The sequence below is a fragment of the Sphaerodactylus townsendi genome, linkage group LG12 (assembly GCF_021028975.2).
Source record: "Sphaerodactylus townsendi isolate TG3544 linkage group LG12, MPM_Stown_v2.3, whole genome shotgun sequence".
NCBI lineage: Eukaryota > Metazoa > Chordata > Lepidosauria > Squamata > Sphaerodactylidae > Sphaerodactylus > Sphaerodactylus townsendi.
In genome coordinates this window covers 21,455,645-21,573,396 of record NC_059436.1, presented here as the reverse complement: position 1 = coordinate 21,573,396, position 117,752 = coordinate 21,455,645, and the positions used below count along the sequence as shown (strand labels likewise).

At 49.8% G+C, this 117,752-nt stretch overlaps 2 protein-coding genes across 3 annotated transcripts; both read right to left on the bottom strand.

The window, feature by feature from the left end:
- Positions 1-7,156: 7,156 nt before the first annotated feature.
- On the bottom strand, positions 7,157-87,920 carry USP2 (ubiquitin specific peptidase 2). 2 transcript variants are annotated; one of them, XM_048513263.1, is made up of 14 exons: positions 87,834-87,920; positions 73,526-73,609; positions 51,219-52,003; positions 21,980-22,030; positions 18,242-18,365; positions 16,818-16,929; positions 14,299-14,409; positions 12,512-12,576; positions 11,456-11,559; positions 10,507-10,587; positions 10,233-10,311; positions 8,237-8,344; positions 7,702-7,822; positions 7,157-7,388 (listed from the first exon to the last, which is right to left on the bottom strand). In XM_048513263.1, exons 3-14 carry the CDS (start codon positions 51,960-51,962, stop codon positions 7,301-7,303), a joined length of 1,788 nt encoding a protein of 595 aa, XP_048369220.1. In that variant the 5' UTR covers positions 51,963-52,003; positions 73,526-73,609; positions 87,834-87,920; the 3' UTR covers positions 7,157-7,300. The 2 variants fall into 2 exon arrangements, with proteins under 2 accessions (XP_048369220.1, XP_048369221.1); XM_048513264.1 differs by lacking the exons at positions 51,219-52,003; positions 73,526-73,609; positions 87,834-87,920 and adding an exon at positions 30,830-31,466.
- A 6,504-nt stretch (positions 87,921-94,424) lies between these two features.
- Positions 94,425-108,257, bottom strand: THY1 (Thy-1 cell surface antigen). Its single transcript, XM_048512437.1, has 4 exons — positions 108,062-108,257; positions 103,122-103,193; positions 100,501-100,839; positions 94,425-98,348 (listed from the first exon to the last, which is right to left on the bottom strand). Exons 2-4 carry the CDS (start codon positions 103,156-103,158, stop codon positions 98,236-98,238), a joined length of 489 nt encoding a protein of 162 aa, XP_048368394.1. The 5' UTR covers positions 103,159-103,193; positions 108,062-108,257; the 3' UTR covers positions 94,425-98,235.
- Between the last annotated feature and the right edge of the window lie 9,495 nt (positions 108,258-117,752).

Here is a 117,752-nt window from a genome sequence, read left to right as displayed (position 1 = left end):
TTTGCAAGGCCCCTTGGCGATCCTGACCCAACGGATAGCTTTGCTACATTCCAGAAGAAACTACATTTCCTGACTGTGTGTTTTTCAGGGCCCAGAAAAGGACAGTCACAGAAACAGGCATTGACCCATATGAAGTTCCTGAGAATGACTGAACCTCAAGGTTGGCAACCTCTAGAATTCCACCTGATCTCCAGAGCAGAGATCAGATCCCCTGGAGAAAATAGCTGCTTCGGAGGGCTTCACATCCCAGCTGAACTTCCTCCCTTCCCTTCAGGTTTCACCCCAAAGTTCCCAGGAATTGTTCAGCCTGAAGATGGCAACAGTATAGACTCTTTCTTTTCCCTCCTCTCCAGTCCGCATCTTCATATCCCTGCCTCTTTTTGAGAGAAGGGGTTGGAGCATAGGTGTCAAACTCATGGCCCTCCAGATGTTATGGACTACAGTTCCCATCATCCCCTGCCAGCACCATGCTGGCAGGGGATGATGGGAACTGTAGTCCATAACATCTGGAGGGCCGTGAGTTTGACACCTGTGGGTTGGAGCATCTTTTCCAAAATGGCGTCTACTGACAGCTGCAAACTGTATGCCTGTTTCACTCAGGGCTGGCACAAAGTGTATTTGGTGCCCCAGGTGAACTATGGTGCCTTCCCCATTTAATAGAAAGAAAACTGAGTAGTCCAGAATTACCTTGGGACAGTCACATACTCTCAGCCCTGACCCTGGCAAGTATTTGGAAGGGAGGCCTCCAAGAAATACCAGGGTGGCAAACCACCTCTGAGCATCCCTTGCCTTGAAAGTCCCAAAGAGTTCTCATGGCTGGCCCTGACATGAAGCCAAGCAGGTTTGGCCCTGGTTAGTACTCAGATGGGAGATCACCAATGAAGACCAGAGTTACTATTCAGAGTCAGGCAATGGCAATTTACCTCTACTCATCTTTTGCCTTGAAAACCTTATGGGGTTGCTGTATGTCAGCGGTGACTTCGCAGCTTCCTTGTTTTCTTTGAGGAGCACTAAGAACACCTCGGGGGAACTGACCGATCAGGGAAAAAAATTGGGGTAAGGAAATTACTTGGTCCCTGTGCTGCAACTTGAATCCAATTTTTGGACTCTCTAGGGCCCCTTCCGCGCATGCAGAATAATGCACTTTCAATGCACTTTGCAGCTGTGCAGAATAGCAAAATCCACTTGCGAACAATTGTGAAAGTGGATTGAAAGCGCATTATTCTGCATGCGTGGAAGGGGTCTAGCTGGAGTCATGAACCTGCATTTCACCGAATCGTAACATGGGCCCATCAAAGTAAGTATTGCCTACTCAGACTGGCAGTTGCTCTCTACCAGTCTTACAGGTCTCCTTGAGTTAGAAACCTAAAATTGGATAAATCAGCCACGAAAACATAGTGCCCAAGAATGTAGACATCACTGGCAGATCCCGTCACCCCAGCATTGAATTTCTGCTGTTGGAAGAGGTATATGGAGGGGTTTCCTGGTCTTCTCTCCTTCCTAGTTGGCTTTTGGAGGAGTCACTGTATTTTCAAGGTGCTTTAATAGAATCCCTCTTCTGGTTCTCCCCTTGAAGAGTCCCTTGCTTTAAAAATGCTGCAGCTCCTGTTGGAATGGCGTTATAACATGCAAGCATCTGGACTAGCATTTTTCAAGCACTGTTGCTAAGCTAGGTACATTCCTGAAGACTCTTAATGCAAAATCTCTTTTCTGTGTTTCTAAAGGAGAGAAAGAGGCCATTGTTTGAATACCAGCCCTCTAGGGCAAGAGGGAAGGGCCTTGGTTGTAGAATTCTCTTGCAGGCATTGGCGGGTTGGGGAAGCAGGTGGACTACAAGCCATTGGGACTGTCATCCCTTATAATGCACCAGCAAGCCTGGCTACTGAACTTTATCGATTAGTCATTACCCGAGATTCCTTTTCTAGTCCTTGGCCCCAATTCCTTGAGAGCCAGCGTGATGTAGTGGTTAAGAGCAGGTGGATTCTAATCTGGAGAACAGGGTTTGATTCCCCACTCCTCCACTTGAGTGGCAGAGGTGTATCTGGTGAACCAGATGTGTTTCCATACTCCTACATTCCTGCTGGGTGACCTTGGGCTAGTCACAGTTCTCTCAGAACTCTCTCAGCCCTCTCTGGGAAAAAGTGGCACTGGATATTTTCGATATACTAAACAAAAATAAGATGTGGCAAGACAAACAGAATGAAAATTTGAAAATATGGATAATATACGTGGACTGGATGAAAGAACTGGACTGGAGTCATCGAAGAAAAATGGGAGAAGAGGCTACAAAGAATGAACTCACTGCTGTTTGTGTGAAAAAATAAGAAGAAGCATGGGGGGTGGGAGAAAAGGGGAAAATGTATTGTTTGAAAATGTATGAAGAAAGAAATTATTATAAACTGTAAAATTCAAATGATACAATAAATTTTTTTCAAAAAAAAGGACTCTCTCAGCCCCACCTGCCTTACAAGGTGTCTGTTGTGGGAAGAGGAAGGGAAAGGAGTTTGTAAGCCACCTTAAGTCTCCTTACAGGAGAGAAAGGGGAGGGGGGATATAAATCCAAACTCCTCCTCCTCCTCCTCCTTATACCATAGTATTCCCCATTACTATGTATGGGTGTGAAAGTTGGATAGAGAAGGAGGAGAAAGTGGATTCACCAGAAACATAGTACTGGAAGATAGTGTTATGGATATGGGTACTATGGACTGCCCAAAAATCACATAAGTGGGTTCTAGTTCAAATCAAGCTTGAACTGTCCCTATTAGATAAAATGACTAAACTGAGGCTGCCATATTTTGGTCACATGATGGGGAAAAAAGTCACTGGAAAAGACACTCATGCCAGGCAAAGCTGAAGGCAGCAAGAAAAGAGGAAGACCCAACAGGAGATGGGTTGACTCAACCAAGGAAGCCACGGCCTTCAATTTGCAAGACTTCAGCAAGGCTGTTAACGTATTGTCGAAGGCTTTCACGGCCGGAATCACTGGGGTGCTGTGTGGTTTCCGGGCTGCATGGCCGTGTTCTAGCAGCATTCTCTCCTGATGCAGGCGAAACATCAGGAGAGAATGCTGCTAGAACACGGCCATACAGCCCGGAAACCACACAGCACCCCAAGGCTGTTAACGATAATAAGTTTTGGAGGACATTAATCCATAGGGTTGTTGTAAGCTAGAAGCACCTTGATGGTGCTTAACAAACAACTGCATCAAACCTGACAACAGTTTATGCCTTCAGATGAGTGGCGTAGCCAGAGGCATCCATATGGTCATATGCAAACCTTTTCATGGCTGATTTATAGCAACACTTCTTCTGATCCCGCCCATCAATACCTTTTCAGTACTTAAGATTTACTGATGACATTTTCATTATTTGGATGCCTGGGAAGGAAGCTGTCAAGAGATTCCACCAAGAATTCAACAGATGCAATCCCAGTAACAACCTCAGCATGGACTAGTCCATGTACATTTTTTTATGCCGCTGTGAAACATATGTTAAAAAACCCCACCAATCACCAACCAGAGGTGTGTGCTTCCACCTACTGGCCAAAACAAATAAAACAAAACAAAGTCTAGAGCAGTGGTGGCGAACCTATGGCACGGGTGCCAGAGGTGGCACTCATAGCCCTCTCTGTGGGCACGCGCGCACAGAGTTAGTCACGTGGGGGGGAAACCGCCGCTGCACTGGATATGTGTGCACCTCGGCGAGCAGGGAGGACTCGGCTGGCGGGCCTGGTGCCTGTGCTCCAGGTGGCTGCTGCCCGGGGGAGAGGGGCAGAGGCAGCAGAGATGCTAGAGAGGCGCAGAGTGGCGCATGTGGGACTTACTGGAGGCTACGGCAGGCTGGCCCCTGCTTGAGGGGGGTTATTCAGGTTAAATTGCGGCGTTGGCACTTTGCGATAAATAAGTGGGTTTTGGGTTGCAGTTTGGGCACTCGGTCTCGAAAAGGTTCGCCATCACTGGTCTAGAGTCACACACATTTGCCCTGATCTCTCTGATAGGGACTCTCACCTTAAGCGACTGTGTTTCCTTCTAGTAAAGGAACAGATTGACAAAGCCAGACTGGTACCCAGGATTCACCATCTGACCCCGCTCTGCTCCAGCTATGCCTCTCCCATTTTGGAATTTTGTTCTAAAATCCCCCTTTACTCCTTATTAAGATATGAGGAGAATTCGGATTTACACCCCACCTTTCTCTCCTGTAAGGAGACTCAAGGTGGCTTACAAGCTCCTTTCCCTTCCTCTCCCCACAACAGACACCTTGTGAGGCAGGTGGGGCTGAGGGAGTTCTCAGTGAACTATGACTGGCCTAGAAGGACTGTGACTGGACAACAAGGATGCATCGTTTTCTGAGATAGACTATTTTAGACTAATATTTATGTTCGTAATCCTGTCATTTTATTGTGGTTTTCTTAATTTATTCTGATTCCTCTGATATTCAAAGCTATGTCTTTGGCTCAGATGCTTTTTTATTTTGTTTTGATGCTTTTTAAATGTTTTGGCATTATCTTTCCAGTATTATTCTATTGATTCTGGTCATGGCCCCTATAAATAAATCTTACACAAATCCTCCCAAAGATTTCTTCTTCATGAACATCGGAAGAAGCAAGCACTGCCTCATGAAAGTTTGTGCTAGAATAGATTTGGCTGGCCTTTAAGCTGTGACTGGACTTCGATTATTATTGCTGTCCATTTTAATGGCCCATTTTGCCTGCCTCCCCAACCTGTTTATTCTTCTGTGTGTGTGTGTGTGTGTGTGTGTGTGTGTGTGTGTGTGTGTGTGTGAGCATCTATACCTGCCCAGTGAGGATAACACTTCATGCATCTGACAAAATGGGTTTGAACTCACAAACGTTTAATACCACAAAAAATATTCTGCATTCTTAAGGTGTCAGATTTGTTAATTCACAGATCTCGCGAGTGTGTGTGGCCTTCCTGTCACTCAGCGGGCCACAACGGAGACATCATAAAATTCCAGAAAAACAAATGAGCAGCACTTCCAAAGGACAAGCACTTAGACAAGAACACACGTGGAGTCCAAGGAAGAGTTTCTCGAGCTATTTTATTTCTGTACAAGTCTCCCTTATCAATGACCGGAGTCTCTCCCCTATCCTTGCTTACACAGTAAACAAGCCGTTCGATTAAACCGAAAAAACACTGAGATGGGCCTCCCCTCCTCACACAAACCCTGGACATCTTGCACAACCTTCTTGGGGGGTCCTTCCTAGGCCCCCAGCTGTGCAGAAAATGGAGTGGAAATGGTAAATTGTGGAGCCACTTTCTCTCTTGAAGCCACTGAAGTGACTCTGAGAGGGGGTTTGGAAGGGGAAGGGAGAAAGGACCAAGCTTTTAATTTATAGGAATAAATACCTAAGGGGCTGGAACCCTAGAAGAAGGCCAGGAACGAGCTGAGCCAAAGTGGCCCCCTTGGAGCAACTGGGGAGGGGGGGGGGATCAAGCATTGGCTCAGCTGCTCCAGGGATGTCTCCTTGCCCACTCTGGAAAAGATGGAGGGATTTTTGCAGTCAACTCAGAAAGCGTCCAACAGTCTGCTCACTGAGGATTTGCCTTTCTTGAGGCTGAGGGGGTCAGTTCGCCTCCATGGTTGTATAAGTGGAACTCTGGGCTGTCATAATGGGGGAAGGGGTTATTCACCATTGTGGATTATCCCCCCCACCCCCTTCAACCCCCTTCATTTAGTGAAATGCAGCAATGGGAAAAAAATGGCCCACATCTGTTGAACCGCTGCCTGTCACGGAAGGGTTCAAGGACCCACGCAGGCTTTCAACCTGTCAAGGACGAAGGCTGGGCGCTTGTGCGTGAAGAGAATCGCTGAGACGGAAGGTGAAATAAGGCGACTGACATTCGTCAGCTGACGGGAAGCTGGCTCAGTTCCTTCACCTCTGTTGGGGACATGGAGTCGGAGGAAGAAGCTGTTTCCCCCCAACCCCCACCCCGCTAGCATGGAGTGAGGTCTCGTTCGCTCAGAAAGCTGAACACAAAACCAATCCTAGGTAACACGGTGCAGGGAACACGGAGATCCTCGGTGCCTGGCCCAGCGCCAACTGCCAGATCCATTTCTGCACGGCTCTGATGCTGTCCCACAACGGCAACAAAGGGCACCTGAAGGTTGGTGCGTGTCTGTCATTGAGGGGAGCAGGAAGGCACCTGCCGTAAGGCGCACCTGCCCTCCTTCAAAGAGCACATTTGCCCCAAATGCGCACATCTTCCTCAAAGGATTTAAGGCACTGTTGTGACGGGAAACGGTTAAAAAGTTCATCCACCCTAGCCCCCCTTTGTCCGAGTCCCTAAATTCCAGTCAGACGCTGTCCCTTTTAGGACAAAGTTTGTCAAAAAACGAACAAAACCAGGCAGCATCCCTTAGAACGTAACAAGGGTACGGGAACAGTCATTCCAAATCCTCGGCTCCAGTGAGAAATTGAGCTGGCGTGCCCGGGACGGGTTCATAACGGAGCTACAAAGCTGCTCGCGAAGCTGCCCTTTGTGAAATGCAGGGGGAGACACCCAAAGGTGCCCACGAGCCCTCCGGTCCGCCAGGTTGGAAGCGTGAGCTCTTTCACACACTGCGGTTTGTGCAGAAATGATGACCCAGAATGGTAGTGCAATTATTTTATCAGTTTCTAAGCTGCGGCGCTCAGCGGTCCTCTCCAAGCGGCATCGCTGGACGCCAAGAAGACAAGATGGTCATCCAAAGTCGGGAAGATGGGGGCTCCCGTTTCCCAAAAGTGCCGCTCAAACACCTTTTCGAGAGGCCAGCGAGGAGCAGCATTTGGAAGAGGAAAGGTTGTGCAGGTTAACCGGGACAGACAGGTAACTGCCCCAGAAGAGCGGCTGTTCATGGTTTATTACACACCAAAAGAGAGGAGAGTTTAAGAGAGAGAGAGAACGCAAAAGAGAATAAAAGAGAGAGAAGTAAAGAAATAAAAATGCAAAGCCACCCCTAAAAGCAGCAGGGAATTTTGGGAGCCGTGAGCAGCCCCATTGGTGGTTCAGTCCCTGGAGTCTGCGAGGCCCACGGCTGGATTGAGCCACTCTTCGGCCTAAGCCCCCTACTCAGGAGTAAGGCCTTCCTGTAAAAGTCGGCATCATAAGACAATGCTTTATTAGGACTCTCTTTCTCCCCCTTTTTTTCGGATTTTGGTTTTGCTTTTTTTAAGAAAAAAAAAAGACGAAAAAAAATCCAGCTTAGAAAAATCCGTCCGGGATCTCCTGTGGTGCTGGTGTCTCCTTCCATGCGCTCGGGCCGGTCTCCCTCTCCTTCTGCCAAAACAAGGTGTGCAGCAGCTACATGCGTGAAGATGGGCTGGCCAGCTCGTAGAAAAGCAGGTAGGCATCACTGCTTCGGACGTGGCTGGAAGAGAGCGGCGTGACGCTGCCGGAGGAAATAGAAGAAGAAGAAGAAAGGCTGTTAGGGTCCTGTTCTGGCAAGCATGAGTAGGGTTGCCATTTCCAGGTTGGAGAATCTTGGAGATTTGGGGATGAAGTTGGGGGAGGAGAAGGGTATAATGCCATGGGTATAATGCCCCCACCGATACACACACACAGCTCCTTTTTTTCTCCAATTGGCCATGCCAGCAGGGGCTGATGGGAATTGTAGCCCATGAACATCTGAAGAACCAGAGTTGGAAACCCTTGAGTTAATCGCTCTAGCAGTGAGGAATCCCTTCTCAAAACGGCGGCCTTACCGGGAGTCATTGAAAGCATGCCACTCTCCAGACACAGGGCTCTTGCAGTAGGCTGTGTAGTGGCCCCCCATGGTGGTCCCGCTGTGGTTGGAGACAGCGTACAAGTTGTAGATCGCATGATCTGCAAAGGGGGGGAGGAGAAAAAATCAGACCCTCGCTGTCCCATTCTGCTGGGAGAAGGTCACTTGGGTTTTTTGTGCCTCAAAAGAAACAGGTACAGATTCTCTCTCTCCTGCCCACCCCCCAGGGCAGACGAGCCTTGTTGGGTTGACCAAAGGCCAACCTGGCCAGCAGCCTGACTCTCCCAATGGCCAACCAGATCTTCCTAGAAGGCCTACAAGCAAACCCCACCCCGAAACTCTCTTGAAACTGCCTTCAAGGAAGTGATGTGTTAGCCATGCTGTGCCGCATCAGAGCCACTGGGAGACAAGAATTAGTTTATCTCCACTGAGTCCTTCATCTACACACACACACACCCCGGCAATTCACCCTGCCTGCCTACTTCTACCCTCGACCTCCCAGAGGCAATACTCACTGCAGCTTTGAGTAGCAAACTCCCTCAGGTCTAGATCCTTGAGTGGGAAGTTTACGAAGGTGGTGAGCTTGCTGGATCGCATCCTGGCTTCAGAGAAACGCTTCAGGTCTGAGATAGAAAGTTAAGGAAGAAGAGAACCTACAAGGGCCAGCTTGCCAGGTGGGTAGGAGGTATCTGGGGGTCCACCTGACTCCTTTCTTTCTGGGGCAGCAGAGATCAGTTCTTGTTTGGTGCTTTCCGCTCTGGCAAAACTGTTCTCGTTGCTTTATGGAAACGGGTCGGTCTACCACAGGGGGTCCCAGCATTTTTGAGCCTGTGGGCAACTTCTGGGTTCTAGCACAGGGTGAGCACAACCACAAAATGGCCACTTGGGAGGAAGAAGAAGAAGAAGAAGAGGAGTTTGGATTTATATCCCCCCTTTCTCTCCTGTAGGAGACTCAAAGGGGCTGACAATCTCCTTGCCCTTCCTCCCCTCACAACAAACACCCTTTGAGATGGGTGGGGCTGAGAGAGCTCTGAGAAGCTGTGACTAGCCCAAGGTTACCCAGCTGGCGTGTGTGGGAGTGCCCAGGCTAATCTGAATTCCCCAGATAAGCCTCCACAGCTCAGGCGGCAGAGCGGGGAATCAAACCCGGTTCCTCCAGATTAGATACACGAGCTCTAGTGGAGGAACTAGCCACCACTAGACCAGTGAAATCTACATGAAATTTACATGGTCCAGCAAAATAATGCTAGGCCCAAGAAAGCACACCAGAAAGGCAGCAGAGAAACCCCCCTAGCTAGAGGCTGCAATGAGAAAACGGGCTGGTAAAATGGTGGCTCGGCTTGGCTGGGTTCAATTTGCAGCACTGTGAAGGTGACCCCTGTGGAGCAAGCACTGCATGATCAAAGGGCCAGAGGGAAAATGCAACCAACAACCAGCGGAAGATTTGCTGAAATGTTATTTTGCCTTGCATTGCCCATCAGATCTCAAAGGGCCGATTAGACGCAGGGCCCTACCTGGCCCCAACCACCTTCTCAAAATACTCAAAAGAAACCTACCACGTTGGGGACCCAGCTCTAGACTTGATGTCGAATCAAAATTCTAAGACACTCTGGCTTCTGTGCTTCTGTGGTTACGAGTGGCAGACCCCAATCTGGAAAACCGGGTTTGATTCCTCACTCCTCCACATGAAGCCTGCTGGCAGACCTTGGGCCAGTCACAGTTCTCTCAGAACTCTTTCAGCCCCACTCACCTCACAAGGTGCCTGTTGGAGCGGGTGAAGGCAACTGGGAGTCGCTTTGAGACCTCTTAAGGTTGGGAAAAGCAGGGTGTAAAAACCAACTCATCGCCTTCTTGTAAACTCAGACAAGGGCTCTCTGCCTTCGTGAAGTTTCACTAGGAGCTGCTCACATACTTTGAAGCCTCTGACTTAGTGTGGACTAGAAGCTTGCTTCTGAACATTCAATACATGCAAAACGAAAGCCCACTTTGCAGTGGTGGGATCCAAAAATTTTAGTAACAGGTTCCCATGGTGGTGGGATTCAAACTGTGGCGTAGCGCCAATGGGGCTGGGCGGGGCACGATGGGGGTATGGCCGGGCATTCTGGGGGCGGGCATTCCTGGGATGGGCTGTGGCAAGGATGCAGCCGCTGCGCCGGTCCTTGGGCAGGAAACAAATGCACGCAGGCGCAGGCTGCCACGCACGCCGGTGCACCTCCTGCTAGACTGCTTCCAGTTCTGAGCGCTACTGCTGAGAGGAGGGGCGTAACTAAGGCAAAAATCACGTGGCAAAATCACCAATTAGTAACCCCCTCTCGGCACACACAAATAATTAGTAACCTACTCTTGGGAACCTGTGAGAACCTGCTGGATCCCACCTCTGCCACTTTGCAATATCCGTTTGGTGCTTTAGCGGTGCTGCTGGGGAACACCAGACCACAGGCTGCCCTGCCCAGTAATTCTCTCAAGGTTTTGAGAACAGGAACCGAGCCACAGAGTAGGAAAAAAGGATACGTAGTACGAGGATCTTGGGGAACCTCTGGATGCTGAACTTCTTTGTGCACTTCGTCCTTGCTTTGCAGCGGCAGCAAGTCTGGAAAGAGGAACGGGATTACGATAAGGGGGAAGCCCAATAAAATAAGAAATAAAAATAAATATAATCCACCCTCCAAAGGTAGTCATTTTCTCCCGGGGAGCTGATTTCCGTAGGCTGGAGATCAGTTTTAATTCTGAGACACCTCCAGGTCCCACCTGGAGGTTGGCAACCCTATCTTGGATGGTTCCTTACGGGCTTCTCGTCTCCATCCAGCACGTCTTCCTTGGTGAAGAGCCGCATGCAGTCAATCAAGTTCACTTCCCCGTAGCTCTTCTGTGAAGCAAGAACAACGGGGTCAGAGCATTGTTGCGTGGGGGAGCTCAGGGTGGGAAACGCAGTGGGTCGGAAGTCGCACAGGCTAGTGTCAGAGAGGGCTTTCGAGTTCATTTAGTTCAGCCTCCTGTACAAAGTGGGAAATTCAAAGCTAAAATGTTTCCAAACCATGGCCGTGAAGCTGCAGCAGAAATGTCTGCAGAGTTGAAGGAGTTGAAGAACATGACCACGAGGCTCCCCTCCAGTTCTCCAGGCTAAACACAACTATCCGGTGTAGCCGGTGTCTGGTCGTTTTTGCTCCTAACATTTCGCCTGTAGGTAGGAGCAAAAGCAACCAGACCATGGCCACACAGCCTGGAAAAACCACAACAGCCAGTGAACACAGCCAGTTCCTTCAGCTTTTCTTATAGGACTTATTTTTCACACACACACCCCCAAACTACACCTTAAATTGCTCTTTAAAAAAAATAAACATTCCAGTCTGTCTACCTCTCTCTACAAAGGTGGGCAATTGGTCACAGGAATCCACCTGAAGTCTAATGACCACGTTTTCCCAAAAATAAGACAGAGTCTTATATTAATTTTTTCTCCAAAAGATGCGTTAGGGCTTATTTTCAGGGGATGTCTTTTTTCCCCATGATTTTGTGCCCCCTGCATGACCAGATCAGCTGCGCCGTGGAATCTGTAACTAGGGTTTATATTTCAAGCATCCTCCAAAAATCGCAAAAAATTTGGGCTTATTTTCGGGGCAGGTCTTATTTTTGGGGAAACAGGGTAGCACAGAGTAAGAAGGAACCATTTTGTCTCATCACCTGGATATGACAATTCTATTAGCAGTGGAACTTAAAACTGCCCAGGGGGTGTTTACCTTGGCGATGGGCAGCGATAAGTCCCAGAAGGGATCGAAGGCCGTAGAACAATATCCGCAGGCACCACACGTCAAAGAGCTCTTCAGCTGCCCAACAAAGAGATCTGCGGAGGAAAGGATAACATGAGGAAGATGAAGAAGAGTTGGGTTACATATCCTGTCTTTCTCTCCTACAAGGAGTCTCAGAGTGAATTACAAACTCCTTTCCCTTCCTTTCCCCTCAACAGACACCTTGCGAAGTAGGTGGGGCTGGGAGAGTTTTGAAGAACTATGACTGGCTCGAGGTCATGACTATGTAACCACTATGACAGTGATGGCGAATCTTTTTGAGACCGAGTGCCCAAACTGCAACTCAAAACCCACTTATTTATCGCAAAGTGCCAACACAACAATTTAACCTAAATACTGAGGTTTTAGTTTAGAAAAAAACGGCTAGCTCTGGAGCAAGCAGGTAGCATTGGGAGTAAGCTTGCGGTAGCCAGTACTTTGCTTTGAAGCAACTGTGCAACTCTTCCAACGGGTGAATCACGACCCTAGGAGGGTTTACTCAGAAGCAAGCCACATTGCCAGCGACCGAGCTTACTCCCAGGTAAAGGATCACGCTTTAGTTCTTTGCATGAAAATCAGTGGGGTTTAACAGCGCTTAACAGCGCTACCTACACTGCTTCCCCAAAACTAGGTCTTAGGTTTAATGCTAATAATCAAGCCCAGCAGCCCAGGCCAGCCTAGATGTGTGTGTGTGTGTGTGTGTGTGTGTGTGTGTGTGTGTGTGGGTGTGTGGGTGTGTGGGTGGGTGTGGGTGTGGGTGTGGGTGTGTGTGGGTGTGTGTGGGTGATTTCCCCCCCACATGATGAACTCTGCTTGTGCGTGCCCACAGAGAGGGCTCTGAGTGCCACCTCTGGCACCCGTGCCATAGGTTCGCCATCACTGCACTATGATTAGGACTAGCGTACTAGATAGCAAACTATAAATATGTGAACACCGCCAGTCCTACTGCCCACCCACCAACCAAAACTTCCTTTGAATTGCTGCGGTGCTTTCCCGGTGGGCACTCACCCCCAATCCGGCTGTCTTCTCTGTCCAGGTATTTCATCCACATCTGCCTCCCCTTTTCATCATCGCTGTGAGAAAGAGAGAAGTTGGAAGAAGATCAGCAGCTGACACCTGGGCCCACTCCTGGGCTACAGGACTGACCCGCTGCTTATTTCTCAGCCTGGCAGATTTCTGCTGCACCTCCCTGAAGAAGCTGACAAATTAATGTGTCCTTCTACAATAAAACTGAGCAGCAGAGAAAGACACCATGGGGCTTTCCCCACTCACCTTCTGCTGCGTGCCACTCTCGTGCCCCCTCAGCGCGCGTCATTCCTGGCGCGCTCTCGGGGTTCCCCACGACCCCGTGCTCTGCGCGGGGTCATCAAAAGGTGCCGTTTCTTCAGCGCCAGGAATGACGCGCGCTGAGGTGGTGCAAGAGCGGCAGCGTCGGGGCGGCTGCGTGGTTGCTGCCCTTGCAAGTGGGGAGCGCCGCTGGACCCCGCGCTACTTTCCCGGAGTAGCGCGCAGCAGAAGGTAAGTGGGGAAAGACCCCGTAAGTTCTAATATGCACTGTTTACCCGAAAGGAAGGCTAAGTTTCCCCCCAGAAGTGCTGTCCAGGAAAAAAGAGTGTGTCTTAAATTCATGTACGAGTTACAGATGTACATGGCAATAAAAAACTTTTTGTCTATAACTTTTTAATGTGGGGGACTCTCTTCTCTTTTGTTCTTTTGACTTGCGCTAAGGAACAGAGGTAGATAGTCTTGTAGGATGTCATACTGGCAATTTTTATTGGTTTTTAAGACTTTAACTGTGACAGATCCCCACTTCTTTCCAGAATCCCAGGAACTGGAATTGAGTTAAGTCCTAAGAATTTTTGGTTAATCTGCCTGGCCTCTGTGTAGTTCCACAACAAACAACCTAAAGCTCTAAATTGCTACCAAAAAAGCTCCGTGGCTGGCCGGCTTGAGCGCAGTCCCATGCGTGCTTGCACAGAGGACCACTAGAGGAGCAACAGTCACGGTAAGCGACACTGTTTTTAGAGAGCCTTCGGTTCTCCTCTCCCGAACTACAATTCCCAACATTCCCTGGGAAGAGGAAATGAATGTCAAACCAATTTAAATATGTGGTGCGGATCTCCTTGAACCTGTCCCCTTGCAAGAAAGACGAGCATCTGGTCAGACGTGAGAGCTGCTCTCTCAGATGTGACACGGGAATTACAAATATATCAGCCTCAGAAAAAGAGTACAATGGAACAGAGTCACATAATTCCAAACTGTGCTATGGAGTGTGGATCAGTACATCCATAAATAGGGACGGACAGGGGCAATTTCTCTGAAGGAAGCCCCAGGTTTGCAGAAAAATCTGAAATCTTCCAAAAAACCCGCACAACTGGGAGATGGTGCAACTGCGTCTGGTAAGGCAGATGGCAACTGCCACAGATGCAGGCGAAACGTCAGGAACAAGATCCACCAGACCACGGCCACGCGGCCTGGAAAGCCCACCAGAACCAGTTGAATCCAGCCGTGAAAGCCTTCGAAAATCCGGTCAAGAGTTTTCCTGGGAAGAGGCTGCCAGGGGGAAGAGAAGCTAAGATGGGGAGAGGAGAAGGTAGGTTGGCTGGTGGGCAGGAAGGAAAGAAGGAAAAAGGGGGCAGGCGATGGGGACTGCCAGGGAAGGGAAAGAGGGGGTGCAGGGGGGAATGAGATGCCCTCCTCCAGTCTGTGGGGGTGCCCTGAATGTCTGTTTCCAATTTGAACCCTTTCTTCTTTGCCAGTTCTTCCCTAGTTTGCAACATTCCACCCCAACTCACGGGAGATGGTCCAGGTTGTCGCTGCCGGCCTTGGGGCGCACCAACACCCGGTTCACTTCGCTGTGAAGTCCGTCAAGAAGGAACCGTAGGAACTCCTGGGCATCTTGCTGACTGCAAAGAGCAGGAAGGCAGGTGTTATCATCCAGGTGTCAATCAGCTTCCGCCAATGGGATTTCAGGAATCTAATCAACTCTATGATTCTAGAATCGAAGCACAGGGCAGTCTCCAGTTGCACAGGAGAGGAAGAACTAACCTCCCTCCACAATACCAGTCAGGGATGCTTGCAGCTGTAATTTAGCTTGGGAAGATCCAGATATGGATCAACAAGTGTCTGGTCTACCTTAACCCTTAAACCTTTTATACACACATAAAGTTTCTCTCTCTGTGTGTGTCACATTGCTTTAATGTTTTGCACGGAGCACTCTGCCCTGCACTGACCCCTTTCCTCCACAGGTCCTTGGGAACATCCAGATATGGATCACCAAGGGTCTGGTCTACCTTAACCCTTAAACCCTTTGTACACACACACCTGTACATACACATTTGGCATGGATCACTCTGTCCCACATGCACGAACATGTCTAACAGCACGTGGCAGTAGTGTGGGTTTTATGGTTAGCCTCAGGTTCATGTGGTAAACAATGCCATAAAATGCAAATTGAGTCAGAACACCACATGGGGGAGAAGGGGATTCCCAGCCTGTTTCACTCTACATCTTGTTACAGTGAGAGATCAGATTGCTCTAGTGAGCAAAAAGAATCTTGCAGCGAGAGAGCTGGCATGATGACCTCCAAACATCTCCTGGCAAGGCAGGGTCCTTTCATTCTGTCTGTTTTGTTCACACTTTTACATTACAGCTGGGATGTGTTGGAGTACACAACCTAATCTAGTTCACCAGATAAGCCTCTGTCACTCAGGTGGAGGAGTGGGGAATCAAACGCGGTTCTCCAGATTAGAGTGCACCTGCTCTTAACTACTACACCATGCTGGCTCTCAACAGAAAGATTGCTATTGGGCACTTAGAAGGAACCACAGAGAGGAGAAGAACATATTGGTCCAGAACACGAATGGGAGACTTTGGAATGGATCTTTAGGAGACTGAGTACTGATCAGGATGTAACGCCACGAGATCAGGAAGTGGCGTTTCCTGACATTTCTTAAAGGGAGATAGCAGGCAAGCCCCTCCCCCCGAAATCTCATCACAGACAAGGACGATTCAGCCCCATCAAGGCATTTCTCACTTTTTAAACTGTTTTTCTACCATCCAAGCCCAAAGACAGAAAAAAATGAGTATGCAGCCACTGATGACTCGTTTGGACATGGACTGGGAGAAAAATGTGAGAACTGGAAAGGAAAGGATAGGCACCCCCAGATTTGTAATTTGCCCCACCGGAAGGAAAAACCACTCCAATCTACAGGATGTTTGTACATTCTCCCTGACGGGGGAAATATGGAACTCCCCTCTAACCATTCCCCAGGGCTGCACGGAAGTTCCCCACCTCTGAGGGGAACTGAGCGGCATGAGAGAGCTCCCCCTGCTGGACAGTCACCTGATTTGCACAGCACCAATACGGTGACTGCATGGCCACGCAGCCAACAGGGAACGTGGTCCACAAAACCACATTTTAAATAGGTGGGGCATTTGAGACTGGGGAAACGAGCTGGTGGGGAAACTTAATCTCTCCCCCACCCCACAAGTGGTTCCGATCTAAATCAGGGTCTCCCCTAAGTAGAAGAAGAAGAGTTTGGATTTATACTCTGCCTTTCTCTCTTGCAGGGAGTCTCAAAGTGGTTTACAAACTCCTTTCCCTTCGGTGCTGTGTGGTTTCCGGGCTGTATGGCCGTGTTCTAGCAGCATTCTCGCCTGACGTTTCAGATCCTCTGAAGATGCCAGCCACAGATGCAGGCAAAACGTCAGGAGAGAATGCTGCTAGAACACGGCCATACAGCCCGGAAACCACACAGCACCCAAGTGATTCTGGCCGTGAAAGCCTTCGACAATCCTTTCCCTTCCTCTCCCCAAAACAGACACCTTGTGAGGCAGGTGGGGCTGAGAGAGTTCTGAGAGAACTGGGACTAGCCCAAGGTCACCCAGCAGGCTTCATGCGGAGGAGAGGGGGAACAAATCCAGTTCACCAGATAAGAGTTCACCACTCATGTGGAGGAGTGGGGAATCAAATCCAGTTCTCCAGATGAGAGTCCACAGCTCTTAACCACTAAACCACGCTGGCTGGTAATACGTATGAAGGGAAAATATGCTGGATATCTGATTGGGTTTGTTCCAAGCACATGATCTTGTTTGAGAATGTACAGTGCAATCCTGAAAAGATTTTCCTGGCAGCGAGCCCCTCTGAACAGACCTGGTTTGGACCGCTCTCTTAATCACTGTGGAGGACGGAGCCAAAGGAATCCAAAGCGCGGTAAAGATTCCGGAATGACAAATGACCCAACCACTGGCCCCTCCTCCTTGGAATGGATTATAGCCACAGGGGGGAGGGACAGAGGAGAGGAACTCTTACTTGTAGCCAACAAAGCGAGGAGCGTATCTCTGGATCTGGGTCTTGAATTCGGAAGGGCTCACAGTCTCATTGGGAGAGGACGTCCACAGCATTTGGACCAGCTTGGCAAACTCTGCAGCACAACAAATAAAGAAAAACTGAATTCCAGCAGGGTCGCTTTGTTAGGAGTGGTCAACTACATTTCCTTGGAATATCTATTTCTTTGCTGATTGATGTTTTTAGCCCACCTTTCTCACTTGGACAGAGTGGATTGAGTCAATATAATTGACAGATGGGACGTTCAATAAACAATGCAATAGGAAGGAATATGCTGCCACAGGAGGTGGTGATGGCCACTAACCTGGATAGCTTTAAAAAGGGCTTGGACAGATTTATGGAGAAGAAGTTGATCTATGGCTACCAATCATGATCCTCCTTGATCTCAGATTGCAAATGCCTTAGCAGACCAGTTGCTCAGGAGCAGCAGCAGCAGAAGGCCCTTGCTTTCACATCCTGCACGTGAGCTCCAAAGCCACCTGGTGGGCCACTGCGAGTAGCAGAATGCTGGACTAGATGGACTCTGGTCTGATCCAGCAGGCTAGTTCTTATGTTCTTATGAAGGAGGGCACAGCAGAGTAGAGCAATCAACCTTGGCTTGGGGAATTCCTGGAGGTTTGGGGACTAGAGCCCGAGGAAGGTATATCAATATCAAAAAGGATATTGAAGAGATAGAAAAAGTGCAGAGAAGGGCAACGAGGATGATTGAGGGACTGGAGCACCTTCCCTATGAGGAGAGGCTGCAGCGTTTGGGACTCTTTAGTTTGGAGAGGAGACGGCTGAGGGGGGATAGGATCGAAGTCTATAAAATTATGCATGGGGTAGAAAATGTTGACAGAGAGAAATTTTTCTCTCTTTCTCACAATACTAGAACCAGGGGGCATCCATTGAAACTGCTGGGGGGAAGAATTAGGATTAATAAAAGGAAACACTTCTTCACGCAACGTGTGATTGGTGTTTGGAATATGCTGCCACAGGAGGTGGTGATGGCCACCAACCTGGACAGCTTTAAAAGGGGCTTGGACAGGTTTATGGAGGAGAAGTCGATTTATGGCTACCAATCTTGATCCTCCTTGATCTGAGATTGCAAATGCCTTAACAGACCAGGTGATCGGGAGCAACAGCCGCAGAAGGCCATTGCTTTCACACCCTGCACGTGAGCTCCCAAAGGCACCTGGTGGGCCACTGCGAGTAGCAGAGAGCTGGACTAGATGGACTCTGGTCTGATCCAGCTGGCTTGTTCTTATGTTCTTATGTTCTTAAGGTGGGGTTTGGGAGGGGAGAGAGCTCAGCAGGAGCAGATGTCTGTCGTCTGGAGATTTGCTGTAATTTTGGGAGATCTCCGGGGTTCACCTGGAGGTTGGCAACGCTACTGAGCAGACCCTTACCTGCCATGAGAGCCATCTGCATGCGACTGTTGTTGTTGAGGTCTCGGAGGTACTGGTTTTGCAGGCAATACTCCCGAAGCTCTTTGGTGTTGCTCAGACATTGAAGGATGGAGTTCATAAAACACTGCGGGAGGCAAAGAATGCGAGTCAAGCTGAGGCCAGGGAATACTCAGAGCAAGTAATAACACTCTGCACATGGGTCAGAGCAGACCCCCAAAGAGATGCAGCCTGTCCCTCCCCTTTCAAGATGCTGCCCAAACTGCCAGTTTTTGGTCAGCTGGGCAAATATTAGAGAGAGTGAGCGGAGGTGCAGAGAACGTTCCCTTCAGCGCAAATTATATTTTGAGAGCTCCTATGACATACTTGTCAATGGCTCTGCAGGGGCAGAAGAAGAGGAGGAGTTTGGATTTATATCCCACCTTTCTCTCCTGTAGGGAGACTCAAGGTGGCTTACAAGCTCCTTTCCCCTTCCCACAGACACCTTGTGAGGTAGAGGGAGCTGAGAGAGTTCCGAAGAACTATAACTAGCCCAAGGTCACCCAGCAAGAATGTAGGAGTGCGGAAACACATCTGGTTCACCAGATAAGCCTTTGCCACTCAGGTGGAGGAGTGGGGAATCCAATCCGGTTCTCCAGATTAGAATGCACCTGCTCTTAACCACTACACCACTACTGTGTTCCCTAACTGTGCCACCACAAGCAGCAACTTGGATGATTTGGCTGGAGAACGGGCCTGATGTCCCGGATGTCTGTAGGCGTTTAACATACAGAATCTCCATTTCCTTCCCCATTTCCAAGAGGTGGTGGGTGGGATGAGTGGGTGGGGTGAGACTACCAGCCATGCTGGGGGGAGAAAACAGCTCGAGCCGCCCCACGCTTCCCTCACCCCTCCCGCTGCTCGAGTGTGTGCCTGCGTGCACATCTTCCCAAACGCCTTCCTGCCTGAGCATCTGCTGCAGAGGAAGCTCTGATGGATGGGCTATTTTTAAAAATTTACACACGGTTCGTTTTTATTTGCCCTCCTCTGCACCCAAGGGATGGTTCCTCCTGCTAGAAGCAGGGGAGGCTGGCTGGCCCTTGGGGGGCATTGCTGTGAATGGGTTGACCTGTCACCCTAGCCAGGTATGTTCAAAGCGTTTTGAAAGCACAGGAGTGGACCGCAGTTGCTGTAGCTGCCTTTTAAGGGGAAAGGACCTCATGTGTGGACTTTTAAGAGGCATGCAGTGAAGATCAGGAAAGCCAAGTAGTGGGGGCATGGCATCTGGGTGGTGGGTAACCAACAGAGTGAATCAAACACTGCTAATGTGGCCAAAAAACCCACCCTCCTACAGATTGGTTTGATCGTTTCAGCCAGTGGAGCAGACCTGGGCATTATACGGCCCGCGGGCCACATCCGGCCCGCCAGATGACCCTGACTGGCCCCCCCTGCCGTGCTGGGGAGCGAGGCGTCTTTGAAAGCCCCGCAGAAGCCGGTTGCCTTGGCTGCCGGCTTCTGCAGGGCTTTCAAAAGCCCCTCGCCCCCCTGCCTTTTGGCTCGGCCCTCCACAATATTTTCTGTTTCTCATGCGGCCCCATGGAAAAAATAATTGCCCACCCCTGCAGTGGTGCCTAGTGGTTAGAGAGCTGGAGTAGGATCTGGGAGCTCCAGGTTCAAATTCCGTTCTGCCATGGAAGCTTGCTGGGTGACCTTGGGCCAGTCACCCTGGCCGGCCTCACAGGGTTGTTGTGAGGATAAAATGGAGCAGAGGAGAATTGTTGAAAATCGGGGTGGTCAACCTATGATGCTCCAGATGTTTATGGACTACAATTCCCATCAGCCCCTGCCAGCATGGTGGCCGCCCCTGTTGTAAAAGGTCTGGAACACCTATGTTTGAATTTCCCACTCTGATATGGCAGCTTGCTGGGTGACTTTGGGCCTGTCACAGTCTCACCCTGGCCTGCCTCAAAAGGTTGTTGTGGAGATGAAATGGAAGAGCAGAGAATGATGTAAAAGAATGATCTGGAACATCTAGGTTGGAATTCCCTCTCTGCAGTGGAAGCTTTCTGGGTGGTCTTGGATCTTTGACACACTCTTGGCCTAAACTACCTCGCAGGGAGGTTGTGAGGATTAAAAAAGAGAGTCACTTTGGGTTTGCATTGAGAAGGAAGGCAGGGTATAAATGAAATCAATCCATCAATAATTTCCTCTCTTCTGGGAACTGCTCTGCTCTGAGTGGACTTTGGGGTCTCTAATGTAGAATTCTCCTTTACTTCAGAAAATGACAATTCCACGGTAAATGTATCCACTTCTGATGTGAAAATACTGAACAAAAAGCGTGGGGGGGGGGAGGGGGAGGATAAACCCAGACCACCATGTGGGGTTTCCATTTTTTTAAAAAAATCCTCCCTCCCTGCTTCCTCACCTGGCTCGTTTGACAAAAGGTACAACAGCCTGGTATCATATCCGACAGGTAGGCATCTCCATGGCACAATGATAAACTGGTATAAAACGAAAGCACGTTTGTATGCCCACAGAGCCGAGAAAAGGTCCAGGTTTCACTGCGGATGTGGGATGCCAGATAACGACCCACACCTCAAGCGCATGGCGCACGGCTGCTTTTATATTTCATGTGCCATGTTCTAGCACTCCCCCCCTGCTTCGCAAGAGCGATGAGCAGTCCTTGAGAAAACCACCGCAGTGCAGCATGAGGTTTTTGCTCATACCCCCCACCCCTGTACTCTACCACCTCTGTGGAGTATGTCACTCATAGGCTGCCCTTGATTCCCCACAGTTGTCACACAGCTGTGGGTTAGAGAACACCTCCGGAAGCCTCGCCTGCCTTCTCGCAGCTGAGAGATGTGTAAACAACCCGCAGACGGGGATAGAGTTTGACCTCTGTGGATCCAGATTTCCCTTCTTGCAGGGCTCAAACGGAACTGGGCGGTGGTGGGCAAGAAGGGAGGCGCCCGCGTGAGTTTCCTCAGACAGTTTCACAACCGTCACGTCACGTACTAAAGGTTGGGGATTCCCAGAACTGCTGTCACAAAGAGGAACCCAGAGGGTGAGGAAAGACCTCTCAAAGTTTCCTCAGCCTGTACCACAAACCTACCCGACGGGCTGGCACGCATGAAGGCGAAGTCAGCTTGCCACCACACTGATCGGGCCATGATCTTCAAGGTGGCATTGGCCGGAACTGGCGTATGAGAAAGTGGTGTGCCAGTCCCAGAGGAAATCCATCCATAATATTCCCCTCCCCCCATCACACTGGACCTCTAGAAACCCGACCACTGAGCACCGGAGGTGTTTTAGTTATGTCAACCATTTCTTCAAAGACGGTGTCAGTCTCGCCCGAGGGTCCGAAGCAAGAAGTTTGGAACCCGGCCTGAGTGCCCGTGGTGACAGAAGGCTTGATTGGCCATGGCATGAACACTAGAAACGCATCTTAGGTCCCTTTCACACATGCAGAATAATGCACATTCAATCCATTTTCAATGCACTTTGCTGCTGGATTTTACTGTGCGGAATAGCAAAATCTACTTGCAAACACTTGTGAAAGTGGATTGAAAGGGGCCATCGTTTTGTACCACATTAATTGCTACATGGGCCGGCGAACAATCCTGGGAGCCGTAATCCCGGGAGCATAGAGGAGAGCTGCAGAAATACAGTTCCCAGAGTTCTCTGTATGATTGTTAAGCCAGTTTCAAGACCATCTGATGCTCAAGTAATGTGAAGGGGGAGAAAAGAGTAGAAGGGACTCACCGTGTTGCCGAGGTTACGGAGGCCGGTCAGACCTTGCGCTGCCTTGGAACTCTGCAGGGAAAGAAGAACCGGGGTGAGAACTGCAGCACTTCGCTCTGAGGGGCAAAAAGGGGTCACATTCAAAGCAGGGGGGCAACTTTCCACTTCTCTCTCCATGCAGCACGAGAGTCAATTTAGCTGGGCTCAGACCACTTTCCCAAAGCACTGTTTGGGGGACTGGAAATGGGTGAGGGGTTTTGCACAACCCGCAGTTTCCCGTTCAATATCCTGTTCAGTCCTAACCCAAGTTTGCAGTAATGATTTAAAGTCTGGTATTAGAAGAAGAGTTTGGATTTATATCCGCCCTTTCTCTCGTGTAAGGAGACTCAAAGGGGCTTACAATCTCCTTTTCCTCCCCCCCCCCCAACAAATATCCTGTGAGATGGGTGGGGCTGAGGGAACTATGACTAGCTCAAGGTCACCCAGCTGGCTTGTGTTGGAGTGCACAAGCTAATCTGGTTCACTAGATAAGCCTGCACAACTCAAGTGGCAGAGTGGGGAATCAAGCCCAGTTCTCCAGATTAGAGTGCACCTGCTCTTAACCACTATACTACACTGGCTCTCTCAGGAGATTTGAGAGTGAAGCTTGGGAGAGTGGAATTGAGGGATGAATTGAGGACGGGGAAAGACCTTGGCAGGGTATAATACCATACATCCCACCTTCCAAAGCAGTCATTTTTTTCCAAGAGAATGTTTTTAATTGATTGATTAATTGATTGATTGATTGATTGATTGAGCAGTTTATGTAGATGGGAGATCAGCTGTCATCCCACAAGTTCTCCAGCCCCAAACTGGAGGTTGGCAACCCCAAGTCACATCTGAACCAACGAACTTGGGACTGGCACCAAACAGGAAATGAAAGGGATGTTGGATTGATGTAAGTTTCACACAGGGAAGAGGTGGGGACTTGACAGCTGATTAATTGGTTTCTGGACCACTGCAGGGTAATTAATGCTATTGCAGAACTGGGAAAACTGTGGCAGCTTCAGAGTTTCACACCCTGGATGTTGTTTGCAGTGCTAGGACTCAAAGGAGGAAGAGGGAAGCAAGAACACCTATTCTTGGAGAAATCCAGTACTCTGCAAGGGAAAAGACGCTGCAATACTGGGAGGCCTCTTGAAAGAATGCTAAATGCCTGTCTGGATTGCTCAGTAGCTAGAAGAGCACAGTTGCCACACAATTATGCTGTGAAAGAGCGAGTCCCGGGTTCAGATCTCTGCTTCAAATTCACCTCACGGCCTTAGCAAGCCTCTCTATCTCAGCCAACCCCTGCCCCTTGCAACGTGGGGAAAATTATACGGGCCCGACCTTGCCGAGTTGTAAGAATTACTGTGTTTGTGCACAAGGAGCCCTCTGCTTATCTGAAAGCAATAAATGCTAAGTACAATTGATGCAATTGTTCTATCAGTTTCGCAACCGATTCCATTTTTCCACCTTCGGCAAAGCGGCTTTCCCAGTAATATCTTCATCTGTCACTTTCCCTCCGTGGGGCAGGTAATAAAAAACAAACAAACTCACAATCATTTGAAGCAGTGGAAGAGAGAAAGAGATCAAAAGCAAGGCAGGAACAAAATATCCTCCTGAAGGCCAGAGCGGGGCTAAACAAATTCCTCAAAAGCCAAGGTCAGAAGGGCACTTTAGCCTCTCAGATAATACTTCTAGGGAAGGCAGTTCTGCACGAATTCTACAAGAATCCCCAGCCCCAGGTCTTAGCGGGGTGGAATGCAGAGGGCAAAATGTTCCAAAGGCTTTTATTAACTCTTTGGCCTCCCGCAGGGCTGTTTGCAATGGACTCTCTTGACCTCCCCACCTAAAGAGCTGGAAGGCAAAGTCCCTTTTCCAATGCACGTACTAGCCCAAAGCTATCCAGATGGGAACTGAACTCAGCAGCCCTGCTGCTGCAAGAAGCAACACAGTCTGGCTGCCAGTTCTAGGAATCAGCCCGGTCTAGCTTTGCCCAGTCTGCTGGGTAGAGAGTGAGAGGGGAGTGAAGGCAGACCCACAGAGAAGAAGGCGACCCTGGTTTTGGCCTCTCTGGCACAGCAGCGCACCCGGGGGTTCAGCCAGAAGGCATTTGGGACTCTGAACCTTCGGCACTCTGGCTAACCTCCACCCGCCAAGCTTCAAAGCGTACCAGTAGTACAGCCCGGAGTCACCCTTGGCCCGCAGCTCTGAAGACTCCAACACAGGAAGACCAAACAAAAAGCTCAAACTGTTAGCCAGCCAACTTGTTTCAAAAGCAGACTGTCCCTCAAAGGTGATCGTAGGAAATATTGCATTTTTGATTGCAATTTTATTGTGCTAAGATGCCTTGAGCTCGTCGTGGGAAAGGGCGGTCTATAAATTGAATTATGAATAAATAACTATAAATAAATAAAGCGCAAGCTTTGCACGCAGAAGGCGCAATGCCCAGCAACTACAGTTAAAAGGGAACAGGACTGGGTTAGGCTTTTGCCCGAGCCCTTAGAGAGGAACTGTGGGTAAGTGGGAAAGCCCCTGCTTCACATGCAGCAGGTCCTAGGTTCGATTTCCGGAAGATCCAGTTAAAAGGACCCAGTAGCAAGTGATGTGAAAGACCTTTGCCTGAGACCTGGACAACGGCTACCAGTCTGAGCAGACAACACTGATTCCGATGGCCGGATGGTCTGATTCAAAATAAGGCACTTTCATGGGTTCATGTGAGCTACAGAATAGACAACCAGCTAGCTCTCTGTGGATGGCCTGTAGCAAAGCCCTTTGCAGGAGGAACGGTCCAGAGTTACTCCTGGAATCTGGTTTAAAGGATTCTTAAAGAGCCAGCGTGGTGTGGTGGTTAAGAGCTGGTGCACTCTAATCTGGAGAACTGGGTTTGATTCCCTGCTCTGCCACTTGAGCTGTGGAACCAGATTAGATTGTGCACTCCAACACATGCCAGTTGAGTGATCTTGGGCTAGTCACAATTCTTTGGAGCTCTCTCAGCCCCACCCACCTCACAGGGTGTTTGTTGTGAGGGGGGAGAAGGGGAAGAGATTGTAAGCCCCTTTGAGTCCTCTAACAGGAGAGTAAGGGGGGGATATAAATCTTCTTCATGGAAGATTATTTAGCTGTGGGAAAAGTCTGCAGCAAGATTGCTGATGGTGGTCTATTCTCGGGATCAAGAAAAAAGGTGGAACAAACTTAACCCTGCAAACCTAGGATTAAGTGCCTAAAAAGGTCATGAAATTGTTTAAGGGGCCACTAAATATAAAACTGCAAAATGTCAAAAGCACACACATAAAATAATCCAAGCTTGTAAAAGGCCCGTAATAGCCTACCTTATGCACACAATATCGCAATTACAATACACAGAAAGGTTCTATGGGACACTTTTTTGACCCTTTAAAACAGGCATGTTTCAGCCAACTAGCCTTCCTCGGTGCTCAAAAGTAATCCAATAATACAGGGTTTAACTACCAGACAACAAATTGCAATTATAACACTTTTAATGACGGAGATTAATTGTTGGAAAGTTGTTTAAATTGGCACCCAGGTCTTCCACACAAAGTCATGTCCTCTTAAAAAAGAATAATACAATGTGCCAATCATCCTCAATCCTGCTGAGGCAAAATCTTACAATACCTCAGTCATAGGACATTCGAAAAGACTATAACTGGGGCATTGTAAGATTTTCCAATAGCAGAACTGACCTTTTAGTTACTTAATTCTGTTACTGGGACCATACTGAAAGAGCAGCCCTGTGTACTGATTTGCTTCTGAATGGGATTCGAAGCACCAGCCATTACCTTTAAAGTCCTCAGTGGACTGGGATATTTAATGGACCCCTTGCTCCCATACTAACTATCCCTCAAAGTCTTCCACAGTCTCCCTGCCCTGTATCATTTCACCTTTAAAGGTGCGATGATCAAAACAGGGCCTTCTCTGCAGCGGCCCCTCAAACAATTGATGTCTCTCATCATTACCTTTCATAAGTTAGGGCACAGGTGTCAAACTTGCGACCCTCCAGATGTACATGACCTACAATTCCCCTCAGGCCTTGCCAGTATAGCCAATGCTCCTGTTGGGAGGGACTGATGGGAATTGTAGTTCATGAACATCTGGAGGGCCGTGAGTTTGACACCCCTGAGTTAGGGCATTTGATTCTTCTTTGCCCAGGCTTTGGGTTGAGTTATTTTTCATGCATTTATATCTGGTTCATTAGATTCCTCTCCTACCACATAGTCTATTGTTGAGTCTATTGTTACCTGCTGGGTTTTATGAGTGGTTGCTGTTGGTTGTTTTATTAATTTTCATTGTTTTTATTTTTCCTAATGTTTCCTGGAACTTTAACATTAAGCTGTCTGGAAGCTTTTGGCAGAGAGGTAGCCTACAAATCTGCTATGTAAGTTAAATTGTACATACCTGGGCTGGGGGAAAAATGATTTCTGAGCCTCTGAAAAGATGCTGCCAGTGAGTAGAGGCAGCAATACTGGGCTTAATGGACCAATAATCTGAGTCAATGTGGGCCCCTGTGGTGCAAAAGTGGTAAGCTGCATTATTGCAGTCCACGCTTTGCTCACAACTTGAGTTTGATTCCGACAGAAGTCATTTTTAGGCAGCCAGCTAAAGGCTAAATCGACCCTCCATCCTTCCAAGGTTGGTAAAAGGAGTGCTCTGTTGCTGACAGTAAAGTGTGGGTGACTGGGGAAGACAATGGCAAAACACTCCATAAACAGAGTCTGCCTGGGAAACATCAAGATGTGACGTCACCCCACAAGTCAGTAATGGCCTGGTGCTTGCACTTGGGGACTACCTTCACCCGTGTTCGCTGTAGCACAAATGAAAGTCCAGGACACGGCTACCTGGGAGCACCGCAGGACATGCCAAAATTAGAAGCGAGATAGATTTCACCGCAGGGATCCCTTAATGCAAGGAGCGTGTTACCAAAATAGCTTCTATGCTGTTCCTTAGCTGAGGCGGCTTCTTAAGTGGGGATTAGACAAATTCTCAGAGGATGTGTCTATCAATGGCCATTAGTCATGACTGCTAAATTGAGCCTCCACAGTCAGCAGCAGTATGCCTCCAATGCTCAGGTGTTGGGGTCACTTCACTCTGAGCATTAGCTTCCCAGCTTGGCCAGTAGGAAAGCTGGAATCATGACTTGCACGATCTAATCCAACACAGGTTGGATTTCCCTTTCCTGGGAGAGGCAGCGTTCTGGATCGGGAGATCTGGTCAGGCTGTGCAAATCAGGAGAGAAAGAGAGAGAGAGAGAGAGAGAGAGAGAGAGAGAGAGAGAGCAAGAGAGCAGAAAAGGATGAGTCCACGCTCAGCTCTAGTAGCCCTTTCTTGCGTGCCCAGGGCAATGCTGATTGCCACTCTGAGTTCAGGAAAAATTTTTCCTGCAGGTCACTTGCTTCCTCTGGGAATAGAACAGGGATCACTGGAGGAGCTGGGCGAAGTAGCTGTGAATTTCCTGAGTTGTGCGGGGGTTGGACTAGAATTCAGTGGTGGCGAACCTTTGGCACTCCAGATGTTATGGACTACAATTCCCATCAGTCCTTCCCAATTGGCCATGCTGGGAGGGGCTGATGGGAATTGTAGTCCATAACATCTGGAGTGCCAAAGGTTCGCCACCACAGGACTAGATGACCTTTGAGGTGCCTCCCACCTCTATTTCCCCATGCCTTTAGCTGCTTGCGTTGGCCAGGATCCGGGGCTGAAAAGGTTCAAGTGCCAATGCCTTTGTCAGCTTCTTGCATTGCTGGTCCCCCAGAAAGCAAAGAGGCGGAGAGGGCGGCTGTGCGCTGCCGGCGGCTCCAATATAGCAGCATTTGGTGTGCCCGTGTAGGAGGAAGGCAGCGTTCCCTCCTGTTCCTGACAACAGCTCAAAATAGACCGGCTCCGACTCACTCTGACAACAGAAGCCCACGTCACACATGAAGGAAGCAAATGGACCCCCGTTCTCAGCCATGCCAGGGGCTGGTGGGGCGAGGGGGGTTGGCAGATGGGTCTCGGCCCACTGCTGGAGAGCAGGAGGCGCTCTCCGTTTTGGCCAGGGCTGAGCACATGAACAGAACACTTGCAAGAGCTTGCCTTCACTGGGCAGTGAGATTTGAGTCTAGATTTGAGCACCACAGAAACCCGAAAGATTTTGGCTGCACAAGCTTTCAAGTGTCAAATCTCAAAGTCAACTTAAGGGCATGGCTGCTTGCTTCAAGCCGCCCAGGTGAGACTTGCCCGGCTTTGGATCCATCTTGCCCAAGAGATGTTCCAAGGAAAGAGGGTGTTTTTTTTTCCCATGGAAGAGAACCAGGAACAGAAGGTGTTTGGGGGAACTGCACGTCACCGGGCCACGCAGGGCAGGTGACGTTCCTCCCCATTTGGCAGGCCTCAGGTGAGCAGCCTGCTTGCAGGGAGCCAGCGAAAGAAGACAAACCCTGTGGAAAGTCATCCCATTTCCTAGAAAAATGACGGGGTCTGCCCTGCCCTGAAGCTTTGAGTCTCGTGCTAGGAATTAGGGATTGGAGCAGTTAGCAAATCCCTCACAAGCAGCACACTTACACAGCGCAAGCAAGAAACTCTTGCGCAAAGAGAAACGGGCGCAGAGAATGCAGGCGATCCCCTTGAACTTGGTCTGTTTGGAGGTTACGTTCTGTAACCCAGAAGCCCCCACTCTTCATTCCACAAACGAGCAAGCTGGTTGAGCGGTCACACAGTGGTGAAGGAAAGGGGTTCTGCTTGTGCTCAGAGGCATGCTTTCTCATTCCAAGTATGTCCTGGCCTCGAAAACAGGCTACCACCACGGTGACTGAGTGTCAAAGCGGCTACCACCACAATGACCAGTGTGGCAAAGTGGTCAAAGTGTCAGAGGAAGGTCTGGGAGAACCAGGTTCGAATCTCCACTTCGCCAGGGAAGCTTCCTGACTAACCTTGGAACAGTCACACTCTCTCAGTCTATCCTACCTCACAGGGTTGTTGTGAGGACAAAACAGAGAACAGGAGTATGTTTGTCATCTTGGGTGCCCGCTGGGAGAAAGATGGAATATAAATGAAGCACATAAAATAAAATCAAGATCAATGTACTGTTGAGGGCTTTCATGGCCAGAATCAATGGGCTGTTGTGAGTTTTCTGGGGAAGGGGGGCTGTGGTCGGGTAGTTTTTGCCCCTAACATTTTGCCTGCATTTATTCCTGGCATTTTCAGAGGCATTTCAGGATAGGATATGTTTCTCTCAATGCACAGTGTGGGGTGTTCTCTGTAGTTGGGCATCTGGTAGGATCAAAAACTATCAGACCACGGCTCCACAGCCTGGAAAACTGATCACAGCCAAATAATAATAATAATAATTCTGCAAGCACAGAGAAGGTCAAGATCTTCCCTCCCTATTTGCAGCCCCCCTCCCCCGACAAGGTGCCCTGTTTTTCCTTCCCTGGTTGGCTTGGATTGGAACTCTTGAGCACCGGCTGCTTGTGGCATAGCAAGGTAGAGCCAAGGAGGCCCCAGGCTGAGTGGAGGGGCGGGCAAGAGGCAGAGGCAGCTCTTACATAACAGTCCCAGCTCTTCTGTTCACCTGGCGGACAAAGGAACTGACCTGCCCTGAGCCACAGGTGCAGCAGTCTCGGCCATTACGTTACATAATAATGGAACGGAGGCACTCCCTAAAGCTCTGGCCCGGTGAGGTCAGGAAGATTCCGCCTGCACCATGGAGGAGGGGCAGAGACAGGGCGCAGGAGAGCAGCTGCAAAGGACCCAGGAGTCCCGGAGCACCATCGGCCAGCTCCATCCCTGGGCCACAAGACCCCAGCCTCACGCTCTCCTTTAACTAATCTGGAGTAACAGACACCCCACTTATGCCAGCTGGCTTTTACACTCCCCTCCGATTAATCTGCATTGACAGCAATCGCTCAAGTTCAAAGCAGAAGGTGCATTCAAACTCCTCCTTTGCCAAGCATGCACCAAAAGATGACTTTCTCCAGGGCGTTAAAAGGAGCCAAAAGGGTATCTGGCAGGGGAACTGATAACTCGATAGAAGGGTAACCTGCCCAGCTACAAGGGGCCTCCTCTTTTGCCAAAGGAGAAGGGGTGGAACTTCAGACTTCTGAGTCTCACCAGGGACCCCCTCCCCAATTCAGCAGCTCCCCTCCTTGGGTGGAATGGACCACCACTTGGTTGAAACAACTGGAGATCAGGCAGGGCAGGTAGCTGACTGTTCAGCAATTATTTCCGCAGGTCCATGCTGCTCTTGCAAACTCTGTCCGCCCACTATCTCTAATGAGGGTGGGGAGGCAGATCTCCCTACAGTTTCAAACCCCTGCAAGACCTCCCCATTTCTAGTGCGGCTGTCCACACGGATGAGTAGGACTGTGCAGCTGGTGGGTGGGGAAGCTCTCCCCTCTGCCCTGCTCCAGTTGACTCCCTTACTGTATTCACCTCTCACCCCCCCACACAGCTGCATACGCTGAGGGACCCTGCAGGGACAGTGAAAGAGCAAGAATCGCGCGCCGCTTGCTAGTTTGGCTGCCTGCAGACACCACCTGGGCCCTCAGTGGGGCTCAGAGATTATCCCCTCCCCCGTGGCAAAATCAGTGGCAAAGAACAGAGCAGAGCCCACGGCCCTTGCCTGACTTCCAAGAGGTTGACAGCTGGACTGCTCTGCCGAGGAATGACCACACGCTGCCCACTGAACACCACATGGCATCGCCTGACCCAATGACCCCGTCCTCCCTTCCCCCATCGATTCCCGACCCTCCCGTCCTGCCAGCCATGAATTAACCAGCACAGCCTGCCAACTTCTCAAGCTTTCTCAGCCAAAGGTGTCGCAAGGGAGGAAATGGGGGTGGGGGAGAATGGTACCTTGGCTTTATTGAGCACCAGCCCCACAAAGGTGGAGACCAGCAGGGATCCCGGGGTGGGCATCCTGGCCCGCAGGTCCTTGGGCATGCCGTGGAAAGGCGAGACGGGGGGCTCTTCGGGGATCGTGACCGTGTAGGAGTTCCGCATGCTGCAGGGCGGCCCCCTCTTCTTCCTCCTCTCTGGTCCAGGGGCTTCTCCTCGAAGTCACAAAGGTGAGCGATGGATCCGGGCAGACACACCTCAGAGGCGGAAGGCTCGACTGGCAAGAGGCCCGGCTCTGGGTGCCTGGCGAAGGTCCCTTCCTTCTGGGGCAAGCCGAGGAAGAAGGCACGTGGCTGATGCAGCAGAGAGCAGCTACCTGAGCTTCTCGCCCACCTCTGAAAAGTTTGACGCCTCTCCGCTGCTCGCTGGGGAGGGTTCAGCTCCGCCGACACGGCTCTGCTGCCGGGCTTCTTGGTTGCACATGGGGGCTCTGGCTCGGTTCTCTGCAGCAGGGGGAAGCGTCTTGAGAAGTGGGGCTGCGGAGCTGTCAACTTCGGTGTGGAGCTGCTGCTGCTGCTGCCGCCGCCGCTGCTGTGTACTTTTCCTCCTTTGCCTCTCGCAAGCTGAGCACAGCTGCTGGCGGCACTTGACTCACTCTGACATCAAGCAGGGGAGGTGGAAGAGACGCCCAGGCAGGCAGGCAGGCAGGCAGGCAGGCAAGCAAGTGGGGAAGGGCTCCGTGGAGTGAGGGCGGCACCTTCTACCAAGGGGGGGACGCCAGGGGGGAGCAGGAGGGGCAACCCGGGCACAGGGCCAAGAACCTCCACTGTCATAGCAACGGGGCTAAACAGGCCTAGGGAGTTTAAAACCACGTGTGGAAAGCCCAGATCTGCCTGCCTTTAAGATGGAAATTGAACTCAGTATGAAAAAAGAGCTACCCAAGACTCACTCCTGTCTTCTCGGAACCAGGTTTGATTCCCCACTCTGCCACTTGAGCTGTGGAGGCTTATCTGGTGAACCAGATTAGCTAATCTGTGGAACAGGGTTTGATTCCCCACTCTGCCACTTGAGCTGTGGAGGCTTTTCTGGTGAACCAGATTAGCTAATCTGTGGAACCGGCTTTGATTCCCCACTCTGCCACTTGAGCTGTGGAGGCTTATCTGGTGAACCAGATTAGCCTGTGCACTCCAACACGTGCCAGCTGGGTGACCTTGGGCTAGTCACAGTTCTTCGGAGCTCTTTCAGCCCCACCTACCTCACGGGGTGTTTGTTGTGGGGGGTGGGGAAGGGAAAGGAGATTGTAAGCCCCTTTGAGTGTCCTACAGGAGAGAAAGGGGGGATATACATCAGAACTCTTCTTCTTCTTCCTCTTCTTCTTCTTCTGGGAGGGAGAAGAACGGTGTGGGGGTCCACATGTCTGAGTCCACGCACTGAGTCAGTGCTAACAATGCTTAGAATCAAGACTCAGGTGCCTCAATCTGCAATAAGTGAAGTCGTTCCAAAATCTGAGCCATGGAGATGCAGGCAAAATGTTAGCAGCAGGATGCCACACACAGCCTGTTATCCAATATAATGCCAGCAAAGGGGGCGGGGCAGCATCCATTCACCCCCAGTACACGAACCCTTCCATGTCAATTGGGAAGAGGGGGGAACCAACAGAGCAACAGATCAAGGGCGTCCAATGTCAGACATCTTCCATCTTGGATACTTAGGACTTGCCCTTAAACTCCCAAGGGCTGGCATGAGACCTGCCGACTGGCTCATTTATTTCACCCCAACCTCAGGCACTCATTCCGCATTAACCCAGACCCCAGCGTGCACACTGGAAACAGGAAGGCTGTGCAGTATGTCTTTTCCCCGTGCCACGGTGAATCTTCTATGCCAACATGCCACCTCTTGGCAAATCTGGGAGAAGTACTTCTAAGATGCAGACCAGAAGGGGGTCTGCTCGAGACAAAAACTTCCTGCTCCCGTGCATTAGGGAGGCATTTCTATATTTGTGATATGAGCAATAATCTCACCAATAAGTGATCCCACCTCCTATCTATTTGCAAAGACTGTTGATCTTAACACAAGTCTGGACGCCAAGGCTCCAGGATGAACGAGGGCAAAGGTTGGCAAGGGACCCTCGCCACAAACAGCCGCTCCGTGCAACTCCCCACCATTCGGTGGGCATATTGTTGGTTGCACAGAATGCCGGTCTGTCACAACACCTTACACCCATGTCAGCGTTCTGCATAAGGGTGACGTTGTGACGCCAAACTCTGCACCAGCTTGAATTTCAATGACAAGCATTTCTCCTGCGAAGAGGCGAGCCCTCCGATGGAACACCCTCGGTCCGAGAGGCACAGAAATGGGCAACGTTGCTGCTGGCATGGCTTGCAGAGGAACTCCTGGCCTTCTCCGCAAAACCAACCTGGAATTTCTATCAGGGCTTTCTTTTATCACCACAGCCCAGGTGGCATGCATGGGGTTTTCCATCTGGACACTGGCCAGCCCTAGACCGGCTTGGCTTCAGCAAGAGGGCTGAATCACGTGCCCCAGACCACAGGGATCATCTCCTGGAACAATCGCCACCCACTGTTTCTCTGCCGACCTCTTAAAACACCCTGATCAAACCGGCCATAAATTCCAGATGACAGATCTAATTGTTTCCCAGTAAATTTCCATTGTTTGCATCAAAGGGGCCCTTGCAATTTCCGGCTGAAGTTTTGGAAGGTGGAATCTGGTCAGGGCTGGACCGACGTGCCTCTTGCCCAAACAATGCATAAGGGCCTTCCTGAGAAGTTGGTCTCCTTTGTAAATTCTTGAAAGGACATCGCTCCAATCTGGGTGTGCGCGTGATCCGGCACCACTACCTTCCCCGACAGTAATTGACATTTCTTTCTCATCACCGGGAGCAGTTTGAACATACCCAGCCCAGTTGGGACACAAGCCGCAAATCCTCCAGGCGAAGATAAAAAAAGATACCTCTGATTGTCTTACAAAAATGGGCACGGATCGAATCCATATGTAAGAAAGCGATGTTTGAAGCAAGCAATAAAACTACACAGGTCTATAAATGTCTCTCCAGAAGAGCGAAAGATTATTCTGCCATCAGTCAGCCATTAGCTTGCTGGGAAATTCTGCTCCCAAATGCTAAGAGATGTCCATTGCAAAGGTTTTGCATGAAGGTGGTTTAGTCACAGACATCTGGAAGGAAGCATCAGAGCTGAAGAGGCCTAGAGGGTGGGCAAACCCAGAAAAGGGTCTCCAAAGTGCTTGTTTCTTTGACTGCGAGCAGCCAAAGGAGCAGCAGTGGTGTAGGAGGTTAAGAGCTCGTATACCTAATCTGGAGGGACCGGGTTTGATTCTCCGCTCTGCCGCCTGAGCTGTGGAGGCTTATCTGGGGAATTCAGATTAGCCTGTACACTCCCACACACGCCAGCTGGGTGACCTTGGGCTAGTCACAGCTTCTCGGAGCTCTCTCAGTCCCACCTACCCCACAGGGTGTTTGTTGTGAAGGGGGAAGGGCAAGGAGATTGTCAGCCCCTTTGAGTCTCCTGCAGGAGAGAAAGGGGGGAAATAAATCCAAACTCTTCTTCTACTCTTCTTCTTCTATAGGGTGGGGTGGGGGGCTTGTGAGAGGGAGACGTGGATCCACACAGCAAGACATTTCACCCTGTGCCGCTTCCATTCTTCCTCCGGGAGATTATTTTCGCTTTAAAGCTTGAGGTGCGTTTGAGGTTGGGGAAATTATATTGGGGGGGAGGGAGGGAGAGTGGGATTGATCCCCAAAATGGGTGTATGGGGAGATTGGAGTGGCTGTTTCCAATTAAGAGATCTTTACAGCGGTCTCCTTGTGTCTCCTTCAATTTGGCCCCTCACTGTGAATCTTTGAGCAACACAAAGGGGGTTAATTGCATTTTCAATAGACAAAAGGATAGCCATCTTCATATCCACTTTTCCAGTGTGAATCAGTGCGGAAGGGCGTTGCGTGGTGTCCTCTCTCAGCTGCCCCCCCCCCCCCCCCAGGAAAAACAGCTCTCTACACCCTGTCCTGAATTGCTACTAGACTGGGAAGGACAGCCCCCACCCCTGCTTTTCACGCTGACCCAAAGTGTCCATTCCCCGGCAGCTGCTCTGTGAGGTTGGTAAACAGCAGGAGACCTGAACTCAGCTCCCCCAATGTCTTACACATTGAAATGCAGTGCCTAAGATCAGCACAGAGCTTCTTCAACCACAGCGTCACGTTTGAATGGGAGCTACTTATGCATGCAGAAAGACTATCTCTGAGCATGCACAGAGTACAGTCTCCTTATTCCAGCCACCTTCCGTATATCTGCAGTGTCCAAGAAAAGTAGGGAAACAAAGAGACCCTTTGGAATCCACAGACCTCTTTTCGAAGCTGGCAGCACCGCCTTCGACCTCCAACCAAATCTCTTTGTGCAGACGCTGCAGGAAACTAACTTTAGCTTGGATGAGGTCGGGCTATTTTTGGCAGTGTTAAAAATAAATCCCCTGAGCCTGCCCCACCCCCTTTTTCCGCAACGTTATTTATCTACGGGGATTTTCAAACCCTCATCAACATGCCCTGTGTCACTCCGGAGAAGGCAGCCAGACAAAAGTAGAGAAAGGTGGATGGGACCCGCTGACGGAGGAAGTGGAGGCAGACGCAGATGCTCGCCCGCGCACGCAGCCCAGAGCTTTGCGCACGGAGCATTGTTAAGAGTAGACACAGACACAAGCGACATGCCGAAAATACAATGCGACTGTGTGCCTGTGCGCACACTCCGCTGCCCCATGCAGGAGGGTGGAAGTTATGCACACGGCTAGTCCACAAGTACACAATCCCCACATGCAGAGTTGTGAGTCCAAGAACATGCACTTCCCACACTCATAGCATTCAAAGACGCCTGGCTCGGTTATACAGATCGAGGGACTTCTTGCGCAGGTGTGCATACGTGGGCTTCAATCAGCTCACTATTCACAAGAGCTTCTTTTTTGTTCCGAGTTTTGAAACTATGCTTCTTCCAAGAGGCATGCAAGATATTATCCTTCTCCCGACAACCCTGTGAAGTTGGTTAGGTTGAGAAGGTGTGGTTGGCAAGCTTCCTGGCAGAGTAGGGATTCGAACCCACGTCTCCCAGATCCTTCTCTGATGCTCTAACCTCTACAGCGTAATGGGCTTGTGCTGGAAACATTTCTGAAAGGCTTGTTGAAAGCTCTGACGGAGATGCATGAACACACATGAAGCTGCGTTATAGTGAATCGGGCCCTGGGTCCATCAACGTCAGTATTGTCTACTCAGGCTGGCAGCTGCTCTCCAGGGTCCTGGGGAGAGACCTGTCACCTGATCCTTTTAACTGGAGATGCTGGGAACTGAATCTCAGACCTTCTGCAGGCAAAACAGCCAGATACCCCTGGTAAGCATGCAAGCTGGCAAAGAAACCAACAGCTCTCACACTGAGAGCCAGCATGTTGTAGTGGTTAAGAGCAGGTGAACTCTAATCTGGAGAACCGGGTTTGATTCCCAGCTCTGCCACTTGAGCTGTGGAGGCTTATCTGGTGAACCAGATTAGCTTGTGCACTCCAACACATGCCAGCTGGGTGACCTTGGGCTCGTCACAGTTCTTCAGAGCTCTCTCAGCCCCACCCACCTCACAGGGTGTTCGTTGGGGGGGGGGGAAAGGAGATTGTAAGCCCCTCTGAGTCACCTTACAAGAGAGAAAAGGGGGGATATAAATCCAACTCTCTTCTTCTCCGCCTTTTCCTCCCCCTATCCCCTTGTGCCACTCTTCAGGTTCTAAGGTAACTGCCACTGAACACAGAAGCTCCATTTAGTACTCTTGGGCAAAATATGCATCAACAGGTCCCTGCATTCCTCTAACTTTTAAAAACAGCTGTTTAAAAGTTCTTTTTGACATGAAAGCATTTTGTGGCATTGGTGCCTGAAAGATCGCCTGCTCCCATATAAACCTGCTTGTATACTAAGATCATATGTGGAGGGCTATTTGTCCACACGATTGGCATGTTCAACAGGGACCTGGGGAAGAGCCTTCTCAGTTGTGGCACCTAGATTTTGGAAAGCTTTTCCTACGGAAGCCCAGCGGGCTCCTTCCTTGCTCTACTTCCGTTGTCAAGTAAAGGCGTTTTTATTTCAGACAGCGTTTAAAATCCAGTTCTAACCATTGAGACCTTAGCAAGCAGCGATTTAGGTTTCATTAACACATTTGCCCGAAATTGTAATTTTACAGAATTGTTCGATTTCGCTGCATGGTATTTGATGCTGTTGTTATCGGATGACTGCGCTGTATTGGATTGTATTGTGTATTGCAGGCTGCCTTGATATGGCGCATAGAAAGATGGGGTGCAAATGCTTTCAATGAATAAATAGAGCAGGCACAGATTGGCTGGTGAGACCGATCGCTTTGCTGGGATGCATAAGAACAGGAGAACGAGCCAGCTGGATCAGACCGGAGTCCATCTAGTCCAGCTCTCTGCTACCTGCAGGAGGTGAAAGCAAGGGCCTTCTGCGGCTGTTGCTCCCGAGCATCTGGTCTACTCAGGCATTTGCAATCTCAGATCAAGGAGGACCAAGATTGGTAGCCATAAATCGACTTCTCCTCCATCAATCTGTCCAAGCCCCTTTTAAAGCTATCCAGGTGAGTGGCCATCACCACCTCCTGTGGCAGCATATTCCAAACACCAACCACACGTTGCGTGAAGAAGTGTTTCCTTTTATTAGTCCTAATTCTTCCCCCCAGCATTTTCAATGGATGCCCCCTGGTTCTAGTATTGTGAGAAAGAGAGAAAAATTTCTCTCTGTCAACATTTTCTACCCCACGCATAATTTTATAGACTTCGATCATATTCCCACTTCCTCAGCAGCCAAACAGCCTGCAGGGAAGAGATCCGTCTCCGAGTGTCAGATGGCAGACAGGTTCCTAGAACCAAGGTTAAGATAGAACAGGGGAACAGCAGTGGGTCGGCTCCTGGGGTCCCTCATTCCCCAACAGCATTGGCTCGCCTGGTCAGATTTATTCATTTGATTTCATTCATGCCACACCTTTCCACCTATGAGGAACCAAAGAAGCATACATGGTTATCCTCTCCTCTGTTTTATCTTCACCACAACGCTGTCAGGAAGGCCAGGGTGAACGGGCACCTCCCAGGGAATCCTGTTCACTTTCTTTGGTCTTGTAATGGAGGCACGGCGTTTGGAGAACCCCAGGGCTCTGCAGAGTTGGCTTAAAGGACAGGGCCTCTCCCCGGGGGCCCACCTAACCTTTCCACTCCCAAACTTCCAACAGCAGGCAAGTATTGCAACACGAATATCAACTACCGGGCGATGCAATTCTGTTTTGTCTTGATAAGAGATAGTGGAGGAGACTGCCCTAAAGGAAGGACACGGCCGGAGAAAGGACACACTCCCCTTCTTTCGCCCTGGAATCAGCAGCCTTCTGTTCTGAAACCGGCATTAGTCTTTCCTTCGTACAATGAAGAGGGAGACTGTGGAACTCACTGCCACAGGAAGAAGTACAAAATCAGCCAAGTCCAAGTTGGATGTAAAAGCCTGCAAATAATCCAGGGCTGCCTCAGACCTCTCCTACTCCACCCATCCCTTTTCTGCCTTTTCGTTCGGTTTGTTTCCAGGTACGCACAGAACGCGGCCACAATCCCTGCTATGAACAGACCCTGGTTTTGCCAGAAAAGTGAACTAAACAAGTAAGCAAGCAAACAAACAAATAACACAATGATAGACACTTGCTCAAACAGACCCCTCCTCTGGCCCAATTTTTAAGTAATTTACAGAGAGCAGTCTGATACTCTAACCACTACACAATGTTGCCATAGTGCCCTGCTTTCCAAAATGTCCAGTTCACAGACACAGAAACGCTGAACTAGGGGGACTTTGTGCCCGACTGAATCCCTCTGTTCTGCCTTTTCCAAGTATTCCAAAGTACACAGAGGCAAAACAAAGGACTTAGTGAACTCCAGCGACTGCTAGTCACGTGACGATCCTACGGGGCGGTGCTCTGACAGCGTGAACCAGAGTGACCGCAAGCAACTGGTACGATCCACGCTGGTCTTGCTGCAACGTTGTGCAATCCAATCCTGGTTGTCAGCTGCAGCTCCCCGCCTCCCCCCGTCGCCCCCCCTCCAGGATGAAGTTCCCATGCCTCTTCCAGAAATGCACAGAGCGGTTTCTAATTTCATTGGGGTCTTTTACACAGTTATCCTAATTTCGCTTCCTGGCTGGGAAAATAAAAAACCAAGACTGGAAAAGAACAGGGAAGAATGTGAAAATGGCCTGTGACCCCATGACACCGACCCGCTCCCCTGCAAGCACGGCTATCTCCAATTACCCAATGGCTTCAGCTGACCTAACCCGGATTGTCCTGGAAGAAGGTGCCAAGAAGCTAGGATGATATCAAGGCCTCAAAAGAGATAGGAGCTCAACTATGTACGGGTGCAACAACTGTCAGCATGAACTACCGTGTTTCCCCAAAAATAAAACAGTGTCTTATATTAATTTTTGCTCCCAAAGATGCGCTATGTCTTATTTTCAGGGGATGTCTTATTTTTCTGTGTTCTGTTCGTCGGGCATGCTTCCAAACAAAAACTTGGCTACGTCTTACTTTCGGGGGATGCCTTATATTTCGCGCTTCAGCAAAACCTCTACTATGTCTTATTTTCTGGGGATGTCTTATATTCGGGGAAACAGGGTACTAGAAGTACTGACAGCACCATCAATACACAGGGAGAAGAGGAGGAGGAGTTTGGATTTATACCCCACCTTTCTCTTCTGTAAGGAGACTCAAGGTGCCTTACAAGCTCCTTTCCCTTTCTCTCCCCACAACTGACACCTTGTGAGGCAGGTGGGGCTGAGAGAGTTCCGAAGAACTGTGACTAGCCCAAGGTCACCCAGCAGGAATGCAGGAGTGCAGAAACACATCTGGTTCACCAGATAAGCCTCTGCCACTCAGGTGGAGGAGTGGGGAACCAAACCCGGTTCTCCAGATTAGAATCCACCTGCTCTTAACCACCACACTTTGCTGGAGACAGTTCTCCTGTACCTGCAGTAGGATTGATACCATAATCAAGACGAAAAAGAGTTTTGGATTTATACCTCGCCTTGCTCTCCTGTAAGGAGTCTCAAAGCACCTTACAAGCTCCTTCCCTTCCTCTCCCCACTACAGACACCTTGTGAGGTAGGTGGGGCTGAGAAAGTTCGGAGAGAACTGTGACTGGCCCAAGGTCACCCAGAAGACTTCATGTGTAGGAGTGTGGAAACAAGTCCAGTTCACCAGACAAGGGTCCACCGCTCATAATCACTACACCATGCTGGGACCTATTCTCCAACAGGTAGGGGAAGGCGGGGGTTGGTGGTCTCTCAGTTCAGCACTGGGCAAAATGGAGAGGGGCACCACACATGCTGTTTTGGACCCCTTGAAGGGAAGCGAGGGATGGCGACTGACCAGTTGGATCGATGGGGTAGTGGTGGGTGACTCGCGTACACCTCTGTGGGGCGGCTGGGGGCATGCCCAAATGTAGGGAATTGGTGGGAATTTTCCCCAGCCAAATTCTTGCTGTTCTGCATAAACACACGCAGGCTGACAGAGAGGCGCTTCAGAGCAGCCAGCCAAGGGAGGGAAATCCCCTTTTATCCCAGTTGTCCTGTGCATTGGACCCGCATTGTTCCGTCTCAAATGCAGTCCCCGCTGCGCACAGGTGAACGCGACAGGTTCCCATTCTGTGAGTGTGAAAAGTGTGCTGCGAGACTCCCGTTCCTGCGGCTTTCTTAGCTTTCTGCCAGATGGAGCGAGATGGCGCGCATGGCCATGAGAGGGGGCATGCGACGTGCCAACAGGCAGGGGTAGGCTGCAGACTGGCGTCTCGCCCCCACTCCCACAACACAGCCAAACCTCATGCATGTTCAGCCAGGGAGCAGGGCGAAAGGCACAAAAACCGGAGAGTTTCCTTTTTAAAAAACTGGGCTGCAATCCAGAAAGGGGTGAGGCGAGGCAGAGGGCACGGTTAGAAAAGGGCCAGAATTGTTCGGAGCAGGTGCAGATGAATTGTAAGGTTACCAACTGTGACCCGGGCAATTCCTGGAGATTTGGGGACAGTGCTAGCAGAAGGGCTCAGTGGTACAGCACCTACTGCCTTGCAGAAGGTCCTGGCTTCATGCCCCGGCTTCTCCAGTTAAAATGGATCCGGCAGGAAATGATATGCAAGACCTCCGCCAGAGCCCTTGGACAGCGGCTGCCAGTCTGAGCAGGCAACACTGACCTTGAGCGACCAAGGGCGCAATTTAATATGTGGCAGCTTCACGTGCCTGAGGAAGGGTGAATTTGAGGAGGGTGGATTTTGCTCAGAGTCTATGATGTATACAGAATTAATCCCGAGGACGCCATTTTCTTGAGGAAACTGGTTTTAATAGTCCAGAGATCAGTTGTGGGTGCAGGAGATCTCCAGGCCCCACCTGGAGATTGGCAGCCTTAAGGGTGGCACTGCAGTTAGCCTGTCACACTGAAACCAGGAAGGCTTGGATTCAAATCCCTGCCCTGCTGAGGAATCCAGGGGTGACCTTGGGCCGGTTACAGACACTCTCAGCCTCGCCTTCCTTGAAATTAAGACAAACACAGAGGAACGGAGAAGTGGCTCTTTCGCCATTTGCAAGAGAGGCAGGAGAAAAATGCCCAGAATGGCAGGACAGTTGGGGAAATACAGGAGGAACCTGGGGGTTCAGATCTGCAAGACCCCTTCAGGCCCTGGATCAGCTGCAAGGGGTGGGCATTTCAGAACCCAGAGCTTATGGGCCTTTCCCGGCTCTGGGTCCCACCCGATCAATAGAGGCTTTGCAAGGTCGGAGCAACCGTCTACCAGACACGGCTGCATCTCTGGGTTTTTCCCTGGAGGCAGAGATGTGCGAGGTGGGAACCACATACCGCCAGCCAGCGAAGGGTGCCTGCATGAACCCTCTTGCATCAGAGATTTCCTTGGGGCCAAATTCCACTGTAGGCCAGGGCATCCATGGCTGGTTGACCAATTCCCTCTTCTCTAATGATCGTGGGGGTAAAGTGAAGGAGGGAGCTGTTTATTCAGTGGTGGGATCCCAAAATTTTAGTAACAGGTTCCCATGGTGGTGGGATTCAAACTGTGGCGTGGCGCCAATGGGGCTGGGCGGGGCACGACGAGGCGTGGCTAGGCATTCCGGGGGCGGGGCATTCCTGGGCGGGGCTGTGGCAAGGACGCAGCGGCTGCACCGGTCCTTGGGCGGGAAACAAAAGCACGCAGGCGCAGGCTGCCACGCACGCTGGTGCACCTCCTGCTAGACTGCTTCAAGTTCTGCGCGCTACTGCTGAGAGGAGGGGCGTAACTAAGGCAAAATTCACGTGGCAAAATCACCAATTAGTAACCCCCTATAATTAGTAACCTACTCTCGGGAACCTGTGAGAACCTGCTTGCATCCCCGTTTTCACAATCAAAGTTTTCCCCACATGGTTTTTTTTGCTGGGTGGGGGTGGGGATGAACAGATAATTCAAAGAGATGTTGCAGAGTCATTCCCAACCTGGCTGTCAGCCCGTCCTTTTCTAGGTGTGGGAGAACTTTGTGCGCTACTACCCTTGGTGAGGTCGGTGAAGTGGAGGTGAAGGAGTGTGTATGTATGTGTGGGGAAGCCACAACCACCATGCAAAAGACCGCAGGAAGAAAGCATTTGAGAAGGAGGAGCTCATAGAAGAACTGCTGAGAGGGAGAGGGAGAGGAAAGGCGAGGAAGAAGTTTAGATTTACACCCCGCCTTTCTCTCCTATAAGGAGACTCAAGGCGGCTTACAAACTCCTGATACCGCGTGGTCTTGTCCCTGTTTGTTATTCACCTTGTAACTTTGTTAAATAATAAATATTTTGCATTTTTTTATAATCTTTGAGTAGCCTGGTACAGTGTATTCCAGTTAGTTGCTCAAGCAAAGAAGGGGACATGAAATCTTAGGAATCCAAGCCTGTACCATATCATTGATATCGAAACTGAGCAGGAGGGTCTCATAAGGAACCCTGTTTGATCCTTGCAGTGGCGTAGTGGTTAAGAGCTCAAATCTGGAGGAACAGGGATTGATTCCCCACTCTGCCACCTGAGCTGTGGAGGCTTATCTGGGGAATTCAGATTAACCTGTGCACTCCAACACACGCCAGCTGGGTGACCTTGGGCTAGTCACAATTCTTCTGAGCTCTCTCAGGCTCACCTACCTCACAGGGTGTTTGTTGTGGGGGGTGGGGGAAGAGAAAGGAGATTATAAGTTTATGAGTCTCCTATAGGAGAGAAAGGGGGGATATAAATCCAACTCTTCTTCTTCAACTCTTCTTTTTCAGAGGAACTAGGTCTGTGAACCGATCCTGTGCTCCTGGTCTAATCCTGGCTACTGGGTTTGAACGGAGTTTCTGCAAATGTCTTCTATCAATATTGGCATTGTTTAACTACTGCACAGCCCTGGAACGATCTATCGAATTGAAGATAAATAAAAAAAACACTGCGCAGAGCTGACTTATTTTTGGCCTATTTTTGTATTAGGGTCATCAAGGTCATGCAGTGGTCAGTTGCACCATGTCCCTATCTAAATCCGGCTCGTTCAGGATTCAAACACATGGAGGAATCTTCCCAGTCAACCAGTTTTTTAAGCTAATGCCCCTGAGCACGGGCCAAGTGCTTTCCCGTCAGACCACCGGGCAAGCTCATCCATGCCTGCCCCCTTCCATTTCACTTCCAAGACTGCCCGCCTGCTGCCACGCTCGTCCTTCCAGCCTTCGAGACTAGAAACATGACCGTTACTAACACAAAAACCCATCAATTATTTCAAATGCCGAAAGCTACACTTTTGCGTTTGCGTGGCATTTGCACATGGGAATAGTCCTGGCGAAGCCCTTCAAGTTGCAACTGAAACAAATAAGAGCTAGCTGCTATTAGTAGTCAGGGAAAGGCATTCTGCCCATGCTCAGGGGTACTGTTTAGTCAGATAATTTCAGGGTAAACTTTCATACACGGGAAACAGGTTCTAAGGATATATCCTGGCTCCAATTAGAACCTCCAATTACAGCAGGGCAACACTACCTTGATGGCTACCTAGGCGGAGACCTGATTTGGACGGTTCAGGCTATAGAAGAAGAAGAGTGGGAGTTTGGATTTATATCCCCCCTTTCTCTCCTGCAGGAGACTCAAAGGGGCTTACAATCTCCTTGCCCTTCCCCCCTCACAACAAACACCCTGTGAGGTAGGTAGGGCTGAGAGAGCTCCAAGAAGCTGTGACTAGCCCAAGGTCACCCAGCTGGCGTGTGTGGGAGTGTACAGGCTAATCTGAATTCCCCAGATAAGCCTCCACAGCTCAGGCGGCAGAGCGGAGAATCAAACCCAGTTCCTCCAGATTAGATACATGAGCTCTTAGCTTCTGCTATGCATGGGCTCACTAACCTCCTATGCCCACAAGCGTGGGCCAATCAGTAGTGGCAAGCCTTTGGCACTCTAGATACAGGATTATTGGACTACAATTTCCCATCAAAGCCCCCTGCCAGCATGGCCAATTGGCCATGCTGGTAGGGGCTGATGGCGAGTTGTAATCCTGCTGCTCATATCAGTGCCAAAGGTTCGCAGGTCACCACCAGCTACAACTAGACCAATCTCGAAAAGCTAGTAAGCTTGGGGTTAGGGCTCTGAATTGAAGTACTTGGGTGGGAGACCACCAAAAGAAAAAACCAGGAGTTTGCGGACATGGCGGGGCAGAGCAGGCATGGCAAGTACCTGTTTATCTCACCGCAGAGAAAACCCCAAGGAAGGGGTAAAGCTATAAAATCATGGGGCAGCACTTTACTCTACTCCAAAACCAAGATGGAAAGGAGCCCGCCCCCTGCACGGCCCCAGAGGAGGGCAGAAACCCATTTCCAAGCCCAGAGGTGCAGTGTCGTTGCTCCTAGCAAGCAGTGTTAGCGGGAGGAGCTGTCTCGGGCCGTCTCTGGCAATCCCACAAGCTGCCCAACTCCAGTTATGTCACCCCGCTGTGTTCGCAAATACACGGAGGTGGTAAGCACTAAATGTACCAGCTGCCCGGCCTAGCTTGTTCTGCCGCTTTGCTTCTTCACGCCCCTGCCTGCCTCTTCTGTTTCCGTCTGAGGGCTCTGCCAGGCTGCCGGCTCTGGGCTAGTCAGACGCAGCTTAATCCAGAAACCCCATGGGGGTGGGGGAGCATGGCCAGGGATCAGCCCCTTCCCACACAGCCCCAAAATGCTCTCCGGCTCTCAAGTCCCCACCGGCACCTTGTCCCGGTCCCAAAGGTAGCCCGCCCAGAGTCCTCTGTAACTGGAGAAGCGAAAGCCCGCCATGAGACACTCCTGCAAAAGCCACACTGCAAAAGAAAACAAGTTCTTTCAAACAAAAGATGGCAAGTAGGAGGTTTTAAGGCACCGATGTATCTAATCTGGAGGAACGGGTTTGATTCCCCGGAAGACTCTGGGTCGCCCTGAGCTGTGGAGGCTTATCTGGGGAATTCACAGTGGAATTAGCCTGTGCTGCATCACACACTGCCAGCCAGCTGGGTGACCTTGAGGCTAGTCACAGCTTCTCGGAGACTCTCAGCCCCACCTGTTCACCTCACAGGGTGTTTGTTGTGAGGGGGGAAGGGCAAGGAAGATTGTAAGCCCCTTTGAGTCTCCTGCAGGAGAGAAAGGGGGGATATACATCCAAACTCTTCTTCTTCTTCTTCCCCGCCCCCGGGCATTATTTTTTGCCTCTGTGTTAACCCAGATGCAAAAAACTGCAGAAGGCACTGTAAGCGGGAAGGAGGTTGTGACTCGGGCTAAATTTGCACTGGGATTCCCAAACTCCTCCTTTGGAGGTTTTTAAACAGAGGCTGGATGGCCATCTGTCGGGAGAGCTTTGATTGTGTGTTCTTGCATGGCAGGGGTTGGACTGGATGGCCCTTGGGGGTCTCTTCCAACTCTATGATTCTAACTCAAGCTGGGAATTTTTTTCCCCCAGTTTAACACAGTAACTTTATTTAGTAGCTACAACAAAAATGTTTCAGGGCTGCCTATACAACGGAAAATTCTCTTGGCATTATGTTTACGTTCAAATAAGACGATGTTGGATTGCAATTTAGTCAGGACTCATTTGGTCTACATACAAAGCAAGAAAAATGTACTCTGCGTATGCCCGGAGACACGTGGCTCTTTACCATCATTTCTCCAGGCCTTTCCTGTCCACAACAGACTGAATCTGGCTTGTCTAGAATAAAGCCATGCCAATACTCTTCAAACAGGGGCGTCAAGCTGAATTAGCATAGGCGCCTTCATGTGGCGCAGGGTATGAAGAAAAGCGTGAAACAATATCTCCTTTTGGGGGGTGCGCGTCTGGGGGATGTGTGACTTTTTTAAAAAAAATCTGAATTGGAAACTCTAGACCGGCAGCTGCATCAGTCTGTCACAGCTAAAAGAACAAAGAGTCTTGTGGCACATCAAAAACCAAACAATTTATGCAGCGTTGGGTTTCAGGAGCCGGAGAAGGCATCATGCGCCCTGGCTCACACCCCAAAATATTTGTTTGTCTTTAAGATCTTTGCTGTTGTATCCAGGGCTGGCTTGGCCCCACTCCACTGTATTTACCTGTTTCATTTGGGCCCTGATTAATAAATGCTTTTTTCTATCCTGTTTATGCCATTTCCACCCTGGCTATCCCTACGTGCAACAAGCAGTATGGTGCAACGGTTACAGCATTGCACTAGAATCTGGGAGACCTGGGTTCAAATCCCGATTTTGCCATGAGGTCAGTCACCCTCTGCTCAATCAACCTCACAGGGTTGTTGTGAGAATGAAGCAGAGATGCCCGGAAGGAGCTGCACCATCTTGAACACAATGCAGGAAAAGTGGGATGAAAATGTAACAAATAAAAAATCTTCCTGGTGCAGAGGTGGGGGAGACACAACCTTGAGAGGTTCATGCCAAGAACACTAGCTTGGAAATCGAGTCCTTTTTTAATATATATATATTTAAATATATATATTTTAAAATTATAACTACAAAACTACAAGAATGGTGAACCAGCCACCCTACAAAAAGTTGAACAGTAAAGAGTAACTGGTTGGAACGCTTGTGGGTTTTTTTCGGGGCTTTATTGTGACGTGGTCTGGTAAGATCTTGTTCCTAACGTTTAGTTGGCGGAAGCGTTAGGGAACGCAAGATCTACAGATGACCTGGCGACCACAGCATTAGTCCGAAACCCACAGCAACTAGCGAACTGCCGCAAGGAAAGCCTTTAGTAGGCCCGACAATACAGTAAAGAGTAAAACAATAAAGAATAAAGTGTCAACCTCAATTTCCCCCAAACAATGCCCCTTGTTTGGGATCGAGTCCTGACTCAGACATCTGAAGCGCAGGGTCTGACCCACAGAAAAGCCGCCCGTTCTGCTCCTATCCAACTAGACGTGGGCGCCCATGGTTCCCAGCAGGGAAAGGGTGAAACTGCGGCAGCCTCCAGAGCCTCTAATTGAGTCTCTCCCTCCCTGGCTCCGGTCCCCAGAGATTATATAACAGGTATAATTGCTTAATACCGGCTTGGGAACACACATGCGTATGTCAACAGGCCCCAGGAGCAGATTAGGGAAGGCTGAGGGCTGGCAAGCAGAGCCTCACGGCTGGAGCAAGAAGTCTCAGCACACACAGAGGGTTGTGCGTCTCCGTGGGTGAGCCCACCACAGCCTCGGGAATGTACTCTGGAGGGACATGGAAGACACTCCTTGGCTGCACACGCAAGTCCTTTTTGTGGGCCCAATGCAGAGGAATTTTGGAGCACCAAAGTCCGGCTTCAACTAATAAGGTTCCTACGTTTTAGTGGGAGGGCGTGTTGTTTCTCTCCTGGCCCAACCCATTTGAATCCTGCCCAAAGAGCTCAGAGCAGCCTGCCTGGTTCCCTCCCACCTTTCTGCCCTCACACAGGCTCACCAGACGTCCCGCTTTTGGCGGGACGATTTTCACCTTCTAAAACAATTTGTCAGCGTCCGCCAGGTTATTTCAGACAATTGCTCGATTTTTTGGGGAGGCTGCCGCGACTGCCTTCACTGCAGGCACAAGGCGAGTCGCGGCAGCCTCCCAAAATGGATCGACAATTGGCTTCTTTCAAGGGACGGGACAAGGTATCGCCCGAGAGGAAGCGGCCCGGGAGCTGAAAGGTGCTCTGTCCATTGGGGAAGGGGGCTTTGCCATTCGGCATTACGCAGCGATGGCTGCGGGAGCGGCGCTTCTGGGACTTGCCGGTTTCCTCGCCTCTGTGACAGGGCGGAAACGGCAAGCCCCAGAAAGCGAAATCGCATCCGCCGGTCCAGCGTCGCGCCAGCAGCTTACCCCTTCCGGTCTTCCTAAAGGGTGACCATCCTGAAGTCACCGCCTTACCCCTCCACAGCAACCTGCCCTGTGAGGGAGGCTAGACTGGCCCAAGGTCACTCAAGCACTTTCATGATGAAACAAAGCCTTTAAATAAGTCTTTTTAGACTAAGCCCTGGACTAGATAGGCTCTGTCATATCATCATCACATAATTGTCAAGAGTCCACAATAGCCAGCCAAAGCAGGGTGACGCAGCGATTTTTTAAATCCACAGCTTGGAGCCGCTTTGATGGGAGGGTGTGATTTTCCTGCAAAACTGAGGGATTTCCCCTCCCTGGGATTGCAGAAAGATCTGAAAACCAAAACAAATAACAAAAAAGTGGTTTTTTTAAAAAAACAAACCAAACCAGAGAACAGTTGGCTGCACGAGTGCAGAGAGCTTTTCTCTCAACACAGGAAGGTGCACGATATGGGGGCAGGCAGGTTAAGAGACGTGCAAGCATTGGCTTTCCCCCAGCTGCTGACACAAAACTCCTGGGCAGCCAGGTGAGGGAGCAGCCAGTGCTGTAGAGGTGGGATGGGCCACCAGGTAGGGGGGCAGGGGAGCTGCAGCCACCATCAAGTTAGTAAATAAGCGAGAGAAGGGGTGCACAGAAACCTTGGACTTCCTTGGTGGTCTCCCTTCCAAATGCTAACCAGGGCCGACCCTGCTTAGCTTGCGAGATCTGATGAGCCATCCGAGTCACAACACTCAAAGCATTACACACTCTCTTCTCCACTGACAGGTGTCCTGATTACAGGAACGCAAAGAGCCCGAGGCAGAGGCTGGGCATGGGAACAGGTGACCTCACCTGACATTGGCACAGTAAAACCAGGCCACCGTGCCATGTTCTCTGAGCCAGGGAAGGGTGTGCTCTGTGTATTTACCCTAAACTTCCGCAGCAAGGTACACAGAGACTGTTTTTCTTTCTACTATTTGTTCAACTGCATCTGTTATTGTAGTGGCCCGAAAGAGGAACACACACACACACACAGACACACACACTCTTCCAAACTCTTCCACCTTCCACAAAAATGGCTCCTTTCCTGCCTGGGAGAGTTACTGACTTGACCCAAACTCTCAGGGGAAGAGATGCCTACAACTGCAAAGTGAGCCGAAGTCTGCAATCCATTGGTATTTCCCTAAATGATAAGGAATGTTTGTGTGTTTCTGCTAATTCTGCGTTACTCACCCTGCAAAACAAAGCAAGCCCGCGCTTGTTCTGGAATGGCAACACAGATGCATTAAGTGACAATTTCTGTTCTTTATTTAAAGCAACAGCAGGAGAATTAAGTTGGGTGCTTTGTTCAAACTGGGCAATACCTCGCAGGAATCAAACTTGACTGTAGGCCAGTGGTGGCGAACCTTTGGCACTCCAGATGTTATGGACTACAATTCCCATCAGCCCCTGCCAGCATGGCCAATTGGCCATGCTGGCAGGGGACTGATGTAATCCATAACGAATCCCTGGAAGTAAAATTCACACCACTGGCTATAGGCTCAAACTCCACACCTAGCCCCCTGTTGGACCACGTAAAAACATATGAAACAGCCCTATACTATATACATACATAAAACCTTTATTAGGCATAAAACGAATATAACAACCAGCATTATCCAGACAGATGTTCCATATATAAAACCACCACAGGTATTATTCCAAGGTTCCTAAAAGGAACCTAGCTACAGAATTTAAAATCACAGAAGAAAGAGTTGTTTTAGTAAGAATGCCACCTTCCCAGCAACAGGTATTCCTTAAACTTAGCAGGAAGGAAGGTCAAAGCCTGGTCTAGCTTCCTGCGTATTTAGGGCAGTTGAGGCATTATATGTTCCATAAGTTGCACCACTATAGTACAGTGGGGGAACATTTCGCTCTTGCAAGTCAATTTTAAGAAACCTCCGCGGAGATTACAAATTAAGGGAAGGAATTACAAGCGAGCCTTATTGTATATCCATCTCAGCTTGGGCTCTTGGAAGGTATACTCAAAGATAGTCTGCCATCACATTGGTTTTGAATTTGATGTTGAAAGAAGGGAACAGTTAGCCGCTTTGGTCTTGTAGAACTTGTGGCTCCTGGTCAAGAGGAGTCCCCGCCTTTTTTAGTTGAAAAAAAAGAGTTAGGAAGGAGTAGCATTTGCAAAGACTCCCAGGAGAATCCCAGGGAAAGTATTTTAATTTCAGACTGCCGCCACCACTTAGTTCCATGGAGCTGGGGAGGATATGATTGATAAGGCTACCAGTGTCGAATTAAAGCACAGGCAGAACCCAGAACCGTTAAAAGGGTGGTCAATAGCTTTAAATGACTAAAGCAGATGCTGTCCCGGCTTACCAAACAGGGGGGTGCAGCATAAAGGGATGCAATGTGGCACTCGAATATTTTGTATAAGAGGCTGACTGCGGATCCCGCGCTCAACTTTTGGCTCCAAGCATTAATCCACAGGGGAGTTCCATAAGAGCAATTGAGGAATCTTTCATGTTAAAGACTCCCTAGCACTACACGGCGGGGATAAACCTATTGCCTTTCGTAAAGAAAAAGTTCTCCACACCCACCACAGTAGCCCTACAAGCTGTCATGGCTAAGCCCTATACTATATGAGAGCTAGTGGGATATAGGGTTAAAATGTCAGACTAGTATCCGGAAGACCCAGGTTCAAATTCCCACTCTGCCATGGGAGTTCATCAGTGACCTTGGGCCAGGCACTCACACTCTCAGCCTGTCCTACTTCACCGGGTTGTTGTGAGGATACAAATGGAGGAGAAGAGAACACAGTAAGCTGCCCTGGGTGTAGTGGTGGGATTCAGCAGGTTCGCACCACTTCAGCAGAATCGGTTGTTACAACAGTGTTTGTAAACAACCAGTTGTTAAATTATTTGAATCCCACCACCGGAACCGGTTCTTAATTTATTTGAATCTCACCACTGCCTGGGTGCCAGCCGAGGGGAATAAATGATACAGAAAGATAGGACAGAGAGAGCCTGAGAAAAACAGACAGGCCGACAGAAGCAACAGCAGCCTCTTACCGAAGGCTCCCTGGCGAGGATGTCTGTCCGGCTCTCCGTCCGATCCCACTGCTGAAGGGAGCAATTGCTGATGGGCCGCAGGGTGGGGGTGATGACCTCGGGGCTATTGCCATGAAGACTGACCGGTGAGCGCCCTCCCTTGCGGTTGCAGGACTCCAGATAATCCTTGACGTAATCCGAGCGCCTGTTGGCCTGCTGGTAGAAACCCTGCAGGGTACACAACTCCTGCCGGTTCCGAGCCACGAGGGACCCACGGGTGGTGGAGGAGTCAACCCGGTACGAGTCGGACAGGTGGATGCCGGACAAGTCCCGTGCCAGGTCCGAATGGCTGCTGGACTTTTTGCGGCCCAGCGTGGTGCCGTAGCTGGTGGAGGCTGTGCTACCAAAGGAATAGCCGGCCCCGCCGCTCAGCCCTCCGCTGCCGGGGGGTCGCACCGGCACCCGACCATAGCTGGGGCTCAGCCTCGTGCTGGAGCTGGGGCACTGGAGCAAGCGCCCGCCCCCATCATAGTTCAAGGAAGAAGAGGAGATGTTCCCCCCTGAAGTCCTCAAGTGACTGGAGGTCAAGTAGCTGGACGTCGTGCCGGGCTTGTAGCTGACTTTCTCCTTGTCTGGGTACGAGGAGGACAGGTTGGAGGAGTACGAGGAGTAGGCGCCATAGCCGGTGGGGGCCTTGCTGTAGCTGCTATCCGAGTAGCGGGACGAGTCGACGTAGCGCTTCAAGGTGGAGGACAGCTGGGACATCCTGTGGGATGGGGCATCGGAGGTGGCCCTGGTGGCATCGACTAGAAAGATGGGCAGAAAGAAAGGCAGGGCGTAAAGGAACCACCAAAGCAGGAACCACGAACAAGGGAAACAGGAGCATTCTTTCCTTTCCCTTTCCATAGAGAATTTACACTTGAAAGACTTGTGACAGATTTCACACCAATCCCTAGTGCTGATTGGAAGGGCACGGCAAATGTTTGATGGGGCACAGCCCCCCTTCCCCCCAACGTGGCTATGGGTCTGGCCCACTCACACTTTGCTGCCCCCCCTGCAATACCCATGAGTTCTAAGTAATTAAAAGAAGAGATACAAAACGTTCCTCTGGCCCCTTCCGCACACGCAAAATAATGCATTTTCAAACCACTTTCACAACTGTTTGCAAGTGGATTTTGCCATTCCGCACAGCTTCAAAGAGCACTGAAAGCAATTTGAAAGTGCATTTTTCTGCATGTGCGGAATGAGTTTCAAACACAAAACAGAAACATTTTAACGGGGAAGTGGTTTAAAGGCCAAATACGTTTACGGAAACCCGTTCTGGATCGAAGGACTAAATGTAGCAACAAAAAAGAACAACTCGGGGCTGATTCTCATGTTAGGATACTCTTGTGGCCATCACGTGGACTTTCTATCAGAGCCAGAGTTCCCCACTGGGAAGTTGATTTCTGCAGTGGGTTGATTTGGATAGGGATTGTAGTGCACAGACAGAACGGGCTTAAGCCTTTCTCCCCCATCCCATTTATCTATTCCACTCCCCCCCCCCCGCCGCTCCCCAAAAAAGCAGCCACCGGTATTTGTTTCCTCGGGGAACTTAAGTGTACTGATAGTGACTTGGAAGTTTCCCATCAGGACAAATTGTTTCACAGGCCGGCTGTGTTGGCTTGAGTAGAATAGCAAGATCTGAGACCTACAAGATTTATGGGGTATGAAAGCTCCCTTCATCAGATGTCAAAACCAGCAGGGCAAACAGCAGCTCTATGGCTTTTCCTGGTCAGGCAAGCATGGGGCATGATGGCGGTGGAGAAGTGTCTTTTCTCTATGAGTCATGATTCCATATACAGCTTCGGTTCTGGGTACCTGACACAGCACACCTGCCCATATTTTCCTGCCCAGGCACTGAGATCAGGTGGGGACAGCCCAAAGGGCCTTCTCTGAGTGGCCCCTACACTGTCGAATGCCCCTCCTCCAGAGGTTCACCAAGCACCTACTCTCTTGAAGTTTCACCCCTGGCAAAGACCGTCCTCTTTGCCCAGGTGTTTGGCTGACTCTCCCCACTGGGAGGAGGATCCCTGAGGTGTCCATACACTTTTTTTTGTGAGTGGGTGGGTGGGGTGGGTGGTTGGGATTTTAGATTGTTTTAGGGTTTTCACGATGGGCTTTTATTGTGATTTCACCATTGTTGATAAGATTGTGTAGGGTTTTTACCGTAAGCCGCCCTGAGACCACGGAAAAGGGTGGACAATAAATGTAAACAAATAAATTCCAAACCAAACACCTGAGAACTGAGACCCCCACAGTGCCAACATCAGTCAGAGTAAACAACATGGGGTTGGGGGAACGGGGGGGGGGGCTTCCCACATATTTTCATAGGTAGATGGGCTGCTAATTTGATCCAGTCCTTGGGTGCTTAAATGGGCAAGAGAGGTCCAACAAGAGATAGGACAGCTGTGCCCACATGAAATTCCCTCTCCTGTGCCAGGACAAGATCCCCCCCTTGGCCTCTGGTGGGAATGAGAACTGGCACCTCCCAGATTCCCGGGCAACCCTTTACATTCAGGAGACACACTAGAGTCTGCAATGCACTTGGCAAAACTGAGTGTTACACATGCACAAGGCTTGTTGTTATGAAATCTACTCTGTAGAAACAAACACCAGGCAGTCATCTCTACTTCGGAGAGGAGCCATAAACAGAAACTCAACACTCCTGCTTTTGTTTACAGGCAATACCCGGTGGTGCCAAGGGAACCAGCGCCCCCTGCTGGGCAAACCGTGTTTTTGTACCAGGGTAGCGATTTTGCACAGAAGGTAAGGGACTTTTCAATACAGGCAAGACTTGTCCCTGAACCTGAGAAGGCTGGTTTACCTTTAAGTATTGGAGAAATGGGAAAATCCCCCCCAGGTCAATTGTCTCACTGCAGTGAGAAAACTAACTCTGGCAAAGTTCTCTCTGTTGTGCAGCATTAGATCGTGGTTTCAAACTGGTTTGTTCAGCATTCCCTCTATCGACAAAGAAGCCAACGAAGGCACTTAACATACACACTGTCACCAAAGAACCCTGCATGTTGGAGTTCCACGAGAGAAAGAACGCCAACAGACAGTTCTCACCCCTTCAACAAAACTATAGCCTGCTGGGGTTCTGGCAGAAAAAAACAACCGTTTGGAAAACCATAAAGAAACAGAGGCTCATTCCGCACATGCAGAATAATGCACTTTCAAACTGCTTTCAGTGCTCTTTGAAGCTGTGCGGAATAGCAAAATCCACTTGCAAACAGTTGTGAAAGTGGTTTGAAAACACATTATTTTGCGTGTGCGGAAGGGGCCAGAGAAACGAAAAGGGGCTGGGAGCATGGATAAAGGTTAGAAAATTTGTCTTCTCTAAACTAAAAGCCCCAATGAAAGGGCAGGAGATTTAACAGAAGTTTATTTTAAAAATAACTCTCGCAGAGTGGAGAAAAAAGTTGTTAAGAAACTTTTTCACCCTCTCTGAGAAGAACAGAGTTAATTCCCCCTTTCCAGCTTTTCTTTTTTTTGGGGTGGTGGTGCTGTTTCAAATCAAATTACATATCGGGAATCACAAATAATCAACCTCAGTCTGGCCCTGACATGCACGCTCACGCTCAGAATCTGACACTATAGCTGAAAACGCTTGAATCTCGTGATGCAAAATTCCTCTTTGGGTCAAGGAATGTTTAAAAGGGCGGCCGGGGGGGGGGGGGAATTGTTCTGCTGGGCTCAGCTGAGTTCAACTATGAAATCTGCTTCTAGCGAAACTATCGTGAAACGTGTGACTCTGAGCATGTACAGATGCTTTCATCATTCAGTCTAAAGTTTGCCTTGTTCGACAGGACCAGAGATTCATCTGGACACTCCCCTCGTCCTGTGTCCTCTGGGAAGCCCCACCCACAGGGCACCAAAGCAATAGCCCGCCCCTGCTGCTTTGCTTCCAGCGACTGGTATTCCGAGACACGCTTCCCCTGTACATGGAGGTTCTGTTGAGCTATCATGGCTAAATGGAGCAGCAGTGGCGTGGGAGGTTAAGAGCTCGTGTATCTAATCGGAGGAACCGGGTTTGATTCCCAGCTCTGCCGCCTGAGCTGTGGAGGCTTATCTGGGGAATTCAGATTAGCCTGTACACTCCCACACACGCCAGCTGGGTGACCTTGGGCTAGTCACAGCTTCTCGGAGCTCTCTCAGCCCCACCTACCTCACAGGGTGTTTGTTGTGAGGGGGGAAGAGCAAGGAGATTGTGAGCCCCTTTGAGTCTCCTGCAGGAGAGAAAGAGGGGATATAAATCCAAACTCCTCCTCCTCCTCCTCCTCCTCCTCCTCCTCCACTTCTTCTAAATGCCTTCGATCCCTTTGTCCTCCATCCATCAAAGTCTTCTGAATTACATCTACCATTTCTAATAGCCAGATCACCCTATCCAGCCATAAAGGAACCAGAGCTGGCTTTTCCGCATCAGGAAGCAGCAGGCAGAGCCCAAGAAGAAACGGCAAGGAATTAATCCCGAAAGTTTACAGACACAAAACCACTTTGTTCTTTTGCCAGGAACGCTGGCCTTCAGCAAAATTTTAATTGGGAAGGGGAAAGCGCCTCCCCTCTCAGACTCTTCCTGGCGGCACATCACCCCCCATGTGATCCTTCGCTGTGATGCTCTCCTGATGCATCAGGTGGAATCACGAGGTTGGAAAGCAAACAGGTTGCCACGGCACATTCCACGCATGACTGCAGCCGCCCTCGTGGCTTCCGACAGCCACTTCCAAGACCTGCCGACAGGCCCTCTCACGCTGAGGGCCGTGGAGGCGAAAGGGTGCCCTCTGGAGAGCATGCTCCTTGGCATGACTAATTCCAGCCCCTTTAATTGCTTCTGCCAAAGGACAAGCCGCGCCTGAATTACAGCGCACTTTCCCGTGCGGGGAGGTCAAATAGTATAGCAATGAACGTCACTTTGCCCTTCCCGATGGAATATTCTGGAGGTCTCCCCTTTCTTTCAAAACACAGAGATGCCTTGGGGCACACCCGAAAGCCCGGGGACTGCAGCCGTGAACACATCAAGATGCCCGAGATGGAATCAGGCCCTTTTGAGTTATCAGAAGAGGAGGAGGAGGAGGAGGAGGAGGAGGAGGAGGAATCTGGATTGATACCCTGCCTTTCTCTCTTGCATGGAGACTCGAAAGGACTTACAAAGTCTTTCCCTTCCCCTCAGCAGAAACCTTGTAGGGCAGGTGAGGCTGAGAGAGTTCGGAGGGAACTGTGCCTGGCCCAAGGTCACCCAGCAGGCTTCATGAAGAGGGGCGGGGAAACAAATCTGGTTGACCAGATAAAAGTCTGCCGCACTTGTGGAGGAGTGAGGAATCGAGCCCAGTGCTCCAGATCAGAGTCCACCACTCTTAACCACTACAACATGCTGGTTCTCAAGAGTTTGGTTTGTCTACTCAGACTGGATGCCACTCTCTGGGCTCTCAGGACGAGGTGTTTCTCATCGGCTACAACCTGATGCTTACTGGAGGGGGGGGGGGCTGGGATTGAACTCGGGACCTTCTGTAGGCCAGGCAGATGCTCTACAGCTGAGCCACAGCCCCTCCCCATTGATGAAGCTGTCCTATGCTGAATTAGACCCTCCGTCTATCACGGTCAGTATTGTCAACTTAGACTGGCAGCTGCTCCCCAGGGCCTTTGGATTCGGTCTTTCATATCACCTGCTACCAGATCTTTTGATGGGAGATGTCGGAGATTGAACCAGGGACTTTCTGCCCGCAAGACAAAGGCTTGTCCACTGAGCCACAGCCCTTCCTTGAGAAATCCAAAAATAAAATCTGTGAGTCTTCAGGGTAACTACAAGGTTCCTCTTTGCCTCAGTTGCCGCAGGCTAACATGGCTGGGATTCCCCCCCCCCCCCGCACCCTGGAACACGTTTTCCACTGTTCTACCTTCAAATTCCTACATTTCAACCGACACTTGGGCATATCACACCCATTAAGTGGAGAAATGGTTATGATATGCCCAAGCAGAGGTGGGATCCAACCAGTTCTCACCACTTCTCTAGAAGTGGTTACTCATTTTTTCTGAGTGCCGAGAAGGGGTTACTAAAACAACCTCCCTGCCCAATAGGGACTGGAGGTGCGTGTGTGCGGCGGCGCCACTGTTTGAATCCCACCACCATTGGAACCTGTTATTAAAATTTTTGGATCCCACCACCATCGGAACCTGTTATTAAAATTTTTGGATCCCACCACTGTGCCCAAGTGTTGGTTGAAATGTGCTGCCAATCCACCAGATACATTAAAAAACCACCAGGGGTAAAGTAACATAAGAACATAAGAACATAAGAACAAGCCAGCTGGATCAGACCAGAGTCCATCTAGTCCAGCTCTCTGCTACTCGCAGTGGCCCACCAGGTGCCTTTGGGAGCTCACCTGCAGGATGTGAAAGCAATGGCCTTCTGCGGCTGCTGCTTCCGAGCACCTGGACTGTTAAGGCATTTGCAATCTCAGATCAAAGAGGATCAAGATTGGTAGCCATAAAGCGACTTCTCCTCCATAAATCTGTCCAAGCCCCTTTTAAAGTTATCCAAGTTAGTGGCCATCACCACCTCCTGTGGCAGCATATTCCAAACACCAATCACACGTTGCGTGAAAAAGTGTTTCCTTTTATGAGTCCTAATTCTTCCCCCCAGCATTTTCAATGGATGCCCCCTGGTTCTAGTATTGTGAGAAAGAGAGAAAAATTTCTCCCTGTCAACATTTTCTACCCCATGAATTTCATATGGAGCTTCAATCCCTATCCCCCTCAGGCGTCTCACTCTCCAAGAGCTAAAAAGGAGTCCCAAACGCTGCAGCCTCTCTCCTCTTAAGGAAAGGCGGCTCCTGAGATCCCCTCAATCATCCCTGCGTAACATGAAGGGCCCTGAGGCATCGAGTATCTATAAAATAAAGCTTGCCATTTTCCCCTTGTAATCCACAGTTTGATCCCCAACCTCTCCATTTTCCTGGGACCTCAGGGCTATCACATGCTCCAAAAGAGCAAGGGCAGTGGCTGAGATGAATTTACACTCCGGGGCAATTCTCTCAGGGCATGACTCAATTCTGTGATTGCCGTGGTCATGTGCTGACCGAGCGTCACATTCCGGGCCATGAGAAGAATTTCTCCCCTCAGATATGCTGACTGATGACTCAAAGGAATGACATTCTTCTTACTGTTCCCGGCTTGTGGCTTGGCTCACTGGCCCGAGTCATGCAGCACTACTGTGTACCTCATGGCAGCACACTGAGACTTAAATCACAAGGTTTATCATCCTTTAAAAACTTTTCTACACAGCAACTTCTTTGCCTATCAAGTATTTCGCCTCTCCTCCAAGATGTTCATGGCTGCATACGCAAATCAGTCTTCCCTAGTTCACGTTTACAACAACCCCGTGGGGTGGGTTAGGCTAAGAAACAGTGACTTGTTTCCAAGGTACTCCACCGTCAGGTTCATGGCCAAGTGGACATTTGAACCCAGGTCCTAGCCAGACACTCTAATCATGACACCTCTCGACATGTGGAGATTTTAAAACAGTAAGAGCAGAAAAGAGGAAAGAAGAAATATACAGAAAGGTGGGTCTCTCTGCTCCAAGAGCTTTCAGCCTCACCTACCTCGCTGGGACACTGTGAGGATAAGACAGAGGAGAGAACTATGTAAGCTGCTTTGAGTCTCGATTGGGAAGAAAGGTGGGACATAAACAAATAGATAAATAAAATCCAAATTGCAACACCACAGCAAAGAGTAGAGAGAAGCACACGGAAGGGAAAAACAAGGTAATAGGAATTGATACCATATCGCTTTTACATCCAAAGAGAAGGGGATGCCCTTGATCGAATGTCATGAACACACATTAAAGATTTTTTTTGTTACTAGCTGGACTACCTTTTGGCTGGGGGCTGAAACATTATGAAACAAAACAAATCGCAAAATCAGGTCTGGGTTGAGTGAAATCAGGGGTGTCCAACTCTGGCACCCCAGATGTTCATGGACTACGATTCCCATCAACCTGGGAATCGTAGTCCATGAACATCTGGAATACCAGTGTTGGACACCCCTGAGTTACATCAAGGCTGCGTTAAGACAGCTCTTCCCTAATAATATTCCACATATCTCCTAAACAAAAATACAATCTCATGGGTTGTCTTCACCACTGATACTGCTAATTAAAAATGTTTTGGAAGATTTAATTATTTCCAGTCTCTATGGTTTCGATTCCGTTTTATTTCTTTTGAGTGTATGTGTGTGTGTATATATGTATGTGTGTGTGTATATATGTATGTATGTATATATGTATGTATGCATATATACATACATACATTCAAATGTCCGCTCTAACAGGAAGGCTGATCTCGGGCCAATGATGCGCTCACCGCTTAATAACCGTTCTCCTACATTTTATCCTCAGAGCAACCCTGCGAGATAGATTAAGCGGTGAGCACATCATTGGCCCGAGGTCAGTCTTCCTGTTAGAGTGGATGTTTGAATCCAGATCTGTGATACTCTCCAAGCTCTTCTTCCTCTAACTCTCCGCCTCCCTTGCCACACTCCAGGAAAGAAATGCAGCCCTGAATCTAAAGCTTCCGTCCACTGTAACTTCACATCTTTGCCGGCTTGCACAGAGAGCCGAGCTTTCTAGAAGCAAGGCCCGAGAGCCAGCTATTGCAATGAGCAATTTGAAGCAATTGTCATAAATTATATTCCCTGGGGAAGTGTGTGTGTGTGTGGGGGGGGGGTGGAGTTATATATAAAGAAGAGAGAGGGAACCATTACTGGGCCTGCAATTGCAGACTAGAGTAGGATATTAAACTGTTTCCCTTGGTACTATTTTTTCTGCTGAAAACTGCCACCAGCCTCTCTTTGAACACCGCAGTGGGAAAATGTGCAAGAACCTCACTCCCAAGCATGTGATAAAAGCAGCGATGAGTGGAGGATTTCCAGCTCTGTCTGCAGATTTCGGTGGCGGAGACTGGGCAAGGCATAGGGCTAAATTTACACAGGTGTCAAACTTGTGGCCCTCCAGATGTTATGGACTATAGTTCCCATCATCCCGATGGGAACTGTAGTCCATAACATCTGGAGGGCCACGAGTTTGACACCTATGGCCAACTCAAAATCTCTGGGTTGGGGATGGGGAAGCACCTGGGGAATTTTGGAGTGGAGCCTGTTTGGAGGGTTTGGAAAGGAGAGCAAACTGAGCGGGACAGAATATGCCATCAAGCCCCCACTTCCAAAGTGGCTATTTTCTCCATTTTCTGTCTCCTGGAGATCAGATGTAATAGTGGGCTATCTCCGGCTGCCTCCAGGAAGTTGTAATTAAGAAAGTATAAACTGCACAGTGATGGGATCCAAAAATTTTAGTAGCAGGTTCCCATGGTGGTGGGATTCAAACAGTGGCATAGCGCCAATGGGGCTGGGCGGGGCACAATGGGGGCGTGGCCGGGCATTCCGGGGCTGGGCGGGGCTGTGGCAAGGATGCAGCCGCTGCACCGGTCCTTGGGCGGGAAACGAATGCACGCAAGCGCAGGCTGCCACACACCTCCTGCTAGACTGCTTCAAGTTCTGCGCGCTACTGCTGAGAGGAGGGGCGTAACTAAGACAAAAATCACATGGCAAAATCACCAATTAGTAACCCCCTCTCGGCACACACAAATAATTAGCAACCAACTCCCGGGAGCCTGTGAGAACCTGCTGGATCCCACCTCTGAAACTGCACCCCAGTTTAACAGTATAAAAACTGTCTAACTCGGTATCATAAGCGATACATACAGATGGGAAGGGCAGGGTATCGATATAAACATAAATAAAATAATTAAAAATAAAAATAACAAAATAAAGAACTGCCACCGGCAAAATAATTGCAAAAACGTTTACGATTATCAAAAAGCTGTATTGACGCTACTTACAGCAGTAGCTTAAAAAAAAAAACAGAACTCAACAAATTCCCACCGACGCAAACGTGCCCAACAATCTAAGTGGGGAAAGGGAACAAAACGATTGCCGGCTGTCAACAAAAACAGAAAGAGAGGTAGCAATAAGTACAAACACAAAATGTAACTGTAGAATAAACTGATCTTTCCAAGTGATACTGACGAGTCGCTGTCAGAAGCGTTATTTCAAAGAGAAATAAGAGCTCAAATTGATCTTCGCACAAGCACGAACCCAGTTATAATCTTGCCTCGGAGTCCTGCATTCGAAATAAGTCACAATTAGGGTGAATGTGCCCTCTAAGCTGCACAGAAAGGTTGCTCAAAACAAATTCTCCATGTGCTGTCACATTGGGACAGCGCTGCCTTCCGATTAGTGTATGCCTTCCATGGAAGTTGGCAACCCTAGGAGGGCATGGTGTAAGGAAGGGAGGAACCCCAGTGTTGGAGGTAGGGTGTGTGTGTGTGTGTGGGGGGGGGAAATCACTGAACTTTTGCCCGCTGCTGCAAAAGGCCTGGCTTGCCTAGAGACAAAAAGTCCAGAAATTTGAGTATGGCAGGGCTCAGGGGGTTGTTGAGCACAGAAGCAGGCGCGGTGGCCGGCTCCCATGCCCGCCCCCTTTTAAGCCCACCCCAGGAGAGAGCCAGACAGCTGCACTGTTCCAAGAAGGCACATGACATCACAATCACATCACAGAGAGACGGATTAATCCCCATGCCAATCGGCTGTGGCAAAAGAAAGCAGAAGTCTACGGGCGCCTTCAAGGCTGGCGACGTTTATGAAATTATTCCTTAAAGAGACGGCGCCCAGGGTTGTGATTTCTCTGGCGGTGGGGGGGGGGGGGTTGCTCCACATCACCAGCACCTGGAGGGTGGGGTGTCTGGCCAGGCCAGGAGACAAGAAGCACCCTGCACCTATCTGTGCCAAAAAGGAATGTTTTCTGCCCCTCGGGGACCCTGCCTGTCTTGCTATGACTCTTGGCATTTGTGCCACGCAAGGTGCCAACTCTGGGTTGGGAAATACCTGGAGATTTAGGGTGCAGAGTCTAGGGAGGGGAGGTTTGGGGGAGGGGAGGAATGCCAGCACATAAAATGCCAGAGTCCACCCTCCAAAACAACCATTTTCTCCAGGGGAGCTGGTGTCGATAATCTTGAGGTCAGCTGTAATTCTGCGGGATCTCCAGGCCCCAGAAAACCCTAGCAGAGAGAGACAGAGAATCCAAGGTTGCCAACCTCCAGGTTGGGACTAAAAATCTCCCAGATTGACATCTGATCACTGAGAGCCAGTGTGGTATAGTGGTTAAGAGCAGGTGCACTCTAATCTGGAGAACCAGGTTTGATTCCCCGCAGGCTTATCTGGTGAACCAGATTAGCTTGTGCACTCCAACACACACCAGCTGGGTGACCTTCTCCGCAAACTCCGCCCCTCCAGCCATTACCTTCAAATCTCCAGGAATTTCCCAACCTAGAGTTGGTAACCCCACTTTCTACACCTGCACACTAAGGGGTACGTTCAAATAACAGAAAAAGAGAGGAAAAATAATGCCTGACTAGGGGGTTATGATCCAGCAGGTAGGACTCTGCCACAGGCTTGTGATTTTAAACAAGCTCTTAATTTTACTTAATTTTAAGTCCTTTTCAAAAGACAGAACATTTGACCATATCTAATTATAAACATTTACAAACCCAGTTGTTTAAAAAAGATCACTGTTTTTTGTTTACCCTGAAGAGGGTTGGAGTGGACGGAATTAAAGGAGACAACAGATTGAAATACTGCCGCCATCACGTCTGAACATAACAGCTCTGCTGGATCAGACCAGTGAGGGTCCATCTAGTCCCACGTCCTGTCTCACATAGTGGCCAACCGGGTCCTCTGGAGGTCCAGCAACAGGGCACAGAGCCTTCCCCTGATGTTGCCTCCTGGCAATGGGATCCAGAGGTTGACTGCCTCTGACCATGGAGGTTCCATTTAGTCATGACAGCTGGTAGCCACTGATGGATCTGCCCTCTAAGAATCTCCATAATCCCTCTTGAAGCCAGTAAGGACATAAGAACAGCTGGGGGAAAGGGTATCATAAAGCTGTGGAAATGTGGAGAGGTTGGGGATATAGATAGCCTCTCTTACAACAGGGGGCAAATCCAAACACCTTTGGGCAGCCCAGCCCCCACCGCTCAGCTTGGCTGCCCCCTCCCACCCCTGCTTCTCCATCAATAATTCAGATCTGACTGACTCCAGGTGGATGCAAATAGGGAAGGTTCGAGAACCAGCCCAAGAATCTGTCCAGCTCTGCGTAGGAGCAGCTCTGATGTTAAGAGAAATGTGTCCGTCCCCCACCCCACACTCCATCTTGCCAGTCCTGGAAAGAAAAGGGGGGAGGTAGCTGTCAATCTGGGGCGTAAGCTACAGACTCCACGGTTTAGGTCCTGAGATGAAACAGGCCGATGCTCAGGAGCACAGCTAAGTGACAAATATTCTAGCAAACAAAGCAGAAGACTAAGTAATGGGGGACTGTCTGCAAGTCCCGTGGCTAGTGGAATATCTCAGTCAGTTCCGTAGGGCCGGCAAGGCAGAGATGTTCCACTGGGCTTTTGGTTCAGACTACCCCGTCTGACTGTCCACCTTGGCGGCTCCCCAATTTCCAACATGCGCTCCTTAAATTGGGCGCCTTCGCCACCTTCCCCCCAACCAACAACTCAGTAATTGGTAATTGAACTATGTCAGGTTGCAGATGATAATTTGTAGATTTTGGGGTTTTGTGTATTAAATATTCACCATCTGTAGAAGAGTATTTTACTGTCATACTTTATTGTATTATTAGCATTATTTGTATTTTAAATTTGTGTGTAAGTTACCCTAAGTCAAACATTGGTTGGGAAAGGTGGGGAATAAATTTAATAAACTAATAAATAATAAAATCTGTGAATTCCTACTCTACAAGGGAACTGCTTATTTCTTTAGAAATAATTTCTATGCTGCTGTGCATTCCTGGAAACTGCTTGCGCAATCTATACTGGGATGAGGCTAACCTGATCTTTCACATCTTGGAAGCTAAGCAGGGTTGACCTTGGTTAGAACTTGGATGGGAGACCATCAAGGAAGTCAAAGGTTGTTATGCAGAATCAGGCAACGGCAAGCCACCTCTAAAAGTCTCTGGCCTTGAAAACCCCATGGTACTGGGCTCAGTGTTTTCCTGTGGTGTGGATGGTCCAAGCTAGCATCTTCAGATCTTAGGAGTTAAGCGGGATTGGCCCTGGTTACCATGTGGGTGGGAGATGACCAAGAAAGTCCAGGGTCACTATTTAGAGGGAGGAAATGACAGGAGTAGGAGGAGTAGGAGTAGGAGTAGGAGTAGGAGTAGGAGGAATTTGGATTTACATCCCCCCTTTCTCTCCTGTAAGGAGACTCAAAGGAGCTGACAATCTCATTTTCCTCCCCTCCCTCCACAACAAACACCCTGTGAGGTGAGTGGGGCTGAGAGAGCTCCAGAGAACTGTGACTCGCCCAAGGTCACCCAGCTGGCATGTGTTGAAGTGCACAAGCTAATCTGGTTAACCAGATGGGCTTCCACAGTTCTAGTGGAAGAGCTGAGAATCAAACCCAGTTCTCCAGATTAGAGTGCACCTGCTCTTAACCACTACGCCACGCTGGCAAACCACTTCTCTCCATATCCTGCCTTGAAAACCCCATGAGAAGAAGAAGAAGAAGAAGAAGAAGAAGAAGAAGAAGAAGAAGAAGAAGAAGAAGAAGAAGAAGAAGAAGAAGAAGAAGAGTTTGGATTTATATCCCCCCTTTCTCTCTTGCAGCAAACTCAAAGGGGCTTACAATCTCCTTGCCCTTCCCCCCTCACAACAAACACCCTGTGAGGTAGGTGGGGCTGAGAGAGCTCGAAGCTGTATTTAATACAAAGTCCGCCCAGCTGAAGATTATTATTATTGGGGAGTGCACAGGCTAATCTGAATTCTCCAGATAAGCCTCCACAGCTCAGGCGGCAGAGCTGGGAATCAAACCCGGTTCCTCCAGATTAGATACACGAGCTCTTAACCTCCTACGCCCATAAGTCAGCTGTGACTTAAGCACACTTACCACCATCCTCAAGATTTGTTTTTATTGTTTTTGCTGTCAGATTGGCTGTTTTCTTGTGCAAACCGTACTTTCATTAAAAGGATAAGAATGCCAGCCGTGCACAAAGGGTCACAGTGAAGACCGCACAGGCAAATGTTCTGCTGCAGGTCCATGGGCCAAAAAGCACCAAGCAGTTGCAGAGGCACACACATGGACTTTTGTATGCCGATCACAACAGACAACAATTGTGGTCTGCGTACTTTTCATTGGCGTGCTATCTGGGGGGGGAAAAATCTACCCAGCGTGAAACAGTTCTTATTTTATAAAATGGGAATTAGGGTGACCTTCTTTGTCTCTGTCAGGAGAAGTATTGTGCAAGCTGAAAAAATCTGTGGGATCTGATCAGTCACAGGTTGGTGGGTCTCAGCAAATAACTGGACTGGATTTGACTTTGTCCTAGTTTGGAGCAGGGCTTGTAAACTGCAGGATCTGAAGCGTGTTCTTGAGCATGCACAGAGCATCTTTCCCTCTACAAGCTGAAACCCTTTGCCATAATTAAGGTGCCCTTTGTCCAAAAGATGATACAACATTTGAGAAGAAAGCAAGAAAGCAAGAAAGAAAGAAAGAAAGAAAGAAAGAAAGAAAGAAAGAAAGAAAGAAAGAAAGAAAGAAAGAAAGAAAGAAAGAAAGAAAGAAAGAAAGAAAGAAAGAAAGAAAGAAAGAAAGAAAGAAATTTAATCGGTAAAGCTCACTGCTTACAGTGATGGCTGGGAGCCATACCCCAAGACCTCAGAGCTAGATCTGGAAATAAACTCTGTCTAAACTTGGCCTACCTTGGTTCAGCTTTGACCGTCCAAGAGGGAGAAGCCAGGCTTGCACAGTTTGGAAAGAAAGTTCTGGGGCCTGATCCAATTGCCCTGGGGAGGCAAGGCCCAACCACACAAGCCCAGAAGTGCCAAGCGGTGGGTGCTGGTGAAAGTGGCGGCCCCGGGGTCTAGGGCGTGCGTGGCTCCGCAGTGCCGGGACGCCTGCTGGCCATCTCCCTCCCACAGCGCCTTCCCTTTACTTTCAAGTCAGAAGCTTGCCTGGCTGAGAGTCTCCGGTTGCTGGGGAAACAGCCTCGTTTCAGAGCCCTTTCAGGATGCCCGGCGTAAACTCTGGGACTGGCCGTCCGCCAGCTGGGCTTTGGCATGCGCCGGAGAAACAAGAGGCACGGGCAGAGAAAGGGCCCTGCTGGAAGGCAGTGACTTTCGGCTTGCTCCTGGGGTCCTCTGAGGTCACTTGGAGGCTTGCAAGCATTCCCTGATGGGACAAATTTCCCAGAAAAAAATGTAAAATACCCAGTTGTCTGGATTTTTATCCTGCAATTCACAACAGGAGCAGCAGAGTTTTGCAACCCTTCTGAGCAGAACGGTCGGCTTTTACAAGACCCGCCGGTGCCCCGCACAAAACGGGAGCGCAGCACCCTCTCCTCTCACCCGTGCAACGTTCAAGAATTTCTCTCTGCCTGCAGACAGTCTCCTGGAAAGACACCGCGTCTGGAAGGAAAGGGCTCCAGGCCCCGTGTAGTAAAAGCGAGATCCTAACAAAACAAGAAAACCCCCCAAGGAAGGCCAGACTCCAGAAGGTCAAGCGGTCTGCCATTCACTCGAGACACTGCTGATTTGTGAAAATGACAAGGTGCGTGCATGCAAGCAGGGCTGAAAGCCGTGGTTACATCATGATGGACGGGGAAAACGTTTCGCACATGTTTGGGCACGCTTTCGCCACCGCTCGGACCTGACGGTGCAGCTTGAGCTCAGACGGAGCCCTTTGTGTTTCACTCCCACACTTCTGTCAAAAAGTCCAAAACAGAAGGTGTGGCGGCCGCTCCCCATTTTATCACCTCAACGTCCCTCAGAGGTCAGTGAGGGGGTGGGAGAGAGGGACATGGCCAAGGATAAGAACATAAGAACTAGCCTGCTGGATCAGACCAGAGTCCATCTAGTCCAGCATTCTGCTACTCGCAGTGGCCCACCAGGTGCCTTTGGGAGCTCACGTGCAGGAGGTGAAAGCAATGGCCTTCTGCGGCTGTTGCTCCTGAGCACCTGGTCTGCTAAGGCATTTGCAATCTGAGATCAAGGAGGATCAAGATTGGTAGCCATAGATCAACTTCTCCTCCATAAATCTGTCCAAGCCCCTTTTAAAGCTATCCAGGTTAGTGGCCATCACCACCTCCTGTGGCAGCATATTCCAAACACCAATCACACGTTGCGTGAAGAAGTGTTTCCTTTTATTAGTCCTAATTCTGCCCCCCCCCCCAGCATTTTCAATGGATGCCCCCTAGTATTGAATGTTCTAGTATTGTGAGAAAGAGAGAAAAATTTCTCTCTGTCAACATTTTCTACCCCATGCATAATTTTATAGACTTCAATCATATCCCCCCCTCAGACGTCTCCTCTCCCAACAAGCATACCCAACAAGCTTCACAAGAGGGTATTTTAATGTGGTTTTCCTAGATCACGGGAACCCAAGATGGTGCCTGTGGGCTCAATGGCACCCACCAAAACCTTTTCTGGTGTCCAACAAGTGTTTTTAGGAAGTGGGTGGGGCCAGGGAGGGCTTTTGCCCAGCAAGGCTTCTAATTGGCTGTTGGAGAATTGATTGACTGTACGGATTTTTAAAAATGTTGCTTCACCTGGAGCTGCCACAACAGCATAAGGATCTACAATGCCCTTTTCGCACGATTCTCCTAAAATGTTTGGAAAACATTTTTAATCCCTCTAGAAGAAGAAGAAGAGTTGGATTTATATCCCCCCTTTCTCTCCTGTAAGGAGACTCAAAGGGGCTTATAATCTCCTTTCCCTCTCCCCACCCCACAACAAACAGCCTGTGAGGTGGGTGAGGCTGAGAGAGCTCCGAAGAACTGTGACTAGCCCAAAGTCACCCAGTTGGCATGTGTCGGGGTGCACAAGCCCATCTGGTTCACCAGATAAACCTCCATAGCTCAAGTGTCAGAGATTAGAGTGCACCTGCTCTTGACCACTACACCAAGATGTATGTCCGCATACACCCCTTCAAAACGATTCATAGCCGCCATTATGCGTTTCTTCCCATTTTTTTTAGTTAGTTCAAGAATCGATGCTTCACAGCTTCGGGCTGCAATTGTCCGTATGGATGCCTCAGAGATTAGAAGCCCAAAATAACAAAAGCTAACAGAAATGATGAGACACGGGCAAGGGGGGGAAGAGTGAGCTCACAAATTGGCCCCAAGGAGGAAGTTCGGTAAAGGCAGAGAAGTGTGGAAAATGTTTTAAAGAGACCGCACTGAAGTGAAACTGTTTTGAAAACATTTCCGCTTACAGAACCATTTTTTAAAAACTGAAAACGTTTTGAAGCTGGAAATAAAACAGTTTCAGAACTACAGTAGGGAAAACAATGTGGAACTCTTTGAAGGAAACATTTCATTTCCTATCACAAAAAGTTTTTAAAAGTCTATGTGGAAAGGGCCACTGTGGGCCTTTCCCCACTTACCTTAAGCCCCGCGCTACTTGAGGAGAGTAGCGCGGGGTCCCCCGGCACTCCCCACGAGAGGGGTGGCGACAGCGCAGCCGCCCCAACGCTGCCGCTGTCGTGCCCCCTCAGCGCGAGGCATCCCTGGCGCTCTTGCAAAGGGCGCCTTTTGATGACCGCGCGCAGACCCCGTGCAGGGATGCCGCGTGCTGAGAGCAGCGCGCGGCATAGGGGGATCATGGTGAGTGGGGAAATGCCCTGTGTTACTGAAGTTAAGCTGTGGCAGCCATTTTATCGCTGTGCCACCATGCCACTCGAGGCCTCAAAAAGGTTGTACGCTCCTGCCCTAGATTCTTGTCTAACGAACTAACTACTACACCACACTGTTTGTGCCCCTCAGGGATTCCAGTCAGATCTTCCACTCTTCTATTTTTATTATTATTATTACTATTATTGTCATTTATCATCTGCCTTTCCCACTGGAGACCCACGATAGATGGGAAGGGGAAATGCCTAAGACTACATTTAGCTGAATCTGACCCGTGGGAAGAGAACAGCCTACCTGGGCTGGAGAGATTCAGTTTTCTAATCCACCATGAATCTCGCTGTGTTCCCTTAGGCCTGTTATTTTTTCTCAGACTCATCTACCTCATAGGATTGTTGTGAGCCTAAACAGGGAACAGAGAACCACTTACACAGTTCTGAGGTAGCTGGAGATATGGCAGGATTAAATCCAGTAGACAGAGAGAAGGGAATGAAGCGCCGGCAGAGGCTGATTTCATTTACATCCCATGTTCTTCCCCTGTGGGGACCCTTTCTCCATTTCATCGTCACAACAACCCTGCGAGACAGATTAGGTGGCGAGCGAGCGACTGGCTAAAAGCTACTCAGTTTCCGAGGCAGAGCAAGGATTCAAACCCAGGCCTTCTGGATCCTAGTGCAACATTCTGACCACTACGTCCCAGAGATGTCAAGCTATGGTGTTGTCAATGGCAATTAGCCATTGATTAAACCTGAACTCTGGAAATACCAGGCATTCTTCCGCTATGTAAACTAATAATCACTTCCCCAAAAGGTGTAGTACATTTCAATTGCCAGCTACATGAGGCTTTCTAATTCTTGTTTCAAAATATGTTTGCTTTATTCCTAAGAGCCACTTCTGTTTTATTTACTTCTTTCCTTTGCTTCTAATCCACCTCTCTCCCAAAGTGCCCAAGATGGATTATAGACTTAAATTCACAAGTAATCATCATGGGAAAAAAAAGATCAAATCCAATTCAAAGTATTTAAAATTACAGCCATGTACATCCCTACTAAAAGCTGGAAGGTGGTTGTAAAACAGAAATAGCAGCCGTGTGGAATCATATTCTGGACTGAAGGAAGGCAAACACTTCTCCCTCCCACAGTTTCATTATAAAAAGGAAACCCAGGGCCTTTCCGCTGCTCTCAGCGCGCAGCATCCCAGGCACGCGCCCGGCCGTCCCCACGACCCCGCGCTCTGTGCGGGGCCATCAAAAGGCGCCGTTAAGAAGAGCGCCTGGGATGCCGCCCGCTGAGAGCAGCGGAAAGGCCCTGGGTTTCCTTTTTATAATGAAACTGTCTTCTTTTCTCTGCAGGGTCAGTAACAACAGGCAACAGGGTTCAAAGCTGGGGTGAAAAGATACATAATTTATGTATATACGTAATGCCCCTCTATTTACACCTCAAGTGACTCATAGGAGCAGGTGAGAAACTGTTGTACTTATGTACATCAGTGCTGTCAAATTGCAGCCCATTTATAGCAACCCCAGCAAAAGGTTTTATGGCACGTGAGAAGCAGAGGTGGTTTGCAATTGCCTTCCTCCACAGAGTTTTTCTTGGTGGTCTCCCAAGTACTGACCCTGCTTAGCTTCCAATTTATGGTAGTCTCAGCAAACATCTCTCGAGGCACATGAGAAGCAGAGGTAGTTTGCCATCATCTTCCTCTGCAGAGTCATCTTTGGTGGTCTCCTGTTCATGGCACAACCCTGCTCAGCTTCCAAGATCTTATAAGATAGGGTATACCATGCTGCCTTACTTCCCTCATACTGGTCAAGAAGAGGGGAATTTCAGAAAGTGCAGCTTCTCTTTTAGAACCATCTGCCAAAATTCCCTCTTCTGCTCCAGTAAGATGGAGAGAAATGACCCTGCTACGGAGCCGGACACCCACGCTGCCTCTTATACGAAGGGAACCTGTCCTCTCTCCAGCAAAATTCTACCCTTGGCGGATCTAATCAGATCTCATCCATGCATAACTACAGCCTGCTAAAAAGAACTATAAAATCCACAGAAAGATCAATCGAAAGCAAAGCCATCGCATCCGGCTGGCCTATGCCAGTCACATCTCCCCAACTGTATTCCAAGGCAAAAGAATCAAGGCACATGTTTGCACGCTACAACAAAAACAGTGTTTTTTTTTAAAAACAAACAATAACAGTGAAGCAGCAAACCCATACGGTTCTTCAAAATTCCAGAAATGTACACACAAAAATGCTTGCTACTGAAAAGCCACCATCGAAAAGAACCACAATGCCGCTAAAACATCCCAAGCCTCACAAAACACACAACTCAATGCAGAAGAAGATTTATACCCCGCTTTCAGAGTTTGGATTTATACCCCACTTTTCTCAACCTTAAAGAGTCTCAAAGCGGCTTACCAGACCCGGATCACAACGACAGAACCTCTGAAGATTGGCTCAGAGTTGCATATCTCCCTGTTCTCCCATGGGATTGTGCCATGAATCTCTGGGAATCTCACACAGCCCTTCGCAAAAAGCACTGCTGGATTTTAAACGCTGACTCCGTGTAACTGAGCACAGACAACTCCAAATGAAAAGTGAGAAGGGGGCTCCATTTGCAGAGGGTAAGCAAAACAGCATCAGCATGGAGCAGGGTTGCTACAGGACGAACCCTTGAGCCAAGAAAACCTCCGGGGCCCAGACAGCCCCACCAAAAGTCCAACCCTGTGCTCTGAGTTTCACTAATTGCTACTTACACAAATCACCTTTTTAGCTTCTCGCCTTGAAATGCCGCCCGCTGGGTGACTTTGTCTTTTTAATTTTGTTCAAGAGACCTAAAGATCCAATTTTTTCCCCTCCCCGGGGCTGTCCCGTTGCAGCCAAACAGGTTGGCCCTGCTGAAAAGGAAGACTAGAAATACCTTTCTGGTCCCTGGGGGTCATGTCTCGCTTCCTAGCTCTGGGAAGCAGCTGCTTCTGGGGTGGAACACGGCTCTAACCGATTGTTAGAAGGAGAATGCAAATGCCTCTTGCAAGGAAAATTGGCAAGGCAGGATATAATTAAGCCCAATGGAATTTGGCTGGGGCATTAAAGCCGCCACCTCACAGGCGTGATGCTAACGCGTCATTAGGCAGGCGATCCCAACAAGGTAGATTGTTTAATGCAGCCTGGGATCCCAAAGCCCTTGCGCAGGGCGGGAGGGTGAGCTTGTGGCACAGAATCTCTCTCTCGCCCTGTTTGTTTCTCAAGAAGCAGAGAAATGAAGAACTGCAATGTATCATCGAAGGCTCTCACGGCTGGATTCAACTGGTTGTTGTGGGTTTTCCGGGCTGTGTGGCCGTGGTTTGGTAGAAGTCTACTTCTCTCTGTGATACTCCTCTGAAGATGCCAGCCACAGATGCAGGCGAAACGTCAGGAACAAGATCTACCAGACCACGGCCCCACAGCCCGGAAAACCCACAACAACCTGAAGAACTGCACATAGCTAAATCCCAGGGGGAAACTACATGATGAGAACACCAAGGTAGCTTCTGTAATGCCATCCCCCAGACTCCACAAGGCCAGAAGTCAAGGATTTTGATAGACTTGGCCCATCAAAATCAGTACTGCCCACTCAGACTGGCAGCTGCTCTGCAGGATCATAGACGGGGGCCTTTCCCATCACCTGATTCCTGGCCTTTTTAACTGGAGATATCGAGGATTGAAACTGACCTTCTGATTATCAAGCAGATTTTACTTATTTATTTCATTATATTTATGCCCTGCCCATTCCTGGCCAGAGCAAGGCTCAGGGAGGCTTACATGTAGGACTAAAACTACTCCAATTTTTACAATATGATATAAATTAACTCTAAAATCTAATATCTATGCAGATGGCAAACTGATTGGTAAAAAGATGCCAGCCTAAAATGTATTGCCCCCCCCCACCAGCGCCAGTAAAATTCCTACTCTGTTAATCGGGGGGGGGGGGAGGGGGTACATAAACAAGAAACGTGCAAGGTGTAAATAACACAATTGCAATAAATTGCAATGAAGAAGAAGAAGAAGAGTTTGGATTTATATCCTCCCTTTCTCTCCTTCAGGAGACTCAAAGGGGCTTACAATCTCCTTCCCCATTCACAACAAACACCCTGTGAGGAAGGTGGGGCTGAGAGAGCTCCGAGAAGCTGTGACTAGCCCAAGGTCACCCAGCTGGCGTGTGTGGGAGTGCACAGGCTAATCTGAATTCCCCAGATAAGCCTCCACAGCTCAGGCGGCAGAGCTGGGAATCAAACCCGGTTCCTCCAGATTAGATACACGAGCTCTTAACCTCCTACGCCACTGCTGAGTTAAACATCTGGCCTCAGATCCAAATTTGAGTCTCCGTTTAAACTTGAATCTGGGTCCGATTAGGGAGGCTGGCTTTTTCAGTTCAATTCAGATTTACAGATGGCTTCAGCCAAAGAACCAGTGGAACATTGTCTGGGTCACTGAAGCCTCATTAGTTCCATCCAGAGCAGTTCCCCTTACAGACCCCTCAAGGAAACCCCAGCCCCCGCCCCTGCCCCACCTGTGCGGGCTGCTTACCGTCTGTGATGGCCACTTCTACGAGAATTTTGTTCCTTGCGGTGTTAGAAACAACTTAGCATCATACCATTCTGACTGCTGGGGCTGCAGGGGGGAGAAAGAGAAAGAATGCAAGGTGAGCCCAACACGTGGCCCAAGGGGATTCAGGTGCAAGCAGGTGAGTGCTGTCCCGAGAGCGAAAAAGCCCCTGAGGGGCCTCCCTCGTGACAATTCCTGACCTTGGCGTGGCTTCTCTCCGAAGCGTCACAAGGATAATGACACCTGCCGCATTGCTGGAGCGCTGCCTCACCTAATGGCCCCAAAGGGTTGGGGAGGTGTAGAGATTTGTGCTGACTTGGCCAGGTGTGCCATCCTCATTGCCAGGGCTCAGGTTGGGACACTGAGGCACGCCAAAGGAGAGAGCCTGGTCTGAAATTGGGCAGGTGATTGGCGTGACACAGTAACTCCAACAACCAACCTTCTTTGTTGTTTGAGATGTTTAACTTTCTTCTTGCGAAATCGCTCATAAACGCGACTAAACCAGACCCTCAGCCCACCGAGGTTAGAACTGTCCACTCAGGCTGGCAGCCGCTCTTTTCAGGTTCTCAGGCTGAGAATCTTTCTCATCACCCATGAGCTGGTCTTTGGTGGAGATGACAGGGATTGAATCGGATACCTCCTACATGCCAAGCAGATACTCCCTCAACCGAGCAATTGCTCTTCCCTAATCCAGTACTGATTACTAGGTGTGTTTATTTCTTTTCTAGAAAACTCCTATTGAAAATAATTTTTTTGAGAATAAGTTTAGGGTACTGGATCGAATCACTGCAGTATAAAAATTCTCAACAATACCTCTAAACAGTTTGCTTATTATCTAGCCTTCCGTCTGCATTTTAAGCATTGCTTATGCGCAGCCAACAGTTCTGGTTGCCCCTGGCATGTACCAATCACCCCCAAGCAACCACTCATAGAAACATCTATATGAGAGGTCTTTTCCCCCGCCCACGGACCCTTGAGACGTAGGATCAGCAATTCCGTGTTGGGAAATTCTGGGATTTGGAGATGTGGACTGGGGGGGGGGGAGGGTTTGGGGAGCATGTACCAATTGAACAGGTGAGCAAACAGATGGGAGCTTGCCTGGAGGTCTCAGACGCACCCCAGCCTAATGGTGGGGTTTGAAACCAGCTCCCCAAAAACCAACTGTGAAATTCCTGGAGGTTTTGGGAAGAGGATACCTGTGGAATGGAGAATCTGGGGAAGGATTTCACTTAATGTTATTTAGAATCAGTCTTCCTCACAAGGACTCAAAACAGATTACACACAGTAAGTCAATATTATCAACAAAACGAGACATTCAACAACCAGCATATTAGGATTTTAGAAGACTGGAGCCATCAGAAAGAACTGAAGCATAGCATAAGCATTCCCATGACACATTAAGCAGTATGGAAATTATATAATAGGACCCTACTTACAATACACTCTGTGCAGCAGTATAGACCATAGTTCCTAATCATTTATCCAAGCAAGTTTGTTGAAAAATAAGAAAAACAACAGAAGAAGGAGGAGAGGAGTTTGTATTGTGCTTTCTTAACTCTAAGGAGTCTAAAAGTGACTTACAACTGCCTTCCCTTCCTCTCCCCACAACAGACACCTGAGAGAGTTCAGAGAGAACTGTGACCAGCCTGAGGTCACCCAGCAGACTTCTTCTGGAGGAGCGGAGAAACAAACCTGATTCACCAGATAAGACTCCACCACTCAGGTAGAGAAGTGGGAAATAAACCTGGCTCTCCAGATTAGAGTCCCCTGCTCTTAACCATTATACCATACTGGTTCTCTAAAACCCTACTATTAACCTGACTATCTGAGTAGAAAAGCTCTCTTGTAGGTGCTACTTTCTCCAAAGGAACTCTTTGGAGTTGGGAGATTGGTTGTAATTCTGGGAAAAGTCAAGCCCCACCTCCCTGGAGGTTGGTAACCTTGGCCAATGCCCCAGCTCCACTCTTCCCACTTGCTCTTTCCCAATCATTTTTCGAAGAAGAAAAAAAGTAGTTTGGATTTATACCCCACCTTTCTGTCCTGTAAGAAGACTCAAGGTGGCCAACAAGTTCCTTTCCCTTCCTCTCCTCACAACAGACACCTTGTGAGGAAGGTGGGGCTGAGAGAGTTCCAAAGAACTGTGACTAGCCCAAGGTCACTCAGCAGGCTTCATGTGGAGGAACGGGGAAACAAATCCAGTTCACCAGATAAGCCTCTGCCACTCAGGTGGAGGAGTAGGGAATCAAACCCATTTCTCCAGATTAGAATCCAGCTGCTCTTAACCTCTGCATCATCTGGCTCTAAGGGGTGCTCTGTCTGTTGCAAAAGGAACCCCCCCCCCATACCTGTACTGCAACACACTTGGGCCGGTAACATCTCCAGTAGACTGACCACCTCCCCTGACAAAGCCTCGTGCCTCTTTTCAAAGAAGGCTTGCGGCAAATCTGCTTCTCCTTGGTGATGTACACAAAAGCAAGCAACGGTGCTCTCACCCTCCCTTGGTTTGCTAAGGTCATCACAATGCAGGAAAACAGGGCCAAGTCCAGAACAACAGCTGATGAATGCTGGCCGAGGTTTAAAGTTGCGGACTCTGGGCGAGGAAACCCCTGGAGTTAAGGGGACAGCAGAATTTGGGGAGGCGAGGGGGAATGCAAAGAGTCACCTGGCTCTTCCAGGGAAATGGAGCTTTGAATCCTAAAGATCAGATGTAATTCTGGGAACACTCCAGGCCTCACCTGGAGGTTGGCAGTGTGGTGTAGTGGTTAAGAGTACCTTTCTTACTGGAGCACCTTCCTTATGAGGAGAGGCTGCAGCGTTTGGGACTCTTTAGTTTGGAGAGGAGACGTCTGAGGGGGGATAGGATTGAAGTCTATAAAATTATGCATGGGGTAGAAAATGTTGACAGAGAGAATTTTTTCTCTCTTTCTCACAATACTAGAACCAGGGGGCATCCATTGAAAATGCTGGGGGGAAGAATTAGAACTAATAAAAGGAAACACTTCTTCACATAACGTGTGATTGGTGTTTGGAATATGCTGCCACAGGAGGTGGTGATGGCCACTAACCTGGATAGCTTTAAAAGGGGCTTGGACAGATTTATGGAGGAGAAGTTGATTTATGGCTACCAATCTTGATCCTCTTTGATCTGAGGTTGCAAATGCCTTAACAGACCAGGTGCTTGGGAGCAACAGCCGCAGAAGGCCATTGCTTTCACATCCTGCACGTGAGGTCCCAAAGGCACCTGTTGGGCCACTGCGAGTAGCAGAGAGCTGGACTAGATGGACTCTGGTCTGATCCAGCTGGCTTGTTCTTATGTTCTTAAGAGCAGGTGGATTCTACGGAGACCACAAGCAGAAGAAGCAGCCACACAATTTTGGACCAGGAACTTTAAAGGACTGCTTTCTTACATAAACATCTGCCTGCTAGTCGGGATCCCCTACAGAGGCCTCATTAAGTGTTCCCTCACCTTCAGAGAAAATGTGGCCAAGCACCAGAGACAGGGTCTTTTTGGTTGTAGCACCTCAGTCTGGGAAGTCCTCTTGCAGAAACTTCGCTTGTTAAGATTTAGTTGGCATAAAAATAATGGAAGGGTTTGGCCCCTCTGGGACCCACAAAAGAGCATCACTTCTTTCGTTATATCTAAAGTGCCTCTTTACACCTCTTCTGAAACCGGTCTCTTATTTTTACATTCTGCCTCTGTACTCTTACCAATTTTTTTGGGTTCGGTTTCAATGCCTGCTTCTCAGGAAGCTGTGTCGACGCCAAGCACACTGTGTAGAAATGCTTTTTGGAAAGCAGAAATCAATCACATCTATTGTATTTATTGAAGGTATTGGTAACCTGCGACTTCTCCTCTCTACTTCTTGGCCGGCAAGACGGAACCAAAGCACAGAAGACACAGCAACATGCATTTCAAGCAATATAATATCGAGAAGCTAGAAAAGGAAGCAGAATAAAACTGTTCCTCAAGCGGTAAAAAAAAAAAAAGAACAAAAAAATTGGTAGCAGTCTTCAAAAAAAACAGTGTCAAGAAATTCAGCAGCTATTTGAATGTGGGTGAGAAACAAAATGTGAAGAGTGTCTGCAATGAACTTGTCCCAATTTGCCAGAGGAGTATAGAAATTGTATTGTCGAAGGCTTTCACGGCCGGAATCACTTGGGTGCTGTGTGGTTTCTGGACTGTATGGCCGTGTTCTAGCAGCATTCTCTCCTGACGTTTCGCCTGCAGGAGAGAATGCTGCTAGAACACGGCCATACAGCCTGGAAACCACACAGCACCCAAGTATAGAAATTGTTTCAAGGAAGATTTGGACTGCAAGCTCTTCCTCCCCCTCTTTGGGCAGGAGAGTCAGAAAATAAAAACTGAGAGCCAGTAACTTGTTTACTTGGTTTATATCTCATGTTTCTCCACAACGGGGACCCAAAGTGGTTCCCAATATCCCCTCCGTCTCCCTGGTATGCAGATCTTCCAGCCCCTAGTCTAATGCTCTAACCGCAAGAGGCTGCCTAGAAGGACAGGCAAACACATGATGCATCTTTGAACACTTGTTTGCTGTGACAGGGTTTGCTTTTGGCCTTAAGTCAACTGGGAGCACGGAGGGAACAGATGCCACGAACACACTGCATTCCATAGCGACAGTCCCCTGTAATTAGCTGTCCCGGTGCTGAGGGTCAGCAGCCAAAGAGCCCAGGAAGACACAGAGAAACCTTTGGGAAAAAAATCCAGCCACATGCTTTCAGTCTTCTGTGATGGAATGCTTTGAAAATAAGGTTTTGTCCTGGAAAAAGGCCTGCAGGTGAGAAAGGCTGTTAACGACAGGACTTTTGGGAGGTCATGATGTGCTAGAAAGAAAATGAAAGATAGGCAGAAAGACAGAAAAACTGGGAGGAGTCTCAGAGGTCATCTAGTCCAACCAGGCGTGTATCTTTATAAAATGACACCTGGTGCCCTAGATGCTACAGCCCCCTGCCTCGCCTTGCCTCTGAACTTGTGGGGCCACAGTTGAATGCGGTGAGTGGGGATCATCTCACCCACAATCTCCACGTGGAGTTCAAGACAGTGGTGGGATCCAAAAATTTTAGTAACAGGTTCCCATGGTGGTGGGATTCAAACTGTGGCGTAGTGCCAATGGGGCTGGGTGGGGCACGACGGGGGCGTGGGCAGGCATTCCGGGGGCGGGGCATTCCTGGGCAGGGTTGTGGCAAGGACGCAGCCACTGCGCCAGTCCTTGGGTGGGAAATGAATGCATGCAGGCTCAGGCTGCCACGCACCTCCTACTAGACCGCTTCAAGTTCTGCGTGCTTCTGCTGAGAGGACGGGCGTAACTAAGGCAAAAATCACATGGCAAAATCACCAATTAGTAACCCCCTCTCGGCACACACAAATAATTAGTAACCTACTCTCGGGGACCTGTGAGAACCTGCTGGATCCCACCTCTGGTTCAAGAGTGGGGCCAGCCAGCTCACCCCACTCCCAGGTCTGTTTTGCTCAGGAGTGGTGCCACCACGTTTTATGCCAGCTTCCACTCTCCCGGGTTCAGTGTGGTGTAGCGGATAAGAGCAGGTGGATTCTAATCTGGAGAACCGGGTTTGATTCTCCACTCCTCTACCTGAGTGGCAGAGGCTTATCGGGTGAACAACCAGATGTGTTTCTGCGCTCCTACATTCCTGCTGGGTGACCTTGGGCTAGTCACAGTTCTTTGGAACTCTCTCAGTCCCACCTGCCTCACAAGGTGTCTGTTGTGAGGAGAGAAAGGGAAAGGCGCTTGTAAGCCACCTTGAGTCTCCTTGCAGGAGAGAAAGGTAGGGTATAAATCCAAACTCTTCTTCTTTAAACTTCTGGCTTCCACTTTCTCACCGATGTTCAACTGCGCCCCAGTCCCGAACTCCATGGGGAGTTTGGGGTCAGGGGTCAGTTGAAAGGGGGGTGCCCCCACCTAGCAGGCCACCATGAGTTGATGGAAAACTGGTCTGATCCAAGAAGGTCCTTCTTACATTCTTATCTCATCTGGGGAGAGGCATTCTGCACATGATCAGGAGCTCCCTTGTCTCTGTCATTGTATCACAAACCCAGGATTAGGCTGAGCATTTCTTAGAAGTCCCTAAATCCCAGTGTGGGGAAAAAGGGTAGGCCTGAAATCCATTGAATGAAGATAGCTTTGGATGGAAAGAGCTTGCTTTTGCCACAGCAGAGATGAAGAGTGATGCGGGGAGATGGAAAATCTGGGGTGCTGTGGGACTGGGATTGTGCTTTTCAGGACCAGGGTGTATCTCCTAGTCCTTACCATCATATTACATTCATGGGGGCCGCACATACCATAATCTCTTTTGGATTTTACCCTGCTCCTTCTCCGGGTGGTTTATGCGGTTCATCTTGCCCCAACCAGTGGCAAAACTCAGGGACTGGCGGGCGGAAGGTCAGGACAAACCAAAAAAACATAACCTACGGATTTAACTGCTGCATTATATAATGGTGGTGGCTACCTAGACAGCTTGAAACGGGAGACTAGATACGCTCATAGAGGAGGGAGCCTTGAACCTGTTAGCCACAACAGCTAACTGAAACTTCAAAATTCAGAGGCAATGGTGCTGGAAATCAACCAGCAGCAAATACAGGGGGTTGTGGGTTTTCTGGATTGTGTGACAGTGGTCTGGTAGTTTTTACTCTTCGTGTTTCGCTTGCATCTATGGCTGGCATCTTCCGAGGCATGTCATGGCAAGATGGGTTTTGCTCCACGGCCAGAAAAAGGAGGAGATACTTTCCCGTCATGCCCGTGGGCTTTTCACAGCATTTAGCCAGTTTCTCTGAAAAGACGGGATGCTGGACTAGATGGATCTTTGATCCAATCCAGCAAGATTTTGCTTATATGTTCAACATCCCCCCTTTTCTGACACATTGGTCAGTCTGCAAGGCAGACTCCTTCAGCTAGCTGGTTTCCCACAACCTCACGTTTCCGCACAGTGGTCAGAGAGTCTGAATAGAACTGGAGAAACTTGGGTTCAAACCCCCATTTAGCCATGAAGCTACTGAGTGGCCTCAGGGCCAGTCTACCCTACCTTGCAGGGTAGTTGTGGAGATAGAAGTGGTTGAACACTACCAGAACAAAAATGTGCAGACATTTGCCTCCTTGATGGTGTAGGCTGGAGCTTTTTGATTCCTTCCTCACCTGGGACACTTCAGAACCACTTCAGGCCAGAGCAGACAATTTTGTTACATCAGTCTCCAGCTCAGCATTTAACAGTGGTTTTATCTGCATTTTTTAAAAAGTTAACATTTCACCTCAGGGCCAAAATGGGGGGTGGGGTGTAGTAGTGCACTGCCGACCCAGCAGTGCCTGCCGTGGTAGAGCGTTGGGGAAACGTTGGGGCAGCCAGCGGACCTGCTGACCTTGCGATGCGCGCCAGCACCCCCACTCCTCATCCCCAGCGGAGTCGCGAATTCGTGAACTGTCTGGCTCAATCACGAGCATGGGGACAATGGTCTTGCCCCAGGTGAGGATTGATTAGGCTCAAACCGGCATGCGTGCTCCCTCTCCGCCGCAGTAGCCAAGATGAGATCATGCATCACATGATGATCCTCCCGACCTCCCATCTCCCGAACTCCCCCCAGTCCTCCCTCCCCTGCGCCCCGATAGGTAACAATAAAGGTGCCAGGAACCGGCCCAGGCGGGGAGGCTTCGCTAGGAACCGCGGACCTCGGTCTCCGGCTGCTGGCGATCTCCACCAGATGTTATCTCCGGCGATCTCGTCTCCGTTCTTCGCTGACCGCATGGAGTGCGACCTACAAGCTGGTGCGAAGCGGGGAATCTCGAACCTCCACCCCACCGCTCACCGTTAAGCGCTGGGGAAGGGGCGATACGAAGTCCAGCTGGATCCGAGCATCCGGGGACCACCGTTTGTTGTCGCCTGTCTCTGAATGCGAAGCATCCAGAACCGCGGCGTCCTAGGACACTCTCTCGTCGGCCGAACACCCGGTGAGTATGGGAGCTTGCAAAAGCAGGGCCCCTATGACAAACGCGTTGGCGAACTGAAAGCGTTAACGAAATGCAGCAGGGTCCCCGTAAAGAGAGGAGCTGCGCCAAATTGGTTAGAGGAGATTTGAAGCTCAGTGTCCATGGTACGCACCCAGAGGGGGGGGACATTGAATCTTTAAGGACACAGGAAAACATCCGGGTAGCACTCTTACCGCACAGAGCCTACCAGTGGCGCCGGGTGTACGCTGCTACTGGCGTGGAGACAATGTTTTATTAAGCCATCAGCCTGCGAGACCTATGGCTCCCTTGCTGTAGGCAGCCCTCCTTTTCGATCTTTCACGCTTCAATTTCAGCGGGAATTTTTCTCTATCCCATAAATTGGGCCGCCTGTCCTCCTTCACCCGCCCTCCCTCGTTCGCTTCGCCCAATTCAAACTCTCAGCGGCTGCGACGCTTTCTCCCCCTGCTCCGCCTTCATTTTCCGAAGCCACTGCACCTCCGTCCAGCGCCCGCACGTAATGGCGGGTTTCAAGCTTCTTGAGCGTGCATTAGCCACGATCTGCAGAAAGAAACCTGGCAGCGGAAGATGATGCCGAGACTAGCATTGTGCCCGTCCACTCCACAGATACCGTGGGGAGGATGGCATAGTTCGGCGGGTTGTAAATTACCGCCCCCCTGAGCTATAAAATCCTCACGAGCTCCGCCAAGCGATGCGGGGCGATGGGAGTCCACCACCCTATGTGAGAAACATGCTTTCGGCCGAGAGTGGCGAGGAGCCACACCTAATAGTCCCGGACTGACTGGAAGGCCGCCTTCGCATGCTCTAGAGCCCGCACAATTTGCGATCTGGGAGAGCGAGTTCCGCCAGCAATGCCTTAGCGACGGCAGCGCCTCAGGCGGCTACACAACCCGGCAGCTCAACTTCACGGTTTGATGCTTTAGCCCGAAAGCCCTAGCGATCCAGATTGTCCTGCAAGGGGCCACCCTTCACGGTAAAAGCCTCTGGAGATGCGCATATATAAGGCATTTATCAAAGTCCCCAATGCCCGGCCAGCCAACCCAGAGTTTCTCCACCATCCGGCGAAAAGCCCCCCCGAGAGCCCTATGCCGAGAGTTTGTGAATAGGCTCCAGGAGGCCCTCAAGAGGCAGGTTGACAACGAGGAGGCCCAGAGGCGAGACTCGCTTAAAAGCACCTTGCCAGGGAGAGCGCCCTCCCGCTGAGTGCCCGCCAAAGCGTCACAGGGCTGAGGAAGGAACCCGAGGCTGGCGGACATGCTCAAAAGCTTGCCCCAGGATATCCGGGTCTTTTCGCCCATCAGAGGCCAGCCTTCTGGTCGCCCCGCCCTCTCAGCTGCCGCAGGGGCAGCCCGAAGACGAAGGTGTTTCAATTCGCGGCAAGCCAGGACATTTCGGAGGAATTGTAGGCTGCCGGCCGGGGAGCCTACAACCCTGGCGGAGGAGGTCTCTCCCCGAGGCGAAGACCCCAGGAAGGTCTAGGGAGCCGGCGGCTCCCCGTACCCGCTGGGGGAGGCAGCGCCCGGGTATCCTCCAAGCCCGGAACCAAGATCCCGCACCTCAAACCCTTCCCCGGAACTCCCCATGAGATCGCCGGCTGCTCCAGCTCGAGTATAGTGATCCCATCCCCACGGAGACCACTAGGCTAGTCTTGCCGAAAGCTTCCGCCCAGCTGAACAGGGAACATTCATCATCCCAGGGGTCATCACGACCCCATGCGCAAGGAAGCCATCCACATCCAGAGGTATGGACAAACATCCATAGAAACTGCCAAGTTCACCTGAACACCCTGCCTCTGTCTCTGCACTTGGAGTCTAATCCCCAAGTTCAGCTAATCTAAATCTCGTTGCTCGCTCCCCCCCTCATCTATACTTCCCTGCTCTGCTAGCCCCTTCTACTTCCCAAGAGTCACCGTACCTCCGCCAGTGCCCCAGGAGATAGCACGCATTTCAAAATCTCTGCAAGAGTCCACAGTCACTGGATTGCAACAGAAAGAAATGCTGACCAGGAAGGGACTCACGTTTTGAACCCCCCCTCAGAATGCCCCATGAAAAGCCAATCCACGGGACAATGAGGCATGGAGAAAGGGAAGATGCTCAACGCAATGGCCTTAAGCCAAAGAGTCGCCTTCGTGAAGAAGAAGCCCCCTTGGCCCTCTCCAGCTGTAGGTTCAAACCAAATCCTCATAGCCTCTGCTTGCCTGTGCAAGACCCTAAGCTCAAAGCTCCCAGTGGCAACAAAATCATCGTCAGTTACCTCAGAGAGCAAGATCTCCAAATCAGAGTTGTAATCAGAGTTGTAATCCTCCCTCGTTACTTTATAGCCCGTGCTCTGTATGCCTATGCTTATGTTCTGTATGTCTTGCCCCTTTCAAAGAGACCCTAAGAGTTTCACCTCATAGGGGGGATTTTTCCATTACTTCTAAGCTATGCTCTTGTGTGCTTCAATCAAAGTTCTTCTCTCTTCTGATTATGTGTGTGCCAATAGCCTTGAAGGCTTCGCCCATTACAGCATCCGCCTTAAGCGGGACACAGCTTCGTGCGTGCTCCCCAGGATACCGATGGGACCTGCTTCAAGAAGCCGCCTCCATCTTAGTTTTAAACCTTCAAAACTTTTCTTCAAAACCTCTCCTTGAGAACCTTTTCCTTCACCGATCCATCTGAGCCTACACTGCCACATTGGCATGGCCTTAAGGTTTTAGATCCCTGTTTCCCTCTGCCTCCCTCTTTTTTTCCCTTCTGTTTTTTAGGCCAGTAAAGAAGGCGGGAGGAGCCAATTGGCTGACTGGCCCTCCCTGGATTAAAATCTGGGCCCGAATCCTGATCACCGCCCAGCACTGTCAGGACAGGCCCCAGTTTAAAGGGCTGCCGCCATTATCGCCCTAATACCCAAACCCGTTTGGAGTTGCATGGCTGCCAAGCGCCTAGCAGCTTTATCAATGCACCATGTTAAAGGCCAGAGCTCAGCTGAGCCGCCCTTAGGGGCGGTCTCGTGGATTTGGCAGTTCCCAAAGATAATTCGATCACAAAATTTTAGCACCATCCAGCTTCCTGCATTAGCCACCAAGGTCCGCGGTAAGGAGTGCAACTCCCTTGCAAAAAGAAACCCTTTCCTTTTTTTTCCTTTGTAATTGTGCGAGAAATTTGCCTCTCTAATTGCGGATTGCTTCATTTCCCCGGATGCACCCATCCCCCCCCCCCAAAAGGTGCTTCAAAGCCCCTTTGTGTTGCTGATTAAGCATGCATACCCACAATCCCAGGACCCGCCTGTTCCCTCCCCTCGAGGCTCGGACCCACCAGCCTTGGCAGCACCCTGATGGCTCTGAAGCCAATTCCCACCAGGGCGCGCCACCTCCTGCCCTCCCTGTCAAACAACTAAAGAAAGAGGTGTAGAAGGAGGAATTGCATTAAAAGCAACCTTCACAGGCTGCAAAACAAGCCTTCTTCCTTCCTATATTAAATCTAAACACTAACTTTCGATCCCAATCTCCGCCATCCGGCTCTAGAACTGAGCCTGGCGGGGACCGATTAACCTGGGAAAAGGGGTGTGTTTCAGTCCCTCTTCCTACAGGTTCCGTGGACTCCGATTAGCCATGACAGGCCAACCCATGGAATGGCAGGAGAAACCAACCCCATCCGGAGATGGAGCATCTCTCCTAGAGGATCCGCCTTTGATCCCAGCAGGAGCATGTCGCCAGCAGCCAAAGACCGAATGACCTGGGGGGAGGCGTCCCGACCACCAGCCGAGCCCTAGCTGCTGCGCCAAGACCACCCGAGACACCCGAGGAACCTCTGTGCAGCTCTCTTTGCGATCATCACCACCAACTCAGCGACCTGCATCCTTTGCCTGCTCTGCTGCCTCCTGCCGATGGCGATCGGCCACCCTGGCAAGCTTTCACCAGACCAACATCTGGGAGCAGTTTGCTGCCGCTGCCAACGTCTCCTCTTTCTGCCTGGGCCCGAGTACCTGGGAGGAGCCTGCTGGGCTCCTGCCTGCCCCGTCTGCAAAAGCACCCGGAGACTTCCTAAGCGGAGTCTGGGCTGAGCCCCTTCATGAATACCTCATCCATCAGATATTCTATGAGCGCCGACTGGGGACCCGTCGTCCAAACCCTCCCGGCTGGCGCCCTTTCCCTTGTCACCAAGCCGGTCGCTAACCACCAGGAGTCCAACACCTGCGCCCGCATCACCGAGCGCCAGCCCGAGAAGCGAGAGAACCGACCGGGCCCATTCGTCGGCTTCGGCCAGTTGGTTAGACTGCACACACACATGGAGGACATTCCCCGGTGTTCCGGGAAGCATCCTGCTCCCCAGGGGCTGGTTCTGGACCTGCGCGAGGGGAAGAAGGCGTTTAACTACATTCCGCCCGACTCCCTGCGAGACTCTTTGCTGCCTCAGTCGCTTCTCCTGCCATTGTCCTACCCCAGGCTCCACCCGGGGAGCCCGGGCACTTGCCGCCCGCTCCGCCCTGCCTTTCCCGGCCCTCACCAGCCGGACGGCAGCGGTCGCATGCCTCTCCGAAGCGAGGTTAGTCTCCCTCGCCTTCCCCTGAGTAGGAGTCCCGGACTGCAGCTTCCCTGCAATGCTAAGACGCCTATTGGCCGGCTGGCGCTGTGCCCTTCTGAGAAGTCCATCAACTCTACCTCCCACGCTCTGGATGCCCTGGCCTCCGAACGCCAGCAGAACTTCGATCAAGCGACCCTAATTCGACAGTGCAGCTATTGATTATTTGTTGTTGTTACATCACCCAAGGTTGTGAGAATGTACATAATATGTGTTGTTTAATCTTTCTGATAATTCCCAGTTGATCCTTTATGAAAGTGCGTGAGCTGCAAGTTGTATCTAATCTGAAGTCACGATGTTTTGCCCCATTGGTGAGTCCAGCCCTCTGGAGCTGGCTGCCCGAGAAGAGATGGTTGAGTGCTATTGTACAGCTCTGCATTGGTTGAGTGTGTGCCTTGTTATCGAGGATCTTGTTTACGTTCAATGCGTGTCTAAATATTGCCTGTAGCGTGTGTAGAAACCCCTCGCGTTTCCCTTACCCGCAACCAAAGTTCTAATGTTGCACAAGCAGCTTAGCCAACTTGATAGCAGTGGCGGAGGAGACAAAGCGTCCTTTAAATGCAGCCTTAGCGTTTGGCCCCGTTTTCTAAAATGTAAAGGAGGAGAATGTAGTAGTGCACTGCCGACCCAGCAGTGCGTAGTACCGCAGAGCGTTAGGGCCAGCGGACCTGCGGCCTTGCGGTCGCGCTCGCACCCACTCATCCCCCATGATCCGCGGAGTGCAAGTGAACTGTGCAAGCTCAATCACGGTAGGGACAATGGTCTTACTTTAGGTGAGGATTAGGCTCAGGCAGCGTCACGCTCCTCTCATACGTAGCCAGATGAGATCATGCCATCACATGATGATCTCCGACCTCCACGCTCTCGGAACTCCCCAGTCCTCCCTCCCACACGCCCCCGATAGAGTAACAATAAAAGGTGCCAGGAACCGGCAGACGGGAGACTCGCTAGGAACACGGACCTCCGGTCTCCCGCTGCTGGCGATCTCCACCAGATGTTATCTCCGCGTCTCGTCTCGTTCTTACGCTGACCGCGTGGGTCGACTACAGTGGGGGCAGGGAGAATGTCAACAAGGGCAGAAAAATAACGGAATAATACATACAGTGACCAACAAAACAGGACAGAGGCAGAATCGAACACGCAGCGTCTTGGAGCATTGTTCATATAAAATACCCCTTCAAAGGTACCCAAGCTCACTCTGTGATGATGAAACAACTTTCCGCTACTTCAGCATTCTATCGAAACATTCTGTGAGACCCTAATCCTTGCAGACTTCTACAAAGTGGGTCTAACAGGTTTTTTTTTAAAAAAACCACCATATTCAGCTCTTCACAACCTAAATGATACCCTAGAATCTGAAAGTCATTGCTAGCATCATTTGGGAGCCAAAAAAAGGCCATAATACTCTTTTTTCCCCCCTCCCACAAAGTTTCTCCAGCTGGGACCAAAACTAAGGAACAAACCAACCAACCCCTTTTTCATTACTTAGTATCCTCCAGAGTCTCAAGAAGCAGCCCCATACATCGATGTGGGGTTTCATACGCACCTGCGCATGGAACGACAGGCCCGATGCGGAGTGGGCTGGCATAGGGGAGGCGATCCGGTTGCACGGCAGGGCTTAGTTCTGTATCAGTGAGGTGCTTTTTCTAAGATGGGGAGTGAGAGAAGAAAGAGAGAGAGAGAAAGGAAGGAAGGAAGGAAGGGAAAAAAACTAGTTAAACAGAATAAAGAGGTACTGACCTACTTGCAAATCCGAAGGGAGCGACTTCCCCAGGCCAGAACGGATCCAAAAGCTGGAAACAGCCAACGAACAGATCACGGTGCAATCCACGGCAGAAATTCACAGCTCAGGTTACCAACTAGATAAATATAGCCTCTTATCTGACCTCACAGGATGGCTGCAGAACTCTCACATTCCAGCAATGGGGGAGACTTAAAGGGGAAGCAAATATGTGGGGCCCAGGCAGAGATAGAGGGATCCGCTCCAAGAAAAAAAGGGGGGGCGGCGGCACCCAGAACTGGAGAGGATTTGGGGTAAGAAGAGATAGAGGGGCGATTTGAATGGCAGAAGGCAACATGGCAGAAAGAAGAGGAATAGTTGAAAACAATCCCACTGCGGTCGGAGCTTATCTTTTCATAAGGACTAGAAACCTGTAGTCTGGGAAATTAAAAGTGAAAAATGTACCATTCGGTATCGATGTTTAGATCAGTTCCTGGCTTTTAAAGAATTAATGTTAAGCACCACACAAAAACAGGGGCAAGAGAAATACAAGATTATTTTCTTTTCTTATGACACATGATCTCCACAAGGTATTTAAAAATAACCATTGTTATGCCATATACAATGGTTGTGCAGGGAGAAGGCGGAAAACATGCACACATATGGCCTTAGGAGCCAATTCTATCTCTCCGCCTCAGTTTATCATCCGTAAAACGGGATCAACAGGCACCTGCTCGCCTGATAGCACTGTCATTGAGGAAAAAGGAAAGAGTGTCACCTGCCTTGAATTTCAAAGGCAAATATCTATGACACAGAAAGAAACCCTGTTTACTTATCGGATCCTTCCTCCAAGAAGTTCACGGTAGCCTATGTGATTTTCCCATATCTGTTTTTTATCCTCATATCAACCCTGTAAGGGTAGGTGGGGCTGTGACAAGAGTGCCCCAAGGTCTCTCAACAAACCTCATAAAAGGGCAGAGGAATTTGAACTCGGGTCTCATAGATCTAAGTTTAATACTCTCACCATTATATCACAAAAGCTGGGATTCAGCTAAGCGATTCCATGGGCAGGAAGACTGTCCCCACACAGTATGAGTTTCTTATTTCCTCCTCCCACTGTGCCCCCACCCCCAAATGTTCCTGTTTCCCAGGAACAGCATTTGGGGGGCATTTGGGGCTGAAGAGGGACCCAGGAAGCGGTGGGTGTGAGAGAAAATCACACTACATTGGTAGAGCTGCCTTCCTCCTGGTGAGGCGCTCTTGGAATTAAAATTGCTCGCCAGACAATAGACCTCAATCTTGGGAGGAAATGGCAGCATTTGAGGGCAGACTTTATGGTATACCATAGGGTCCTTTTTTAAAAACCTCCTAGAATCATATCACATCCCCACACAGCTGTGGGGGGGGGGGGGGGTGGGGGGTTGCGGTGTGGGGGGGTGGGGGGTGGGGGGTTGTGGGGGTGTGGGGGGGTGGGGGGGGGGGGGGGTGGGGTGGGGGGGGGGTGGTAGCTATGGTGGAGAAGGGACCGTGGTGGGGGGACGCTTTTTCTGTTCACCGGGGGCCTTTTTTAAAAACCCCCCAAAACCCCCCCCCCCCCCCCCCCCCCCCCCCCCCCCCCCCCCCGAAGCTTCACCCTCCTCAGGTAACTGCCCCAAATCTTCCATAATTTTTTTGGCTACAGTTAGCAATCTATACCACAGGGGAAGAAATTCTTTTGCCCACGGGAGGACAGGTGGATCCAACCCAGAGTTTCTCTCTGTCTGTTCCATCGCTTTTCAACTGTGGAAGAGATCAGAGATTGTGAAAAGGAGGCTCCTTAAGGGAGCCCTTTTAAACCCCCGTGGAATGTTTGCAGACGGATTCCAGGGTAGAAGTTTCTTCCTGGAACACCCTGAGTTGGGAGAACACCCGAGACGTGTCTGCGCACATAGGAGGACTCTCTGGGGTGCTGGGGTGGCAGGGCCAATGGATGCCTTTCGGCATGGATTAAATGGCTGTGACTCAGCTGCCAGTAAAGGGCAGACTGAAGGAAAACTTGCGACATCACCCGGTTGTCAAAACAAGCTCCCTCCTGCATTGTGTCTTATTACACAGAGAGCCAACTCGCTTTGATGCTGATCAGGACACTTGTGTGCACAGAGGGAAAGAAGCCAGAAAGGGAACAACTCCTCCTTTCCTCTTGGATTGCTACCGGTAGTATTCACAGCACCCCACCTAAACAACAGGCAACAAATTCGGAGTTCCTCTACAGCAGTGGTGGTGAACCTTTGGCACTCCAGATGTTATGGACTACAATTCCCATCAGTCCCTGCCAGCATGGCCAATTGGCCATGCAGGCAGGGGCTGATGGGAATTGTAGTCCATAATATCTGGAGTGCCAAAGGTTCACCACCACGGCTCTACAGTCTGGGGACAGGTTATCAACCACCAGGTGGAGTCTGGCAGTCTCCCAGAGTTACAAATAGTCTAGATCACAGGTGTCAAACTCGTGGCCCTCCAGATGTTATGGACTACAGTTCCCACCATCTCCTGCCAGCATCATGCTGGCAGAGGATGATGGGAACTGTAGTCCATAACATCTGGAGGGCCACGAGTTTGACACCTATGGTCTAGCTAATCAAGATCAGATCTGGATGTTGTGGGTTTTTCCAGGCAGCGTGGCGGTGGTCTGGTAGGTTGTGCTCCCAATGTTTTTGCTGCATCTATAGCTGGCATCTTCAGAGGCAGGTCATGGTAAAATGTGTTTCTCTCCAGGACACAGCATGGAGTAATTGTGTGGTGGGGTACATACTCTGACCACTTGGGGGATGTGGGGAGGAAGGCACATTTGCATGCATCTGGGTGGAGTACATTTACAGTTGAACTGCTGCTCCATTTGCAATCATGTGTGCAGCTGCACTTGAAATTGTATCAGCGTGTGTCTGAGTAGAGTGATCTGCAGTTGTACTTGAGGGCATCCGGTTTTTGGCTTTGGGGTCTTTTTTAATACCAGCAGTCAGGTTTTGTTGATATTCAGTCCCTTTTCATTGCAACTGTTGCAGAGTTTGTAGAGATCAGACCCACTGGAGTAAAAGGTGGCTGGGGGGAGGCGTGCTTTATGGCATTAGACCCTGCTGAGGTCCCTCCCTTCCCCAAACCCCACCCCCTCAAGCTCTACCTCCAAAATCTCCATCTACTTCCTAACCCAGAGTTGGTAACCCTCATACTGCCCCCCTTAAGCAACCTGGGGGGGGGGGGGCTTTATGGCATTAGACCCTGCTGAGGTCCCTCCCTTCCCCAAACCCCACCCTCCTCAAGCTCTACCTCCAAAATCTCCAGCTACTTCCTAACGCAGAGTTGGTAACCCTCATACCGTCCCCCTTAAGCAACCTCCCCCCCCCCCCGGGGAACCCCCCCCCTTCAGCCACCTCCCCCTGTTGGTTGTTGGTATCCCGCTATTTACCCCCCACCCCGGTCTTCCGTGGGCATTCCGAGGCTGGAGAGGAGGGCAGCGAGCCGGGTAAACCCGCCCCCCCCCCCCCCCGGTACGTACCCAGCCGCGAGAAAAGGGCATCGGTTGTTCCCCTCGCCCAGGGACGGCGGGGCTCTAACTGCGGAGTTACTGCGGGCGGAGGCGGCTCTACCCCGGGGGAAGGGCAGCGCCTCCCCCGCAGCGAGGGGTGGGGATCCCCGCACTCACCTGGCGCTCTCCGAGGGCCACGAGCCGAAGCCGGCCGGCTCCATAGAGCCGCGTTGCCCCCCGCCGCCCGCTGACGTCACAATCCCGGCGCAGTTGACGCGCGCGCTCCCGGGGCTGCTACTCCGAAGTAAGAGCCCACCTCGGTCCCTCGGGAGCGCTCGCAACAGAAGCCCAGCCTGCGTTACTCCAGAGAAAGGAGGGCTCCTGCAGCCGCCGCCCGAGGGACAGAAATGCACTCTGCACACGCCCAGGGGCTGCTGATTCTGCGTCGCTTGGCTTTGCAGCGGCTTTTCTGCCAGCCCTTCTCCCGAAAAGCAAGCATTACTCGGCAGTAAATCCCATTGAAGCGCTGTAGGTCTTACTTGTGAGTAAGCACGTCAGAGCATACCTGAACTGATGAAGAGGTTCTGAGGCTGACTCAAAACAGCCGGATTGGAGCAAGATGTTGGGGGCAGAATTCCCTTAAGAGGGTGACCTGATTTATATGGACTTAGGGGCAGAGTGGTTTCCAGGGGCATTTTAGAAGATTTTAAGTGTTTAGTATGATTCAAGAAGTTATAAACTCACCTGGTTGGTTACCATTGGAGAGGCAAGATTTATAAAATACAATTAGGATAAATTATTTCTGCTGAAGGGTGACAGAGGAAATCCCACTAATAATGGGATTTTGCAGGGCTACGGACAGGGCTCGAGCAAGGTTTCTCGACTCCACCTGGGGCCTGGAGATTCATTTTATTTTATTTATTTTTTATACCACTCCTCCCCTTCTGGGCTTGGGGCAGTTTCCAGCTTAACAAATGCAGAGTCTTCATAAAGTTAAATAAGTCAAATTTGATTTTTAAAAACCCCAATAAGCCATGGAAGTATATCTTGGTGAATTTAAAATCAATATACAGATTTCTACATGGTGACAAAAAACGGTACATCAAACTAGGTAGCAAACCAAAGAGAAACTGAAGGATTCAATGAAGATCCATGATCCAGTAAGCTGATACTACTGGAAAAGAGCGGGAGGCCAGAAGAAGGTAACCGTTGCTGCCTCAGCCATATGCCTGGTGAAACAACTCTGTCCTCCAGGCTGTGCAGAACTACACTAGATCCTGCAGGCTCCAGGTCTCACTCAACAGAGTGTCCCACCAGATCAGGGCCAGGGTGAAAAAGTCCTGACCCCTGGTTGAGGTCAGCCGGCAGAGACGTAACTCCAAGGGGACAGGGGGGTGCATGACGCACCGGGCGTGCGCCCCTGTGGTGGTGTGGCGAGGGCATTCCAGGGGTGGGATGGGGCGTGGACGGAAGACACACTGGGCGCTTTCCCCCCTTGGCAAGCCTCTGCCAGTAGGACCTCCTTCGCACCAGGGACCACAAGCAAATTTTCACATTCAGATCAAAGAGGCAAGATCTTATCTGCAAAATAGCTTGCAAACTTCGCACAGCTGAACGCCAATTCCCTATCAGCTTGGGACCTATCACTTGCCGCATTACTGTAATTAATTGTGCTGAACGCGATCTTGCAGTGTCAGCTGTGAAATAATCTCTTTCCGTAGCCTCTGCCTCCAATCCCACAGGCTTTTATAAGTGTCCTATGAGATGTTCTCGCCTCTTTGTCATGAGTCTTCCTCCAGACTCAGTCAAGCACCCATCTTTTCCTCCTTAGCTCCAGGTTATACCATGGAGCGGGTTTGGTCCAGGGCTGCAGAAGTGGTGTCAAGGTATGATCTCATCAGTGGCTTCAAAGAGCTGGCCATTCCAGTCCTCCATCAGCTCGTCCAATGAGTCGCTGGGAGGCTTTGGGTCCTGCATCACATTCCGGAATCCTGCTGGATCCAGGTGTTCCCCCGGAGAAAACAGCTGCTTTGGGAGAGTGGCCTTTCCAGCATCATACCTTTCCGAGGCCCCTCCCCTCTCCAAATCCTGTCCTCCCTAGGCTCCACCCCCAAATCATTAAGAATTTTCCCATCTGGAAATACCAACTCTAGGATGGGAAATACCTGGAGATTTTGGGGGCGGAGCCTGAGGAGGGTGGGATTTGGAGAGGGGAGGGGCCTCAGCGAGTTATGGTGCTGGAAAGTCCACTCTCCAAAAGCAGCCGTTTCCTCCAGGGGAACTGAGATCTGTAGACTGGAGGTCAGGTATAATCTCAGGAGATCTCTTGGAGGTTGGCAACTTCATCAGTGCAAAGTGACCACAAAAACAAAATGACCCCGCGTCCCCCCATGGCCTGTTTTCTGTAGATGGGATGGTTGTTGCAGATTTTCAACCAAGGACAGTTTCCCAAGTCTGTGTGTCATTCTAGGCCAGTGGTGGCGAACCGATGGCATGGGTGCCAGAGGTGGCACTCAGAGCCCTCTCTGTGGGCACATGGAAACAGAGTCACCCACCCCCCCACCCCCCACACAACATCTAGGCTGGTCTGGGCCGCTGGGCTCAATTATTACCATTAAACCTAAGACCTAGTTTTGGGGAAGCAGTGTAGGTAACCCTGTTAAGCGCTGTTAAACCCCACTGATTTTCATGCAAAGAACTAAAGCGTGATCCTTTACCTGGGAGTAAGCTCGGTTGCTGGCAGTGGGGCTTGCTTCTGAGTAAACCCTCCTAGGGTCATGATTCACCCATTGGAAGAGTTGCACGGTTGCTTCAAAGCAAAGCCACAGACTACCACCAAGCTTACTCCCGAGTAACGCACGCCTCGAAGCCAACCATTTTTTCTAAGCTAAAACCTCAGTATTCAGGTTAAATTGTTGTGTTGGCACTATGTGATAAATAAGTGGGTTTTGGGTTGCAGTTTGGGCACTCAGTCTCAAAAAGGTTCGCCACCACTGTTCTAGGCACAAGAACCCCAGCCAGAAAAAGAGGTGGCCTCTTGAAACCCCCCAAAACCAGTCCAGGATGACACTAAAGCAGGAACAAAAGAAGACTCACGCAGGCCAGGACATCAACAAACAATCTAAGGATTTATTGTGTGCAATGAACTTCTCTCTTTTTTTTGGCCTTTAACAGAATTTTTCTTTTTACCGCAAGCTGTGGAAAAGCACTCCACAAATGTTCACAAAACAAGACTAGGACATACAGAGCAGCAATGGCCGCTAGGATCGGTTTCCTTGCCACCCCAGCCAAAGGAAGGCCTCGATCCTCCGCGTTTGCGTTTACTGTCAAAATCAAGAGCTAGAAGATGGATGGCGAGAGGCGTTGCCAGTACCTGAGCAGTAAAATCCAGGTGATTGGGGAGAAAGCCAAGGATTGATGCAAGACGCTAAGAGCAGGGAGGCAGCGGTGGGGCTATGTGCCTCTCAGCGTAAAACACAGCTTGGCAGGATAGGGCCAAACCATGGAGGACCACCCCAAAATCTCCCTAGAGAAGAACCAATATGATCTGAGAAAGGCTGGCTATGAACACTTTTAACAATACTAGCGTTTCACCCCTACAATGGCTCTAAGAAATCTCCCTTTCCTATTTCCAGAGGAGATCCTTTAACACTTCACCGGGATCCACTAATGGAATTTCCTTCTCTGGAGGTGCGCCTGATAGATCCTAACTGACTTATGTCTCTGGGGCTTCAGACAAAATCGTTCCTGGCTCGTTCACAACTGGCATACCCAACGGCTAATTCAACAACTCCCACCTAGTACCCTCACTGCAGCACATTATAAAGAGGTTACCATGTGTGCTTTCATCCTAGGGCACTTTATTTCTAACCTCACAGGGAGTGAGACAGTCCCTTTTGAACGGTGTTAAAACAGTTCTCTATTGTATTGGTTGTAGAGACAACAGCTCATAACTTTACTCATTAATGCTAAAACTGGTTGAGTAAGAAAACCAGTATTCCAGCAAGGTGGAGATGCCTTTCAGACATCTTGACTTGCTCGGCCACAAACAAACAGCCGTCAGAATAAATGACGGTTGAAGATAAGATGGTAACTGTCGGAAGATTTCTCTAGTTGCCCAAAAGCGGTCCATTTGCCACAGATTACCTGGGCAATTTACAGATCTGCAGACTAGGAATGCAAGATGCCATTCCTTTAATTAAAGAAAAACGGTTCTATGAAAGGAAAACACTTCCTGGAATTAGGTACAAACCTTTCACTGAGATAATAGGTTGAGAAGTGGCTATGGCTCTTTGTAGTGCAACAGTGTATGTATGACACATGCTGCTTATTCATCAACCAGGTAACAGTTTGGTTTCCAAGGTGACCCACTAATTTCCAGAGGTTTATTCCACTTATTTGGAGGGAGCGTGGGATAGGGGCTACAGTGTCAGCGCAGAATCTGGCAGGCCCAGTTTCAAATCCCAGCTCTGCCAAGAAGCTTGCTGGATGAACTTGGACTTGTCGGTCAATCCATCCTCCCTCGCAAGGTTGTTGGAAGATTAAAATGGCAGAGGAGTAAACAATGTGTACCGCTCCTTGGAGAGAAGGCAATAGAAAAGTGCTCTAAAGAAAGAACTGTCTCCAAACCTTGACTGACTGTTTCATTCTGCACAAAATGGAAGGTTTCTCTCCATGGAATATTTTATCAGGGGCAAGTCCAAGATGGAAATGCTCAGTGAGGGGCCAACACAGTCAACCTGGGGCATCAAAACAAAACAGAAGAGAAGAGTTTGAATTTATATCCCGCCTTTCTCTCCTGCAAGGAGTCTCAGGGCAGCTTACAAACTCCTTTTCCTTTTTTTCCCTCTAACAGACACCTTGCAAGGTAGGTGAGGCAGAGAGAGTTTTTGAAATAACTGTGAATAGTTCAAAGTCATCCAACAGGAATGTAGGAGTGGGGAAACAAATCTGGTTCACTAGATAAAGCGTCCACCACTTGTGGAGGATTGGGGAATCCAGAATAGAGTCCACTGCTCTTCACCACTACACTATTCTGGCTCTCAAAATTTGCAACCACAGTAGGTACATTTCAAAACACACAGCTTTGGGATTCTGTCTTTTATCTCTCCTCAAAAGCCAGACATGTAGCTAGAAATTATAGGGGTGGCCAATGGATTTTGGGTGTGTGTGAATACACACAACAAAAAGGGGAAAAAAAGAAATCAAGTGATCACTTAAAGACTAGCAAGGTTTATTCCAGAAGATCTGGGGAAGCGAGCATGGATTCACAGAAATGCTCACTACAAAATCTGGTAGTCTTTAAGGTGCCACGGGCCTCTTGTTTGGTTTATTGTATGGAATTATGTTTATTTGACTGCACTCTTAATCAAATACGGACATGCTCAAACATTGCAGCCTCATTGCAATCATGGGCCAGGAATGGCTTGATTTCTTACTGAGCAAATTATATGCCACCTGGGTATATTTGCCCCCCCTTTAAGAAAAAAAGGATAAACACTTTTTTAAAAATTCCCAGTTCAGGGATTGGTTGCTCCTGGACCTCTATCCTGTCACCAAGTGAGCTCTGTTTTGTGGGTGGCCCTCAAAGTGAGGCCTGTTCAGAATGCTGGAGCCCAGCAAGGTGCCCATGGTTCTGAGATGCTACCACAAAAGGGGCCAGTCCACGAACATCTTCCCAGCCTGCCTGGCTCTGAAATACCAGAGTAAGCCATTTGGGGCCAACATGAAAAAGCAACTAATCTTTCTTCCCTTGTTACCTCATCTTTTCGCCCGAGACAACCAGCTATTGAAAATACTGATCCACGAGAGCATGTGAACATTTCCCATTCTTCCAGGGACTGCAGCGGAGGAACCCTACTTATTCTCGCCAAACTTCTAGAGCGAAGGTGACTCGGTCTTTCCCTCAAAGGGGGCTTTGCAGTCGTGCTAAAAAACTGGTTGCCGCTGGCATGGGTGGGGTGAACCCAAGAACTCTTGCAGCTTGAAAAGGGAACCACTGAGCAAAAGGGCCTGTAGCAGAAGTCTAGGATTCCATATACAAGGAGGGTTTTGGGGGCCCAAGGTTATGCCATCCCGTACGCGACAGGGTGTCTTGCTATCAATTCAATAGTGATAATTTATTTGGCTGAATTAGCACACCTTTAAAAAAAAAAAACCTCCCTGTCTGTCTTTGGTTGAGACAGGTGGGCCCTATCCCAAAGACCACCCACAGACTTTACCAAATCCTAGACTGATGCACACACCCACCAAAGCTCCTGATAGTCAGGTCTGCCCATTTCAGACGCATCTGTAAAATGAACATGTCTCCTTCCCACCCTGAAGAGCTAAACTTTGATCCACCTCTTTTTACACTGCTGATTTTGAGCCTTTAAAGACACCCGGCTTCATTCGAATCCCCTCTTTTTCCTCGAGTCTCTGGTCTGGCAACTGACCTAAATTTGGAAGACATTAGCTGGAGAAGGCGAGGCGAGCTCTGTGGGCGCGGCTCCTCTGCCACCTCGCTCGCGTGGGGGACAGAAGCAACCCAAAACAGCAAAAATTGGCATGGAGAAAAAGCAATGCCACACACACACAAAACCCGCTGTCATGCTTGCATGGGATCCCCCCTCCCTCGACTGCAACCCCCCCGCAATGCATTGCTTGTATGCAACAGTGCGATGTAGTGGTCAGCGCAAAATCAGTCACTTTTGTTAGCTATGCGGCTATATAGAGATATATATATAGAGAGAGATAATATGAAGATACAATGAGGGGTAAGGTTTCAAACCATCGTCCCTAGTGGCTGACTCTTTCCCGTGAAAAGGGCCACGCTCCGGTGGTGGGTGTTCGTTTGTGTGCTTCTCAGCTCTTTCCTGCCCCCTTTTACTTCTGCCCCTTCTCACCACCTCCCCCCGTTTCGCTTGCTTCTTGCTCCATCTTCAGAGGGACACAAAATCCACGGCTTGCAGAAGAGGCAAGGACAGGAGCAGCAGGAGGAGCCACGACGTGTTCTGGATGAGAAGGCTGATTCCGGCGCATTTTTCTAGCCTGTCTGCAAAAAAGCGACAGGAGGGAAAGGAGAGGAGAGAGATGGTTAGATTGCAAACAGAAAGACCAGGGGCAGAGGGGTATGGGGGGGGAGGTATGGCACCTGGATACTGCTTCTTTGAGCGCCCCTCACGCTTGGGTGCGGTGCTTAGGGTGGGGGCACCCACCATTGAGCCCTTCCCCCTGTGCAGGTCGAACCCCGTCCCTGCCCTCCATGCAGGTCAACAGGGCCTGGGGAGGGCAAAAGCTGGCCTGCAAGGAGGCCAGGGGAGCAGGGCTGCCCACCCGCCTGCTGCTGAGCCCCATCCCTGCAGGCGGGGTTCAGTGGTGTGTGGCTGGGGTGCACGCCTTTTGGTCATGTGGAGGGGTGCCCGGTGCCCCGCACGTTAGCAAAAGGCATGCATCCGTCGACATGGGTGACCCCATGTCCCCATAGGCCAGTGGTGGCGAACCTTTGGCACTCCAGATGTTGTGGACTACAATTCCCATCAGCCCGTCAGCACGACCAATTGGCAGGGGCTGATGGGAATTGTAGTCCATAACATCTGGAGTGCCAAAGGTTCGCCACCATGGCCATACACCTCTGCCAGGGGGCAGGAAGAGAAGGCAGCTTCTTTCTGGCTCTGGAATCCCATGCATTTTTATAGCCCTCCCCTCTCCAGAAAGATCGGCACGCCCTTGCCATTTGACATGGCAACGGTCTCGTTCACCCATAAGAAACCGGGCTATATTGCAGGGTAGAGCGAGACATGGCAGCCTTGGTGCTCTGCTTCTATTTGGATTTCTCATTTCTATTGCAAGAGAAGAAGAAGAAGAAAAATTTGGATTTATATCCCCCCTTTCTCTCCTGCAGGAGACTCAAAGGGGCTGACAATCTCCTTGCCCTTCCCCCCTCACAACAAACACCCTGTGAAGTGGGTGGGGCTGAGAGAGCTCCGAGAAGCTGTGACTAGCCCAAGGTCACCCAGCTGGCGGGTGTGGGAGCCTACAGGCTAATCTGAATTCCCCAGATGAGCCTCCACAGCTCAGACGGCAGAGCGGAGAATCAAACCCGGTTCCTCCAGATTAGATACACAAGCTCTTAACCTCCTACACCACTGCAGGGTTTTTTTTGGGGTGGGGGGAGAATTCAGCTTCTCAGCTTGCTTCAGCAAAAAGGAGACTGGAGTCAGGAAAGGAGGAAATTTCGACAGCAGCATTTGCTGAGCAGAAAAAGCCCCCACCTCCCCCACCTGCTTTTTCCCTCACTGCAGAAATCTTACAGGTTCCTGTACTTTTCTTGCAGTTGGGGGTGGTTGTGGCTTTTTCCAATTAGGAACAGGGTAAGAGAGAAGGCCAGGAAAATATTATAATGATTTCAGATGAATATCTGGGGCTCTGGAGACCGTGTGTGTGTGTGGGGGGGGGGGGAGCTGTCAGGCTCCCCTCTGGCTCTGTATCCAGGGGCTGACGAGTCTCAGAGCTAAGCTCTTGCTGGGGAATCTCAGAGCTTGGACCTGAATCCTCTGCCTGAGCCTCTGGACTTGGTCCTGCAGGAACTTCTGGCTGTTCAGTCTCTGCATCTACAGGGAGTGCCTGAGAATCTGGAACCAACATTGTCCCCTCTTCTCTATCTGAGTCTTCCTCCCAGGGGTTCCCATTCAGACCAGGCTGAGCCCTAACAGAGAACTGTGCCTGGCCCGAGGCTACTCAGTAGGCTTCATGTGGATGAGCAGGGAAACAAATCCAGTTCACCAAATAAGAGTCTGCTGATCATATAGAAAAGTGGAGATTCAAACCCAGTTCTCCAGATTAGACTCCACCACTCTTAACTACCACACCACGCTGGCAAGCCATGTCACTTAAGTATAAGGGCACCGTTTACTGGATCAGTAATGCAGGTGATCCCAGCCATTGCGGGATCCCATCACGGTGCTATATAGACAGATTTGGCAACCCCTGATGGCAAGCCAGCACGGGCAAAGTGAACAAAGGAGCAAACACGTACGTGGCCATTTTCCGACACTGATGAAAACATTCCCACAAAACAAGGAACTACTTGAGGCTGACTCAGAGGGTTTTCATGATGCGACCACAAATCTCACCTGTATGCGCCTGGATAGAAAAGAGTCTTCACGCTCCCTGCACGCTACCCACGTCCCAGAGACCTGCCTTACCTTTGACAACCGTGATGTTCCTAGTCTGGGGGCCAGGTAAGTCATTGGTGATTTTCAGATGGCACACATAAGTGCCTTCGTCTGCAGCAGTGAACCCATAGATGTTGAGGCTCAACAGATTCCTGTGCACGCTGACGTTGGCACGGTTCTTGAAGGTGGCCTCGGGCACGCCAATATTGCCGGCGACTGTGCGCATCGCCCGGGTGTCCTTGGTCATGCGGAATTCGTAACTCAGGGGGTTGTCAGTCTTGTTCTCGTAGCGACAGTCCAACTGTAGGTTCTGGTCCCGTATGCAGGCTTCCATCTTCTTGATGTTCTGGCACTGAGCAACTTGAAGCACTGAGGAAAGCAAGGCAGCGCACAGTCACTAACCTTGAAGGCCACGCAACAACCCTAACAGAAACGGTTCTGGTCTCCGGGAATTGACCAGGCTGGACCGAGAGCAAAACGACACACTCTGTCCCCACAAGGAAAGTCTCTTTTGCTTCCATTAGCGTCAGGTTTATGGATGTTTTGTTAAATGATGGTATTATTATGTTGGTATGTGTCCTTTATTGATATTCTTTGCTACCGTGTTTCCCCGAATATAAGACAGTGTCTTATATTAATTTTTGCTCCCAAAGATGCGCTATGTCTTATTTTCAGGGGATGTCTTATTTTCCTGTGTTCTGTTCGTCGGGCATGCTTCCAAACAAAAACTTTGCTATGTCTTGCTTTCGGGGGATGCTTTATATTTCGCACTTCAGCAAAACCTCTACTATGTCTTATTTTTCGGGGATGTCTTATATTCGGGGAAACAGGGTATGTGTACTGTTATGGTGACTGTTACCTTGTTGCTTACGTTGTTAAATTATATGCTAACGTGCTAGGTTTATGGATGTTTTTGCATTTTGTGATAGTATACTTAACGATGTTTTTATAATGCGTACTGCTATGATTACTGTTGTTGCTGATTACATTCTTTAAGTTTTTTGATGTTGTGCTATTCGTCATGTCATGCTTGTCGATGTCGTTGATTGACTATGCCTAACTGATGTTTGTTATGATTACTGTTACTGTTACTCTTGTTGTGCAATGCCCTGAGCCTTTCGGGGGAGGACGGTATATAAAGTAAATATATGATACGATACGGTGTCTCAGGGCCAATGTTCCCCCATAAGTGCATGGCTGAGCAGTCGCCATATCGGTGCTGTGCAGATCAGGGGCTGTCCAGCAGGAGGAGCTCTCCCAGGCAGCTCCGTTCCATTCAGTGATTGGGAATTTCAGAACCGTTGCAGGGAGCCATTAGAGCAGTGGTGGCGAACCTATGGCAAGGGTGCCAGAGGTGGCACTCAGAGCCCTCTCTGTGGGCACACGCAAACAGAGTGTCCCCCCGCAAACACACATCTAGGCTGGCCTGGGCTGCTGGGCTGGATTATTAGCATTAAACCTAAGACCTAGTTTTGGGAAAGCAGTGTAGGTAACCCTGTTAAGCGCTGTTAAATCCCACTGGTTTTCATGCAAAGAACTAAAGTGTGATCCTGTACCTGGGAGAAAGCTCAGTTGCTGGCAATGGGGCTTGCTTCTGAGTAAACCCTCCTAGGGTCGTGATTCACCCATTGGAAGAGTTGCACAATTGCTTCAAAGCAAAGCCACCAACTACCACCAAGCTTTCTCCTGAGTAACGCACACCTCAGAGCCAACCGTTTTTTTCTGAACTAAAACCTCAGTATTCAGGTTAAATTGCCGTGGGGGCACTTTGCGGTAAATAAGTGGGTTTTGGGTTTCAATTTTGGCACTCGGTGTCGAAAAGGTTCACCATCACGGCATTAGAGGGACTATTTGCTCAGAGCCAAATGAAGCAGATTTAATTTAGCGGTTTAGTGTGTTTTTAATTATGAGTAGGTGACTGATTTTATGTAATAGTACATTGCTTAAAAACATTGTCCACCACCCTGAGCCCGACAATGGTTGGGGAGGGCAGGATACTCATTTAATTAATAAACTCATTATCCCCATAGGCTGAGCTGCAAAATTGGGCAAAGAACCCCGTCTTACCTAATTTTCACATGGGAAATCGTCCTTGGGGATGAGACAGCTCTCTCCCCTGGAGTGTTGTGAGCCTGTTTTGGGCTCACTTAAGAGGGGGAAAAAGGCCATTCCTGCTGTGCGAAACACAAGTTGGTCTAGGGGCAGCCTGGAATCAGGCCTTTAGAAACCATAACCTTTAGTTTGGCCTTGAGATGTTTTGCTAACAGAGGCAAAGGTAACGTCGCTGTGGGATTCTGGATGTAACCCTGCAAAACTAGAATTAAGTACCTAAAGGATCAAGACATTTTTAAATGGGGCACTAAATGCAAAACCGGTAAATGTCAATTTTAGCCACCTGACATTAACAGGGTGCACTCAAGCAAGCAATAAGGATTTGGGTCTCCATAACCCACTAGATTGGTAGCAAACAAGCTAGTAGTAGGAGTAGAACCTTAAGTAATCTAGGAGGTTATGGACTACAATTCCGCATCAGCCCCTGCCAGTATGTGGCTTAATTATCAATTTGGAAGGGGCTGATGGGAACTCAGTCCTATAATGACTGGAGTGCCATAAAGGTTCCTGCCACCAATGAGTTATACAATGCCCCGTACCTGTCACCAGGACAGCGATGCCGATGGTAGACTTCATCTTTGTCCTGGGAGATGGAACGGGGTGGAAGAAACCTAGGAAAGAAGAACAAGAGTATGGATTTATACACCACTTTTCTCAACCATATGGAGTCCCAAAATGACTTACAAACACCTTTCTATTTCTCTCCCCACTTGTGAGGTAGGTGGGGCTGAAAGATTTAGAGAATCGTGACTGGCCCAAGGTCACCCAGCAGGCTTCATGTGCAGGAGTGGGGAAACAAAGCTGGTTCACTGTATTAGAGTCCACCACTCATATGGAGGAGTGGGGAATCAAACTTGGTTCTCCAGATTAGAGCCCACCTTCTCTTAACCACTACACCATGCTGGCTCTCACAAAAGCAGCATCTCATTAGCCAAAAGAAGAAGAAGAGTTGGATTTATATCCCCCCCTTTCTCTCCTGCAAGGAGGCTCAAAGGGGCTTGCAATCTCCTTTTCCTTACCCATCCCCCCACAACAAACACCCTGTGAGGTGGGTGGGGCTGAGGGAGCTCTGAAGAGCTGTGACTAGCTCAAGGTCACCCAGCTGGCATGTGCACAGCTAATGAGGGTCACCAGATAATCCTCCACAGGTCAAGTGGCAGAGTCAGGAATCAAACCTGGTTCTCCAGATTAGAGTGCACCTGCTCTTAACCACTACACCACGCTGGCTCAGGTGGCTGCTGAGGTGGGGATAGTGTGTCCGCACACGAGAATGCCCACCGGCTTATTTGCATCCTGAGACACGGGAAATAGGTGTGCATTCACCAACAAAGCCTTGCAAACACTTCCATTAATGCCCCTCTGCTTTCTGTGCACGCCTCGTAGTACCAGTGGTATGAAACTGGCATGAGAGACAATGCAGTATAGTGGTTTAGGCTCTGAGAGATGCAGGTTCAAATTGGTGGTCTTCCATGGATGCTGGGGCCACCCTGGCCATCCCTCCAGTATGTAGGTAGTGGGAGCAGAGCAGGTGCACTTCATTAATCTGGGAGAACTAGCTCTGATTCTTAGCTCTGCCACTTGACCCAGGAGGTTTATCTGTGGAACCACATGACATTGTGTAAAATATTGGTCAGCCAAGTGACCTTGGGCTAGTCAGCAGTTCCCTGAGTTTCCTTCACAGCCCCCCCACCAATGTCACAGGGTGTTTGTTGTGAGGGGGGAGGGAAATGAGATTGTAAGCTTTTTTGAGTCTCCTTTTAGGAGAGAAAGGGGGGATATAAATCCAAACTCTTCTTCTCCTCCCTTTTTTTTGAAAGTTGGAATAACACTGGTCCTCGTCCAGTCTTGTGGTACGTCTCCCGTCCTCGAAAAGTAGAGAAAAAAGAAGAGTTTGGATTTATGCCTCTCCTGTAAGGAGACTCTAAGGGCCTTTCAAACTCCTTTCCCTTCCTCTCCCCTCAACAGACACCTTGTGGGGTAGGTGGAGCAGAGAGAGGTCTGAGAGAACTGTGACTAGCCCAAGGTCACCCAGCAGGAATGTAGGAGTGTGGAAGCACATCTGGTTCACCAGATAAAACTCTGTTGCTCAGGCGGAGGAGGGGGGAATCAAACCATCTGTTCTTAACCACTACATCACAGTGGCTTAGTAATCATGTCATGATTCCACCACTAGGGGTTACTGCTCCCTTCTGCACGTCTGTTCATTAAATGTGTTTCCATCACTTGGGTAGACCAGATTTGCAGATGGTCACTTACACCAGGTGGTGAGTTGATACTTCTACTCTGTTACATGCGTATCCCAATTTTTGACTCCCCCCCCCCATTGCTCTCATGGTATTTGCCAAATGCATCTGACCCAATTCCACCCATCAAAAAAGGAGGACTCCTATAATGCAAGCCCCCCATTTATAGACCTTTGAGAAGAAACAGGACTGGGGGAGAAGAACCTAAGAAACAGAATTTTCAACTACCAAATTCAAAAACCAGAAAGATAAAAAAGAGAGCAAATCCTAGAAATAAAATGTAGAGCTTTTCATCACATGAGAAATATTTAGGTTATCCAAATAATGGGGAGGGGAACAGAGGGAGAGTTAATTGTATTTACTTTCTTCACTTATTCTCCAATTTCTCTCCCATGGCGACCCAAGCTGGCTTGCCCATTTGCCTCTTCTCCATTTGATTTTCACAACAACCCTACAAGGTAGCTGAAACCCACAGTGTGACTGGCCCAAGATCACCCAGCAAGTTCCCATGGCAGAGAAGGGATTTGAACCTGGGTCTCCTAGTGTAAGCACTACACCTTTTGGAGTGACCCAGGAACAATGGCGTGATGATTAATGGTTTCATGTGGTGCCCAGCGTTTACCCACTGACAGTCGGGGATTCTTGGTTGCTCCCTATTCTAAGGGCCCCAGCCAGCACCTGGGCCTGTCTGGATAAAACAGCCTCTGTCGGCAGCAGAATTGCAGCTGTAGGGAAATTCAGAAGGAGTCAGGCAGGTTCCTGGCCAAAACCAAGGATTTCCCAAGGACAATACGGAACAGAGAGACAAAAGGAAAAACAAAAATAGACCTTTATCGGGGACACCAAAAAGACATCAACGCTTCATTCGAACCCGTGTTTGGCCTTAATTGCATATGCGTCAAAATATCCCTTGGGCTGAAAACGGGACTAAGCAGATGACCAGTTTCTTTCTTCACCTAGAATGAAATCCTGAAGGATAAATGTTGGGAAGGCGAACTTCTGTTCTGCACTGTGGCAAAGAGGACTCAGGTTCAGAAAATGACATTGGAATGGGGGCGGAGAAAAGCTGGGACTTAAAAATGTTGAAGATTTGACTGATCATCTCCTGGTGTTTGATCTTCTAGGCCAGGGTGACCTTCAAAGTATGAGCTCAGATGCCCTTCCAAGATATCTGTGTCAGGGCAGCAATATTTCATGAGGGGGGGGGGGGGACAGGCAGAGAATCCACTGTCTCCATGTATGCCAAAAAACTAACGGGTCAGAAATGTCAGGCTGCCAACTGATCACAAAAGGCCAGCCTGGCATGCTCTTCTGCCTTTGGCAGCAGTTCAGCCAATGGAATCTTTTCCAGAGTGGAGATGCACACGAGCTCCTCTCAAGTATGAACATCATGGCGTTGTTAAAAGCAGAGGCACAGACGCTGACAGAGAAGTTGGCAATCTTTCTCCTTGACAAGCCAGTTTTGTATGCATAGAATTTTGTCCTGAGGGGTTTTTGTGTTATACCCCCATGCTAGACCACCCCTAATTTTGGATTAGGTACCCAATGCTGCCCGCAGGGCACCGTGTGTGCCTCATTGCTGCGGCTACCTGGGCGCTCCGCTGCTCCCTTTTGGAAAAGCCATTTGGGATATTTTTTTTCCTGCCTCTAGATTAGAAAACAAAGCTAAGATGAGTCACAGCATGGGAATGGGAAGAGGATGGAAAAATTCAGGAGCGGCCGCTGGGGTGGGCCAAGGCTTTGGAGCAGCACGAAGAAATCCACCCTCTAAAGATGCCAGCCACAGATGCAGGCGAAACGTCAGGAGAAAATGCTACTGGAACATGGCCATGCAGCCCAGAAACCCCACAATGCTTCAAATCCACCCTTGTTCCAGAGAGGTGGAGCCGTTCATCTGCCAGAGAAAAACTGGCAAGCATCTTGCCAATCTGCAAAGCCTTTTTGCCTCCATATATTAAGAGCTGGCACTGGGAATGCATCCAGGCAATGAACCGGGATTCGAATCAGTCATGCCGCTAAGTGGGCGGCCTTGAGCCAACTGCTCTTAAGTCCTGACCTACTCCGCAGGGATGCTGTGAAGCCCAGAAAGGAGGACGGCAGGGCACCAAACGGGATGAAACGAGGAGAGGTGAAGGATGCCCTTAATTGGCAGTGCCCCTACCTGACAATACCCAACACCCCACCTTTATGTTTGGGGCAGAGGATGCAAGGGACCTTACTGCCTCCCCCCCCCTCCCCCGTTAAATACAAGAACAGCACCCCCGCCGGCCCCAGCATGGCAGAAGAGAATTTTTTCCCTTGAAAGTCCATGTCTGGCACTGCATGTTTTATGGGATCGTAAAAATACAGGGGTGGTGGTGGTGGTGCTTCAAGATGAAGGCTGTATGCACGGCCTGCATTCTTCCTCTCTGCGTCATTTTCCAAATAGGGAAATAAAGCCCGGATGGGGGGGGGGGGGGTGAGCTTCATCTATTAAAGAAGGCGCTCGCTTTAGGATCGAGACTGTCAAGCTAATGAAGGGAGGGGGGTATCTGTTCTTCCCCATTTTCCGAATAGGGAGATGAAGGCAAAAGACACTGGGGGGTGGGGGGTTGAATAGGGAGTTTTAATTCTTCTTTGCGAAGCATGGCAGCCTCGACCCCCCCCCCCCCGGCCTCTTGATGGCAAAACACCCCCGCAATCCTCCCAGCACGTCTCAGCGGGCGGCTGTTGAAGAGATGAGCCGGGGGGGGGGGGTACACCGGGCGGACTCCCCGCCCCGGAATCCGTGGAGCCCGCAGTCAGCCTTGACCGGACCGCAATGCTGTCGCACCGGCGGAACTCCCCGTCGCAAGTTCGGGGCTCTGCGGCACCACCGGCCCCGGCCAATTCCGACGGCCAGACAGCCCCATCGCCACCCCAGCCGTCAGGGATGCTGAAAAAAGGGAGCGCGGCGGGCTGCCCTAGACGCCTGCGGAACTCCGCGCTCCGTGGAGACTGCCTTCAAAGGCGCGTCCCGGAGAACCCAAAGAGTGGCTGCCCTCCATAGGAGCCAGGCCAACGGCCGAACCTGTCTGCAGCCCTGCCCGCCCCAGCCAGGCGTTCTCGGAGCCCTGCATTGAACAGCCCCCCCCCCCCCACCGCCAGGCTTGGCGTTGCATTGCCTTGCACGGTTTTGCATGGCTTTGCACTGCACTGAATTACATGGCGTTGCATGGCCCGACTTTGCTAAGCGCTGCCGCAATTCCGCGGGTTACCTGCAAGCTCCCACGACGCGCCGACTCCGCTCGACTGGCGCGGGGAGCCGCTACCGCACGAGGAGCCCCCGCCGAGGGGCGGGGCGAGGCCAGGCTCCGCCCACCGGGCCCACCCTGCGGTATCAGCCCGCTGTTCCGCAGGGCTCGCCGTGCCGCAGTTGGGGAGGTGGGGTCACTTGTTTCTGCGGACCCAGGAAAAAGGCAACGGATATCGTTTTTGGGGTGGGGGGTGGGATAGTATCCTATGCACCCCTCCCTTCTTGGGAGAACACATCTGTAGACCACATCTGCAGATCTGTAGACCTTGTAAAATGGGGAGGGGGTGCTTTGCATTGGGGGCGGGAGGCAGAAAAGCCTTTGTGCGCAGAAGCGAGCTGCAGGACAGCGGGAGGGGGTCCCACTGGACGGGGATGAAGATGGAACCCGGGGAGAGGAGGCGGCAGATGCCATGCCTGTGATCCAGCAATGAATTCAGCCTGCGTTTCATTGGCTGCCTCTCGTGCCTTACTGGTCCCCTCGTCCCCGTTCTTCGCACATGCGCAGACGTAGCTGGGGGGGGGGGATACTGGGAAAATGTTTTGCAGACTCTTGCTAGGAAGAGCCTGAGTCAGGAGCGCCTGCTGGGGTTGCAAAGGGGGAGGGGGCACAGCTCGGTCCTCTCCTGCAAGAATAACTCCATATTCAGCCATCTCGCCTTCTGTAGCTAAACCCATACGCGGTGCTAGGCAGATGGAAACGACTCTACTTGTTCATTGAGGCAAAGGCAGGGTGGCAGGATCATGTCCATCAGAGGGGATGGGCTTGTGGCCAGTTTGAAGATTCCAGTGCCACACTCCCCAGCTGTCTCATGGGAAGGTTTGTCCAGTCATATCCAACATATGGCGACCCTGTAGAGTTTTCCAAGGCAAGAGTAGTTCAGAAGTGTTTTGCTGTTGCCTGACTCTGGGATCTGATGAATCATAGAGACTCCAAGGGCCATCAAGTCCAACCCCTTACCATGCAGGAACACACAATCAAAGCACTCGTGACAGATGTCCATCCAGCCTCTCTTTAAAAAACCTCCAGAGAAGGAGTCTCCACCACACTCCCAGGTAGTGCATCCCACTGTCAAACAGCCCTGATGGTCAGGAAGTTCTTCCTGATTTTTAGGGTGGAATCTCTTTTCCTTCACCTTGGACCAATTACTCCTGATCCTAGTCTCTGGAGCCACAGAAAACAAGCTTGCTCCCTCACCAACATGATATCCCTTCAAATATCTAAACATGGCTATTGTGTCACCTCTTAACCTTCTCTTCACCAAACTAAATAAGTCTCTCCTCGTAGGGCATGGATTCCAGACCTTTTTACCATTTTGGTAGTCCTCTGGACCTGTTCCAGCTTGTCAATGTCCTTCCTGAATTGTGGTGCTCAGAAGTGTACACAATATTCCAGGTGATGTCTCTTGGTCTTGACACTATATTCCTATTGTTAAAGCCCAGAATTGCATTGGCTTTCTTGGCCACCACATCACACTGCTGACCCATGTTCAGTTTGTAGTCTACTAGGACTCCCAGATCCCTTTCACCTATAGTGTGGTCAAGCCATGTGTCACCCATCCTATATCTGTGCGTTTCATTTTTTCTGCCTAAGTGTAGTATCTCCAATTTACATTTATCTTACTTTTAGATACTGCAGATGCGCAGAAGTGGTTTGCCTTTGCTGGCCTCTGCATAGTGACCCTGGACTTCTTTGGCCATATCACATCCAAAAGCCAGCATGGTGTAGTGGTTGAGAGCAGGTGGATTCTAATTTGGAGAACCAGGTTTGATTCCCTATTCCTCCACCTAAGTGGCAGAGGCTTATCTGGTGAACCAGATGTGTTCCCGCACTCCTACATTCCTGCTGGGTGACCTTGGGCTAGTCACAGTTCTCTCTGAACTCTCTCAGGCCCACCTACCTCACAAGGTGTCTGTTGTGCAGACAGGAAGGAAAAGGAGCTTGTAAGCCACCTTGAGTCTCCTTGCAGGAGAGAAAGGTGGGGTATAAATCCAAACTCCTCCTCCTCTGCCTCCTCCTCCTCCTCCTCCTCCTCTTCTTCTTTAATGTATCTATTTTCTCTTAGGATGTTTGGACATACAAAACCCCTTTCTTTCTGAGTGGTCCAGTGTAACTGAAGGGAACAGACCCATGCTGGATGGGAATCTTTCAATTTTAAAAATCCACACCAAGCTTTCTCATGCTATTGACGCCTCTTTAAGCTGTGGGGTTTTGCACTGGCGGCGGTCATTTGTATTAACTGTCCTAGCCATCCTTGACAGCTATTGCTGACCCACTGTTTTTATTCATTACTTTTGTATCACTTTAATCCTTTGTTTCTTTTTATTCTAGAATTACAAGCCACTCTGTTGTTTTAATCATGGAATGGTGAGGCAGACGTTTTTGGAGATGCGCAGTTTGGACGTAAACTTACCAAACTTCTTGCTGATTGATTGGAGTGTGTCTGTTGGTTGAGTGGAAACAGCTTTTAAAAAGTAGAAGAGAAGAAGAATTGGATTTATATCCCCCCTTTCTCTCCTGTAAGGAGACTCAAAAGGGCTTACAATCTCCTTTCCCTTCCCCCCTCACAACAAACACCCTGTGAGATTGGTGGGGGCTGAGAAAGCTTTGAAGAACTGTGACTAGCCCAAGGCCACCCAGCTGGAATGTGTTGAAGTGCACAAGCTAATCTGGTTCACCAGATAAACCTCCACAGCTCAAGTGTCAGAGCAGGGAATCAAACCTGGTTCTCCAGACTAGAGTGCACCTGCTCGTAACCACTACACCGTGCTGGCTCTCAAAAGGGATTTCAGGAGGGGCTAGTAGTCCCTCTACCATTCCCCAGTGCTGTGTGGAACTTCCCAGATGCTGCATGGAACTGAGCCGCCGGGGAGAGTTCCGCCTGCTGGCTGCTTTGGAGGTGGGACTGGATGATATTACAGTATATTCTACTGACGTTTATCTCCTCCTTAAACCTTGTCCTCAAGATCATTCTCCAAAATCTCCAAATATTTCCCACCCTGGAGTTGGCTCAGCTGGTATAATATTTTCTGCTGCTACTTGCTGTGTGTGTGTACAAAGCTGGGGGAACAAAAAATTATTCATGCATGGCACCTGAAAATGTTTGTTTATTTATTTATTTCTTGGATTTATATCCTGCCCCATCCCTGAAGGACTCTGGGCGAGTTACAACATTCAAAACTCTCGCACACAGCACTTCCACATTCTGTGAACAAGCAAGTTTTCTCTGCTTGTTCCCTTAGCGGTGACAGGCAGGCAGAGAGAATTACCAAACTCTGAGACAAGTTACCATATCAAAAGGCGTTAATGGTCGAAACCGGTTTCCTTTTTTAAAAAAAACAACTTGCAACAAATTACTAAGAATTCTGGTAAGGTGCAGGAGCTAAGGGAAAGGGGAACCTGGGGGAAAATGTTGCAGCTGTTCCTCTCTGAATGGTGCTGCCTGGGAGATAACTAAAGGGCGAATGAAAAGGGGAGCGGGTTAGGGAAGCAGAGAGGGGGCATCTGAAAGGTACTGGGGATTAACATTTTTGAATGATGCTTTTGGGTGTGGTGCTATAAGAACATAAGAACAAGCCAGCTGGATCAGACCAGAGTCCATCTAGTCCAGCTCTCTGCTACTCGCAGTGGCCCACCAGGTGCCATTGGGAGCTCACGTGCAGGATGTGAAAGCAAGGGCCTTCTGCAGCTGTTGCTCCCGAGCACCTGGTCTGCTAAGGCATTTGCAATCTCAGATCAAAGAGGATCAAGATTGGTAGCCATAAATCGACTTCTCCTCCATAAATCTATCCAAGCCCCTTTTAAAGCTAAAATCCAAGCCCCTTTTAAAGCTATCTGGGATGGACATTCAGTAAACCCAATGCAGACCCCACCCCTCTGAAGAAACTTTGCTAGCCTTTTTTTGGGGACGGGATTCACCTGAAAAAATCAAGGCAGCAATAAAGGGGGGCTGAAAAATCTGTTCTGCAAAAATGCTGGTTTTTTCCAGGATTTTTCGCCTTGTTCGGACCACAGCATTCAAAAAAGAAAAAAACCTCCCTTCTTTTGCTCTCCTTCAGTTATCTTCATCCAGGTCAGGTCCAGGGTTCATCAGTCCGTGCCACAGTTTGGGGGTGGAGTTCCCAGTTTATAGCTGGATCTGATCAGGCCCAGCCCACAGTTCAATGCTGGTCCTGGCCTGGCTGGGCCCAGTGTTCAATTTGATTCCCACCTCTGGACTCCACATGTTTTTCAGAGGCAAGCATATTTTTCTGGTTCAGGTTTAATAACCTGACAATTTTGTGAAATATCTGCTATGCAGGGTTGGCTTTTTTCAGGTTTTGTGAAAAAAAATGTTCTGCCCACTCCTAGAATCATAGAAGCATAAAGTTGGAGGAGACCTGAAGGGCCATCCAGTCCAACCCCCTGCCATGCAGGAACACACAATCAAAGCACTCCGGACAGATGGCCATCCTGCCTCTCTTTAAAAACCTCCAAAGAAGGAGACTCCACCACACTTCTGAGGTAGAGCATTCACTGTCGAACAGCCCTTACTGTCAGGAAGTTCTTCCTGATGTTTAGGTGGAATCTCTTTTCCTGTACCTTGAATCCATTACTCCTGGTCCTGGTCTCTGGAGCAGCAGAAAACAAGCTTGCTCCCTCACCAACATGACATCCCTTCAAATATCGAAACATGGCTATCATGTCACCTCTTGACTTTCTCTTCACCAAAGTAAACATCCCCAGCTCCTTGAGTCCCTCCTTGTAGTTCTATCCTTCAGCCAGGCAAGGGAAGTTTGCTTCCTGAAGAAGTATGTATGAGCACTTCGCATTCACATGTATGAGAGATGTGATTTGGGTGGTTCAATTCCTTAGAGCAGTGCTGGATTGATGCTTTCTTCCTGCAGGCGGTGCGCTGTGCCACACAGGAGCAGCAGGTTTTGGGGGCAAAACCTTTCTTAAATGTAGGGGTGCGTTAGTGAACTCAGTAGAGCCTTAGAAAGTGCACAGGAATGCCTGCGCCATCTGTCCCCTCCTGGGCTCACACTTACGCACATCACGAGATCCCCCAGACACCCAGGTCACAAGATTCCTGAATGTGGATTCGACCCAGACAGGAACATTTCTCCCTGCACGTATGCAGCCCTCCGCTGAGTCATGAATCGTGCAACTCTCTCCCGCTCTCCCGCTCTCCCGCCTTCCCCAAACCCTTAATAAAGGTGCCAGGGACCCCAGCTCAGCAGACTAGCCAGACTGGCAGACTAGCCAGACTAGCCACAGCCGCTGGCTTCTCTCCACCAGCTTCCTGATATCGCTGCGTCTCGTCTCTTCATTACGTCGCCGTAACGACTTCACTTAAAATCACAGCTTCAAAGGATGGGGAGGACTGATCTTTTGAGTAGCCTCTTCCCCTGCCATTTCCCCTTCACCCCGATGGTGTGATGGTTTGAGTTCTGCATTAGAACTGAGAAGACTTGGGTTCGAATCCTCATCCAGCTGATCTCAGGCTAATTTTGGAGAATCAGGATTGATTCCCCACTCCTCCACATGAAGCCTGCCGGGTGACCTTGGGCCAGTCACAGTTCTCTCCGAATTCACCACTACACAAGGGTCTGTTGTGGGAAGGCAAAGGCGAGTGTCAGCCGCTTTGAGACGCCTTATGGCTGAGAAAAGCAGGGTACAAATCCAAACTCCTCCTCCTCCTTTATACTTTCTCATAGGCCCCTTCCGCACACACAAAATAATGCGTTTTCAAACCACTTTCACAACTGTTTGCAAGTGGATTTTGCTATTCCGCACAGCTTTAAAGAGCACTGAAAGCAGTTTGAAAGTGCATTATTCTGCATGTGCGGAATGAGCCTTAGTAGACCAACTTCTCACGGTGGTAAAAATAAAATGGGGGAAAGGCGGGCAGTGGATGTGCATAAAAAACAGCACATTTCTATCCTGCCTGCAAAAATTATCTCTTCCTGAGTCATTTCCCTGTCCTGGAATCCTCTCCTCCCACCTCAGACATTTGGGGAGGGGATCTTAACATTTTCTTTTGGAAAGAAGCAACCTGTTCCTCATTAGCAAGGAAGCAGCAGTCTGGGCGGAATTGCCAGAGCATTTCGGGAGCCTGTGCTGCACAGCACTTAAACATAGGAAACTGCCGTGCCAAGTTAGCCCACATTGGTCTCTCCAGGCCAGAATTATCTGCGCTGGCTGGCAGTCGCTTTCCAGGGTTTTGAGCAGAGGAAAGTTTTCTCTGCTACCCAAGATCCTTTTCAGTGGAGAAGGCCACAAACTGAACTGAGAACCTACCCTGCATGCAAAGCCAACAGTGTTTGCAACCGAAGCAAGAACTTTGGAAAAGGGTTGGATTTAGGACTATGCTTTTTGGATTTGTGCATATCCTGTGCATCTGAGCCAGCCATGGGAAGGGCAGCCAAGGAATGTAACTAAATAAATGTGTCCACTGTACGTTTGTGATCTGCAGTATCAGTTGAAAACCGGGTAGAATGCAGCAACTACACATCTGGGAACCATGTCCGCCTGGGCCAACCTTTCTTGGATTCCCATTGAGGATCCAGTCCTCTGCAGCCTCCATCCCCAAATCTCCAGGAGTTTCCCAACCTGGAGCTGGCAACCCTACTTCCTTTCTATCCCTGGTTTCCGAGAATGTTTTGGTAACCCTTCTCTCTTCCTTTTTTTCTAAACCGCTCTGACATCACTTCCTACAAGAAGAACTTGGTAAAGACCAGCCTTCTTACCTCAGAAATCATAAACAAAATAACTTTACTTATACTGAGAGAGAAAAATATACAAACAAAGTAACACTTATATGTTGATACATTTTTTCACTTCATCATTTGGTTACAGTTTGGTTACCAATAACAAGCATCGTTTACAATATTACAGTTTAGTTAACAGAACACTGAGCAACATCTTTCCTCAGTCAGAGTCAAAGAGCTAAAGTCTCCAACTGTCGCTTTCAGAATGTTTGCTGAGCTCTCCCATAATTCCGTGCCTGCTGCATGCAAGGCTGTCAAATCCAACACTCCCAACCTGGATCTGACAACCCTTCCCCCCAACACCCCACCAGTGTCCAGGGAAAACCTGCAACCATAAATCCAACGCAGATGACCCCTTATCAGAGGTGGGATCCAGCAGGTTCACACAGGTTCCCGAGAGTAGGCTACTAATTATTTGTGTGTGCCAAGAGGGGGTTACTAATTGGTGATTTTGCCACGTGATTTTTGCCTTAGTTACGCACCTCCTCTCAGCAGTAGCGCGCAGAACTTGAAGCAGTCTAGCAGGAGGTGCACCGGCGTGTGTGGCAGCCTGCGCCTGCGTGCATTCGTTTCCCGCCCAAGGACCGGCACAGCGGCTGCGTCCTTGACACAGCCACGCCCAGCAGTGCCCCGCCCCTGGAATGCCCGGCCACGCCCCCATCGTGCCCCGCCAGCCCCATTGGCGCTACGCCACAGTTTGAATCCCACCACCATGGGAACCTATTACTAAAATTTTTGGATCCCACCACTGCCCCTTATGCTTTCACTATATCTTGTGAATGGGGCTTACGTGATCCCTGATTGTCTGGGAAAGTCTACGAGGCTGATCTAAGAAGCAGCGGAGTGGCAGAAATTGACAGCAAAGAGAAACAGGAAACGGAGGGCTTTTAGGAAATATTTATTCCTGCCTCAAAACGGAGAATCATAACCTGAGAAAAGGTGATAGCATTGAAGTACGAACAACACGGTTTAATCAAAGAGAGCAGAGCTCAAATCAAAGGAAACACACAGGGGACAATTGCAGCATCCAAAGGAATACGAAAATAGCTTTCCTGCTTCTACACAAGAAAGCGCACGCAAAAAACTAAACGGGACGACAGCCCCATCAGTCAGACAGCCATAATTCGTCAGAACTCTGGAAGTAATTAGGTTTATTCAAAGCCAGTACTCCATCCAAAGACCATCTGGGAAAGATCTCAGCGACAAGATGGGCAAGGATTTCTAGTCTTCCTCCTTTCCGATATTCAGTTTCTGGTTTCGAAACCTGAATGGAACGGAAGCAACGCAAACCTATTACATTTTGACCAGGAAGCAGCCTCCGCCAGTGCCTTCAGGCCAATTACTAGGTTCCCAATGCCCCCCCCGCCCTCTCCCCACCCCCAAAACACAAGCCACCCCACCAGGGCAGCGGCACCTTCAGGCCCATTGCTCCACAGGCTCTGCTGCCAGGCTCCCAGTTCCCCCCTCCCGCCACACCAAACAACCCCATTTCCCCTACTTCCCCCCACCGGCCTTCCAGCCTTACCAGACTCCTGGGGTCACAGCATCAGCCACAGGTAGGTGGTACGCAGCCCAGCAAGGGAGAGGGGGTGGATAGAGCACCACAAAAGCCCATTGCTGGGGATAATGGTTTTATTATAGTTGTAAAAACATTTCGATGTCTTAGGGGTCTGCAACCTGTGGCTCTCCAGATGTTCATGGACTACAATTGGCCATGGTGGCAGGGGCTGATGGGAATTGTAGTCCATGAACATCTGGAGAGCCACAGGTTGCAGACCCCTACAGTCTGTTCTGATTTTTTTACCTTTCCCATACGATTTTACACACTGTCCATTCTCCACAATGGTTATGTCTCATGACCACAGGCTCAGTATGTATAGTTTTCCTACAGTCCTCTTTAGCTACCGTAGGTAATTGCCCTGTGTTTTGGTCTCCCTTAAACCCACAAGCAAGGAAGGTTTTCGGCAATTGGGCAGATCACTAATAATGGTCCAGTACTGAGAAATAATTTCCTTGATCCCATCATCTCCAACCAGGAAACACCACAAAAATGAGAATCTCTGCCAAAAGACAGAAGAGCCCAGTTCCCAGAAGATGCCTGGAACTTGTTGAATACCGCAATCACTGAAGCTGTGGACAGACCACAGATTAGTTATCCATGTGGAAAATTCCTTTCTGGCTTCTCGAGGGAACCTACCCAACACGGTTTGCCCCCCCCCCCCCCCAAAATTCACACAAATATAAAACATCATACAAATTAGGCAAACCCACAATTTAGAACACTGGAGAGCATAAAACAAGACATGTCTGAAAACATTTCTCAGGCTAAAAATGGAATGTAAAAGGATGCTAAAGGGCAAACCTCAAACAATGGTTCTTGGCCCTCCTCTGGTATTGTTTGTTATGTGTATCTGTTGAACTGTTTTATAATTTAAATGTGGTTTTTAAGTGTTCAAATAGTTTAATTTTTATGTGTGCCATCTTGGGCACCCTGAATGGGTGGAAAGGTGGCATAAAATGTTTCAGATACATAGATAGGTGATAAACAAACAAACAAACAAATAAATAAATAAAGGGAGGGCAGGAGGAAGGCACTTTGTTGTCTACCAGGGCTAACAGCAGACTGGTGCTACTGATTTTATTTGACAAAATTGCATTGGAGAATGGTTACTCCCCATACCTATTTCTCTCTGCAACGCAGCCCAGACTGGGGCCCTGCATGGCTATAGCTCTTCTTAAAACACTGCTGAGGATATTCATTGGCAGACCTATAGTGACCCTACTGGGGAAGAGAGGGCTCCGGGGAACCCCACCCCATTATGGGGAGACGGCTCGTTTCTTCTCCTTGCTCCATCGAATTGAAACCCCTTCTAGCATGACGCTTGTGTGCAGAGCAAAGTGGC

Coding starts and splice junctions, on each gene's coding strand:
- USP2 (XM_048513263.1), bottom strand. CDS start 51,962: ATGTCCCAGCTGTCCTCCACCTTGAAGCGCTACGTCGACTCGTCCCGC. Junction 8,345..10,232: donor CCCCAAGATCCTCGTACTAC/GTATCCTTTTTT, acceptor TTTCTATCTCAG/ACCTGAAGCGTTTCTCTGAA. Junction 7,823..8,236: donor GTTTGCTACTCAAAGCTGCA/GTGAGTATTGCC, acceptor CCCCCTTTGCAG/ATCATGCGATCTACAACTTG.
- THY1 (XM_048512437.1), bottom strand. CDS start 103,158: ATGAAGTCTACCATCGGCATCGCTGTCCTGGTGACAG. Junction 100,840..103,121: donor CATCGCTGTCCTGGTGACAG/GTACGGGGCATT, acceptor TGCTTTCCTCAG/TGCTTCAAGTTGCTCAGTGC. Junction 98,349..100,500: donor GAACATCACGGTTGTCAAAG/GTAAGGCAGGTC, acceptor GCTTTTTTGCAG/ACAGGCTAGAAAAATGCGCC.